At 33.0% G+C, this 144,179-nt stretch overlaps 11 protein-coding genes and 1 long non-coding RNA gene across 12 annotated transcripts; 3 read left to right on the top strand and 9 right to left on the bottom strand.

Annotated features, from left to right (window-relative positions):
• Window positions 1–46,930: 46,930 nt before the first annotated feature.
• On the top strand, window positions 46,931–64,317 carry LOC123659559 (adenylate cyclase type 2-like). Its single transcript, XM_045594800.1, is given in 21 exon segments — window positions 46,931–47,096; window positions 47,640–47,788; window positions 48,365–48,562; window positions 49,150–49,296; window positions 49,591–49,756; window positions 52,278–52,480; window positions 54,481–54,630; window positions 55,663–55,781; window positions 56,474–56,618; window positions 56,985–57,121; window positions 58,514–58,663; window positions 59,684–59,828; window positions 59,937–60,014; window positions 60,520–60,656; window positions 60,827–60,997; window positions 61,419–61,734; window positions 61,815–62,178; window positions 62,260–62,438; window positions 62,561–62,828; window positions 63,354–63,478; window positions 63,703–64,317. Coding segments are annotated over 21 exon segments (3,963 nt in total). The 3' UTR covers window positions 64,153–64,317.
• A 617-nt stretch (window positions 64,318–64,934) lies between these two features.
• On the bottom strand, window positions 64,935–65,674 carry LOC123655996. The gene is made up of 2 exons (XM_045591721.1): window positions 65,524–65,674; window positions 64,935–65,393 (listed from the first exon to the last, which is right to left on the bottom strand). Exons 1-2 carry the CDS (start codon window positions 65,578–65,580, stop codon window positions 65,034–65,036), a joined length of 417 nt encoding a protein of 138 aa, XP_045447677.1. The 5' UTR covers window positions 65,581–65,674; the 3' UTR covers window positions 64,935–65,033.
• Window positions 65,675–68,109: 2,435 nt separating this feature from the next.
• On the bottom strand, window positions 68,110–81,874 carry LOC123668772. Its single transcript, XR_006745641.1, has 2 exons — window positions 81,809–81,874; window positions 68,110–68,226 (listed from the first exon to the last, which is right to left on the bottom strand). It is a non-coding gene; the product is annotated as an uncharacterized LOC123668772 (long non-coding RNA).
• Window positions 68,487–72,389, bottom strand: LOC123668661 (general odorant-binding protein 56d-like). Its single transcript, XM_045602401.1, has 2 exons — window positions 72,302–72,389; window positions 68,487–68,866 (listed from the first exon to the last, which is right to left on the bottom strand). The coding sequence occupies exons 1-2, from the start codon at window positions 72,353–72,355 to the stop codon at window positions 68,507–68,509; spliced, it is 414 nt and encodes a 137-aa protein (XP_045458357.1). The 5' UTR covers window positions 72,356–72,389; the 3' UTR covers window positions 68,487–68,506.
• Window positions 77,804–80,091, top strand: LOC123668557. The gene is made up of 4 exons (XM_045602318.1): window positions 77,804–77,930; window positions 78,036–78,270; window positions 78,844–78,988; window positions 79,890–80,091. Exons 2-4 carry the CDS (start codon window positions 78,043–78,045, stop codon window positions 79,994–79,996), a joined length of 480 nt encoding a protein of 159 aa, XP_045458274.1. The 5' UTR covers window positions 77,804–77,930; window positions 78,036–78,042; the 3' UTR covers window positions 79,997–80,091.
• Window positions 81,875–84,056: 2,182 nt separating the features above from the next.
• Window positions 84,057–97,750, bottom strand: LOC123655986 (N-alpha-acetyltransferase 35, NatC auxiliary subunit). The gene is made up of 14 exons (XM_045591714.1): window positions 97,611–97,750; window positions 95,836–95,918; window positions 95,409–95,560; window positions 94,833–95,056; window positions 93,455–93,635; window positions 92,388–92,574; window positions 91,913–92,094; window positions 91,369–91,605; window positions 90,616–90,756; window positions 90,143–90,303; window positions 86,845–87,022; window positions 85,468–85,625; window positions 84,960–85,053; window positions 84,057–84,204 (listed from the first exon to the last, which is right to left on the bottom strand). The coding sequence occupies exons 1-14, from the start codon at window positions 97,643–97,645 to the stop codon at window positions 84,064–84,066; spliced, it is 2,154 nt and encodes a 717-aa protein (XP_045447670.1). The 5' UTR covers window positions 97,646–97,750; the 3' UTR covers window positions 84,057–84,063.
• Window positions 97,751–109,190: 11,440 nt separating this feature from the next.
• Window positions 109,191–113,303, bottom strand: LOC123659455. Its single transcript, XM_045594700.1, has 6 exons — window positions 113,246–113,303; window positions 112,865–112,965; window positions 112,146–112,293; window positions 110,662–110,754; window positions 110,056–110,213; window positions 109,191–109,474 (listed from the first exon to the last, which is right to left on the bottom strand). Exons 1-6 carry the CDS (start codon window positions 113,301–113,303, stop codon window positions 109,271–109,273), a joined length of 762 nt encoding a protein of 253 aa, XP_045450656.1. The 3' UTR covers window positions 109,191–109,270.
• A 439-nt stretch (window positions 113,304–113,742) lies between these two features.
• LOC123659367 lies at window positions 113,743–117,863 on the bottom strand. The gene is made up of 7 exons (XM_045594611.1): window positions 117,854–117,863; window positions 116,691–117,224; window positions 116,440–116,608; window positions 115,985–116,208; window positions 115,015–115,347; window positions 114,754–114,922; window positions 113,743–113,908 (listed from the first exon to the last, which is right to left on the bottom strand). Exons 1-7 carry the CDS (start codon window positions 117,861–117,863, stop codon window positions 113,743–113,745), a joined length of 1,605 nt encoding a protein of 534 aa, XP_045450567.1.
• Window positions 117,864–118,386: 523 nt separating this feature from the next.
• LOC123668469 (nucleoprotein TPR) lies at window positions 118,387–120,923 on the bottom strand. Its single transcript, XM_045602232.1, has 6 exons — window positions 120,851–120,923; window positions 120,310–120,462; window positions 120,125–120,214; window positions 119,680–120,039; window positions 118,784–119,584; window positions 118,387–118,750 (listed from the first exon to the last, which is right to left on the bottom strand). The coding sequence occupies exons 1-6, from the start codon at window positions 120,921–120,923 to the stop codon at window positions 118,401–118,403; spliced, it is 1,827 nt and encodes a 608-aa protein (XP_045458188.1). The 3' UTR covers window positions 118,387–118,400.
• Window positions 120,924–125,572: 4,649 nt separating this feature from the next.
• On the top strand, window positions 125,573–130,724 carry LOC123668364. The gene is made up of 5 exons (XM_045602130.1): window positions 125,573–125,642; window positions 127,441–127,587; window positions 128,810–128,902; window positions 129,311–129,527; window positions 130,314–130,724. Exons 1-5 carry the CDS (start codon window positions 125,573–125,575, stop codon window positions 130,528–130,530), a joined length of 744 nt encoding a protein of 247 aa, XP_045458086.1. The 3' UTR covers window positions 130,531–130,724.
• LOC123659272 (pancreatic triacylglycerol lipase-like) lies at window positions 130,718–134,322 on the bottom strand. The gene is made up of 6 exons (XM_045594539.1): window positions 134,280–134,322; window positions 133,974–134,145; window positions 133,359–133,504; window positions 132,876–133,124; window positions 130,953–131,283; window positions 130,718–130,879 (listed from the first exon to the last, which is right to left on the bottom strand). Exons 1-6 carry the CDS (start codon window positions 134,320–134,322, stop codon window positions 130,822–130,824), a joined length of 999 nt encoding a protein of 332 aa, XP_045450495.1. The 3' UTR covers window positions 130,718–130,821.
• Window positions 134,323–139,041: 4,719 nt separating this feature from the next.
• On the bottom strand, window positions 139,042–142,447 carry LOC123659183 (pancreatic triacylglycerol lipase-like). Its single transcript, XM_045594468.1, has 6 exons — window positions 142,396–142,447; window positions 141,650–141,821; window positions 141,036–141,184; window positions 140,197–140,445; window positions 139,356–139,686; window positions 139,042–139,272 (listed from the first exon to the last, which is right to left on the bottom strand). The coding sequence occupies exons 1-6, from the start codon at window positions 142,445–142,447 to the stop codon at window positions 139,215–139,217; spliced, it is 1,011 nt and encodes a 336-aa protein (XP_045450424.1). The 3' UTR covers window positions 139,042–139,214.
• Between the last annotated feature and the right edge of the window lie 1,732 nt (window positions 142,448–144,179).

Here is a 144,179-nt window from a genome sequence, read left to right as displayed (position 1 = left end):
TAATATATAAACACGCTATGTACGTAATTATTTCTTAAGGCTTCTTGTCACGGTTCCTTGATTAATTTCGATTTAAAGATTTTTTTTTGCTCCTATTGAGTTTGCAAGAATTTAGATTGGGTTGAGATAGGGGTTTTTTTCTTATTATTATTATTTACATTAAAACATTTAATAATTCTTATCAGGCGTTTTCATTACCTATGATTGTGTGTTGATAAGATAGTTTATTAAATATAGGATAAACAGGCTATAATACCCGCCAGTCAATGACCGGATCATAACCAAATCTTCAGTAAGTCAGTGTCGCGGGCCGAGTGAAAAACGACGTCCATTAAGGAAGTGAATACATTTAAAATAATCGGCTTAGTTGTCCGACGTTGACGTATATTCGTACTTATCTTACGGAGATACCGACACAGATATCCCGAACTAATCCCTTACACAAATATCGGGAAAAGACTCGGCACTCCTTGAGTCGAGTAATTGAATGGATCGCGTCCAGCGCTTCGATTTGAACAAAACTACCTAATAATTTATGCCTATAATCTGACGGGCTCGCTCGTACTTTTATTCGTTTTAGGAATCGGGAGTGCGTTCGCCTTTGTCACATTCAGATATTAACTCGACAATAGCTACGAGAGTCACAATATTACCCACATGTTCTTTATACGCTGTCACGTTGCAATATTTATATGTGCCGGATTAACACCGCGCATAGATTGTAATATTTCAGAGAATATACGATCGTCTTTCGCTCGTAAAATACGGTTTGTTTATCTTTTTATAGCGAACAAAGATCAACGATAGACTACCACCTTTATAGCAAATATGTATCAGTTTCTATGGACAACATTTGATTGTATTCGTAAGAAATGTAGCAATGTAAAAGACGATGAATATCCATCGAGCGATTGAGTTTTTATGGATAAAATATTTAAAGTTATCACTAAAGAATGTTATATGAAAAATATTTCTTTTCATATTTCATAATATAACTACAGTGACAATTTTTCTTGAATTGTTTTACCGTGAGGTTAACATTTACCTAACATTTTACATTTAAGAAGCTTTTTCAGTACTTAAATAATAGTTGGTAATTTTCGTATTTACAAACAAACTTTACCGAACACGTTTTAGTGAAGGGAGATAAAAAAGGTGCAGGGTATATAAAGAAGTTAAAATTAATTACATTAATCCGAAAGCAATACTGGCCTAAATCCATATAAATCTGGAAGCACAGGGCAAATATTAACATTAATACAACTAGAATGAGTGTTACAGATCTACATAATTAATTAAGACTTGCGTACGTTTTTTAAGTTTTTAATAGAAATCACAAGTAAAGATGTCAAATAAAAACTCTTTGTATTATGTAAGGCAGATATTCCTATTTGAACTGGGTGATATGGAAATTGGTTTGAAACTCACATGAATAGCTTAGAAGTGACAGTTAATGCAAATAAAATATAAAATGATCTTTTTGAAAACATTACTCTTACATACAAACTGAAATTGTTCCTCAAAAAAAAATGAGTAACGTAAGCAATCTACGATCTTTAGTCGCTCCTCTACATTACATCTTCTTTGCTTTAACTGAGGTAGGGCACAGCAGGAATTTCCTGCTCAAAATATGGAGCAGCCCGACTGGGGTAGTACCTCGACCTTGCAGAAAATCACAGCTAAATAATATTGTTTTCAAACAGTATTGTGTTCCTGTTGGTGAGTAAGGTGACCAGAGCTCCTGGGGGGATTGGGGATTGGGTCGGCAACGCGCTTGCGATGCTTCCGGTGTTGCAGGTGTCTATAAGCTACGGTAATCGCTTACCATCAGGTGAGCCATACGCTTGTTTGCCGACCTAGTGATATAAAAAAAAAGAATAACAAAAATAAGGAATGATTAGGCACCATTAGCTATATTAGCCGGAAACTTTTTCCCACGTAATAGAACCCTACGATCATAGTATGCCAACTCCGTTAATTAAGAGATAGGTGTGGAACGCCTATTGAACTACGGCAAAATGGCAACTCGATGAGTATTCCCGTGGCGTTTAATCAAACAAGAACTATCGATTTTTGAGCTAAAACAGTAGATACGTGTCTCCAATTAGTGCTTACATCCGTTGAATACGTACGAACGTTAGAGTCAGGCTGACATCGTTCCACAGTACGTGCTATAGCAGTTTTGTCTCTTATTATATTCCAGTTCACAAACGACGACATTATCGCGTTGTCTCTTTTGCTTCACTTACAATAAAAGGAATATTTTTGATGATTTTGCAATAATGCTCATTAGTCCGCAAGCGATCTTGTAGCTTTATGTTCAGTTGAAAAACTAACTATAGGCTGTAAGATACATGTCAATTATAAATAAGCATTTTTCTGAGCTAAGGGTTCTTAACTATTTTAAGTTGGCTTTCCTTGTAAAAATAATTTGAAGGTGAGTTCTAGTGACACTTAACAAGTTTTAGAGTGGCTGCCATCGAAGCGTCTGTGTGAATTATGAGAGAATCTAAATTTGAAGTTGTTTCGACGTCACTTGACGTACTGAGCAGTTAAGGGATTACGGCCGTGAAGTTATAACAGTAAGGGTTATATTTCTGCAATCCGTATGCTCTTCCCAGCTTCCGATTGAAGTGTACAAATAAAAACAGTTACAGCGACAGTTCTCATAGGAATAACTTTCTGGAATTTACCTGTTGTCAATTCACCGCATTTCATTACTTAGCTAACTACTTATATTTAGTCGTTTGTTAAAACACACTACAGGTACAAGTAAAGCTAGATTTTATCGATACTCAAGTACATATTTAAAATGTTTTTTATTACTATTCACAAACCATAAGTTAAGTTCTTAAAGTATTATTTTTAGTACAGCTTTTTAGATCTTTCACGGCAACATCTCTGTTGAGTGATACAACTATTTCCGTTAAATGAGGGTGTTAAAAAGACGATCATTTCAAGTCAATACCGAAATAACTACCGTTTCGATATACAATAATTAAGGGCTTAAAGAAGAAAAAAAAGGCTGTACGGAAATCGAGACTTTTCGTAGTCTCGCGGATACAAAGAAACAAGTTAACAAAGAGTTAAAGTTTTATAAATAATTAACTATATATTTGTATATCGATAACAAAAGAAGAATCACTAAACAAATGTAAAATAGTTACAATTTTTCAGTGCCTAATATTATTATGAAATGAAATAAAAATTATTTTACAACTACTATACTATACTGTACTATACTAACTATAAGTAAACAGTATCACTATAATTTCATGCTATGCTGCACTTAAGTAGAGTATTGTTAATAAATGAAGAGTAATTCTTTCATATAGCCATATTTCCCGGCGCTCCCACTAATGTAACTACATAGTACACTCGTAGCGTTGTGTGGAAATCCTCTTCCGCGCCGTCAACTCTGACGAATTAAGTTATTAACGTTCGAAACAGCTGCTCCACACAAATCAAAGTGCCGATCGCCCGCGTTCTTAAAGCACGCTCGTCGCTCTCAAACACTCTTTACGACTATTTTATGAGCTCCCACATATTCAACTTTTAGCTTCGACGCGACGCTCTTAGGAAACACGATTGTTTCCAGGACGAAATAAATTAATATTCACTCATAAACGTGTTCATTTTACGTGTCCTGCTATATACGCGGTAACGGTTCTTTGAAGATCCTAAACAGTTATTACTACTCGTCACCTTTGATCCTCACGGCGCTCCGTAAATGAATTTTCGTTACGTATTTGTCATTCAACCAATTCTATATTAGTTTCAAATACTCGTGTGGAATATCGTTTACATTAGAACCTTTGAAGTGTTTGTGTGGTAAAATTACAAAGCCTCAATGAGAAAATATACCTTCTAGCGTTAGTTTGTCAGCAATAATTCTACTTCCTATTGGCGCCGTGCGAGAGACCGTTTATCTTTACCAATTTTTGTACTGAATTTTCACTTCTAGCAAAACAGCATACGGCTCATTTTACAATGTAAGTCCTTAATAGTCGCCGTGCCTCGTCACTTGGCCCACTGTTTATTCGACGTGCAATATCTTTGCCTGGGCCCTGTCTTGTCATCGCACCGAGTTAGAAACATCGTAAAGCGAGCTGTTATAAATTATTTACAGTTTCCACGCGAAGGCCCCGTATTTGTCACCCCGGGCCGAGGTGAGTATTAAGATATTGCTTCGTATTCCTAAGGGTCTCATTACAGGTCGGAACAGGCACGCGATACCTCTAATATTTTATCCTTAAAAGGGAAAGCTGGTGAAAAATTGTACCAAAAAGTAATGCTTTTAGAAATGACATACGAATAGAATGTATTTATTTAATCATTCAGTTACAAACATTCTAATATTATAGTATACGCTTAATTATATTAGAAGCAAACATTTTGTGGGAAAAGGCCCAAGAACGAATCGCAAAGAGGCTGTTTTGATGCTAGTTACATTAAGGTAATTGGTTTACGGCTGCGAAACATTTTTATAGCCCATCATGGCCGTCGGTTTAGACTCCACCGGAGCAATCATTGTTAGTCTTTGCCTCAAGCTATATTAAACACGAGAAACGATACAAATTGAGTTCGAGTTGTAAATCTAATAAATAAATTGGCTATTTGGATTTATGGAACCACAATTCTTTAACGTTTATTAAAATTAAAAGCATGGTGTTTATGATGCCTTGTCACGGACATCTGGTATATAAAAAATTAAGATCAAGTTCATAAATAGACTATATTTAAATTTTTCCATTTAAGCTATCCAGATGATATAATTTTAAGTACCTAACAATTACTACAGTGACAAATAAGAAGAAAAATGTGATAACATCTGCGTAAGCAATTGTGTTGGCGCCCGCAGCGTCGTTGTAGTTCCATTTACTCTTCCAATGACGTTAATATAATAAAGTCATCACGACTGAGTGAGAGGAATAATAATTTTCATTATAAAAGTATTAAAGAAATAGTATCTGATGTTATCTCGAGCGTGAGTCGCGTGTGCGAGAGGAAACTGAGACGAGTCGTTATTAAAAAAGCACATGTGGCCCAAGATGCGTATCGCAGCGTTCGTTAATTACTTTTGACACACAGCATATGATTCAATTATCATATGATTTATACGGAACGATGGGTCGGCGGGGGTAAGCGCGCCAGTTTATTTAAGCGTTAAGTAGCACATTAATTTCGATGGCGTTCCAGGCAGATGGCAAGCAAATTCTCACAAGAACAGTAGCTGAGCTTTTTGTTAACTTGTTTAACATGCAAGCGCTATGTGTGGGATTTTTGGACTTCTGAAAATGTTTCGATAAAGACTGAACAGTGGCCTCACGAATTATACTAAAAAATTAAGACTTTTTTACGGAACATAACATTCTTCGTACGGCTTTCTTGTAACAGTGGACATATAAATACATAACATTATCGCGCACTTCATCTTAGGCGGAATTCCCATTTAAAACCAGCATTAATTTCTCAACTTCAACCGTTAACCACATTACTCACCTAGAAATGATTTTAAAAGTCGAGATCATCTCTCTGTATGTTTGAGCCAAAACCCGCTGGTAATAAATACTAATTACTAGGAAAAAAAAAACGATAACATCGAGGCCCAAATTCTCAACATTATTAAGCAACCGCGATTCGAGAACGTAATATGAAAAAAATTGTGGTTGCCATATATAGTAAATCTTCCATGACACCTAATGGCGTTACAAGCTTATTTATAGACGTTAGTTGCTTTAGTGAAACGTTTAATAAATATTATCACTCTTTAAATCGTCAACAAACGTGAGAAAATAGCCGTTGACCCGATTCGTGATGTTTGTCTCGTTTTCGGGATTAAAATTGATCGCTTCTGAACGACAGTCTGCGCTTTGTTGAATGTGTATTGTAAATAATACAGATGGCTTATGAATCTTCTACTTCTCAGGAAAGTTTTAAAATAATTAGTACCGGGTCAAAACAGCCTTCGAGTGTTCTTAAACAACAAAAGAGGACTTAAAGAGAATCGTGTAAAGCATAATTCTTTGCTTATTTCTATAGACTCATTGAAGATACTTCTATTGAATCGATGGAATATTTTTTTCACCTTTCCGGTTAATACTTAAGTACTGAAGTAGAAAAACGGTAGTAGACACTTGGGTCTCAATATACTTTTTACGTTTTTAATTCTTTACTTGGCATGTTATTGAGTGTGAGATAATTAAATTGCTATTATATCAACTTTAATATCTATTAAACAAATTTTTATTTACTATTTTTCACTAGTTAGCTTTAATTACTTAAATAAAACAAACAAATTAAAAATAATATACCGCAGAGTTCAAATGTGTACAGTAACAACATAACAATGGTGTAACGATGTCATTCAGTGGGGCAATGTCTTGGCGGGGTTCCCACATTTGCCACCACATGGCTTGCATTAAAACCTATCTCCGATGTAGTGTATTCAATAAATCCGGATTACTGTTCAATGATACACCGGAGGAAAAATAGAATCGTTTCAAAACGTTTCAAAATAGTTTTTAAGTTTTAACGCAAGAAGGTCTACTATACGATATATTGCGAGCATTGTTCATTTCAAGCCTGAAGGAAGTGCGTGTTATTGCAGCTTATATTCCGAAGTTACCCGCTGAGACATTCGAAGCACCCGTCCATTTTTTGTGACAGACCAACCGAGTGCCATAAATAATAGGTAGGGGTCGTGCCATGCGCGCTTTGTAATAAATATGATGTTCTTTTTGGTAGCAACGAGCGGGCTATACGATTGAATTATGGTGATGTGTTAAGTCAGCTAACGCAGTTGGAATCCCTGTTCTTATTTACTTTTCATTTCACTAAGCTTCTTCTCTTCGCTTTTGTATCGTTGATTATTTCTCTAAGTCACGTTCTGTTGCTATTTAGATTCACTACAATGCTATTTGTTCGTTTTATCCCAGTCCATCCTGTTCCAAGTAGCGTATTAAGTTACAATGTATTCCCGGCCATTTGAAAAAGACAACACGCAGATGGTACATCCGTATTGGTTTGCTCTTAAAACAGAAGACTTAAATCACATGGGACCGTCAATATTTTTCTCAACCAAACAAAATAGAGTATTTACCTCGTTTCTAACTGAGATCGATTGAGACAGGTCAAAGTGACTGTTGTATGCGATATTGTCGTTACAACCACATATATTTTTAATATAATGTTTATAGCTTACACATCATTATGTCAATGGTATTAATGGAATTAAAAAATATTATATATGAAAGAATGTTATATTATTTTTCATTTTAATTAGTGGATACCCACATTATATGCATATATCTATGTCTGTGATAGAGCCCTTGCAGAACAACTATTAGCAACTTAGAACCTGTTAATAATTAAACAATTTGTATAATAAATTATTGTTATAAAGTTATTAGCCACGTTTATTTTATCTTAATTATATTTATTTTTATATAATCTAGATCAACACTAAGCATGTCAGCTATCTTTTATTTCAAGTGTATGCCCAGTAACATTAAAGAGTCCTTCCTCTAATACCTGTCAACATCGGAGCTTGACGCTCGTGAGCGGGTATTAAGTTACTCTCGGAAGGCAGCCGCGGACTGTTCCGTGCTTCGCGCGACCGCTCACGTCGCGAGTGCCTCTCAAATTACCCCCCGGATAAGTCAATCATTGAAAACGTCCACGTCCACATTTGCCTAAAATAAAACGCAGTTTGAATGTTGCGTGTGGCGCTCCCGGCATAATGCGTTGCGACAGCCGACATGTTTTGTGCGAGAAAATAAAATTGATGGCACAGGGACCGCTTCAGACTTAAATAGCTCACAGTCGTGTTCAACTAAACGCTCTTGTCTATTTTATAGCAGGCGTCATGTCTCTCCTGTGTCGTTTTTTTTTTTCATTTTAATGTAACATATTAGTTTTTGTTACATTATCTGTGTCATACGGAAATTGTTCCGTTAAAAGGGTCGATTCCAGCACACTCCGTCTTTTATTAAAACGATTGCCGTTTTAACTTGTTTAACAGTTGGCTACTGAAAGGAAGTAATTGGACAAGTGTTAGAGCAATCCTAATCGTCAACGGGGCTCCATTTCCTGCTCTGTCCGTAGTCTTTGCGCAAATAGCTCTTTGCAAATCAAACAAGGGACCGTCTAGCGAGTCTACATATCAACTTCGTATTGTTTCTCTCCCATCATTCCGAGCTAGCCAGAGGCGTTTTCGATTATCCACCCTCGGGCGAACAAAGCTTGTGACCGCAGAACCAAGTCAATTACATAGTTCAAAAACTCAGCCTTTATAACTTTCATGGGCTACTGCCGGAATACAGAAAAGGGTATCTGTTTTCAATACTTTGGGCGCGCGATGCGATTGACCCTTTCGAGTGTCCGCATTGACTTTTAAATTACTAATCCCGCGGGGGCAAATAGAAACAGAGCCTCAGGCAACGCTTATTTACACGGTCGAGTGTGCTCACATATCTTCATTAGCCGCCGAGTCCGTCCGACTTGCCTTGCTTACTCAGCACTCGTGTGGCCGTTCCAAACAGCAAAACATCGACGGTGCGTTACTTGACATAAATCCTTCATTTCCATATTTTTAGTTTTCTATTTTTAACAACTTTTCTTCCTTCATAAGTGAATATCACATTAACATTCCATTAATTAAAACAGCGTGTAGGTTAATGCATATGTTAATTTTATATTATATCTAACAAGTAAAAAAAGTAAACAACCGGGTCAGCGAACACAATGAACTGATAAAATCGTGCAGCATTCACTTAATTAGGATAAACATTCTGATAACACATTTGTTCGGTACATATAAATCGTTGTCCAGAAATAATTGAAACAAGGGAACTTTTAGACGAAGCTGAATAGGGACCTATTAATGTTTATCTAAACATCGGAATAAGAATTAAGAATGCGTCGAGCGGTTGAACGAGGCAGCCGCCCGTTGGGACCCAGCCATGCGCGTCTATTTCGAATGATGGCTTCATACCCCGCTTTTTACGTCAAACACAGTCTACCCTTTCATGCTGAATAAATTACTTAATTTTTCTACGCTACACGGGTCTGTGGTAGTGCGGATGTCGAAATAAATTAGCGGTATAGAATCATGAATGCAGAAAAATTGAAAAGGAGAATTATGAGTATTCTGACGAAAACTTCTATTGGTGCAATGAAACGAGAACTAACAGATAAAGAGTTCTAAAGGTATTTTTCCGTACTCTACATTTAAATGATATAGCTTAAAAACTTAATGCCAGGCCTAATTTCATAGTTCGTTTTATTTATAACCTACTTACAAAGTTAAATACGAAAAAATTGCGCTCTTAATTAAATATTTTTTTCTTGTGAATAGAATTTTTCAAAAAGCGTAATAAAAGTAGGAAAACACATTAACATAAAATGTTGCCAAAAGAATTAATCGGTAGGGAATATATATTAATTACACACACGCCATGACAATTAGAACCCCTTTTTATGTCACGATGCATTATTCGACCGGAATGAAAACATTAAATGTTATTAATGTGCACGTTACCAGTCAAAAATAATACGAATACGAACCTTTTAAGTACGTAAAAGCATCCTCTCGCGCTCCACTGATTACTAATGAGATGAAATTGTTATTAACGACTATAGATACCGTATACAAAAATATCGATTAAGAATGTTAAAGAACCGTATCCGATTCGAATTTGGTTCGCCAGTTTTGGAATCTATTGTCCGTTAAATAATAGAAGTGTTTATGTTTGGGTATTTTTTTATATACATACAAAAAATATATTAACCTCCCTTTTACCTGGATCAAACCATCAATCATGTTTCATAACTAGAAATTATGACCTTTTTTATTGCTATTCTAGGAAGACTATTCGCCGTAATAAAGCAGAAGCTGACGTCTTTATTTGCAAACATTGTGTACCGAAAACTCTATTATAAACAGCGACCGTTAAATATTATATCATTCGGACAATAACGTCGACTGTTGAAAAAAAAATAATGGCTCCGCTAATGAAATTCTGTATTTATTTTATTTATACATACGAACTTAGCTCGAGACCGGATAATTAAAAGCGAATGCTTTATTTATCTTTTATTTACACGTATTTATAACGTACCCTTTCATATTTAGGGCATAGAATTGCATGTACAAATTAACTACGTAAGATGGTGTCGGTCGGGAACGTCCATATGCAGATTAGAGAACGGATACTTGTTCGCCAACCCACAATACGATTCACGTAACATACATACTTGCAACGTATGTTTAACTAACTGCGATTTTGACTATTATGGTTTAGGGAATAGGGATTACAGTCAGATGAATATTACGAGTAACTCAGTGCTTTAGAATATTTTAGAACCAACTGTACTGCTGAGGACCCATACAGAAATTATCATTGTTTAACATGCGCTTTGCTCGGGATATATCGACATGTATTTAACAATATGCATCTACACGAGAGATTTTCAGACGTAGTTATAAAATTATAATTTTAATGGCGAGCTTAATTACAGTTTTAATCTACTTATACATTCAGTGTCAAAGTTTTAATGTTTTTTAAAAGAAATTTTCATAATATACTTCAATTTACGGAACAAATGCTTAGTCGCTTTAGCGGCCTTAACAATAGATGCTAGATTTATTGCAATGCGGAGTTTTATGAAAAATGACGGCATTATGTTACTATTATATGGAAAACAAGATTTCCTTAACGGGCACCGCGCCAGTTTACACAATAATTTGGCCTGCATTCAAAGAAAGGGATGCTTCTACGAAACTACTAATAGACAAACTATTTCATAGCAAACTACACTTTGCATACAAAACAGTTAATGTGATGCTGGTACGAAATACGTAACGTTCGAAAATCGCTTTATTTACTAGCATAATAAAATATATTTTTAAAAATAAAACATACAAATAAGTCAATTTAAACAAACACAGAACTGTGTGTGGCGAACATCGATTTAATCCACACATAATATTCCATATACGTACTGATACAGCTCGATGTTTCAAATAAATGTGCATATCATTAGACTAACAAGAGATGTGCGCAGGCGAGTGAGTGTGTGAGGTCCCATTTCGATATTCAACTTGGATTTTTTTTATTTCCCTAAGGTTGTTAGGGATGCGTTCCTTTACATAAAACAAACGCAGATGCAGGATTTATAATTTAATATTTATAAAGTTTTTATACACATAATAATAATGGTTGCGTTTATGTATGTTGTTTACACAGTTGTGTGTGTATATGAATACGAATGAACGTTATTAGATATATTATATAATTATGTTATACTTATTTATTTCCTTGGTGAATTTATTCGCTACAGTTTTTCTTACATCTCCTCCGGTTGTTGAAATAAATTTTAGCCCGGTGTTGCTCAGCGTTTGCTAAATACGAGTAGGTATTTAATATTGTGTAGCAGTGGAAAGGCCTTTAGAGTTAAATCTTAAGCCTAGTTTTTTTATACGAAATGAATTACACCCGTTAGTGGGACATTTAAAAAATATTTTATGAAAAATAAAGTGCAAGTACATACAAATCTATATTTTTATATATACATATATATATATATATATACTGTTAGGTCTAAATTAGTCTAAAGTATTATTACGACTTTACATATACTAATAAAAATCTCGCCTATCTAACAGTCATTAAGTAACTTACCTAAAACTAAAAATGGAATGCTACGTCGAATGTGTTCATTAATCGTATTTTTTATTATAAGGCAAGATTGAAGGTGTAGCCGTTTAAGTCATTACGATCATTAGCGCGGTGCTCGAGTTTCGGGACGTACTCTCTATTAATTCGGCGTGTAAACTATAACATACCATATAACATTTTTTTCCTTTACAATTAAGACTAATGAGTACATTATTAATTATAATATTTTGTTATGATTTATATAATATTTTGTTATTATGATTTATTATTGAAACGTTTGTTAACGGTATTTTTTTTTTCGTATTCAAAAAATATTTTTAATATTTCTTGTTGTTTTGTTATATTTATTTCATTAAAAATATATAGTACAACCAATAATTAATTATTTCCAAATAGTTTTTTTTTTTTTAGTTTTTTTTTTTTAATGTAATAGTTAAATTGTCAAAAAAATATCAATGCTGGTAACATTACGTTGTTCACAAACGTTCTTTAAAAGATTTGTCAACATTTGTGTTTGTGTTATGTGGGTTGTCGGACACTGACATAGGTTTTAATCCTTCTAGAGGACTGCAAGACATTTATTTACTTTATATTAACGAGTATCTAGTAACATCAAATAGACAAAGCTTCTATAATTTGAATGTAGGTACCTCTATGATGTATTATATACTTTATTGCACTTAAGAACAGAATATACAGAAAATTACAGATATAGTTGATGGCAAAGGTGGACTTATCCCTAGAAGAGATCTCTTCCAGTCAACCAATGGTCATGAGAGAGAGTGTCATATAGCGGGGGACACAGTGCAAGAAATAACAATATTGAGAAAATAGTTGAATAACTGTAATGTATTACAAACTTATAAGTATAAATACATACACACAGACATATCATACATATATATACATACCTTACATTTATACATACATACATATACATATACATACACAGATACATACATACACACATAAATACATACAAATACATAACATAATAGAAAGGTAATTATATACTTATGATTGTAAATTGACTTGAGAAATAAAGTGCTCCTTTAATTTTCGTTTGAAGGAGACAAGAGAAGGACTTTTTTGGATACTTTCTGGGAGTTTGTTCCACAGTATAGAGGCGCGTACCGTAAATGAATTAAGTTTGAATTTTGTATTGCACTTTGGTACATCCAGCTTTGTTGTAATGCCAGGGCGCCTGGAACGATTAGGAGAGGGTAGGAAGTGAAAACGGGATCGAAGATAAGAAGGAGAGTTTGGATCACGTAGGATATTAAAGAGAGTAGATAGGATATGCATATCACGGCGAAGGCGAATAGGGAGCCATTTGATCTGAGCACGGAAGTGAGAAATACGATCAAACTTTCGCAAGCCAAAAATGAAGCGTACTGCGAGATTCTGAAGTCGCTCCAACTTTCTAAGCAGCTCCTCTGTCACATCCAGATAGCATACATCGGCATAGTCAAGGATAGGTAGTAGAAGGGATTGCGCGAGCATATATTTGGTTTTGAAGGGAAGAAAATACTGGAGACGCTTGAGAGAGTGAATCGAGTAATGTATTCTCTTGTTGATTTCGTTAATATGAGCTTTCCAAGACAGGTTGCAGTCCATAATAAGGCCCAAATTTCTAACCTTATCAGAGTAAGGGATTGGGACCCCAGAGTAACAGATTTTAGGTACCAACTCCCAGTCAAGTCTGCCTCTTAACCGACTGCTACCAATAATGATGGCTTGTGATTTTGCAGGATTTACTAGCAGACCAAAAGACGCAGCCCAGACCTGAACAGCAGCAAGATCATTATTTAAAATTCCAACAGCCTCATCCAACTCCGTCAAGCTGAAGTGTCGGTATATTTGTAGATCATCTGCATACAGATGGAAGGGAGAAGTGATAACACGGGAAACATTATTAATAAAGACAGAAAACAGTAAAGGAGATAATACGCCACCTTGTGGAACGCCAGCAGTGAGGTCCATCCAATACGATGAGCTATCATCGAGAGTCACACACTGCTGGCGTCCAGAAAGATAAGAGTGAAACCAATCAATAGCTGTGGGTGAAATATTAACAGCTCGCAAGGTACCAAGAAGAATGTCGTAGTCAACAGAGTTAAAGGCACTGCTGAAGTCCAGCAGAATCATGACAGTGAGCTTGGTTTGATCCATCGCACACCGCATATCCTCCGAAACATTCAGCAGCGCTCCAACAGTGCTGTGGGATGGACGGAAACCGGATTGAAAAGGACATATGAGGTTGTGAGAGGAAAGATGGCTGTAAATTTGACTATGCACGACGGATTCTAGGACTTTGGAGAGTAGAGGAAGAATAGAAATAGGACGAAATTGAGAAGGATTAGTAGGATTGGCGGTTTTAGGAAGGGGAATGACTAGGGCTTTCTTCCATGGTGATGGAAAGACATTGCATGTAAGTGAAAAGTTAATAATGTGTGTTATTACAGGTGCAATGTCCTCCAACACAGGAAGAATCATGTCGAGGCTGAGGCTATCGCTACCAATAGCCTTTGTTGATATGGAACGGACATGCTTCTTGATAGTTTCTTGTGAGACTGTTTCGAAAGAAAAGAGAGGTAGGTCTGGTGGAACAAGAGTAGATAAAAATGAAAGAGTAGAAAATTTTGTATTAGAATCCACAATTATAGGAGGGGTAGTAAAGTAAGTATTTAAAGAGTTGAGATCAACGGAACTTTTGCAAGTTACCGTGGATTTGCCCACACCTAATGACCTTAAGAACCTCCAAGCTTGCGCTTGGCAGAGATTCTGAATTGAAGAGTGGATGTAACGGCGTTTAGCATCCCTGCACAATCTGTTGCAGATGTTACGAAGCTTTTTGTACACATTCAAGTTTTCTTCCGTTGGATTTTTTTTGTTTTTCGTTTTCGCTCTATCGCGTTTGGCCATTGTCCTTTTGATAACAGGTGTTAACCAGGGAGCAGGAAGATGTTTAATACGTACAGGTTTTACAGGTGCATGTGTGTCGTAAATTCTAATTAGTTCAGCAGTAAATGAGGTGACCATATCATTGATATTGCTTGCCGCGAGTGTAGTGGACCAATCAGTGTTTTTAATGTCCTCTCTCAAGCGTTCTAAATCCATATGCTTAAAATTTCGCTGAAAAAGAACTTTACCTCTAACCTTGGGTGGGCGTACTTTATATGCAAGAAAAATAAGGTCGTGGTGAGAAAAGGGGGCTGTCATTTGCCCATGAGAGATAGCAAGGTTAGGGTTAGAGATAAAGATGAGGTCGATGAGTGAAGGTCTGCAGTTGGGAAAGTAATGTGTAGGTGCGGTAAAATTAAGAGTCTGCAGGTTCAATGATGATAAGATGGAATTCAAGGTGTTAGTTCTCATATCATTTTTTAGTAGGCATGTATTGAGATCACCCATGCAAATCACATGATCGTATATGGGTACTAGTCTCTCTAGAATATCTTCGAGTGTGTCAAAATAATTAATTTTGTCACTAGGACAGTACAGAACGCCAAGCAGTATTTTTTTGTGACGGGTAATCAATTCTAGGAACAGATATTCCAGAGAGCCAGCAGCCTGAGGGCTAGATGCGCAAACAACAGTAGCGCGAATATGGCTGCGCAGGTAAATGCCCACACCACCGCCACCCCGATCAGCACGGTCATTTCGGTATAGTTGGTAACCCGGAAGAGAACAGTATGTGGATGGGATTGAGGGTTTGAGCCAAGTTTCAGAAACGAGGACACCGTCGACTATGCCGGTGCTAAATGATGTGAGAAGATCCGAGTAATGAGCTAAAATGCTCTGCGCATTGATATGCACAAAAGAGAGGGAGTTAAGGTCATTAAGAAAAACTTTAGATAGCTTCTCTTCGAGTAGATCCGAATCAGATAGCGAAGAGCTAATACTACTTTCAGCACTTGCATATTCATCTGAGGAGCAAGTTATATAATCATCGTCAAACATAATAAATACTAAAAATATTAATTGTAAAGTAATAAAATGTATCTATAAATATATAAATAAATAACTTAAAATAAGGTACATAGTTATTCAAATTTATATGTTAATCACTATACCAAGCGATGTTATATGTAATGTATTCTATACAAATGATCAAAGATATACTTTCTCATACAACATTGAAAGTTATAGACAATAGCTATTCTAATCAGGCAAGCGATCCTCTATTTATGCTTAGTCATTCCTCGGTATTAAGAACATGTGAATGATAATAAACGTTCATCATTTAAAAGTTCGTTCATCTTACGCTTCATTCTCAGAGATTTTAAGCTTCTTTCTATACTTGTAATATAAATGTGCAAGCTACTGTTGCGCTATCACGTCTTAAAGATTAGATTGATTGTGACAAAAGGGGTTTACGAAAATGTGTGTTTACCCGCACAGACAGACAAAGTTACGTATAATAATAAGTATTATTTATAATATATATCGTTCGATTTGACAAATATTTAAGCTTGCGGCACTCAAATAAGCGTCGTGTAACGCTTTATTAACTACTTACAATAAAAAAACAAAATAAATTGCTTATTAAAATATGTAAAACATTTATAAATAATACAGAATAATGATAAACTTAATGGAATTTATGCTAATACTACGACAAAATTTATCAAGAAAACAATGCGGCAGTGGTAATAGAATAACTAAGTAATTCCTAACGGGATCCATCAATCATAGAGCTGGATATGATCTTATCTGAAATGAAACTCATCATTTAAAGATCTATCGGCAATGCTCTAATATTACTAACAAAATAATGATCACGGATTCTCTTCTACGGCCTTTGGACGTAGAAATTGTTTCTCACTGCTCAGAAGCCTTTTATTTTTCTTAATTAAAGTCTTTCATATAACTTCTATACATTATTAGTATTGATTCATTGTGGCGATATCGTAAGGAATTCAAAAAAAATGACTGAATCTTTTCAGCGATACTCTTTATAAGATCCTGTTTTAATACCACTGGAAGTGATGATGGGGCACCAAATCCACAATTTATTTTTCATGAATTCGATTGTTCGTACTATTTTATATGTACCATTCTTTAATCTTTATCACAGCCAGCTAAAAGGGTTAATATTAAATATGCTACGCTGATCATTCATTCAAAATATTATTAATACATACAGCACACAAAGCCACGAGGGACAACTAGTGCGTTAAATTTAAGTTAAAACAACACAGCTTTATTAAGCATATACATATTTGGAATCTGGTGAGTATTATCTGTATCTGTCGGTGCTATTAATATCAATAAAATTATAGGGTCAATGTTCCACATACGCACGCTGTGTATAATCAGTAAAATTAAACATTTCATTATTTGACTTCTATACAGCAATTCATCTCAATATAATTTGATAAGCAAATGCTTCTACACTACATCGTACTTAAATTATATGGCTCCCGTCTTATGAATGATAGACAAAAAAATCTACAGTCGGAATTTTACATTACTGTATAATTCTATTCTCTAATATCTATATTTAAATCACTTAGTTCAGATGCTTCTACGAATCTTTTTACAGCAAAAAGAGATCTAAGACCTAAACTTAATTTAGTCTTTATAACTAGGTAATGAGTTTTTTTTCTAAGTGTCATTTTTTTATAAATATTTTAAATGTTTTCAATTTTTTACTTATATTGATATTTGATAGGGTTTATATATTAGGCAACTAATGATTCGAATGACGGTTACGAAACATCACCGTCCGGACATTCTATGAGATGCAAGATTAGTGATACTGACAGCGAAGATAACTTAAAACTTTTTTCTTGTATTACGATAATCAAAGAGTGCTTTGATATACCTTTAGATGAAAGACTGAGATAAAATTCTTGTCGATATCATTACATTTGTACTCTGACTTAAGTAACTACTTAACAAGATTGTAGGTTTCGTTGAGAGGTAATGATTGTATTTAACCGCGTACTTGTATTGTTATACACGTATTTTCGTTGCTTGATTTTAACTTTTTGCAGTGCTGTTCATTATTAATATACTTTATACTTTTATTAAGATTACGAAAATTATTCGAAACTCAGTCTCGTGATCAAGACATTCGAAGTCAATGTCGAAATATCGAGCTCCGCAAAGCGAAAATAATAAACATGGTAAATAACCCGTTTTCGAATAATTTTCGTAATAGCAGTAAATGTTAATATAAAAAAAAAATTATTAAGATGTTAAGTATATTTGTCATACTCACAAATGTGTTTTAATCTTAATATCAGAGATCTAATCGAGAAAAAAATTTCATTTCACCAGTATTCATTCAATAAGCTACTTCTTCTACCCTTAAAGGTGCATTTTTATACGTGTATAAAAACGTGTCTCTCGTAAACCAGAAAAAGATAAACGAAAACTTGTTAACAGACTTATACGTTTTATAACTATAATGCAATATGTTTATATACATACAATTATATCTAGTTAATCCTATTAATATTATAAACGCGAAAGTTTGTATGTATGGATATATGTATGGATGTATGGATATATGGATGTATGGATGTATGGATGTATGGATGTAAGGATGTATAGATGTATGGATGTATGGATGTACGGATGTATGGATGTTTGTTCCTTTTTCACGCAAAAACTACCAAATGGATTTTAATGAAAGTTTACAATAATATAGCTTATACATTAGAATAACACACAGGCTATAAAACGATAATTGTGAAGTAAGTTGGAAAAAAATCTGCCATCTGCGAGTTATTCTGGCGTATGCTGCAAAAACTATAGAGCCTACACATATATAATGTATAAGAGAAATGTTTATCTTAATTAGTCCTACAAAAAATTCCGCGCAAATCGCAAAAACAGTGAACCATAAATACAATAAAAATTGATAATATATCTCTAATACACATTTGGTAGTAACAAATTGATTTTTATGTCACAGAACAAATTCGAAAAAAAGAATTTTGGTATAAAGATAGATATTGAGAAAATAATAAGATACTCGAAGTACTTACGAATCCTACGCAGACGAAGTCGCGGGTACCAGCTAGTATATGTAGATTATTTTTTTCATAAATCACAGCCCACTAATAAGTTAAACACTTATTTAAATGGATGTAATCCGATAATCGTTTGCCTGTCATACATTCATCAATCAATTTACATAACACCTCGTGCCTGTGGTCTGCTTATATTAATAAGTTTACATAGTCGAGTGCACTCGGCGAACGTTCAAACATACCCGTAGATGCGTACAGTACTACTTATTTGAAATGACGTTCATCTGCAGTTCTTAGCCCTATACGAATAGGGTTGAGATTGATAAATAGCCTACCTCTATGGTAAATTGTCCTCAAATATATTCAGCAGGTGTCCACGTATTAACATACAATTTTGAAAGACTAACACAATAACTCCCCATTTAGCAGTAGATCCGGTAAGTTTAGTTTTATCAATGCACAGTCGATGACTGGATGAGATCTTTCGAATAAACATTGTGTTTTAAATTTATTTACAATTAACTTGTTTAAATGAATAATTTAACTGAAATGGTATATCACGTTAGTTTACTTTCATCTAAATACTTTAGTGTGAGTACATACTCATCCACTCGACTTGTTATGTAAATTTAAATCTGATAGGCAAATATACCATAAACTAATTAATTCTGTCGACATGCTTAGTCGTGCGTAGAGCGGAATATTCTTTCATATGAACGCTTCCTGTTTGAAATGAATATAGAAAATAACCCGAATCCCACGTAATATAATAAGACAAGCGTTAAACGCTCTACAGAATAGAAGTGACAGTTTGACAAGGCATCATAATGTCTAATTACACAATGAAAGGAATGCACGTGGGATGTTGTGATAGCCGTTTATTATTTCAGAACTATCAAACAAATTAACCTTTCAAAGTAGGCTACAGTGCAGGAAATTCTGGGCAAACATTGAGCATTGTAGGCCACCCTCAGGCTCGGGGCAGCACCGCCCACTCGGATCGTGACTTGGACTGCCTTCTGTACCACAATAAGAATTCTATAATACGGAAGCGAAATATTTTATGTTCGATTCGTTATATCTTACAACATCTTAATCCAATAACCACGATCTTCATTTCGAAATTCAATAACTTTTCCTATTTGTGTTAATGTATTTAATAAAGTAAAATTAAAACTTCCGATTGTATCTAGATCCATGTATATCACCTATCAAATTAGCATCGAACTTGTTTATTACAACACCCACAAACTCTTTCACGGGTACCCAAAATGTATTAAACTTTACACCGTGGTCGCCGGCATCGAATTAGAAATCTAACGATAAAAAGGTCCGGGCACATATCACGCTATCGCACTGCCGTCCCGAACTTTCATTATCCAGTTATGAGGTTTATTATTTCGGGACGACTTTTATTGTGCTGTAAATATTTTATTTGGCGATAAGAGGTACCCGGAGATAAAGCAAATTGATCGAGCAATACATGGAGAGCGGAGGTTTATGCGTTACGTGGGCGGGTTAATTGAAACGATGAGATTGTGCGAACGTCTCACTTTCATTAATATTTAATCTACTATTTAAAAAAAACGAACGTTTAATTATTCACATCAAATAAGATGCTTTACATTCAAATGCATGCATTCCTTGATTATATCGAAACTCAAGTTAGTGTACATTAGCATTAAAATGTAGTATGCATATATAAACTTCAAAAGGTACGTAACAATATTTGTTTTGAATAATTATTATACGGCATATGTGAAACTATTCGTGTTAAAAATAATTGAAATTTAAGGAAAAGGTGTAATATGAAGTATATATCAAATCCGACTTTTATTGCATTTAATAATATTTTGTTTAAAATATTTTTCTCCTTTCCCGCTAAAATTTAATTCAATTCTTGAATTTTAAACAGAAATATATTCAATTTTCTATACGTTCAAACTATAATGGATAAATAAAATAATAAATGTTTTATGGGAATAAAAACTTTAAAAAAGAAATTACAAATAAAAGTTAAGAGAGAGAACCAATTGTATTTACTGAACTAGGTTTAAAATGTAATAACTCTATCTATAAATACAATAATTCTAACATAACCAAATCTAGAGTGAACAAAATATAATTTATTAAAATCTCATTACGATTCCCTTTTCCATAAAGCATCTTTTTATTTGCATTTAATTAAGTATTCGTCGGAAGCCTCTAACATTAGGCGCGCGTGCGTCAAGATTACATTTTAGCCGTGGCAAACGCCCCATATAGCTAATAGTAAGCTGTATTAAATATGCTTTAACCCTAATAGAACGCTATCGAACATCGTATGTTTTATTCAAAGGAGATTAACGATTGGCGCTTCGAGCCACACGCCTCTGAAATTTTCTTTATACAGATACTAAAACAATTTAATGTAATTTCGTTGATATGACTTGTTTTTAATGAAAAACAATGTCTATATCTACAAATAATTTTGAAGTTATTCATTAAGCTGCTTGTAAAAAAAGTTAGTTTCTGATAAATAGTATAATTCACTTTTAACTACTACGCTTACTATATTTCATACTAAAATAAGACTATAGCAATAACACCACCAGCCTTCAGATGTTTAATTTAAATCTCTTGTCGATGTTCATTTTCGAGTCTATTATACAATCATAACCGATACAAGCCAGCTAATTCGGCGTTACGCCAGAAAATACTATCTAATTACAACTCACGTAGAGCGAAACTAACCACAAATTAAAAATAATGATAATGATTATTGGTTCAAATTTTTCTGGAATTCGTTATTACAAAAGGAAGAAGTAATGCGAGCTCTAAGCTAACGTCGCTTGACAGGCAGCTGCAGAATAAAATTATGACCATTTTTATCCCTCGCCCGGCCGGACAGTACACCTGCCTGCCGGCCGCGATTGACACCTACCCTATTATACAAAGCCACGATCATCTGAAAAAAATCTCAACAATAGTCCTTTTACAGCCGCATGAGAACTTATTATTGGCCCTTTACAAACTAAGCCATTCATTTTTACATCTTTATAAAATCCTGCCCATTAGCAGAGGCGTGTGGGCAGCGAAGGCTTGCAACCAAATAATACATTGTATTGTTAAACCTAACAAAAATTCCAAGTGAACATCTTCATAGAGAGAACGTCATTATTGCCTATTGTTAGCTAGCGGTCTCGATGCCGAAAGAATATTTTTAATCACAATTTATCGCCAATTTCACATGGTATTTACAGATAGGAGACGGGATTGTAGGCAAAAAGAATTATTGTGACGAAATAAAGAAAGCCAGATTGAAAGCGCCCGATGAAAGGAGACGTTGTCATAAGGAATATTGTTTGATGGTAATGATTTATGGCGACAGAAGAACGGTGCGATTTTTGCGCATTAATGTTGAGAAAGATAAATGTGTGGGCAAAAAGTGGAGGACATAGATAATGCGTATTTTTTAATTAATTACTATTCGTATAAAGTCAATAAATGCTACGATTATATAAGAAATGAGCGCTTAATATCCAGTTACAAGCAAGCTAAAACTGGAGCGATGTGTATGTGATAAAAAATTGCAAAAACAAAGAGTGGCAAGCAGACCGCAGAACTCGTTAGACTGCAATCATCTCGTGGTCTTATTCTATATTTAGATGAGCGTTCCAAGCTGGATTAGCAACGCTGCAAGGTGTAAACTGTCAGTCACAGCTATATTCTGCGACGACGCTTAAAGCTTTTCGTTTAATGGGCCATAACCATAAACGGGCGAGTAACAATGTAAGGCAATGATTTCGAAGAAATGTCAAAGGACTTCTTATAAGGAACAAGCGCTCTAATACTTACTGACTTAGAAAGTAGTTTTATTATTTGTGTACAGTTATTGTTATCAATATCAATGATATAAGAATGTATTAAACTAATATATTGTGATACAAGTATCACTAACTTACTACTTACTAACAAAAAAACAAATTAACATTAACTACTTAGTAACAAAAATTATTTGGAAAACTTTTGTAACTCTTCCAAATAATAATAAAAAAAAAATGGTAATTTATTATTATTACTACGACTACGATACAAACGTGAAACAAGTCACTACGTTCAGCTCTTCCCTTGTTCTTGTTCAAACTCAAAAGCATCGAAGTGTAGGCGATTACATCGAATAGGCCACTATAAATCACAGCTTAACAATAAAATCTTGATTAAATAGATATTTTATTCGATTTTAAATGCGTTCCTTAATTTGTATGCATCAACACGAGGAGCCATCCCATCACGAAGTTATAATATCCGCCTGTTTAAAAAAACAACATTAGTAAATCACGTGCATCAGTCATCCTGTCGAAATCGTTCCTTTTAATCAAGAATGAGTCAAGAGTTAATATTCGCAATTCATGTTGCAGTCGCTTTGATAATAATAGCGAAGCTATATTAATATTCCTGTCCGAAGAGAGATTTCCTTTTATTAGAGAATTTTCTTTATTCTCTTTTTTACGTTTCGCTTAGACATTCTGTCAGTCAGATAATTCAAATTAAATACACCTACCGCACGAAGGCGCCTCGCGAATGCTAAGAAGCGACGCTACACTCCCTCTCCGGAATTGAAAATGCTTGTAGTTAATGTTTTGTTTTAATAAGCTCACATATTTGCCTACTAAGTAAAAGCTTTTTATTTGATTTGTTCTCCTGAGTAAACGAGATCCAGTTAAAGATATAAGAGGGTACTTTGACAATTTTTTATTATGTCAAACCACAAATAAAATAGTGATTCAGTTTCTGTTTATAATTGTTAGAATTACAGATCGATAAATCAATAATACAACGCAAATTGATACTTAATTCATCAATCAAATTATAACACAAAAGAAATGATTAAAATATTATAAATAAAAACGACGTAGGAATTTGAAATTATGTGATGTGCCTGTAACTATTATTACTGTTACCGAGAGATACTGCGTCTAGACCAACAAGAACGTTATGAGAGTAAAACGAATGCACTGTGAGTAAATCCGTGCACTGCAATTTGAGATATACCAGCCTATTGTTATCGTGACCAAACACGATATATGTATTACTAGTATGACTGAGAAAATAGCGTCAATTGAAGAATATACACATAAATTTTATTACTATCGTTTAACTGAAAGTATCATTTAAAAAAAAAACTTCAAACATAAATTTATACTGTACAATCAGCGGTCTTTTTCTTAAACAAATTATTATTTCTTATATTTTATTTTCATTACATTAGTGTAAATAGGACAAAAGAGACATTAAAACTAGGAAATAGTTATCTGTCCTCTCTCCGTCGTCCCTTAGGCAACATTTATTTTAATCTGCTATTCGCTTTATATGGTGACGTTAAGCCCGCATTCATTTGTTATTTATATATTTTCACCTACAATATCTTTTGTCTCCGGTTTCTCGACCGAACCTTGTCTACATTTAATTATTGGTTAAGTGTTCCGGTGCCTTTCATAATTAAATAATTACGTGGTATGTGAACCTTCAGCATCAGACGTATGCCAGTTTTTATTAAAGTGTATTGTTCAACGAGCCGCAGCGTGACTTTTAGAAACTTATATTTCCGTTTAGCTTTTTCTTTCCAATAGATGACTTAGATTTTTTGAAACAAATATTTTTATTTAACAACATTTGCTACATATAAAAAATATGAAAGTCAATAAGTAATGTAAGTATAAGTAATATCATCATCATTTTCTCATATAATGTGTAATTACCATTAATTATATTTAGACATTATTGCAGTCTAAACTAGAGAACAAGAACAAAAGTTGGACAAAAAAGAAATCGTTGAAATTTAAAAATATCTGTCGTATTCATAGTTATTGATGCAATAAAAAAAGCAATTGGACTTACGACTGATATAAGCAATGATTTATTCGAGAGGCATATTCATTTTATATTTACGTATTGTATATAATACACGGCTACGATGTACCTAATAGAGCAATTCCAAAAGAAACAAAAGACATGGACGTATAAAAAGTTTCAAACACAAAAGCGGCCCGTTATTCTATGAGTGGAGATTTAGACATGCTTCAATATTGATTTAATGTTTTGATATTGCAATCCGTTGAACTGCCAGTTATTTTAACAACGGCTGCACTATTATTATTGTTTTATATCCGTCAACTACAGTTTATGTTTCTTTTGACTTCAACTGTACAACATTTTAATAAGAACATTTACTATTAAACGTAAGAACACGAAATAAAAATCGAAATCAAAATCTACGTATGAATCTATAAATATTAATTAAATGAATATGAATGAAATAAAAAATCTAAAGTAGTTACATAAAACAATCGTAAACCTTGCGTTGAATCCCACATATCGATCTAAAATAAAATGAAAAAGAAAAAGCAATTTAAACTACTAAACAAATAGCAAGTGCAAGACGGACGCCAGACAGAAGTAAAATAAAACTGTAAGAAGAGGGAACAACGCTCACAACACTGCGGGTGAGTTAAAAATCAAAAGTACCTCAGAGTGAGACGGGTACGCCATAAATTACACCTGCCCAATGAAATATAAAGAGAAGATATTGTTTTAAGAGTAAGTCCCGGGCGGGTGATTACAGCTGCCGACCCAGACTTAAAATTCCGATAGTTTTTGCACCGGTAAAAACTGATATTCTATCGGCCGCGTTCCGTCCGCCGTATATTGAGTTAATGTCGGTCGTGATTGTATTGCTATCTCTTTTTGTCGGGAAGGTTTGAGCGAGATGAGCTATTGTTTCAGTCAGGGAATCGCATTTTATGGTAAGTTGGCGGGTCGGCAGGTGTACGCGTTGCACCTGCGACGCGGTCGGACGGGCCGTGAGATGTGAAGGACAACGAACTCACCATTATAGTTAAGCAAAGACGAGACCGAGATATTTAATGATTAAATTCTTTTAGACTGAATCTTGGTCTCATATATCAACATCGTATAAAACAAATTTTAAGGTTAAATATTAGAAATCAAGTTACTATTTTCGAAATAGAAATGATAAAAAATATTATTTAAAACCAAAATCAAATCAAATATTCACCTACATAGGACGAAATAATATTTTTCTTAAGTTGACCCTCGCTGTAGGCATCCAACTAAAATTGTAGGTACCCGTAAAAATTATCGTACCTACATATAGTAAATACAAAATTATATTATTTCTTGTCCTTTCATAGGAAAGAAGCTTTAAAAGCCTTTTAAAGCTTCTTTCCTATGAACCGTTAAAGGAATCTTGAACAAAACTTCATCATCACCTCATTGTGATAATTTATTACTTTGTTTTTATGTCACTACATTGGTACAGTACATAATTTTTAAAAATCAGAGTTATTTCAATTACCTACTTTGATATTTCTTTATACCTCTTTGAAAAAACAAACATTTTTCGATAGCGATTAACAAGTAATGAAGATATTGCAAGAAGCATATAAACAATATACAGATGAACACAGAATCTGCTTTTAAGAAGGCGTTTAAATTTTAATTAGCAGTTACGGAATATTAAAGTTTTAATACTGAGAGTTAGTGCATTACCAAGTGTAGACTTGAGATCAGACTTAAGAAAATGCTGAACGTAAATTAAATGTAATTGCATGCGAATCGAAAATCTATCAAGGAACTGGTAGAATTTCCCAGCTAACAACTTAACCAACTAGTAAGGCGTCTTAACGAGTATCTCGATAGATAAGATCAGACATGCAAGCAATTCTAGCGGATTCAACATAAATTAGCTGATGATATGTGAGGAAACATGAGTCTAGGAGTTGTTTGAGTTTGCTACAACACAGATTGGTTAACTGATTATATTCTATATTTATCTTTTTTATTACATTTGTATACATATGAAAATAGAATCTGATATTTACTCGGATGTGTGTATATAATAATATACATATAATAGTTAGAATAGATAAGTCTTTGGTTTGTTGACTTTTCCATTACTAAATTAATCAATTAGAAAATAAAACTACATGGTAAACTACGTTGGTAATTACACTAAAATTCATATGAAAATATATATGTAGCGTATTATGTAACGTATTATGTACGACTGTACAAAGTGTTTACTTCAAAATATTTTATTTTATTAAAAAAAGTCTGCTTAAAACCGTTTTAAAAGTAAACAATAATAAACTAAGCGAAATATTAATTACTAAGTTTAGGTCTTTCAGTTTGAGAGGAGCTCAAACTTTTAATTTTGTTTATTAGACGACGGGGGAAATTTTCAGGAATAGCGTTTTGAAAGTTTGTCCGCGTGTGTTCCTACTTAATGTCGACCTGTGTGGAGTTCAGGACGTGACAGGCGCACATTAAATGCATAAGAAAATTTGAAAGTATGTAGTTCGCTAGTTTATCTCATAGGCTGTAGGTGTTGCCTTAGAAGAAAGCTTCCGCTTTATTGTAATAACAGTAATACATTGTAGATACATTAAAATCGAATTTATATAAAAATCTTTATAATTAAATAATAAATTTAAGCGCAAGTTTGCTGTTTTATAATTCTAAATTAAAAACGAGCCATTAAATAAAACATTTACGTAAAATTAATGATTTACCAAATAATTAGAAAACTGAAATTTAAGTACGTGTATCTTATAAATTTATCAATTTGAATAACTAAAAATGTTACCGTCGTACATTATCATTGTCTATTATTTAATTATTTATTTTTTTATTCTTTATATACATCGAAATACAGACACATATAAATAAAAATACAATACAAGATTTACAAAGGCGATCTTATCGCTAAAGAGCGATTTCTTCCAGATAACCTTTGCGCACAGGACACGATACAGTAGCAGCGGTTACAGTAGAAGTATGCACATATTAAGGAAGAAAAATCAATAATAAATAACGTTAAACAAATTATTTGAAGTATACTTATTCAATTAATAAACAATGTAGGAAAGGATCAAGTTATTTTAGTATGTGTATCCGGATTCGGAAGAGGCAAATTCTGTCCGGATATTGAATATTGATCGCGCACCCTTAACCCTGATGTATCGGTCGTTACCGCTGAAATAAAGGAACGTTAGATGGTTATTCTATCGAAAAACAATGAAATGGGTTTAATTGGAATACCTGAATTTAGTAGTTCTAATAACGAATTCAAGGAGACTTACATGTAACACAGGAGAAAATTGAAATTAAATTCAATAAAAAATGTTATTTATCAAAGACTCCGTAATAAAAAAATAGGTTAAACGGATAAAGAAAATGATATTTTACGAGGTTTTTACAATGTTATACGATACGATTTTCAATTTTCGCCTGGAATCTTTTTGAATATCATAATGTTTGTATTCATTTAATCCCATCTACCCCAACTAATTATTATTGAAAAGGGTATCTACTTCTATATGAGAAACAAAAATGTTAATTACGTGTTATGTAAAACGTTTTTCATGTAATTTAATTTTACTTGTATATTAATATATTTAAAAAGTACGTTTTGTTTAAAAATAATTCGAAAAAATAGAATTTTGTTAAGATTGTGAATTGAATTATATATGAAAAAATAAGTCTTACTATATAAAAGAGTAAAGCGAACACACATTCATAATCTTTTTTTTTTTATGTATAAAGTTATGTCCACAGGCTTATAGTGCCCGTGCTTTTGTTGTTCCGATTTTTAGTTTTAGTACTGATCGTTTACTTGTTACACTACTGCAGCTTACATTAAGAGAACTAATTATTCTATCTTAGTATCCCTAATGCAGACGTGAGTCCACCGACCAAAATTATGCTAAACTTAATTGATATCTTACATGCAAAAAGACATAGAATTATATTATTATTATTATTACATTCATAATCATTTGCCTATAAGCAAAATTCGTTTCGCGGTTTTACCCGCGCAAATAACGATCACTTCCAAAAATTCTACGCTCCATTTTTCTGACAAAAAATAGCCTTTTTGTTAATACATCTAATCGCAAACGATGGTTTTACTATGAAAAAGTAGCAAATATTAAACTGTCTTATCTTTTTCAAAACATTTACATTCATTCTATTAGTCAGATGAGAATATACACTGATATCGTAAAAAATATACTGGGTAAATACAACAAAGAATTTTGTGTCTTTATTTTCCATTTTTTTTTTTCATTTACAACTAGGTCGGTAAACACGCGTACAGTTCACCTGATGGTAAGCGATTACCGTAATCTATAGACGCAATACCGTCACAGAAACAGAATACTGCTTAAAAACAGTTATATAGTTGTGATCTTCTGTAAGGTCGAGGTACTTCCCCCAGTCGGGCTGCTCCAGATTTTGAGCAGAATATTTCCTTTTGTGTTCTATCTTAGTTTTTTTTTATATCACTAGGTCGGCAAACAAGCGTACGGCTCACCTGATGGTAAGAGATTACCGTAGCTTATAGACGCCTGCAACACCAGAAGCATCGCAAGCGCGTTGCCGACCCAACCCCCCCCCCCCCAGGAGCTCTGGACACCTTACTCACCAACAAGAACACAATACTGCTTGGAAACAGTATTATTTAGCTGTGGTCATCTGTAAGGTCGAGGTACTACCCCAGTCGGGCTGCTCCATATTTTGTATTGTTATAAGTATATAGTGGCTTTATTCCCATTGTTATATTATTATACATTGTAGCATATCGTCTACAAAAGCAACTGACCTGTGTTAATAAATTATTTATATCCTAGTTCTATGCCTTCACTCATTATACGCCAATATCATACACTCCGGTGTATACGTTTCTATTATTATTCTGTTATATTTTGCTGGCTTGTTTAGTTCGTTTATAAGTAACAATTAAGTTTTAATTGAATGCCTACTGCTACATATTAAATCTTATTTACGTTTATTATATTCAAAATCTGCTTTAAAAATGAAGATACTATAATTTTTATTGGTGTACAATTATAATACAGGGCCAACAAATACAACTAAATTCGTATTTTCAGTATTATTTTACTAATATATAACACTCTAAGGACTTTTATTTACTTTGAATAATTATTACATAATGGAGTTTATTTGCCTTATAATTTTTCTGTTATATCATTTATATATTTTCTCAATTATCTAACTATTTTTCCGTAATATCTTTGAAGTTCTACACTAACTAATAATTATAGTTGTGTTTAATTAACCCAATTATACGAGTACTCAGGCTAAACTAGCCTGGAAATTTTAATGAGTTCAATTAACTAGGCTATTGACTATTTCCTTTATAAGTACATATTCTTTTTAAAAAAGTATGATTATTATTATAGGCTTAGGTTTTGCTAACATTTCTCATTCGTATTTATATAGACTTATAATAATATTAATAATGCGAATATTTCTATATATTATATGTGCACATTAAAAATCACTATAGAAATTGAAAGCATAATTAATTATATTAAATATCTTTTAAATTTGTTTCATTAAAGAGAAATAAAACAATATTAGCCGAATTAAAATGAAAGGAGGTGAATTTCTTGCTATTGAAAGATTACAATGCAGTCATAAGCGCATTGCCGATACTACACCTGCTAAGAACACAGCTCATCCCCAGGATCTCTGCTAACTTTACTTGCCACAGGAACAGAACACTACTTGAAAGTAGTAGTATTTGGCTGTGATCTTCCAAAGATCTGTTTTTCCTCGGTCGAGTTATTCCAATTTCGGTAAAGATATTTCCCGCTGTACCTCAATTAGATACATGAGAAATCCGCCAACCTTCATCATAAAAGAGATATATTTTTAAATTTCTAAATTAGGGTCAGCACATAAAATATATGTTTTAAGTGCAGCAATTTAGTTGTTCATTATTTATGAAGATTAATAGCCGCCAAAAAAAATCAAAAGTTATTATAAATTTTATAACCACTTAAAGTGGCTATTACGCTGCATAGAACTCCTATAAAAGGTTGTAAAATTAGTCAATAAAGGATGTTATTTCACTGATAAGTGACAGTTTATTCAAATGAAATCTATGGAACGTCATAATATTGCTTTTAAATATTATAAAAGTGTATAAACGTCTATGTATCGTGTGTATTTGTGACGTTAACACTTTAACGACCAATTAAGACTGGTGCTTTTTTTTAAGAATTCTTTAAATTTTATGAAGATATCATAAAAAAATAATAAGCGACCCAATTCAAACTAAGTTTTCTATATTGACACATTTTAATACAAGTAAATTGTAATCTAGAAAAGTCTGTACCCAACATTTATATACAGAGGTACGACTACATATGTACATATGTAGTCTTTTGTATATTATTATTTTGTATTTTTTTTTTACTAAAATGTGAAAATACTTTAGGCTTATTCTTGAACCGTATCTTTACACACACAGGTGGAAAATATTTCACAAGATAACATTTAGATCACCAACAAACGTGTTTAAAGACGAACAGTTATTTCATCATCGACATACATGTGTATTATCAAATCATTACGCTTTCATGAACCGGTAAAATTTGTATAATTGATACCAATATGAATTTTTATAGCCACCTTGAGGCTTTATATCTAGAAATTAAAAACGATAAACTAATTCAAACTTATTAACCAAGATCTCGAACTACGGTAGAGAAATTATTATTTACATAAAATTTGAATACTTGCAAAGTTTGAAGCGGTCACTAGGATTATTAAACGCAGGTAGTATACGTCGGAGGTAGTGTTTTGAGCGTGAAATATTAAGTGTACGGAATCGAAAGTTTGTGAAGTAAAATGTTTATGAATGTAAGAAGAAAGTTTCTCGTTGGAAAACTTTTAGCGCCTTTTCGCGGAATGAGGATTACACGGGCACTGTGATTGATCGAATTCTGATTTACTTGTATGAAGTCACTTTATTATAGTAACGATTAAAAACAAAAAACGAAAGTATAAAATAAATCAATATAATGATATAATTAATTTAATGGTTTATAAATTTAAGAGTAAGTAGAGAAGAGCAAAGTAGAGGTCGTAGAGAAATGTATAGTTAGTAGGAAAAAAAATGTAGGATCGAAAAAAAATCCAATAACTTAATTTAAAACTGAGGAAAATCATTACGAGTAGTTAAGTATATTTAAAATTTTCTCTACGTGAGCTTAGTAGTAAAATTCATAACTTGTTTTGAACTTTTAACTAAAATAAATAAGGTAGTTTCGTAAAGTTTTGCCGCACAAGAGGTTGAAGACGAAAGAGCTTCCATTCAAATGTTTTACAATTTAGAGTAAACTACAAAAGTTTCATATATATACTCGTAAATATTTGGAAATAACGAGTGCTACTCTCGAGTATTCCAAATTATTGTAGTTTGTACTAAGGAGAGCTGTTGTGTATTTGTTACATAATTCATAACACATAACTTAACAATTTAAGATTTGGATGATAACAATCAAAATACTTTTAATAATCTTAACAAAGAAAAAATAACAAATTTATATATTTTTCAGATTAAATAACTAAAACAACCATTGTGCTATTAAATAATATTTCTAAAACCTCAATAATCAGCATGAAATTAAAATATCTAGTAACTTATCACATGCAGTAACAAACATAGCAAAATCAACTCACTTGACATTTCTTCTTAATTGAGTTGAGCTTACATAATTCATGTATTCGGGTTCATCAATATTAGACTGAGCCAACTAATTGCTTCGTTTATTATTAAAATTCTATCGATTTAATTACGCGAGCGCTAATTAGTGATTTCGAGAGCATTGACGATCCGAATTATCCATATCAATTAAGAAGTGTTCGATGAGTATCGATCAGGACTTCGGGGCGGTCTTGGGTCTGGTTCGATCAATTTACTGTTTACATCTTACCAGCTATCAAAGAACGCCGCCTCGTATCGACTAATTGGTGGTAATACTATACAGACCTCAGTTTGAAGCGCCTATTTAATAAATTCAAATCATTTCATACTATCTTATCATATAAATATGTATACGTATTGAATGTTTTGTAAAGTTTTTTTAGGAATTTTTTAATAGTAAAGAAAGCATATTTCATAAAACTAGGCGATAATATATTTTTACAATCTTTTTTTTTATTTGTACAACCGTAAGGTAAATTAGGGTAATGTTTTAAAGATTTTTAAATGATATCTCATGGCGGATATCGATGGAGGATGCGGGTTCGATCCCTGCACATGACAAACATTTGTATTGGCCATACAAACATTCAAATATTTGTATTTGCCGTGGTCTGGGTGTTAGTCCTAGTCTGGTGTCAGTCCTAGTGGGTCTCCCCACCGTGCCTCGGAGAGCACGTTAAGCCATCGGTCCCGGTTGTTATCATGTACACCTGATAGCGATCGTTACTCATAGTAGGGAATATAACCAACCCGCATTGGAGCAGCGTGGTGGATTAAGCTCTGATCCTTCTCCTACATGGGGAAAGAGGCCTATACCCAATAGTGGGATATTACGGGCGGAAGCAAAATGATATCTTAATTTGTCAATAGGTATATAATGTTGAGCACATCTAAGATTATTTTGTTTGGGAAAATAAGTAACGAAAAAAGTAAAAATGCCTACGACAATTTATACAAAAAGATATCGCCTGAAGTATGAAAAAATTTAATGATACGGTTCAATGGACGCGCTACCTTGTTTACCCTTAATATAATTTAACCTAATTTCCTAAAATTCAATATCCTAATTTATAAAAATGTTTCGAGCGCAAAAATAAAAATAGGACAAAATAAGTACTATTAACAGAAGCTTAATATTACTTAAATCAACTATTCTACATAACAGTTGTGCTATCACAGCAATATTGAAAGCAAATATTTATTTTTAATTATCTAATATTTAATTTGTCATGCTTTCAACATTATACAATGTTGAAAACTTATATCTATATTATGATATGTTATGTACTATTATTTTCATCATCTATTAAAATTATTGCTAAACTATAACGTATAAAATAAGTTATAAACAATTTTCTTAAATGTCGAAAGGTGAATTTTCCTGTCGAGTAATGGCCGTAAAGTGGAAATTCTTCGCATGCCTCACTTCACCGACCTCTCTGACCAGGTATCTTATGTTTCAACATGTAAAAGATACGCCAATAAATATTTTATACGTCACATTTGCGATACAACCGATCAAACAACGTCCTATAAATCATGAACCGCTTTGTCGTACAAACGCTATGAATATTTTCTATATTTTCTATTTCAACAACCTTTTTTTACGTTATTGTATTCGTTTCTCATTCGTGCTTTGAATAAATTTGCAAAGTGTCAACAATATACTTCATTTATAAAGGAGAAAGGTAATGCGGTTTAATTTAGGATAAATAAAATGGACTATAACTTTTTTTTCTTGACTTATTCTTGTTTTATTTACTGTGACATAATAATAATATTCATCTTTTATTCGTATTTTTAAAAGTACGTTTTTGTAACAGCTTTGAAAAGGTAAGCCGATAAACTTTAATATGTACAATTTTAATATTTATAAATTAAACGAGCTACAGATAGTTTGTTTATAAAGAAATGTGATACGTGTGATACATATAACTAAACTTTAGAGTTACCAAATACTTAACAATAAAACATACCTTATTCAATCATACGAAATCTTCAGTTTACAGCTCAAATCTATTTACCGGTGTGTAGATATTAACTATAGTAATTCAGTCACTTAAATTTTAACACACATTCACGTCCAAATCCAGTCGGGGCACAAAACACAAGATAAAAAAAATATTAATTGTTTTTCATTTATGTTAATTACGTTCGAACGTGCATCAACGTCGGAGCAATGAAAAAAGTGACGTGCTCTCCACCCGCAAGTTGGACGTAGACTGACGATCTACGGCTTGAAGCTTTCTAAATATACACCCCCCGATGGTTTCCCGCGCACCCTGCGAGCGCAACGCGTGTACCATGCAATTTTCTATAAATTTTCGCATAAGCTCCAAAGCCAAGCTGTCAAAAGCTGTTTTTGCTGGAGCTCAGCGGAGCCCGCTTTTGCTGCATTCGCGGTAATTGAATTACCTTTACCTAATTCCGAATACGTTTATACCATGTTTTTGAAATTTTAAAATTAATTTAAGGGCAACGCATTAATTGTAATTTAATTTATTTTATTTATTTATTTATTTATATATACATACATATTTTTATTTTAACAGTAACAATGCCACTAAACCCTTATGGGTTTGTCTTGGCATATTTACATTCGAAGTTCTAGAATCTAGAATGAATAACTTCATTTTCTAATTAAATTGTAATATTTATAGCTAGACTATATTATAGAACAATCAGTTTGAAATAATTTCTATTCAGAATAAAAGTAACTGCAGCCAGAAATCTAGGAATGTAGGAATCTTGTAAGAACTGAATGTGATGTTATAATATTTTGTACACACTGTAATCAAGCAAAATCAATTGATAATATTGGAAAGTACAAAAAAAACATAAATATTAGACGGTTATTTATACAGTGACATCAAACAAGGTCGTTACACATAAAATTAAATTATTTTCCTTTACTAGAATTCTTTCCTATTATTAAGCGAAATAGAGTTAGTCAGAATAAATGGTTTATTATAGTGAACAGTAAATTTATAGGTAGCAATAAGCCATATCACAATATTTACGGACAATAAATTGAATTTGCATATAAATCAGAACAAATTAATCGCGTTCGTATTAAATGGTTTACGCCCTTTTCTATTATCCTCTTATTTGGCACTGTGCCACGACAATGGCAAAGGCAGTAGGGATTGTTACTCTATTTAAAATTTCTGGGTTATTTTTGTCAATTGAACAAAACAACTTTAACGAGAAATATTAACTCCAGTATTCGTTTGCAGCAGTTGAGTTTGGATCATTCTCATTTCGACTAAATTCTACAGCAAACGATGTGTATTGTATTCCATTTTGAGGGTGAGAGAGTATGTTTAATTACTGGTAGGTACAAGGTACAAGGTAACAAGTTAAGTTTGACAGAAGCATTGTTAAATAATAAAGCTAAATAGTTTTTTAGTGGACGACGCTCAGTTCTTGAATAATTAGAAAAAGTGTTAATTGAATAAAATAAAATAAAAATGTGAATTAAATTAATGAAATAAAAATTGCTCAATTCAATTGTGATCGCTACGTGTGAATTCGGAAATAAATTTCGATATATATATATATGAAATAAATTTATCATAAACTTTTAAATAGCTATATAAAAAACCAATAATATATATATATTGTAATAATTAAAAGAAGCAATTAAAGAGTTGTGATCTTAATCTATCTCTCTAAAGATCTTTTATTAGTTCTAATTTTTTTTTAAATTTATTTAATAGTAATGTTTACAAAACACATCTCTAAACTTAACATATTTACAATGAAATAAAAGCATAAATAAAATTGATACTAAACAAATTATATTATGGTACCGTCACAATTTGATAAGTACCTACTTATTTTTGATACAATTATTTATTTATATTTATCCTACAAACTCCAAGTAACAAAAAAGGAACAATTAGTTTACATGTAGAGTTTGAAAGCTATTTTTAGCTAGCTAGGTAGCTCAAAAAAATTAGTTAGCTATCGTTTTCAAGAATAAATCTACATAACTAAAATTGTAATTAAAAATATTCTTGCATATTTCGAACGAAATACATTTTTAGAATGCCCGCCCTTTTCTATTATCTTTCAAATTTTGGCTCTGTGCCAACACCATGGCGGAGTCGATCCTAGATCTAATTGATGTTACTGGCCGATGCTGCGTTTGTCACCGCCCACCGACGTCAGAAACCCGCGGAGATTGCGATCTGTGACTCATGGTAACAATGACAAATTCAATTAAGTAAGTGATACCATCGGAATAGGCTAAAAGATTAATGTTTAATCTTATAAATACTGACATTTTAATAAAATAATTTGGTACGTCAATATTTATACTGCCAAAAAAAATGAAACTTAAAAAAGGAACTCTACGCAGCATCTCCGATTTTTTTTTGCTTAGAAATTAAAAAGTGAAGTTCTGTGTAAGAATTGTTGCCTACCCGTGCAAGATTTTGTGAAAAAACGGGAAATTAATTTCTTAGCAATAATAAATTATTATTTGGTGTTTTAAAATTAGTTTTTCCTTCAATTTGTATTTTACGAGAAAAAATTTCCTTTCTGATTTCGCCATCCCCCGTGATATGAGTTTGATCATCTGCACTATATTTGCCATTCAAGCCATCTAAGAATAAATAAATGAATGCCATATAAAGGCAAGATGATAATTTAAATAAAAACCTAAGACTTCGCTCGACAAAAGATTAATATGATCCTTAAATAAAAGAAAGCGACAAAGTGTTAGATATCAACGTTTGAAGGATTAGTCAGAGTAACTTGAAAATCTGGTTAAATTAAGTAACTTTCACCAACATTTAAACGATTGTTAAATTTAATAAATTGAATAGTGTAACGCCAAAGTTTTGTTCGTCAAAAAATGGACGCTTCAGCCTGTAATATCCCACAACTGGGCATAGGCCTCTTTCCCCATATAGGAGAAGAATCAGAGCTTAATCCACCACGCTGCTCCAATACGGGTTGGTGGATATATTCCCTACTATGAGTAACGATCGCTATCAGGTGTACATGATAACAACCGGGACCGACGGCTTAACGTGCTCTCCGAGACACGGTGGGGAGACCCACAAGGACTGCACAAACACCCAGACCACGGCAAACACCTGTATGGGAAATGGACATCACTTTATAATGTATAGACATATCTCTAAATAATCTAAATTAAATTATATACTAAATATAAAATTAAACTATTTTTGAGAAATATTATAAACTTTCTCACTTGTGGGTTTGACGAATGCACGTCTTCTGAACAAACCAGATTAGAAACATTGAACTGTGTAAAACTTTAGTACCGTAACAATACTTTTTTTTTCGATTTCCGCCCCGAGCCTGGGCTGTATTTTTTTCTATAATAAGTAAGCGGAATACCGTAGCTTATAGACGCCAGCAACACCAGAAGCACTGAAATCGCTTTACCGACCCTGCCCTCGACTCTGCTCAGGAGTTCTGGTCACCTTACTCATCACAGGATTACAACACAAAAAAAAAACAAAAGCATTATTCAGCTTTGATATCTGTAAGGTTGAGATAACCAGACGAGCTGCTCCAGATTTAGGATATTTTCTGTTGGATATTATAAAATAATCATAGAATAATAATTAAAATGAATTAAGGACCTCTTCCTTTTTTGAAGAATGTTAACAAATGCGTAATACGTAAAAACAAGCTTTAGATGTCCATCTCAACTTTACCACTTAATTATAAAGAGTTACTATTATTTGCTTAAAAAATTAATACGAACTTGAAAACTAATATTGTATGTAGATGTATATTTCTGAACTTAATATTTATGTTATTCAAATTTCAACTTCAAATATTTCATTAAACTAGACGTACATCTACAGCAATGTTGCTTCGAGATAGAATTACAGTTCCGAGACTTATACGAGACAGATAATCTATTTGATAGACTAACGAGCTTCTAATCTGCAGCCAAGGGTTTGTTTACGTAGGGCCTTCCGATTACATTGGGATAACACCGACATGTTTACTTGTACACCTATAATTACGTCCATAGTTGGTGAGAAAATATTCCTTACTATTTAATTATTTATTAAATTAAAATCTTGATTTATATAGCTATTTCTTAAAAATATACATAAGACTATGCATGTTCTCTCCAGTATGGTTTTGAGTTGTCTTTTAAAACTAATTATACGGAACAACAAGAAAGACGCGTAAAATGTTATTCTTTAATATAACTTTTAATAAAAGACCATAAAGTAAGTTTAAAAGTAATTTTAGGACACAAATACGCCTTATGTTTGCCGACTAATTTTACAACAGCTTTAATAAAAAAAAGCCAGTGCGAGCTAAGTACCTACCTACTATTTTATTCTACATAGCATTGATTGAATTTATTAAGTATATACCAAGGATACAAGAAATTTAATCAATCTGAATGCTAAATTCAAGACATGAAAATATGGTTTAAAATTTCATGATTGTGTTTTTACATACACACACACACACACACACACACTCACGCAAACATATACATATAAATACAAGACACTGCAAGACAAGATATAATAAAGTAGTTTCACGGAATTTTTTATTGCATATGTCGCTCTAGACAGAGCATAATTTATGTATACATTACTTTGAATCATAGATACAGGCCATTATAAAATACGATGGCGATAGAATTCGCAGAAGATGTATCAATTCACGGCTCAAAATGAAATATTACTAAAGCTATTAAAACTACAAAAGCTGCCCTCGCGACGGGGCGTGCGAATTTTTTTATAACTTCAACAATAGATATTCGTGTGACTGAATACCAGTAGATATTTTTACACCCGTTCTTATTTCATCTGTCATCACAAACAGAAAGCATCCGCCCACTTTTTTCTATCCATAAATCAGCTGCTGTGTGCCTCTTAATTAAGCTTTGTAAATATTTATATTTTACGAAATCGAATTGACCGGTTGTTATTGTGATAATTTATAAAGTTTGATTACTTATTATCCTATCGCATAAATTTGTGACGTGTTTTGTTTATTTTTCATTTAAATATTTGAGACCAATTTAATCCTAAATGCTGTGTAATTTGATAATATCTGTGTACTAGCTATTTGATAAATATTGCGAGTCTCTCAGCTTTTATGAAATGACGAATATATGAACCACACGGGCGCTTGATCTGGATGATTTCCTATTTGATAATTACATTTACCTAAAATGCAAGAGCGATATAGTTTTCTATATAAAATTTAACTAAAATATTTTTTGATGTCAACCTTCAATACGTACATGTAATTTAATATGTTACAAGCGATTACAACGACCTCTTGTAATGTATAGATAGAAGAATGATATATACGTAGTTCTTATATTTTCCAATAGAAGTCGCTTTCCCACACTTTTACGGAAAAAATGTTTTACCAAATTAGGTAGTGTTGACGTTGGGAATATCACCTAATAATACGAAGAAATAATATTTTGACGAGATGGTCTCTGCGGAAATTGGTAATTAGACATTCTGACTTCTATTGAGTGCGTTAAAATTTTCAATGTGCTGTGTTTATTAAATGAAAATTTTACTTCCAAACCTGTATCTACTTTTAGTTTCGTTTTTGTCAGTAAGATAGCATTCAAACTGTCAGTTAATAAACACTTAGTTATAATCTATTTGGTTTTATACAAACTTTTTGTCATTTTCCTAATAAATAAAAAAGGTTTGAATTTCTTATGAATGACAGAAAATAATTACAATTTTAACTTGTGCCAAATGTATGATAATATTCCACTACGTGAATCAGAATGTCATACTTTAAAGGTTGTTTATAAAGATTTTTTTTACTACAAAATTATTAAATAATAAAATACGTAAGCTTCGAAGATCTGAAGAGAATCTCTAGATTTTTTTTGATGATTTACTAAGAGAAACACATTAAAAACACAAACTATATAATCTTATCATATTAGTAAATAAATGTAGGTAGTTCGAAACTTACATACAAAAAAAAACATTAGTGATAAAAAGTACCACTTTAAAAATTAAAATATACGGATTTGTATAGACTCTGCTTTAGAGTAAGTAAACAGATGTTAATGAATTTGAGAGTCAATTAGTACGTACAGTATAATTTGTAAGTTACAAGTTCACACGGACTCTACTGATTCATTAAGAAAATTGCCTTCGAGACGCTAACAGAACATAATTGATTTGGTTGTTAGAAAAATATTGTGAAAAAGTCTGAGATTTCCATTTGAAATGTTCTGTTTCAACAAAAGCATTTTTATAAAAATATCTAATTATATTTTTCATTTTTAATGGAGTACATGGTTTTAAATAGAGCTTTGAAATTTTAAATTGTATTGTACAAAATTTAAAAGGCATATATCAGAACGTACTTAACATACGAATTATGCGTTTTCTAGACGACTCCAATATGTGAATAATTTAGATCCATATAATGTTGTTTTGTATTGTGTATACTCTGTGGGAAACAGGGTAGACCCTGTTTTATCTGTATAACTATTAAATAAGCTATCAAGAGGAAAAACCTTCATAAATAGAATATAAGACCGAAAACATAAAATAAAAAGATGCTTGATAACGTGACCCTGCCAAAAGTCTTATTTATTCTTTTCTTTATTATTGTGGTCATCTTTCTAATGAGAAGTAATGACACAGAAATAATAAAGTAATATATAACCTATGAATAAGTTGCTGTTCGATGCGATCTCGTAAATACTAAGGTTTCTTTTTAACACCCGATGTAAAAAGGGGTGTTATAAGTTTGACGCCAATTTAATTATATCTGTATCATCGAAGCTCTCCATCTCATGAACAGATTTCGATGCGGTATTTTTCCCATGAAAGTGTTACTTGCGGTGATTCTTAAGTATGTATGGTGGAAATCAATCTAATAGTCTGAAACGTATCAGATCTTATCCAAACTGATGTAAGGCGTTTCCAACTAATTATTTTGTAGTGGATTTTTTTTCTTAAATTTAATGGTTAGAGATTTTACCCAACACCAGCTCTTGAAAATTAAAGACAGATCTTATGAAATATGATCATTTTTCCACATGATTACAATACAATGGAGGACAAAAAGAAAAGTGAAGTAAATTGATACATAAACATAGACTTAGCCACTACATTGCCGAATAATTTAAATTTTCATCTCGTAAAAGTTAGCAAAAAAATTTGACCACCATCTTGAGACCCTCTAACTTGGTTAGTTACGGAAGACAGTATTGATGACTGCATGCATTGCGACAAAGGTCTTCAGTCAACAACTTTACCATAGGCAGCTTATATAATTACCTAATATTTTTCAAATATTTATTAGTTTTTCATTTCTTTCTTTTATTGCAGATAAATTGAAAATATAAAGATCAGTGTTAATAACAAAAAGCATATTCATGGGTAAACAAATTGAAAATCCAAATATATAAATAGCATTATAATGTTAATATTCAATACAAAGTTCCAAATCGCCAAAATAAAAAAAAAATGTTTATTTGTCAATTTTCTCCCTACTTATAGATTGCGTAAAGTAAAGTTACGCGTCATTCATTGTAGACCTTTACACAGAGTAGACGGGCTTAAAATCTCGTTTGTAGTGTAATATTATTTTCATACAAATAAAAATATCTCATATATGTTGTGAATTTGCCGTATATCTCAATTTTATCTAACTTTTAAAAAGACTTACAAGTAAAATCGATTTGAAATCACAATATGTAATGGTAATTCATCATAACTGATTGAAGAAACATTTGATAAAATATTTATCGCTATCTAGTAATACCTCCGTCCGTTGAGTGGCGCTTATCAAATTATTATTTTATCAATCAACGTTGTTTTATCATTGGAAGTCCTGAATCAAGCTTCTTATTTAATAATCGTTTTTTTACGATAGAGTCAAGACTAGTTTCACTTTTGTTTATTGTGAATTGTGCATATTTTTTTTGCTTGCATCGAGAATGTTAAGTGCATATTAAAAATGGTAAGTTATTTATATTGCTGACAAACAATTGTTTCTTAGAAATTTATTATCTCATAACTTTATTATAATATAACATTACGTAGATAATATTAGTGAAATCGTATATATTTCACAAAGAATACATTCCTATCTAACGAATCAACAACACGATATTATTATTGATAATTTGTAAATATATTTTTATTAATATTTTTTCCACTGATTGAAGCTATAAAATATAAATGTAATAAAATTAGTAACCTAATAACAACTTGGTAAGTATTAGCAAATATTTCTGATTCTACAAAATAGGTGTGTTTGCTGTGTTGGTATAAAAGTTATTTTAATACCTTAAAGCTACAAGATAATCTATAGGAGTTTGTATAAAATTTTGTAAGTATAGTATACTATAGATGTGACTATAATAGTGACAAAAAAATTAGCCAAATAAATATGATTCGCTAAATGCCATTGCTAAGCGGTAATTTGATAACGGCTGGACAATTCTAGGCATTGTTAAAGTTTTCTAATATATTGCAGGAGGTCCTTATGTAATAAAAATCAAGAAAATTGCGCAGAAAATTAACGAATTTCTAAAAAAAAATATTTCGATAATTTCAACTACATGCGTTTCGCACACACAGACAGGACAATATCTGTCAAGTCAGCTAGAGATTAATAAAATTATTTATCTCATTATTACATTACATTTGATAAATAATACTTGTCGAAAATATGCTATGTAGATAATTTAGGTGTGATTATTATGATATACCTGCCTTGAGGCTGCACTTTCTCGTATACAAAATTTACAATGATATGAAATTGTGATAAAATAAAAAACAAATAAATAAATAATTCAACTCTATAACATATTGCATATTCTCAAATATCATCGCAATGATAATTAAGATATCAAGAAAGTCCCGTATTCACATTTAAATATTTGAGTGAATGAACAAGCTTCTAGCTCTCGGGACGTTACTTAAATGTAAACTAGAACGACCTAGATTTCCTTCAAATGATTGTATCAAAATTAAAATAGTATTAATTAACATCATAATTTTTTTTTTTAAACTTATTAATTAACTTTTAAAAATTCAACTTCCTGAGAATTCTTCGTTATCTTTTCAATTCTAATCTTACAACGGTTTTAATTACGAAGTAAATAAATACACAACTAATTCTTTAATACCAATAATTGTGTTTGCTCACAAACGAAAAAAAAACCGACTTCAATTTCATCGACGAGTAATACAACGTAGATCGACGAAAAAATAGTCAAGTAACTACGCGTTATCAAAGTTAATTCAAAAAGTAGTTATCAAATCTTGATAAAATTTATATGTGACATGATAAACATCAGCTTTCGATTAAATTAAAAATTATCAAAATCGGTACAGCCAGTAAAAAGTTATTACGGATTTTCAAGAGTTACCCTCGATTTCTCTAGGATCCCATCATCAAATCCTGGTTTCCTTATCGCGGTACCAAACTAGGGATATCCCCTTTCCAACAAAAAAAGAATTTTCAAAATCGGTACATCCAGTAGAAAGTTATGCGGTATAATACAACGTAGGTCGACGAAAAAAGCGTCAAGTAAAAACGCATTATTAGATATAACTCGAAAAGTAGTTGTTAGATCTCAAATAAATTTAAATGGGACCAATTGGCATACACTACCTTTCGATTAAAACAAAATTTGTCGAAATCGGTCTACCCGGTCAAAAGTTCTGATGTAACATACATTAAAAAAAAAAAAATACAGTCGAATTGAGAACCTCCTCCTTTTTTGGAAGTCGGTTAAAAAATTACAGTGTTATAAATGGAAATAAAATGTTATAGAGAAATTTTTATCATGAATATATATTTATTTACTTAATTTTAACTCTACTAAGTTATTTTCTGATCGTTTTATTTATTTTTTTAATAGAAATATCTATGGTACACCAATGTGTACAATGATACAGATTTAAAAAAAGAACAGTTATAATTCATGATAAACTTACAGCTTAAAAAATCGATGTTCAGGCTTAATAAAGTTAAATAAAAGCCGAAATTCAATAGAACAGAATCAAACAGTCTGGTCACAGCTATCGTTGTAAGGCCTATTTTTCTTTTCTTGCACTTACTGTTTTATTGCTTTTTATTTTTGCAAAGTTGATAATGTTGGTAGTATCGGTTATCGGTTATCGGACGTTATTCACATAAGCAATCGAAAAGAGGGGCTTGACTATATAATAAAGTATATACATTAGCTTTAATGGCTTTACATGTACGTTAGACGTAATTTTAGTTCAACATCGAAGAAATTAAAATAGAAAACTCAAAAATACTTGATAAAAGAGTAGTTTTACAAGTCTTTTCATCAAAAGTTAATCTAAACGCGACAAGATTAGAAACAGATTTACGCAACAAAGAACAAGCTTAAAGTTTTAGTAGTGCATTTAAGCTATGTCCAAACTACAATGCACTCAAACTTGTAGTTAGCAACCTAATCTTCTTTAGAAGCATGCAAATAGAATATATATAATTATGTATAGAAATACTGACTAGGAAACTGAATTACTATGAAATACAACTGACTTGAAAATTGAAATTAATCATGCCTAAATTTAATGATTTTTATATTAAGAAAATTATCAGAAAGAAAACATAAACTTAGCTTTATGAATTATAATTAATAATAATAATAATAATACAATAAAATGAATTAATTAACACAATACAGTTTAAATTAATGTGTTTAAGAATCGAAATATATAATGAAAAAATGCCTCATTTCACGTTATACACATTAAACACATTAAAAATGATTACTAGCTATTGCATCATCTCACGCCATGATTTACTTTCAATAACTAAAAAAGGCAAATAAAGCGTGTTAGAATTCGCACCTAGATTTTGAGAACCCTACACTCCAACTGCTACTACAACTATAAGAATCATAAAATTACTCTTTATCATTATATATTTTGGTTATAAGATGATTGTTTATAAAAGATTGTCTTTGACGAATCCTAAGAATCAAATAGCTGCAAACACGTTATTATATGTCACTACATAGTATAAAATAATAATCATGATATACCTTTTTAAAATCCTTGTATTATGCCCTTCAATTTGATACCCATATTGTAGTATTCGAGAATTTTTTTTATTTTTATTAACTACAATATGGCTTCGCGCAGCCGCCATGTTTGATTTTTTTTAATGTCACCTATCTAAGAACACTTGGGCAGCTAAGACGAACCTAACGATACCTCAATTATGTAAATCCGTTCAGTGGTTCTGGAAATATAAGGTAGTAAAGAATATTACATACAAACATACATACATACATACATACAAGATACGCGCGAAAAACATAACCCTTCCTTGGCAGTCGGGCAATAAAGTCGCTTCCCGCTGTCTATATGCTTAGATCTTTAAAACTACGCAACAGATTTTGATGCGGTTTTCTTTAGTAAATAGAGTGATTCCAGAGAAAGGTTTATATGTATAATACATATATAATATAGTAGAGGAACACTGATAGTTTTTGCACCCGTGCGAAGCCGGGGCGGGTCCTTAGTTTAATATAAAACGCAAAAGGTATAAGTAGTAGTAATTTCTAACACCTCCAAAGCTTCTTTTCGTTTATAATAACTGGGATGTATTAAAATTTTAGGGATAATTAGGTAATATAGAGATATTTTTAATATAATAAATTTTGAGCTATTTTATTGCACGTCATTGACGTAGAACGCTTGCGTATGATTTTAACTACGCATTGAAGATTAATAAAGGAAACAAATGAGTCAAGGTCTCAAAATACAATGTTACGCATCGGTTATCGACAGCGCTTAATATAACCAACATTGATGATAAAAAAATGACTGATTCTAGTGCGTTGTACTTACATTCACATAGTAATCAATTGGTACACGTAAATAACAATATAATCTTTTTATCCATTATCTAGGTGACCAGCACACTTCTTGCCGTCATTTTCCTTTTTTTATAAAAAAAAAACCATGTCCTGACGACAACTTGCACGTCAAAAGACACTGAGACATAAACGATTAGATACAATTGTTTTGAAGTTAAGCTCGTACATATATTTTGGAGATTATTTTTTATTATATACTTTAATTCCACACATTCTTTGAACTAGGACGTTTGTCTTATTAAAAAATATGAAATAAGAAATTTTTATCAAATGTAACATTTTGGCTTCATTTAGTATCAAAAAATACTACAAATCCTTTAAGTAGGTTGATAGTCCGCTCTTAATGTTAACTTTACACAACCTGAAGAATTCTGAAAAGATCGAAACAGATGGAAATCTGAAGTTGCAAGATCGGATACATAGTGTGTGCAGTACTACTTTCCAGTCAATTTCTCTCAATTTGTGTTGAGTGGCTAGAGAGAAATGTGATCTGGCGTTGTAGTGATGAAAGACCACACCGTTCCTGTTGATCAGTTCTGACCGCTTTTTCTTGCTTAAGTCTCAGCAAATGTCGCGGGTTCGATTCCCACACATGACAATCATTTGTAATGGCCATTCAGATGTTTGTCGTGGTCTGGGCGTTTGTGCTTCTGTTTTGTTTGTATTTTCGGACCCCCGACACAGGAGATAACTCTGGGTTACATATCAAGGGCACTAGAGGGTGCTACATATACTATAAAAACATGAAAGAAATAAAAACGAGGTTAATCAAGATGCAGCAAGGAAATAGGAAGACAAAACTGAGATGTTGGCAATGAAAGAGGATATAAAAACAACCATTATAAATAATTTAAAGGAAAAATGTTCATATTTAGAGACAAAACAGGATCTGTTTGAAACTAAACTTCAACAACAAAATACAGCAAAAAAGAACTTCGACAGATATTTGCGACGCCGCAAAAATCGAATTGGTTTGGTGTAGAGGAAGTAGAGGAACAGGAAAAGTCATACGATGACTTAGAAAAGATCGTTATAGAATTGATAAGTGAATACTTTAACCTCCAGTATAATAATTGCAGTATAGAAGATATCAGAAGGTTGGAAAAAAAAGAAAGACGTGATTAGACCCATAAAAAATACTTTCACTACAATGGTTTTAAAAACAAATATCTTGAGAAATAAGTAACTCCTGAAAAATACGCCATACTACTTCAAAGAGGACTACCCATTAGAATATCCTGAATAAGCGTAAAGAGTTACAAGTTCAATTAAAAAAGAAAAAAAAAATGGGCATAAGGCCTACATAAGATATGACAAACTAATTGTAGTAAAGAATAAAGATCATCAAGGCCTTCATAGACAACCAAATAAAAGATACCTATCTGACTCTCCGGAAATAATATATATAAAAAAACAAATCGCAAAATCAAAACGAAAAAGAACAAAGCATTAAATATTTTATTAATCAGAAGCCAAATCAAGTTTATAATCGACCGAATGCGGCATCATTGAAGATGCAGCTCACCTTATGGTGGAATGTGTCAGAAATGAAGATATTAGAAATGATATGCTGCAAATAACTCAAAATTTTATAGAGCTTGAAGGCTGTAATTCAATTTTGGCTTATCGTCTCTCAGAACCGGCTAAGCTATTGTACAAGATTGTAAACATTGGTATGCGACGACGACATTATTAATTTACTTTAATTTCATTTTCACATGTAATTGTTTAATTTCATTTCATTTTATTGATTGTTTTTGTTTTATATTGAAATGCATTGAAATTGTGTTGCTAAGATTTAATTTCATTTAATTGAATATTTTCACTTAATTTAATAAGATCTAATTATTTTTTTAAATGTATGTATTTTAGTTTGATTTAATTTCAACTAATATTGTGTTATAATTCTTATTTTTACTTGCATAAAAAAAGAAAGCAGTTTCTAGGTTTTGTGAAATCAAAAAAAAAAAGTAGTTTTGTTAAATTATAATATATTATGCGTCATAAATCGTCATATATTTGCGTCTTAAATTTGCAAGAAATAAAAGGCTAGAAAAGTTTTATTTTATTTATACATTTTTAAAAGAAAAATGTGTTGAGGAGCAATTGCTACAGAAGGAGCTCTAATCCTTCTCCATTATAGGAGAATAACCGGCTATGACACTTTACTAACTGAATCAGTATAGACCGTGTCATACATTCCCTTTACAATGTCGCACATTTACTTTTTTTAAAGTAGACGTTACTTTTATAGGATGATGATGCACTGTCGCGGACAACGGGCTCTGTTGTACTTCAAGTAGGAGCCTTGGAATTACTAGCTCGGTATTCTATGAATTCTGGCAGAGCAACCAGCGTGCTGTCATCTCTCCATGAGTTCAGGACTCAAGAGGCTGAGCAGAGTGGTGGGAAACAGTGGAACTGGAAGTATTTGAGGGTAACTGAAACATTTAGATATTATATACTAATATAGAAAAAAATCGTGTATTGCAGAAAATAAACTTGTTGGTATAATTGTCATAATTATATTTATATTACTACGAGTATTACATATTCAATGTATTGTCTACATTGAAGTTTGTAATTCTTACAATTATTAAAATATTGAATTTTGTGTCGATATTACTCTTGTCGTTTATTCGCTTAATACCGGAACAGTACAAAGATGGTCACGCCATCTCTCGAATGGTCAATACCTATTATTTACTGATTAGTCAGTCACTATCTTTGTTATCTGTTTTGAAGGATAGTTACACAATAAAGACTGTTATCATTTAAATGTGAGCTTCTAATAATCTTATAAGTTTGTATTGTTCTTACTGTGTGTAATTATTGTGCGGCTAGCGTCGCTGCTCGATAAGTGGCGTATAAGTGATTAGTGTTATATAGTATTCAATGTAGTTAAAAGTGTGTATTGTGAATGAACTATAGATTTAAAGCGAGAAATAAATCTTTCGTTGAATGTTCTCAGTCGTGTTCTACAGTATAATGTAATTAAATCAAAAGCTTACATTATTGTTTCAGGATCAATTTTATCAAAAAGATCTCGAAGGGTTATATCGAAAATATGACGACAAATTGAGAGAAATACTGATATTTATTTATGTATTACTTTTAACATTGTTTTCAACAATTCACCTCGTTGTAGTATTAGCTACTACTCAGGAACAGGTGAGCTATAGTTACTAGCAGTAACATTCATGAGTCCTTATTACTTTCAAGTATTTTTTGTAATGCGTAATTGTCAAAAATTTTAACATTTATTTTAAGACTCGACCTGTGAGATTATTTTTCATTTATAGTAATTATTCTGGATTACTCCAAAAGATTTTTTTTTTCATCACAAAACAATCTAAGCGATGTTGTAGATCCTGAGCGCATTCTTATTACATGTAAGTATCTTAAGTGTTCTCGTATTAATTTAAGGAAAGTATTTGTGTATTAATTCTAAACTTTATATTTCAGCAAATACAATGGATATCAACTTATTTATCACTGGGAATGTATTTCTTAAGAATTGTTATGCCAATAATATCATTCATTAAATGTTTATACGTCCCTCTTAAGAAGAAATGGTTTTGGATTCCAATTTTAATCACGTTTTTTCTAACAGCTGATCTTGTTATATCAGGTAAATGATTTGTTTTTTGGGGTTCTTTGTGACTTGTGTTGGGTGGTGTGTTAAGGTTTGTCTACCACCATATAATATATCGCCGCAAATATAATATTTTTTGCTTTAAAGTATTACAGAACGTTTTACAAGTAGTTAACGATTTTATTATCACTTTCCTCTATCCTAAATAATACATCCTACAAATAAAAAATAAACGTGGATACATCCACGAGATACGTTTTTTGTAAAATTTTCCTTTAGTTTGTTTTACTTAAACATTTTTATGCAAGTTACTTTCATCACACATTAATTGCTTATGGAATGTGTTAAATTTAAATTTAATTTAACCTTGGCCTCTTTCCCCATCTAGGAGAAGAATCAGAGCTTAATCCACCACGCTACTCCAATGCGGGTTGGCGGATATATTCCCTACTATGAGTAACGATCGCTATCAGGTGTACATAATTACAACCGGGACCGACGGCTTAACGTGCTCTCCAAGGCACGGTGGGGAGACCCACAAGGACTGCACAAACACTCAGACCACGGCAAACACCTGTATGTCCAATACAAATGTTTGTCATGTGCGAATCGAACCCGCAACCGCCAGCGCAACAGGTACAATCCATGGCTGTAACCGTTGCGCCAACGCGGCATCATTTAGGTTATTTAGTAGATTAATTAATATTTAATTTTATTATACAATTTGTTTCTCAATTTGCGACCGTTTTTATGTACATTTTTTACTATGAATGTCGTCATTCAACCATACTTATTTAATTATTAAATTTCTATTTGTGTTTATCCGACACTTACGATGTTCCTTTATCAAAACTTAACAAACCTGTTTTACAATCTCATTATCGTCATTCCATCCTTAAGTAGTAGTACTAGTGTGCATGACCAATTCCTTTGTTATTTGGTATCCAATGGTCTTCTGGCAATTCAGATTTAAAGCTAAATACAACACAGTTACTGAGCTCATAAAGGCTTTGGAGGATATTAGATTTACGATGGGGAATCTAAATCTTACGATTATTATATTGTTAGACTAAGTTTTAACTATATTTTATAATTAATTCTGTGGAGTTTAAATTTCATTACGTACATATTTCAAGATTTTGAAGCATTTCTTTGACAACGCTCACAGTGGTTTGGGTGAACGTCACTCAAATCGGAGCACTTTTAAGTGTGTGTGATTCCTCAAGGTTTTTTCTATATTTTTTGGGTTCCGTACCTCCAAAGGAAAAAATGGAACCCTTATAGGAACACTTTGCTGTCCGCCTGTCTGTTAAGACCCTTTTTTTAGGATCGCATAAAGGTATCTAGTTGAAATTTATATCAAATACTCAAGTCTACTGTCTTTTGAAGCTGTGAAAAAATCAAATATCTAAGCCAACATAATCAAAAGATACAGCTTATTATGCGGCAAAGTTTCGACACTCGTAAGGGAATCAAAACCTACAGGGTACTTACTTCCCATGATCTCAGAATCTTAAAATTTGGTACAAAGCAACGTCTTTTAGGACAAATAAAGGGAAAATTGCAAAAAAAACATAATTATTTAGTTTCATCGTATAATAAAAATATTTTTAATTATTTTGTTTGTACGGAACCCTCGGTGCGCGAGTCCGACTCGCACTTGACCGGTTTTTTTATATCCATTATCGTAAAACTAAATGTTAATTTTAATATAACAAATAAAGGACGAAAAAATTATTACAACCTTAACATTATTTTTTAACCGACTTCCAAAAAAGGAGGAGGTTCTCAATTCGACTGTATTTTTTTTTTTTTTTTTTTTTTTTTTTTATGTATGTTACATCAGAACTTTTGACCAGGTAGACCGATTTCGACAAATTTTGTTTTAATCGAAAGGTGGTGTGTGCCAATTGGTCCCATTTAAATTTATTTGAGATCTAACAACTACTTTTCGAGTTATATCTAATAATGCGTTTTTACTTGACGCTTTTTTCGTCGACCTACGTTGTATTTTACCGCATAACTTTCTACTGGATTTACCGATTTTGATAATTCTTTTTTTGTATGAAAGGAGATATCCCTAGTTTAGTACCGTGATAAGGAAACCAGGATCTGATGATGGGATCCCAGAGAAATCAAGGGAAACTCTCGAAAATCCGTAATAACTTTTTACTGGGTGTACCGATTTTGATAATTTTTAATTTAATCGAAAGCTGATGTTTATCATGTGGTCACATATAAATTTTATCGAGATCTGATAACTACTTTTAGAGTAATCTTTGATAACGCGTAGTTGCTTGACTATTTTTTCGTCGATCTACGTTGTATTACTTGTCGATGAATTGAAGTCGGTTTTTTTTTCGTTTGCGAGCAAACACAATTATCTTAATTAACGTTATTAATGGAACAACATAATGTCACTCTTCTATTACTTGCTATTGTGTACCTAGTAGTGTCGAAATTAATTATTTTTGTATGTTAGCTAAAAAGCCACTATAGTCAAAAGCACTGTTTTTATATCGCTGAACTAACCATTGCGTTATATTTTGTTTTTTAGATGTAACCGTTGCGATATACAGCTCATTCGAGGGAGCAGCTTTAAGGCCAGCATACTCGACGATGGCATTACTCTCGGTATATATATTTTTACCGATGAGAAACAATTATCTAGCGATAATCTTGGGTGTTCTTGTCAGCATTGTTTACGTGTTTGTTTTATCTTTTGTTACTTATTATGACGACCCAAACATTGAGATAGAGGTAAGAAAATGTTTTGTTACTTTTTCAAATAGTGGATAAGTAAAACGAGATTACAATTATTTCAAATATTAACAAAATATCACGTATCATCACTTCACTTTACCTTTTGCAAATACTTTTATGCTTTATTGTGTACCTATAGAGATATACCCAATCGTATAATACTAGTGTGTTGGTATTTGTCAGAATTAAAGTACAAGTCTTCTCGTCTAGTTGTTTTGTAGGCAACATTTAAATCATATGCGTGATGTTCAGCGACATACATTTTTTTTACTGCATAATATAATTAGTACCTGGGTGACCGAGCTTATCTCGGTATTTTTAGTAAATCGTGTTTTTTGGAAATCATATTTAAATACGAATTACATATTGATAAAATATGAATAAAATTTTCCGATTTTACCTACATAATAATAAAAAATATGAACTTGTTATTTAAATAAAAAATCATGAGTGTAATTATAAAAAAAAGGAAAAAAAACATAATAAGAATAAGACAATGGTGATTTGAACCGTGAGCTTCTCGGACGACACCGATCGACCGATTTCCCCTGAGCTCATCATTACAGCCTATACAGTCCACTGCTGGACATAGGCCTCCACAATTTTACGCCAAAAATAACGTGAACTCATGTGTTTTGCCCATAGTCACCACGCTGGGCAGGCGGGTTGGTGACCGCAGTACTGGCTTTGTCGCACCGAAGACGCTGCTGCCCGTCTTCGGCCTGTGTATTTTAAAGCCAGCGGTTAGATGGTTATCCCGCCACCGGTCGGCTTTTTAAGTTCCAAGGTGGTAGCGGAACTGTGTTATCCCTTAGTCGCCTCTTACGACACCCACGGGAAGAGAGAGGTGGCTATATTCTTTAGTACCGTAGCCACAACAGTACGTCCCCTGAGCTATTACAACTTTATTGACGAATGTGAAATTTACCTTTGTATTCTAACGTTACGACATTTTTTTTGCCTAAAAACAGGGATAAAACGACATTTTCTAGAAATCCGCTGCATACTAAATGTCATGAAAATCGTTGGAGCCGTTTCTGAGTTTCAGATTATATCTATATATATAGAAGAATTGCTCGTTTAATAGTATTAAATATGTTCGTTTTGGAACAATACGTGTCAGTTATAATTCAATAAAAAGAAAAAGTTATTTATAATTTTCGAAATATGTAAATGCATCAAACGTGCCGGGATATTCCAAATAAACCTTTGTTTTATGTAATTCTTTTATAAATAAATATGCGTTTGAAAAATATAAATAGTTGAAGTCTAACTAACAAGCTACTTAGCATGTTTTATTTCAATCCATCAATTCTTTCAAATTATCAATGATATTTTTTTTAAATTGACATGCCAAACCCAGAGCGATAGTTGTATACAACAACCGCTCTGGTTTAGTGGTGAAAGTAGTCGCCTAAAACACCGAAGGTTTACGGGTTCGATTCCCGCTCGGGATAGATATTTGTATTTGTACAAATATTTCTTTCTGGTTTTGATATCTGTCCATATGGGTCTCCTAACCGTGCCTCGAAGAGCTCGTCGAGGTGTCGGTCCAGGTTTTTATCATAAATACCTGATAGCGATCGTTACTCATAGTAGGGAACGTATCCACCAATCTGCGGTGAAGCAGCGAGGCGAATTAGAAATCTATATGGAAAAAGAAGCCTACGCCCAGCAATGGGATGTTACAGGCTGAATGCAAAATCATAATTTTTGTATCTATTCTAAATTATCAAAAGCTATTCGACAACAACAATTTGTGTCGATAAATATTATTACAAGCAAAAAGTCCCTTTACTAATGGAATTTGTTTATCACTTTATCAGCTATTGATACAGTTATTGACTCATTATTTTCTATATATAAAAATATATATAGAAAACAATGAGTCGTAAACTTACTATATATTTTATTGACGTATTTGACTATATATTTTATTTTTCGAGTGACATTATCTAAACGTTGAGATTATCGTCTATAATTATTTTAAATTTCAGGTTGCATGTGAGGTTATCTATCTAATTGGCGTTAATCTCATGGGTATATATTTTCGACTGATGAATGAGATAGTCACGCGACGTTCGTTTTTAGACAGACGGGCCTGCATTGAAAGTACTTTGAGGCTTAAATTCGTTAAAGATCAAGAGGTAAGTAAGTCTTGCATATTACATTATTTTTTTTTTTTCAAATACTCCAGTTACATCAGAATCATCAAAAATTGTTACCGTATTACAAGAAAAATTGGTCGTTATCATTGATTGTTAGATTATTACAATTATTTATAAGCTATATTGTCAATAAGTAGGTTTGACGTATTAAATTTACATTTTTTTTCGAAACATTAATTAATCTAAAATATGGCTTATGATTCTTTTTTTAATCGAAAGCTGGCGGTTATAATTGGTCCTATTTACATTTAATTGAGTCCTGGTAAGTAGTTTTTGAGTATTCCCTAATAACATCTGTTTAATTTATTTTGTTTTCTCGACTACCCACACTCTTGAAAATTTCTATGGTAATTTTACAACATAATTGTGTTTGCAGGCAAACGAAGAAAAACCGACTTCAATTATATCGACAAGTAATACAACGTAGGTAGACAAAAAAAAAGTCAAGTAAATACGCATTATCAAGGATTACTCTAGAAGTTGTAATCAGATCTAAATGAAATTTAAATATGACCACATGATAAACATCGACTTTTGATTAAATTAAAAATTATCAAAATCGGTACACCCAGAAAAAAAGTTATGCGGATTTTCGAGAGTTTCCCTTGATTTCTCTGGGATCCCATCATCAGATCCTGGTTTCCTTATCATGGTACCAAACTAGAGATATCTCCTTTCCAACAAAAAAGAATTATCGAAATCGGTCCATAAACGACGGAGTTATCCCCGAACATACATTAAAAAAAACATATATACGATCGAATTGAGTAACCTCCTTCTTTTTTTGAAGTCGGTTAAAAAGCGTAAGAAGTATATTAGCAAAGCAGTTTTGTAATCTCCAAATCAGATGTTGCAATCTTACAAAACATTTGACACTTTTTGTGTAGAAAAACTACAAAACATTGTACTAATATGACTAAGCAATAAAAAAAATAGTAATTACACTATACATCTTTGTACTCGTAGTAATGTTCTATTTATTTTTTACTAATAAATAATAAAATGTTTCAGGAACGTCTCATGCTGAGTATTCTGCCTGAACATATCGTATCCCGAGTGAGACAAGATATAAGGAATATGTTTCTAGACATCCGATCGCAGAGCCAAAGTCACAACATGAAATCTTTCAGGTAATGCAAATTTTTATATAACAGCGCTCATAAAACTTAGAATTCGCGTTTCGCTGACGATATAGTCATCTTTGCGGAAACGTTGGAGGAGCTAGGCCAAATCCTGGGTGGTCTAAATTAGTCCACCCGGTGAGTCAGTCTCGGTATGATTTTAGACAACGAAAGTTATGTTTAACAACCAAGTCATCGAGACCGGTCTCGGTCAAAGGTACCTTTCTCGAAGTTTTTCAGGATTGTGTCTATCTAGACCAACTTCGAGAAGGAGGCCGAGACCCAGACTCAGGCAGGAATCGAACCCACAAGCCTCGGAACAGGAAAGATACAAACATATTAGTATGAATCTACGCATAATGGACAAGTAAATTGGAAGGATAGATGAATGAATGGACGTCAGTTGTAACTTGTACGCTCAAACTGCGGAACCTTTATAAGGTTATCAAAAAACTCTTTATCTCCAAAATCCTAACAGTACTTAGCTAATACAAATTGTTTATATATGAGACGCTACGGCGTGACGTGGGGTCCAGAGCTTCTTTCAAATATCGTGATATGGTAGCTTTACTCATTTATCTAATTAATCCTCTGTAGGATAAGCTTAATGTGTGATTTGAAAAAGGTGCGTGCAATTTAAATCCCTGGGATGTTGTTTATATATTAAAATAATGTAAAATATTTATGTATTGTTTTTTTAGTCAGCTGTACGTAGAAGAACATGACAATGTCAGCATATTGTACGCAGATGTCGTAAACTACACAAAAATATCTACAACTTTATCCCCAATGAGGATGGTGGAACTGCTAAACGAACTTTTTGGGAGGTTCGACGAGGCTTCGGAGGTAACTGATGTCAAAATAATATTAGATTTACAAACCAACAAAACATTGACCACGAAATAAGTATTAATAAATAAACCCTTCACATTCAACCGCTCACACAAGATTTTACTGTTGTTTCCCCGAAACAAAAATACATAAGTACAAACATCCAGACCACGGCCTAAATCTGTATGATCTATAGTCCACACAAATGTTTGGCATGTACAATTGTAACAAATACAAAAATAAAAAATACTTAGAACAAAATTATGAGACCACAATGTTTCGTTTATTATTTTTCTGAAATTATTAAATGTCTGAAAATCTATTATGGAATTACGTGGAAAACAGCTGTTACTTATTATATATAATATCTAAAAATTTCAGGAACACGACGTACTGCGGATAAAATTTTTAGGAGACTGTTACTATTGTGTGAGCGGAATCCCAAAACCAACGGAACTGCATGCGAAAAACTGCGTTGATCTTGGACTAGAAATGATTCATATAATAAAAGACGTAAGGTATGTACCTAGCTACTTATATGCACACGGTCAATTTTCTAAAATTAAGATAATTTTTTTTATAAATACTAATATAATTCATTGTACAATTAAAAACGTTTATAAAAGATTACTGAAAAATAAAACATGTATCAAAAAAATATTGATTTGTAACGATTTTATACTCTAAAATATACTTACAATTTAAAATATATTCATTTTCATTATAAATTATAGTGTAGTCACTCTTAATAATAGTTTGATTACCCATAATTCTAACCTTTTTGGTTCTTATTAAAAATCTAAGTACGTGTAATATTCGTACATATTATATGAGCTTTAACTGAACGCAGTAATCTGTCTGGCAACTAGCCAACTCTTCTCAAACCAAGTCTTCATCTTAAGTAACGTCTTCTTGAAGCCTAAATGTTAAATATATTACATGTATTTCAGCTATTACATTCCCTGTATTAAAGTTTCCAGTTTATTTATTTTAATATGTTTGAGCAAGTAAAAATGTTGATACAATGGTTTGTATTTACGCTTCAGCCTGTAATATCCCACTACTGGGCATGGGCCTCTTTCACCATGTAGGAGAAGGATCAGAGCTTAATCCACCACGCTGCTTCAATGCGGGTTGGCGGATATATTCCCTACTATGAGTAACGATCGCTATCAGGTGTACATGATAACAACCGGGACCGACGGCTTAACGTGCTCTCCAAGGCACGGTGGGGAGACCCACAAGGACTGCACCCAGACCGCGGCAAACACCTGTATGGCCAATACAAATGTTTGTCATGTGCGGGGATCGAACCCGCAACCGCCAGCGCAACGAGTACAATCCATGGCTGCAACCGTTGCGCCAACGCGGCGTCATTGTTTGTATTTAATTAGTTCATAATTTGTTATCAGCTGGACTACTTATAACATCGCGTTAGCTTCTAACTTCCACTCTTGGACAGAAACTATTTCTTCTATTAAAGATAATTGTAGCTTGATCAATCACCCTCCGTTGTAAAATGGTGGATAAACATGTATCTGCATTTCTCTCGGGACATGCATAAAGTGAATTATGCTTTTTTTTAAATAAATAATAACTTGGATACTAAGCAACACTAGACCTGAGTTGAATCCTCCTTATGTATTTCTTTGTATTTTCTCCGGAAGTAGCGCTTTAATAACGTAGCTTCATAAATTAAGGCTAGTGTCATAGAAATTAGGATTATCATACTATATAATATTATTATATAATATATACCTATTATAAATATGTATTAAAACAAAATCAAAAAAAAATTAAAAGAACTCAAATTTTTATCCCATTTTATAACCATCATTACCCATATAGCACTTAATTTGAATATAATGTGGATAAAAATTGGAAGCACTAAAAATAATATATCTTTCCAGAGAAAAGCGCTCCTTGAATATTGATATGAGAATTGGTGTGCACTCGGGGAAAATCTTAAGCGGTTTGATCGGCATTCGAAAATGGCAATTCGATATCTGGTCTAAGGACGTCACTATAGCGAATAAAATGGAATCGACGGGAAAAGCTGGGTAAGATTTTAAATTATTCACTTAAATCATATATAATAATAGATTTTTAGGACTTAAAACTGTACTTTTAGTTGGTTTCGTCCGTGTCGTTTCAATTGTTTACCAAATTACTACTTCACTTTCCAAAGTCGTAATAAAAAGTTTTGATTGCCTACAATATTTTTTATTAACTGCATATATAAACCAAATAAATAAAAAAATAAACTCCGCAGTAAGTTCTTAGTTTTCCCTGGAAAAAAAAAACAAGTTAAAGCTTCACATTTATTACCACTAACTCTATTGTGAGATACACGCGACCTATGTATAATGTAAACACACGGTAATTATAAGCAAAACTTAAATTTCTAAACTCTATACAAACATAAATAGACAATGTTAATGTTTAGTAGAAAACTTTCTTAAAACTTAATTAATATATATCGTGCTAAGAAAACGATACAACAAAGTGAATCTAGAATATAATAATATTTCAACTACGTACCAACTACGGTCACGTAATTGTTTTGGCCCACAATATATCCTGGCGCACATGTACAAAGACTGAATTGCTTGTCATTAAAACAATAGTTCTGCAGTTTCATGCAGACAGACCGACATGGGACAGAGAGATTGATTATCTGCATGCAACAAAACGTTGAACGTTGGAACTTGATTTGTTGGAAGGCTGCAGCGTAATTGAATAAATGAATTCGATACAATTTAGGATATATCTACTAGTACCTTTACTGCGGCACTCCACTTTTATTAATCGTGAAAAACGAACGGCATTCATAATGGCTGTAGTGAATTTGATTTCAAACATTCTATTTGCTTTTAACGTAATCATTCAAATGAATGTTAAAATTTATTCATCAATGGTGGGAATATACGGATAACTTTCTTTTTATGAACTTTGCTCAATAATACAAAAAATGTTGTGATTGAAAAAAGGCCTCAAGAGATTATAACAAATGGTGGGATGTTTTAATGAAATATCTGAGAAAATGTATAAATGAAAATTGTAATAAAGCATTGTTTCAGCAAAGTGCACGTAACAAAGCAGACCCTGGAGCTGTTGTTGGACTACGCTAGAGAATATATCATTGAACCGAACTTTGCGTCTCAAAGCGACCCATTTGTAATTAAGAATAAACTAGAAACATTTCTGCTTTCGAGACCACCGAAGGTATATTAATATGCCGCAATCATTTTAATAATACCGATAAAATAAAGTGGCTTCGTCAATTTAAAATAATTTATGGACAATATTTAAATTTTCAATTCGTTTTCATAGCCTCCAGCGGACTATAAGCCGTTCCGAAGGGCTTCCGTTGGCTTCAACAAGATAATTACAACGCGCTCACGCGGTAGAGTAAGTAGTCATTGCTCTAAACCATTTTATCGAAAAAACAATACCGAATTCTTTTTATACTAATTTTGTTCGAAGTAACCTGCTTTCCACACAATGTTTTTCAATATTTACTGTCTTTGTTCAATCTTACAGTTACTTATCTACAAGACCTTTTCTTCTTTTTTCTATTATATACTTAAAATAATAAAAGAAATTTCTTAAATGTTATGTTTCAATAAACATCACTATCTACTCGTACATTTTATATTGAATCGTTTTAAAATTCAATATTCATCATATTTTTCATGTTTACAATATTCATACTATGAACTACTGTACTTTATATTTTTATATTATTTCCTACAATTTCATTTAAAAATAAACTTCGTAACTAAAAAATAATGGAAAATAAACATAACATACTCACATTAATTTTGAGACACGTTCCAGTTTAAACGTTTTAAACACATAAATTATAAAATTTTACACTCAAAGCAATTTATTATATTATTTTTCTTTTTAGTAGCGATCGGAAAATAGAAATTCATCAACGTTTCGTAGAACGACAGCTTTCATGGATGAAAATCTAGTGGAGTACCAACAGATGCTTAAAGCGGCAGACGCTCAAATGGCCAAAGAAATCGAAAATATGACTAATGGAAAGTACGTACGTTAAATATAGTCAAAGAAAATATATAAAAAGATATATCGTAATTTAGAACAAATGTTATGATTCAAACATTACAGTTTTTACGTATCTTCAACATAAATTATTTATAATCTAAGTTCGTATAATTTTAAGGCATTTAAATATAAATTTAAGTTTATTTTAGAGAGAATCTAAAGCATGAATCAAGATTGAACAGAATAACTTTAATGTTCAAAAATTTGCAACTAGAAAAAACATTCCTAGTTCAACCGGATCCACTATTCAAATATTATACAACGTGCTGCCTCGTAGTATTGATCTTAATCTCTATTATCAATGGACTTACAACAAAGCGGTAAGTTTATTGTATGTAAAAAAACATTGGTTCCATGTTCGATGAATATGATAGAGTTTACTCATTTGAATAAGTCCAAGTAACTATTTAACAAACCTTTTTTTATATAACTAAGTCGGCAAACAAGCGTATAGTTGACCTGATAGTAAGCGCTCACTGCGCCTGCAATATCAGAAATGTTGCTACCGTGTTGCCGACTCTGCAACCAATGCCTCCTCTTCTCCTCTGGTCACCTTACTCACTACAGAAACATAACACTGCTACAAAGCAGCATTATTAAGCTGTGATCGATATGTAAGGTCGAGCTACTAGATACTTCATTAGTCGAGCTGCTGCTGAGTGCCTTACCTACGTTTATTTTCAAAATTTACTTATTGGGTCAAAAATCTATCAGTTTTTCTTTTAATAATCTTATTTTCAGGTTTTACGAACTCACATGGTACGCAAAAGTATTGTACTCGCTTTTAGTGATTGTATTAATATTAATACAGCCAATAAGTTGGTTCCAATTCGTGTGGTCAAAACATAAAGGTATCGACGAACCAAAAAATCGATGGTTGCGCCGTATTTACGACCTTTCTGTGACACTCATTAAATCAGCAAATATAAGAACAGCAGTGTACCTTATCATAAGTCTGGGTCTTGCAACTACTTCAATGATAAACGTTATTGCTTGCTCTAATTTTGAAGCAGCACCTTTAAGATTTACTGCTCTGGCAGACTGTGCGTCGTCATGGGTAATCATCTATCCTTACTATTATTTATTTTATGTAAAGGATTTTTATTTAAATTAACGTGATTTATTTTATAATTTCAGCATGTAACACAATGCTGGAGTTTGGCGTTACTTTTGAACTTTTTATTCAGTAGAGTATTTTTCATTTTCAAATGGATTGTCGCCGGTGGAATGACCATTTTCTACCTGTGGTTTGTTTGGGAAGTTAAATCTTCACTTTTCTGTGTAGATCACACTTGGAATGTGGGTTTGGATTCGCGAATATCTCATACATTATCAGTTGTTTTTATAACTATTACATTATACTGGATTGACAGAACCACAGAATATAGGAATCGTTTAGATCACTTGTGGCAAATACAATTGTCTGAGGAACAGGAAGAGGCGCAGACAATGTTGAAAGTAAACAATATGCTTCTAGAAAATATTTTACCTGCTCATGTAGGTTGGTATTCATTTTACTAAATAATTTCTGAACACAAGTTCAAGGTAATTCCGTTTAATACAAAATTATTTACTCTTACAGTTCAAGTGTATTTGGATTTGAACAGATCTTTAGACGAATTGTATTACGAGAAATATGATAATGTGGCAGTTATGTTCGCTTCTCTGACAGACTACAAATTAGGCCTCGAAAGCGACGCCGAATTGAGCGATAAATTCGTTCTTAGTATATTGGACGAGGTCATATCTGACTTTGATCGGGTAACATTAAAAGAGTTTCTTCCTATATTAATTATGAATAAAATATATGTATAATATGAATTTATATATAATATAACTTCTTAAATAAATAATATATTAAGTTCATTCATTAAAATTTTCAGCTTCTCCTTACCGGTACCTCGACACACAAAATAGAAAAAATTAAAATGGCTGGTTGGACGTATATGGCAGCTTGTGGGTTAGACCCTAGTCGACGTGACTCATTTGACTCTACTTCTCACACTTCAGTTTTCGATAGAGCAAAAAATACCCCGTACAACCAAGCTATCGTAGTAACGATGGTAGAATTCGCTGCCGCAATGATGATGCAGTTGCAAACATTTAATCGTGGTTCTTTTCAAAGTTTCGAAGGACTAAACCTACGAATAGGTAGGTTTTCTTAATAGCTTGCCCAGATTCGATAAAAAAGGACTTTCTTCTTACATTTCTACATACGGACTATTCTTAAAGCAAATAATATAACAGCTACAAACACAAGTTGTACGCTTCATTACAGCCTATACAGTCCAATACTGGACATAGGCCTCCACAAGTTTACGCCAAAAATAACGTGAACTCATGTGTTTTGCCCATAGTCACCACGCTGGGCAGGCGGGTTGGTGACCGCAGTACTGGCTTTGTCGCACCAAAGACGCTGCTGCCCGTCTTCGGCCTGTGTATTTCAAAGCCAGCAGTTGGATGGTTATCCCGCCATCGGTCGGCTTCTTAAGTTCCAAGATGGTTGTGGCACCTTGTTATCCCTTAGTCGCCTCTTACGACACCCACGGGAAGAGAGGGGGTGGCTAAATTCTTTAGTGCCGTAGCCACACAGCACAGTTGTACGCTTATCGACAAATTTAATTCAAATTATATAGAATCACCTAATAATATTTTTATAATACGATATGTTTCTAGGTATATCTAACGGCGAAGTTGCGGCAGGTGTTGTTGGATCACTTAAGCCTCTTTATGATATTTGGGGCAATGCTGTCAATATGGCATCACGAATGGATTCTACTGGGGAAACGGGTAGAATACAAGTTAGAACAACTTTTAATATTCATTTAAATTTTTTTATAAATACCTCTTTTAACTTTAATGAATGGATACCCTTATGCTCTATAGTAATTTGTATAGTGTTAATTATTTAAAAAACATATTATAATAATGTTCTTAAATTACTTGAAAGTTTTTAGTTTTTTCACTTATATTATAGTCAATTTACACTTTTCGATGCTAATTTAAATATATTTTTTTTTTGTAGGTGACTGAAAATACTGCATTAATTTTAGACGAATGTGGAATTTTAACAAGTTACAGAGGAGAAACGTTCGTAAAAGGCAGAGGCTATGTTAAAACATATTTCGTACCATTAGATGACAATTTTAATTTAGTGAAAAAACAAACCAGCTCAGAATATTTTAGATCGGATGTAGGGCAATATTACATTGCTAGAAATACAATGCTTAGTGATACTTCTGCAGAGACAATTTCTGATACTATATCAAGGAATTCTAATTACGATGTAAGAAATAGGTCGACTGATAATAATATTATGTATCAATATGATGACGGTAATTATTATGAAAGCTTTAACAGACTACAACGATCTATTAGTTACGTAGACAGTATTGACAATGTTATTAGTATACCACCAATAGATGATCTAAGTGATTCTTCCTCTGAACCTGAAGTTATTGAAACTCGTTGTTAATGTATTATTTCATGATTGTTATTTTCGAATGTTTATAAAATAAGTATTTATGAATTAATTTATATTTATAAGTAAGGTTGTGTGTGACAATGTAGGTTTTTTTTTCGTTAAGAAATGTTAATAGATGTAAAGTCAAAATATAATAAAATTTAGTTTTAGTAAGAATTATTTGTTTTAATTTTGTGATGATCAATCTCAAATACCTATGATTAAAAGTGTATTTAAATATAAATTACGCAGATACCATAATGTCACTTTCTTTTTTGCTTATTTCTAAATAAAAATTTACACTGTATGGATACTACTGATTCCGCAGTCAAATTGTTTAAACAGTTTTGCGTAAATTTATTGTATCCGTTATGATTTAAAACATTTGCTGGTGTTTACTAGTAAATTAATAAAAATAGGAATATTAAATACGATAAAATGTTTCTATCGGGTCTAGAAAATGCACAAAATTTTTCTCTCATATAGAAATGTACTCTGCAACAACAAAAGATGGTAAGGAATTGGAGCGTTACAATTGTTATAACAACGATTCAACAAGACCAGGTAATTAAAAAAAATAGTTTTTTGTATATTCGCCTATGTCATCGTAAATTGATTTAATGAACATAATTTTAAAATTATTTGATTATGAAAAAAATAGTACACTCCTAAATATGAACGTGAAATTTACAAAAGTTACTTAAATATTAAGGTCCTGTGTCAGAAATAACGTGACAAAAAAATTAAGTGTATTGTTTATGTAAGTAATTTTCTTAAAAAATTAAACAAGTATATACTCATTTTATAGTTTCATTTAATAAATTATCGTCAACTCAATAAAATATTCATAATAAAATATATAACAACACCAGAGTAATGCTTATTAAGTCTTATTACAGTTTTAATAAAATAGGTGAATTGTTATAGAAACAGGTTGTCGTTTTATACATAGTATCGTATTTATTATCTCCTTTAGTTTTATTGCATTCATCAATGACATTTCCATATTCATTTTTCCTTTTATTATTGGTGACCAGTTTCATCATTTTCTCCTTAATAAGGTGACCGTTCTCATCGCCATACCCGGATGTTGTAGCAAAACAGTAAATGAATTTTCTGACGCCTTCTGTGTTGTCGAATTTCCAAGCAAGGATTCTCTGCATCGTCTCAGAATCAATGCCACTGTTTGCCATGCATGCCATAGACGAATTTAACAAATTTGGTAATTGATCTTGAGGGATACTCACGTAAGTCTAGAATAATGTAAAAACATTTCACCGCTATACAACATTTTTTGATACATAAATGACTTGATGTATCTATAATTAACAATACTAAAACTTGTGATATTTAATTATTAAAAGAGATATTATAATTACTTACTGTCTTGCCATAGACCATAGATGTAGTAAGTAACACTAAACAAAGTATTGGGTACATTTTACTGATAAAACCTGATATTAAAATATTGTAAGATAAGAGCAGCCTCAATGACCAAGTTAACAATAATGCGTGATCATCTTTATATACCAGTATTTATATTGATTTGAACTTGTAGTGGTTGTTATTTATTAACTCATCTTTACAATAGATGCTATATACAGAAATATTTGCATTTTGCAATAACTAGAATCCAAGGCGTTCGTATTATGTTGCAAGGTATAATTATTATGGCGGCTTGGTTCACTAGTATTTTCTTTGTTTAGAAACGAGGATAGCCGACGACTTGAAGAATAAATTATTTCAACGATATTCGCGACAATAATGGTGGTATTTTTTTATTATTGTATTGATTGTCTATAAATAATAATTTATTAAACAATCTTATAAGAAACCAAGTTGATCTACAGAGTATTGTGAAACTTAATATTTACATACTCAATATTGGCATTAAAATTAAACAATAAATTTATTGTACTACTAGCTGTGCCAGCGAATTCGTCCGCGAGAAATTTAAAAAAAAATATTGTTCTGTTCGCAGAGTTACAAAATAAATAAATTTATAAAATAAAAGTGGCTTAAGTAACGCCTTTTTACATCAGCTATCTGCCAGTGAAAGTCCCGTCAAAATGGGTCGAGTCATTTCAGAGATTAGCCGGAAAAAACAGACAGACAGACAGACAACAATTATAAACAATGTTATGTATATGTGTTGGTATATGTACCGTATATACATCCTAAAACGCGCCATGATGCCGCGTTGGCGCAGCGGTTACAGCCATGGATTGTACCTGTTGCGCTGGCGGTTGCGGGTTCGATCCCCGCACATGACAAACATTTGTATGGGTCATACAGATTTTGTCGTGGTCTGGGTGTTTGTGCAGTCTTTGTGGGCCACCCCATCGTGCCTCGGAGAGCACGTTAAGCCGTCGGTCCCGGTTGTTATCATGTATGACGCGATATGACAGCGATCATCATCATGATGTGACAGCGATCGTTACACATAGTAGGGAATATATCCGCCAACCCGCATTGGAGCAGCGTGGTGGATTAAACTCTGATCCTTCTCCTACATGGGGAAAGAGGCCTATGCCCAGTAGTGGGATATTACACGCTGAAACGTATACATCCTAAAAAGCGGTTATTTTAATATTACAAACAGACACTCCAATTTTATTTATTTGTATAGATTTAGGTTCGTATTTCTTAGTAGTCTTTATTAAGCTTCGAAAAATGAAATTAAAATTAAATTGGGGGCTTCATATGATTTATGGTCGACGTAAATGTGAAGACTGAAGTAAACTCAATTATTTTTCAAATCGACGGGTGCAAAGTAAAAAGAGTTATATACAAAACAGCAACTTTTCAGGAGAGCGCAAAATAGGAAAAAGTGCTCCCATTTTGTCAATTTCAAACCAAATTTGTTGAAATTTTCATCACTGCTATATTTTTTAGAAAGACAAACAATTGTATATTTCATTTCATCTAATTATGTTTAATTTACGAGATATTGCAGTTGTCTGCCTCTACATTGTGCTTAAAAATATGACAACTGAGTTAACTACCACTTGGTCATTTCTACATAGGAATTAATAAATCTGGGCTTAATAAAGATGTTTCATATATTTATAAGTATGACTTTTCCAATTCCAAAAATTTCCAAAAACGTCTTTCCATGTCTATTGTGATCTATTCAAATGGTTTATTATTATGATAACACTTTCACACAAACCTTAATACGTAAAAAACCAAAACAAACAAACATTGTTGCCGGCCGGCGAAGCACATGACATCTGACTGATGACACAATAGGAATGAACGTGCGCCCCCCGTGCGGTTTGCGTAAAAGCGGCCAGGTGGTAGTTGAACGCATGTACGTCGTGTAATTTTACAAAACAGCAGTAGTTGTCTTCTTTTACTTGACAAAAGTACCAGAAATGAGGTGATATTTGTATTTTTTATTTTGCCATGTTGTAAAATATAAAGTTTTTAGTTAGTTACTGCAATAAAAAAAAATCTCAAAATTGTAGTTAACTTTTTTTACTTTGCACCCGTCGAAATATATCTTTAGCGAGAGGTTTTTAGTACCCATTGCAAGAAATCATTTAGAGGTATTATTACACTAGATCGTCATAATTACCATTCGTGAACCTCTGTTATTGTTTTCACTTTATAACTATAATTATTTCGCATTATGTCTTATTATTTCTAAGTATAAAAATGTTCTTTTTATTGATTGAAATAGGTTGACAGTCAGTAATCTGGGAAATATATTTATAGGTACATACAATGTAACCACTATATATTATTTAATAAAGGCGAGAGCTGATTAGAGATTTTAACTATATATTTAGCAAAAACAAATCATGTTAAAATTAATTGATTTATTATAAGTTGTGTTTTTTTATTTAGTCTGTAATATCCCATTGCTGGTCAAATGCGTCTTTCTCCGTATAGAAGAAGGATCTACTTTCCCTTCTCCTATTATTATGATTTAGGTAATATAAACTAATAATAAAAAAGTGATAATAAATTTACGAAATATGTATATTACTAAACTTAAAATACTATTGTACAAAATTGCTAACAATTTTGTTTCACTTTTTTTTTTATATCACTAGATCGGCAAACAAGCGTACGGCTCACCTGATGGTAAGAGAGTAGGTACCGTAGCTCATAGACGCCTACAATACCAGAAGCATCGAAAGCGCGTTGCCGACCCAATCCCCAATCCCCCCAGGAGCTCTGGTCACCTTACTCACTAACAGGAACACAATACTGCTTGAAAACAGTATTATTTTGCTGTGGTCTTCTGTAAGGTCGAGGTACTACCCCAGTCGGGCTGCTCCATATTTTAAGCAGAAAATTCCTGCTGTCCCTACCTCAGTTAGAACTAATAAGAACAAGAAATTTATAGAATAAAACACTACTCAATCAAAACGTGTTGTCTTGTGTTTGTATAATAACATTTAAATATTTCAAACGTCATGTCTGCCGGACTGCTAGTTTTTTTGTTTTTGCATTCATTCAGAATATTAGCCGCATCAGTTTTGTCTATACCAGGGGGTAATTTAGCAAGAGCTACATCAATATTTAGTTTTCTATCAGATAAAACTATTCCTGCTTTTAGGAAGAAGCAATGGATGAACTTCTTTAAAGCCTCATCGTTATCAAGATGCCCCTTCTTAGCTTCAGCCAGTACTTCTGGTTTCACGCCCGTCTCCTTGATACATTCTGCGGTATAAGTTTTAACTTTTTCTTTTTGTTCTTGTGACAGGTGAACATTCTGGAAATAATTGAAAAGGTTTGGATTAGTAAGACAAATAATTGAATAAAATAGAAGTAAGCGAACTTTATGTTTCATTTTAATTTAAACTAAAGTATTTTTATGTATTTATTCACGATTACTAACTACACGTATACCTATGTAATGAAATATCAGGGACTTCTCTCTGTATCTTATACTATTAAACGAGCAATTCTTGTATATATATATATATAGAATCTGAATCTCGGAAACGGCTCCAACGATTTTCATAAAATTTAGTATTTAGGGGGTTTCGGGGGAGATAAATCTATATAGCTAGGATTCATTTTCAGGAAATATCGTTTTATCCCTGTTTTTAGGAATTGAAAAAAATATCGTTAGAATACGAAGGTAAATTTCGCATAAGTCAATGTAGTTGAAATAGCTCGGTGGGAAATCGGCCGCTCGGGATCAACCGAGAAGATCATGGTTCAAATCCACATGTCCCTGATCAATTATTTTTTCTTTTTCTTTTTCTAATTGCACTCGTTCTTTTTTATTTAAATAGACTGTTCTTATTTTTTATTATTATGTCGGTAAAATCGAAAAATATTATTCATATTTTATCAATATGTAATTCGTATTTATACTTTATGATTTCCAAAAAACACGATTTACTAAAAATACCGAGCTTAGCTCGGTCACCCGGGTACTGTTTTATTATATGTGTATTACTACACTAATTACGATTAGAACACGTAACAGTTAACTTTCAATATAAAATTCAAAAAAAGATATTATTTGAATTAATTGGTAAGCTTATTTTATCCATTACATGACTCGCGCGGTATTCACCGCATTTAATATCAATATCTAAAATCGTCGGAGTAGAAGTATCTACCGTAAATTATGTCCTGGGGCCTCGGGCTATTAGAGCCTTGAACTAGCGTTGAAATTCAAGCTGAAATTCTTTAAATAGCCCAGACTACATTCCTGTTCATTTAAGGAAATTGGTTAATTTTTGCGAATAAATAGACTTTTGACTTTCCAAATAATATGTAGGCTTATTATATATTTACATATACATACTTTATATTACCTTCCAAATATACCGTTAATTGTTTTTAATTTAAATTTCCCAGGGGTAATTATTAGTTTAATATGAAAATGTGTTATTTTTTGGTATTTGGTTTTATCGTACTGCTTGTTTTGTTGTTTTTATTTTATTTTTTTTTATTTGCACGTTTGTTAATTTTATTTTAAACGGATGGATAATCCTCATTGACCTTAATCAGTATACGAGTATTACATTATTGTTTCTTTTACAACTTTTTCTGTGCTGTGCAACATTCCTAACACATTCAGCTCTACAATTAATATTGTAATGTGGGTTTCCCCACCGTGCCTTGGAGAGCACGTTAAATCGTCGGTCCCGGTTGTTATCATGTACCTGATAGTCGTTACTCATAGTAGGGAATATATCCACCAACCCGCATTGGAGCAGCGTGGTGGATTAAACTCTGATCCTTCTCCTACATGAGGAAAGAGGCCTATGCCCAGCAATGGCATATTACAGGCTAAAGCGTATAGGTAAATAATTATAGTTAAGATAATAATTTAAATTATATTAACATCGTATTTTTTGAATATTTGAACCCTATATTGCTAATAGCGAATAAGCCGTTGAAGTACCCATATACGAATAAATAAATAAAATAAATGAATAAATAAATAATTAATTGTTTGGAGTAACATAAAATTAATTAAATAAATAAACATATTTCTAACATACACAGGTGGTCGACTGTTCCTAAGATTGCTTAAAAAAATAGTGTAATAAACGTAGTCACACTTAAATAGTACATATAATTCGTTTAATTATATATGTATTGAATTAATTTAAGGAATACTTAAAAAGTTTTTTAATGTAATATTAATTAGAACGCTTTTTCTACCATTTTTTTTTTTAATTACCTATATATTCGTAATCCGAAGAGAAATAGGTATTATTTGCTAAAAAGTGTAAAAGATATCGATGTTTATTATTACAAGAACAACGTAATTTAAAAACTTGTTAACGAGCATAAGGTCGAGTTTATGTTTCTATTACCTAGATATTTTATAGATATAAATTAAGTTATATAATTAGAAACTGAGTTGAACGAGGAAACCTTGTGAGTGGTTCGTTAATAGGTAGGGGTTGTTAATATTAAGAGAAAAGTTCGTACTTAATCCACCACCATCCGCAGCTTCACTGCGAGTTAATGGACAATTCCTGTGGCAAAAGAAAAGAGCATTATCAATTTTTTGAGACAGCAAACGATAGCAATGCTTTTACGTGCTCTCTTATGCACAATAAAAGAGCCCATAAGAAAGAAAAACCATGATCAGAAGCTGACGAACGAAAAAATTCTAATAATATTGAGTAGGAATCAAAAACTCATAGGTAGTTATTTGAATCAGTGATGAAACGTTCTTTATTATTATTAGTTTACCGATAAGACCGCCTGTTGTACATTTTTTTATCTGTATTGTGCTATAGATTGTAAAATTTTTTTTATGTGTAAAATAAAGAGTAAAAAAATGTTATTATTTCCAATTTTACTATTTGAATAAGATAAAAGAATAACCATAAATAATTTTTACGTTACATGTTGCATATACTCGTTACAATTTTCTATTTAGTTTTTTCTTATTAACAAGTGATACAAGTCGAAAATCATCATTTTACAAGATGGTCTAAGATCGAAACCTAAGTCGATCTTCACCGAGCTGATAATAGAATGAAACATACTTTATTTATCAGAGGAGACACAGATGTAAACGTAATAAAAACAATTTATTACATTGTTACTACTCTCTCTAAATATATCTCTCTTACTATTAATCTGACTACTTATATCTTGAATTCGAAAGTCAATGAACAAATCAATGAAAGTAAACAGTCGCCTTTATGAGCTTGGAAAAAAAACAGTCGCTTAAGTCTATGTCAACTCAAAGAAGAGTAATAAAAAAAATAGAAATTCTCTTGCAAAAGAAAACCTAATAATTATATCCATTTTAATTTGGAAGAACCTCTAAATATATGTTCTTTTAAATTAGAACATGTCCGGATGTTATTGTTACTAATAAATTACAAAATTTTATTAATAATAACGATTTAAATAATAACATCAATTATAACTTCAACCACTGCATCAATATATTTTTTTTATTTTTAATATGACATAAGCAAAGAGTAAAATATGTCATTCAATAAGTATACCCTGTACTGCAGCACATCACTACGGTTTTTTTATATAGACTTTTTGAAGTTGAGTGTTCAATTAATATTTAACTTTTCTAAAACTAGAGTAACAATTCGTGCTGGTAAGAAAGAAAATATTTGATATACATGTTACCTTATAACTAAATAAATGCAATCAACTGACCACAGGATTTAAAATTAAATATAAAAATAATCTCATTACTTACGTGAGCCTTCACACTGATTGCAATAATAATAAAAATAAATATAACTGCCTTCATATTGAATTCTTGTTTTTGCGAATACTGTATGAAATGAATTAAATGAGATATCAAACACCCAAAGTTTTTATACAAGTGTAGAAAGGACATCAAGGCAAATACGTAGCTTTAAAGAGACGTAACTTTCCATATCAGCAGGTAAAAGTAAGACCTTTACCTACTGAAGATAAAAATTTATGCATGTTATGAATAAGTATATCCATAGTATACTACAAGGTATATTACAATATGAATGTTGAAATCTCCTTCAGGTCGGCCAGTAGGTCAAAATACGATCATTGCGACTCTGATGGCCCGAAAGCCTCTTTAAAAGGGTCGAAACTTTATATTTACTTGCTCAGTTTGACGAATTCTTTTTTAAAATAAGTAAAAATGATATTATTTAAGTTTAAAATTTTTGTTCTAAAAATATACAAAGCAAAAAGAGTCGCAAAATATGTACAACCTAACCAAAAAGGTTGAAGAACTGACCTTATGCTGTCAGACAACGTAAGGTTTTCGTAAAATTTTCCTTATTTAAATTTTTGATTAGATCCGGTAGAATGAGTTATTATGAAATATTTGATGATTGATTGACGTTATTCATAATTGAAGAAAAAAAAAATGATTCGTAGTTCAAAATTTGTTTTTACATATACGTATTACTTACCTTACTACTGACTAACACATGTACACTGTACTGACAATATATAGGTAGATAAATAATCTCGGTTTGTTAATACTATTTCATTTACAAATTATAAACGAAATCGAAAATTTGTAAATAAAAAACACTATTATGATGACCATTTCGTATAATTTGATATCACCTTTTTATATGAGCATTAGGTTAGGGTTTAAAAGGCAATAGTAAAAGTATATAGACCATATTAACATTTATCATGGTTTCAGCCACATTTAATTTAATCAAACCCACTATCTAACATTTGGTACAACTTTTCTAGTAGTATGATTCACAGCTATACTCAAAAGTCTTTATTATTTTTTTTATACCACCAAACCGCCATACAATGTGCCGTGTGGTGTCGGCTGAGTAGAATAGCATCACTCCCTTTCTTCCCGTGGGGGTCGTAAAAGGCGATCGAAGGATAAACCTGGCCCAAAATCATCAGGGTCCTGGAGAAGGAAAACTTCATTTGAAACCCGGAATGGAGTCTCCGTCAAGCATTCGTGGCATAGCTATATAAAATGCGAAAGACTCCTGCAGCCGAACTGGCTCCACACGTATCGACTCGTCGTTCCTGTGGGCCTTGTGAGCTTAGGCAACTCTGCGTTTTCCTGAAGAGTGTCCTAGGCGACACAGCGTCTATCGCACACTGCTAAAATCGTCTGCAATAGACGGACTAAGGCCAATAGATACAACCAAGCGTACCTGGCTCACCTGATGGTAAGTGATTAAATAAATAAACATAGCTGTAGCCTATAAATACCTGCAACACTAGAAGAATTGCAAGGGTGATGGCGACCCTACCCCATTTCCCCCTCTGGTGACCTTACTCGCCACAGAAACGAGGATAAAGTAATTTATACGCAAATATTACTACAAAAGTGGGGTGTTTATAAACATTCCCATAGCTAGTCAAGGGTCTATTGACAATAACAAAAATTCAAATTAATTAGGGTTAGTACAGCAGATTTTCAAATGCAGATTGACGGATTTTATGCCATAGTAAATTGTAGGACTGATTTTATTAAAACGATGTCGACCTTTTTATATCTAGACGACGCCGATAAGAGAAAATTCCACCTAACCTTTCTAGCTCCAAGTTCGTAGTCGGTTATCAATTAAGTAATTAAATATTATTTGAGTTATTAGAATTAGGTTAAACTTTCCACGTATTTTTTTTTTAAATTTCAGTGTTTTTCGTGATAAACGTATAATAGGTAGGATAGTATAACAAGAAAGGGTATGTGATAGGTAAAAACAGGTGTAACTTTAAAAAAAATGTATTTTCTACAAACACTTTGATGATTATTCTGGTAAAATAGCGATACATTGAATTGACGCCAGTTCGACTTAGTTGAATAGTAGTCACACTTGCACCAAATACTTGTATTTATACAAAAACCTAATTTTTTTTATTTCGTTTACCAAAATACCACGGAGAGCCCCACACCCCTCACAATTATTATCACTAACGACTGATGATAATCATCGTTCTTTTTAAGATACAAAGCCCGCTATTGGTTAGTGATGTGGTATAAGGTCAAAATTTCTGTCACATAGCTTCCCTGCAATTGATTATTTATGGACTGTTACAGTTCAAGTCAGATTAAAAGTTTTAAACAAAGTTTTGACAAAAGAAATTCACATATACATAGCACATTTTTTGCTTAAATGATAAAAACTATATATACTCGTACAACACATAATGTATACATATGAACAATAATTATAATAAAACGTCAAAGTATTAAATGAAGAAAAACAGAAAGTATATTTTAACTACAAATGTATGTTATTCCTACGCAAAACCTTTACAACTAATCCAATTATGATAATTAAATATTTTTGTTTCTAACGTTAAAAGAATTAGGTCTAGTAAATATTTCATTCTTTATATACCTACATATATTTTTGCACTGTATATTTTGACTAGCTCGTTGGCACAGTTTGTAGTGTTTTCTGTTCCGCGGGTTCTGGGTTCGATTCCCACCTGAGTGTGGGTGTAATATTTGTATATATTTATTTATTTATTTATTTATATATGTTTTAGTTTTATGTATAGTTATTTTTAAAAATAATTAGTTATAATAATCGGCTGTTACCTATAACACAAGCATTAAATTGTATACATTATGTTAATTGCATTGGAGCAGCGTGGTGGATTTAGCTCTGATCCTTCTCCTATATGGGGAAAGAGGCCTATGCCCAGTAGTGGGATATTACATACAGGCTGAAGCGTAAGCCTAAATTGCATACCGTAGGAACAGATGATCGTGCGTGTATGATATAAGATATATTTTTGCATTTGATTTCACCTTGTATAATGGTACAAAAAGACAACAGCTTATAGTTTTAAAGGGGAATGCCCAAAAATTACTGATTGTAGTGGCGGTTATTTAAGTGTTACCAAAAATCATGTCTCTTTATGGTAGATTTCTGGACAAAGCAAGTCTTCTTAAGACAGTTGTCCACTGTGGGCCTGAAATGGGCTTTCCCTTTTATGTTTGAATACTAAGAATCCAATCTTGTTTTTAATAATTGACTAAATCGGTAAAGCTCGTAGGAATAACATTAAAGTGTTTTAAACTCTAAAAGATATAAAAAAAGATACGTCTGACCTTTTACTCGCTTAGATGGTAACTACTTATTCTAAATACAAACACTGATAGGTTTGTCATTTATGAATAGTTTTATGTGATTATATTTTGCTGAAATGTAGGTTATTGCATACATAACAACAGAACTTAGTGAGTAGGTGGCGAAACCATATAAGATCCAGGGTAGAAAAACATGCGCAAACTATTTTAAACATCCTAATCAGAATTTGACATGAATCTACTTACTAGTTTATTATATTACACTGTTTAATAGAATTTTTAATAATTATTTTTTTTTTAAACATATTTTAAAGATCTTAGAAACGATATCTTTTGTTTTTATATACTTTACTACTTATAAGATAAAATAAAATTGTAACCGAAAGATTTCAATAGATGTAAGATATTTAGGAAAAAAGAATCACAGGGGTTTTAAAAAGAGTATTAGAAATAAAACCATTTTTAGAATAATCGCAGCTCTGTGTGGCCGTTCTACACAAAATCGGATCCGGGTTACAATCGAGATCCTGGAATTCTAAGTTACAATTATGTGAAAGTTTTATTTTGATACGCCATTTACAAGTGGAGAATAGGAACATTTCTTAATTTACGATCCGCTCCTCTCCACTCCACTCATTTCCGCGTAAATGAATACGTAACCTTGACTTACGTAAATTGCAAATTAATTGATTTTGTAAATCTCTTTTTATCAGGCTTTGATTATTATATATTACACTTATTCAAATAAGATACGAAATACACAATTTGATAAACAAACGTTAGTCTATCTGACTTTCGAGAAGATCTCCTTTAAAAATTATTTATTTTCATAATTTATTTTTATTTCATGATATCATGTCATTACATTACAGCCTATACAGTCCACTGCTCATGTCATTAATTTCTGTAAAAGATTAAAATAAAAGTAGAATTAGCGAAATAAATCACTTCATGAGTTTCATTAACTACAAAAAACAACAGTAAAATCGAAATCAACCTACCATGAAATAAGGGAAGGAAACGTGGCGGTGGCTCATTCTTAATGCTATCGTAATTGGTACAAGGATGGGGCGATTCTTGCTTTCTTATTTTTAATTTATGTTGGTACAATACAAAACCATTTATATGAGTTTTTATGACTTCAGAGCTTATTGAATAGTAAGCCTAATTCCCAGCAACTACTTAAAATAAAATGTATTCAAATTTACAAAATATGCATACAATTTATCCTAAATTGATCACATTTATGTCTATTTTACATGTGTAAGACATAGATATTTTTTACTAAAAACGATAAAAAAAAATGTTTTAAGGAAGTGGAAAGTAGATGGTTTAGAATGAAAAGCTATGTCTAAGACGTATTCAATAAGTAACCCAATAAACACCTAATATTAAATGATTTAGATTCCTATTTTGAAAAGTTTGTAATAAACTTCCTCCTGAACAACTCTAAGTGGTTGAACTAAATTAGATGAAAGTTTGTGTGACTGCGAGTTTGAGTTTTTCCTGGAATGTTTATTATTAAAATGTGAGCCAACTGTTGGCACTACTACTTGATTAAATTAATTAAGCCACCTAAACGAATAGCTCAGGATCGGACAAGACAAACATCGCGTGCAGTAGGTAATAGGTGGTAAAATTTTACCCATATATTGTAAGTAAAACCTGGAATCGCACTAAGTCAATATTATTAAACTTAAACTTTTTATTATATCACCCCAAAATTTTTCTTTCATCTATCGCATGTTGCACCGTGTCGCTTTAGAGCAGCCAAGGCCAATATGGCGGCGCCCATAGCTTCAGCTAACCGTGTAGCATTTATACGTATTCGTGCAAGTGTTCCGCGGTATTTGTTTGATTTGTTTTTATTCACTAAAATTTCACTTGTATCGTGATTTCATAAAACCACCAACCAAATAACAACTATTCCACATCGAACAAAAAAAGAATCATGTAAAGTTTAGAAATTTCCGCGTAATCGATCTTTTTTGAAGTCGTTAAAAAATGTAGGAATATGAAAATAACTTGCATATTGTTTAAGTTCCTATATAATTCTAAAGTACTTCCTAGTTTCTATACGTGGTACTGAGGATAACACTAAGAACAGAAAAGGTTTACGTCAACTGAAACCGAATTCCACAGATTATTGTCATAAGGCTTCACGTTACTGCCACCATCCGTTTTGACTTAGTCAGTCTCGGCATTTTCCACCTGAACGTTCTGGTTTCATAACAAATTTGTTAAATAAAACAAATGAAAATAGTGAATTGAAGTGATACACTTTGCTTTTGTGAAGTTTGCACCTGTAGAGGTAAGATTTGTATTTATTGTATATAACCATATACAAGTATAAACTATTGTTTTTGTGATAGAATCGACAGTACAAACATATAGACATTATAAAAATACTCAACAGCGTCACGATGGCTGAAGAGTCAGAATCTGGTTGTCAGCTGCGAAGGCGGCGTGGTCTTGGCAAACCTCAGCTGGCATTAAACCTTGACGTGGGCTACAACGTCAATGAAGGTTGCAGTAAGCTTGGAACACCGAGCCCCTCGCCGAGCTACATCAGGCTCACACCCAGCGCTGGGCCCAGTTCAGCTAGACTGCTACAGGATTTTAAGAACAAACAGCAATCTTTCGATATACGGGTTTGCTAAAATTTCTGTAATTTTTTTTTTTTCTTTCTTTTAATATTTTGCAGCATTAAATTTATATTTTTAATATGATTATTTTTTTTAAATGTTCTCAATCACAAGTTTTTGTTATTACCTATGATTTCTGCTTATTCCATAATATCAAATTAGACTAAAACACACTATGAACAGACATGCTTCAAATTTAAACCACAACAAGTGCTGTAATTAGTTACCTATCATTATTTCACTATTCACCACGCAGATACTCAATAGAAGTTTGCAGATTATTTGCTACATAAATAACACAAAACTATTCTTTAACAGCTGTCCCATAGACATGCAAACGTATTCAAATTTATAATTTTCTTTTGTGTATTTATTTAAATTCGTCGACCCCTAAAAACGAATCCCAAACTATTACGAATATTAAAAACAAAATGATTTTCTCAACCGATCCCGCATTTCTCAAATAAAGCGCTTAGCGACTAATTTAATTTCATTAGGCATGACTGTCTGACTACAAACGCCATAAATTTTAAATAAGTAGGTAAATATTGAATTTTATCTTATTTTCTTATTTTTTAGGTAGAAGATTGTGAGGAAATAGAAATAATAATCGAAAGTGACGAAGAAGGTGAAGCTGAGGAAAACGCAGCAGCAGTGGCGACAAATCGGCCCATAACACCTACACCCGTACAAGATTTTGGTACAAGCGTCGTGTACATGGAAGGTAATTTAACATAATAACAATAAGTATTAACTAAAGTACTAGTGTGGTTTATCCGCCAACCCGCATTGGATTGTTGGTGGATTAAGCTCTGATCCTTCTCCTACATGTATTAAAACAATAATATTAAACAAAAACTTTAAAAGTTCTATCTTTCGGCAAAACCTTTTGAGAATAAACATAAAAATAATAACAAAAAGACATAAAATTATTAAAATACATTAATATTTTATTTTAGTATAAAAATTGATGTACCAACTGAAACTGTTGCTGGCATTGTTTTTTACCTAGGTACTATGTTTTTTACCGTTATGTAATGTAAACTGTAGCATTGTACGAGCTAGCTTTTTCCGCTCCTTGTATTATGTATTTGTACATATTATTTCTTTATTTGGTAATAAAATATATAATAAAAGAATAATAATAAAATTAAATAACGATAACTAAAGCACACTTCTTGATCAACAATATTATTTAAAATAAATAAGGCTTTATATCCTAGTTTTAAACTTTTTTTTCTTTCCGAATCGGTGGTAGCTTCACATTAATTATATTTATACTTAATGTATGAAAGTTGTATAAAAAAATGAAAAACGAATATAATTTTAATTTTCTAAATGACAATTCAAAAGTACTCATCGCTTCAGTCTACCGCCGTCCACTGCTAGACATAGGCTCCCCAAGTTCGCGCCAGGTATTATAGCGCGAACTCTTGTGTTTTGCCCTGGCTTTAGCTGGCTTTGTCGCAGCGAAGACCCTGCTGCCCATCGTCGGCCTGTGTATTTGAACGCCAGCATTTGGATGGTTATCCTGCCATCGGTCGGCCTTATAAGTTCCAAGGTGGTAGTGAAACTGTGTCCATTATCCAATAATTTCTGCAAAATCTCACAATACTTTCTTTCAGGACCACAAGCTACTGATTTTCTAAAGGTAAAAACCCTTGAACAAGACTGTTATACAGACGTTTCAGACGCCGGCACCGACGAGGAGGAGGAGGAGGAAGAACAATAGTTTAAAATTAACCTTTCAATATACGCATCTTGTAAGCACTATATGATTATTTACACAATTATTCAATATAATAAATGAATTTATTTCTTTAATAATTCTTGTTTTATTTTTACATTCTAACATGTTTTAAAAGGTCATTTTGATCAGTTTAGGAACAATTTAAGTTTCTGGATATTAATTATAAAGTGAAACTATAAATACCTGAATGAGTCCTTCGGACGAGACGGTCGCCGTATGTATGAACTTGAATAAAACGAAAGTTATATTACACATAGTCTGGCCATAAATACTGTTACAATTAAAAATAAACAAAATATTACATTTGAATTTGGAATGTCATTTTTATATAATTGTTTATTGTATTTTCTCATTTTCGCACCAATACATTGTAAAATATTTTGTCATATTAAAATGGAGCCAAATACAATTTTTAAAACTCTCCATACCATTGGTATTAGACAAATGTTTGTGTGCCGGACTATTGATAGGTACAATAAAATCTCCTCTGTTGGCGACATTAAAAGATCAAGCCATCCACGTAATGTTCGTTCGAAATGGGCGATCAAACGGAAATAATTCAAAGAAATCCTGTCCGAAACCAAAAGATTTTATCTCGGGAGATGTAGATAGCACCTAGAACCATATCGCGTATTTTAAAAGATGACTTAGGCCTGGCAACCTATAAGAGACGCACTAGTCATTTCTTAACTGATAATTAAAAAAAGAATAGGGTGGAAAAATTAAAACAGCTACATAAGCGGTACGCAAGAGGACAGGTCACGGAAACTTAGTTTTTTCGAATAAGAAATTTTTTACAAATGAGCAATATTTCAACGAACAAAATGACAGTATTTATGCTCAAAGGTCTAAGGAAGCTTTCCAATTAGTCAACAGAGCACAACGTGGGCATTATCCGACTTCAATGATGGTTTGGTGTGGTGTTAGCTATGAAGGAGTGACTCAGCCATATTTTTGTGAAAAAGGCATCAAAACATCGGCACAAGTGTATAAAGATACCATTCTTGAGAAGGTAGTTAAGCCCCTTAACAATACAATGTTCTATAACCAAGAATGGACCTTTCAGCAAGACTCGGCGCCAGGTCATAAAGCTCGATCCACCCAATCTTGTTTAGAAACCAACGTTCCGGACTTCATCAGAGCTGAAGACTGGCCGTCATCTAGTCCCAATATTGATTCGCTGGATAATGATTTATGGCCAGTTTTAGAGCTATAGCTTGCTCTAAATGCCATGATAATTTGAAGTCCATATGATTGGCAGTGAAGAATTTTACCATGGAAAAAGTGCGTGCTTCTATTGATAACTGGCCTCATATATAGCATAGGGTCAAAAATAAGACTATCCGCGAGAGAACGAAAGTAACTGACGAGTGGAGTGGACTGTGAAGTGGTAGTGGGCTGATATCACCTCACTCGAAGGACCGATGGCCGTTAGAGCAGACGTGTCCTGAAGTGGAGACTGAGTGTTGGCAGAGAGTGTGGAACGCCCTCCGATCTGCTGGATTGACAATCTACATAAGATGACCAATCGAGGCTGGTCGAGGACTGCGAAAAACCGTGAAGTTTGGCGCGAACAATGTATAATTATTACTAAACAACTTATATAAATTAATAGCATAGATGAACTAATATTATAAATTATAAGAACTTGAGTGTAACTTATAAGTCTATAAGATTCAGATAATATGTTATGTTGGATGCTCTAGAAACTACGACCCTATATGTCAGTGACAACACGTCACATTTTTTTTAAATGACTAGGTCGACAAAAAGCGTACGGACCGTACGGTCCACATGATGGTAAGCGGTTACCGTAACATATAGATGCATGCTATACCAGAAGCTTCGCAACCGCGTTACAAACCCTAACCCTGACCCTCCTAAGGAGCTCTGTAACACTTTACGGTGAGTAAACAAAAACAGGAACACTACTCGAGAGCAGTATTATTTAGTAGTGATCTTCTTTAAGGTGGAACTACTTCCGCAGAACGACTGCTCCAGATTTATAAGCAGGACATATTCTGCTGTGCCCTATTTCAATAAAACGCAACGCTATGCTACACGAATTGTATCGACGAGTCTAGCATCGAGATGATAGACGATCGTCAAATTCTATAACTATATGTAATATTTTTCTTTCAGTAATATTTTTTTTTTTTTTCTAAGTATACCATTACACAACATCATGATCATTTTAAGGTCTAATTTTGAAAATATTTTTATTACTTTCAAAATGTTTTGATTATTACATAATAGAAAACGCTCTAAGTGCGTGCGTAGGTATATTCTAATAAAAGTCAAAAAGGTTTTGTAATAATATATTTCGTAAGTGTATAAACATGAAATCTTGTTCTGTAGAAATACAATACTAACATATGTACATGTTGTTTATACTAATGTATATGTAAGTGTATAAACATGAAATCTTGTTCTGTAGAAATACAATACTAACATATGTACATGTTGTTTATACTAATGTATATGTAAGTGTATTTACGTTAAGAAAATATTGACCCTTCATTGTTACTCAACCTCCCCCTTGATCAATTCCAAATTAATTAGAAATCCGAGTTCATATTGACCAGTTGAGGTAAGCCCTACAGATGGGTATATATAAATATAATCCACTTCGATTTAATTGATCATTGGACGTGGCTAAGCTGACAACTATGAGTCACTATTTTCTTAACGCGAATGCACTGTAATCTTCATATCATAAATAATGTTACAGTAATTATAAAATAAAATCACCTTTAGTAAATAAAATCATATTCATAAAATACATCTAACCCTTTAACCGCCATGTCATAATTAGCGTGGAGTGCCTAGTGCCAGAGGCTAGAGCGCCAGTAACCTTTAGGTTCAATTTTGCATAATGTGTTGTATAGTTATCGATAAACAAAGTAATAAAATAAAGAAAACTTACAATATTTTAATCAAAGGTTAATTTCTATATTAAGTAGTACCACACATAAATTAATCTTCAAACATACGTTAATTAGTCTTTAAACATACTTGATTGTTATTTCTGAGTAAAAAAATTAATACTCTGCAGATGGACACGGGCTGAAATTCTTTATTTTCTGATATATAAAAAAAATCTCTACTATGAGTTACGATCGCTATCAGATATACATGATAACAACCGGGACCGACGGCTTAACGTGCTCTCCGAGGCACGGTGGGGAGACCCACAAGGACTGCACAAACATTGTTTGATTACTGAAATATATTTGTAAAGAAAACACAACACTCATTTTATATTTCGTTACTGTTTTTTCAGTTAGAACCTTTGTGTTTATTTTATTTTCAGGACAGAAAAATAAAACTTTGTTGTGATGACAGAAATATTTTTACATTAAGATTGTGAGAAAATTGGTTTAAATAAAGGCTTTAAATGTTGTTTTTGTTGTTTTAGGTAAGTGAATATTGTAATTATAATGTAGTTTAAATGCAAAAAATTGTAAATATAGAAAATATGTAATAATAGAAATAAATTTCTTGTTTTATTTATTGTTTGACGTGTATACTAAATGACTAGTTGATCTTGAGCCGCACGTAAAATTACGGTGGCGGCGTTCTCGGATCGCCTGCACTAGTGACGTTCCGTGATAAGTCGGTAAACTAGATTTCTTTCTTTGTTGATCACTATGAGATTTTAATGAATATTTGGTTGATAATTTATTTAAAAAAAAAAAAAAAAAAAAAAACAGTATATTTGTTTACAAATTTAGCATCAATAGTTTCCTATGTGGTACAACACCAGTCTGCGAGAAATCACGGGTTCAGCGAAGTAGGTAGATATTCAGACGTATCACTAATTAAGAACCATTAATTATTTCAATAGCAAAAATATGTAACTAATACTATTAAAAATAAAGCATTAATACGAAATATATTAATATTTAGGCAACATAATTATTGCACATTTTTTAAATGACAGGACCTATACGCAATATTCCGACGTGGCGACTCTTACAACACGTAATATAACGGCGATGGCGGTTAAAGGGTTAAAGGTTGTTAAAATGTCTCAGTTAAAGCATTTATTACACTAATTTAATTATAGGAAAGTGTCTATGTACAGAAAAATCGAATTCGGGCGGCGTAGTCGAGTCCTTTTTATGACCGCCCGCTAATAATTTTAAGACTACAAAATTAGTTTTTGCTACTTTCAGAAGATCGGTTACCTGAAACAAAAAATAATTAATTTTAGTCCGTAGTCACAAGTTTTGTATGCGTTACAATTATTAAGGAATCTTTTGTCTTTTGTCTTTTTTTTTTTTTAATATATCACAAAATAATATTAAACATATTCTATTAAAACACATATAAAATAAATCAAAATCAGATGGAATGATGGAATCTTTTTATCTAATTTACAACGAAAATCTAGCTGAAACCACAGATATACAGATTTGAAGACAAAATTATTCACCGTATAACAAAAACAATTTTTGTATTTTTTTTTTATTTTTTTTTTTTTTTCTTTAGGAATAGTTGACCCGAAAGTTGTCTTGTGTTGCGAACTGTTGAAAGCGAAACGATGGAATAATCATTAAGTTTTTTATAATTTTCTGATTTTCTGCACTATTGTGTTAATTTTATTTCGTAAGATCCTTTTACAAAGTATTAGAAAACGTTAAAAATAAGATGAATGAAACGGGAAAAGCTGTTTTTTTTTTTTCAAATTAGGCCGTGACAAAAGGGAAAATCGATACATTTTTACATACTTAGCTTTGTGGTTGGATACTCGGTTATTTAAAGAAACATAAAATGTAGACAAAGATTAGTATTTTGAATATCGATAACACAGACTTTTTATAACTGTCATATCTAGTGTATCATATATTTTAATTAATGCCATGCCATAAGACTGAACTATACAACTTTCAGCATAAAATTATTTACGGGCAATCAAATGTGACGAGTTATTGACACGCACCTCTTGGTCTGGTATTGTGATTGTTTCTAAGAATGTCCTCGCTTGCTGAAAGTGTTTACAACCGGCGACATATAATATTACAGGATTTTCGTATCTGCAACAAAATACACATGTTTAGAAGTTCTGACAGGTTAAAAGTTTACATATATGAGTTTTTACTCCTGTGAGACTTAAAGGATTTTGAGACTATAAAGTCTAACTACTGAAGCATTCATTAATATAATGTTTACTCGCAAACAAACAAAAAACCGACTTCGATTTACATCGACAAGTAATACAACGCAGACAGTCGAAATATAATTTAAATACGCATTATTAATTACTGATCAAAACACAACTTATAAAATAACATTTCAAATAGATTTTAATGAGTAATTATCTTATAGTAACATAGGGCGATTGTTACAGTCCGAAGTTTTGCAACTTGGATACAGTAACTTTAAAATTGAAGTCAACAAAGCATACTCGTAATTAGGAGGAGATATAGTACAAATAAAATAATACTCACTGCAATGGCTGTGTCAGTTCACAGAACTCGTGATAGTGAACTTGTGGCGGAGTCAAAACCGACAGTGGAGCGAATCTGTGTTTATAGCGAACTGCTTCGTTGTCGAACTCCGACTGTGGCTGGCGAATCTTGCCTTGTAGTTTAAAGGCGACTAGAGCCTGTGAAAAGCATTTATAAAGGAATGTATACAAATTTATTTGGTCTGTAATATCCCACTGCTAGGCCTCTTTCCCTATGAGAAGGGTTAAAGCTTAATCTACCACGCTCCTCTACTGCTGGTTACCGGATAAAAAGGACATTTAAAGTTAATTTGATATTTTAAAAGTATAGTGATAGTTATTGAATGTAAATGAATTTTATGATATTTGCTGCACAACAATCTAAACTTTTATAATGAAAATACGTTGTGGACTTCTATGGTTAAAGACCCAGACTAGCCAGGCTACTTATTATCCAAAATTTACCGTTACAAACTGAATAAATCATCTACCCGGCGCAGTCATGTCAGTTACATTATTTATCATTTATCTTGACTAGCCCGTTGCTCCGAGGGTTTTGGGGTCACTTCCCACCTCGAGTTCGGGTGTAATATTTAAACAATTTATTTGTATATTTTTTTATTTTATAAAATATTTATTTGTATATTTATATATGTATTATTTATAAGTAGATATGTTTATCAAAAAAAATCTAGCTATATTCCAGTCAGCTGTTACCTATTCCTATAATACAAGCATTGGGTTGCTTACTTTAGGAACAGATGACTGTGTGTGTATTGTGCAGATATTTATTTACTTACTTATTATTTATTTAATACACCGCTTCGATCGATTAGGACGAAGTCTAGAAACTGGTAGTTTATTAATAAAATTGCGCCATAAAAACAAAGTCGAGTTGAGAACTCGTCGCAATTGCAGAACAAGGACGGATTTTCAAATATGTTACTTTATACCAATGCTTCTTATAAGTTTTGAAACGACGTTGTGTATGATATTTTCAAAATACCTTATTCAATCTTCTTAAAATTTGGACATTTCGACATTGTGTTTATGACCTACTATAATATGACTTGCAAATCTATATATATAAAAATCTCGTGTCACGATGTTTGTCCGGGCTAATCTCCGAAACTACTGGAGCGATTTTAATGAAATTTGGCACAGATGTGTAATTTTGTCCAACTTGAAAGATAGGCTATAATTTATTTCGATATACACAATTATTATACTCAATAAAAAATTTAGGCGATGCGAAGTTCGCCAGGTCAGCTAGTCATTTTCTAAATATGGTGTTTTTTTAAATCACATGCGTTCGTAATATTATCAACTTTGTTCTTCGATTGCAACGAACTATTAAAAACGATAATCGCCAAGCTACCTTGAAGTAGCCCCCGCACATGTTCTGCATCACTTGGCACATGAGCCCCTCCCGCGCGTACGGCCGGCTGCGCTTCTTCTTGCGCACCGCCTTCTTGCCGTCCTTGCGCTCGGCCGCCAGCCCCTCCGCGCGGCCCAGCGCCGACAGCAGCCAGCCGTACAGGAACTCGTACAGGTACCTGCGGCGGCGAGTGTCGTTGCTGGCTGAGGGGTCGTGGATACTGGACGATTTTAGTAATTCGTCTATTACTAGACTACTATCTACAAAATAACTCGTAAAGTACTACGAAAATACGATCATTGTATATTCTTCTAAGATAGCAAGCATTTACCATAGCCTATGCACACCTGCAACATTGGCGGCCCTTCCCAGCCGCTCTGGCTACCTTGCTCATCACAGGAACACAATATTACTTAAGAACAGTATTATTTTGATGTGATATTCTGTAAGGTACTTTCTTAGTCTGGCTATTCCAGACTCCAAATAAAGTGACGCCAAAAATATTTTTGCTGTACCCTACTTAAATGAAATATGCACGTATGCATGCACATGGTACAGCAGCCACGCACACGCACACTAGTCAGTGGTAGCTCACCAGAATATGTAGTGGTACTCGTGCACGCTGTACAGCTCGAGCTCGAGCCCGGACAGCAGGTAGGCGATCATGACCCGCAGCACGTGGTACAGCAGCCACACACACGCACACTAGTCAGTGGTAGCTCACCAGAATATGTAGTGGTACTCGTGCACGCTGTACAGCTCGAGCTCGAGCCCGGACAGCAGGTAGGCGATCATGACCCGCAGCACGTGGTACAGCAGCCACACACACGCACACTAGTCAGTGGTAGCTCACCAGAATATGTAGTGGTACTCGTGCACGCTGTACAGCTCGAGCTCGAGCCCGGACAGCAGGTAGGCGATCATGACCCGCAGCACGTGGTACAGCAGCCACACACACGCACCTAGTCAGTGGTAGCTCACCAGAATATGTAGTGGTACTCGTGCACGCTGTACAGCTCGAGCTCGAGCCCGGACAGCAGGTAGGCGATCATGACCCGCAGCACGTGGTACAGCAGCCACACACACGCACACTAGTCAGTGGTAGCTCACCAGAATATGTAGTGGTACTCGTGCACGCTGTACAGCTCGAGCTCGAGCCCGGACAGCAGGTAGGCGATCATGACCCGCAGCACGTGGTACAGCAGCCACACACACGCACCTAGTCAGTGGTAGCTCACCGGAATATGTAGTGGTACTCGTGCACGCTGTACAGCTCGAGCTCGAGCCCGGACAGCAGGTAGGCGATCATGACCCGCAGCACGTGGTACAGCAGCCACACACACGCACACTAGTCAGTGGTAGCTCACCAGAATATGTAGTGGTACTCGTGCATGCTGTACAGCTCGAGCTCGAGCCCGGACAGCAGGTAGGCGATCATGACCCGCAGCACGTGGTACAGCAGCCACACACACGCACCTAGTCAGTGGTAGCTCACCAGAATATGTAGTGGTACTCGTGCACGCTGTACAGCTCGAGCTCGAGCCCGGACAGCAGGTAGGCGATCATGACCCGCAGCACGTGGTACAGCAGCCACACACACGCACACTAGTCAGTGGTAGCTCACCAGAATATGTAGTGGTACTCGTGCACGCTGTACAGCTCGAGCTCGAGCCCGGACAGCAGGTAGGCGATCATGACCCGCAGCACGTGGTACAGCAGCCACACACACGCACACTAGTCAGTGGTAGCTCACCAGAATATGTAGTGGTACTCGTGCACGCTGTACAGCTCGAGCTCGAGCCCGGACAGCAGGTAGGCGATCATGACCCGCAGCACGTGGTACAGCAGCCACACACACGCACACTAGTCAGTGGTAGCTCACCAGAATATGTAGTGGTACTCGTGCACGCTGTACAGCTCGAGCTCGAGCCCGGACAGCAGGTAGGCGATCATGACCCGCAGCACGTGGTACAGCAGCCACACACACGCACACTAGTCAGTGGTAGCTCACCAGAATATGTAGTGGTACTCGTGCACGCTGTACAGCTCGAGCTCGAGCCCGGACAGCAGGTAGGCGATCATGACCCGCAGCACGTGGTACAGCAGCCACACACACGCACACTAGTCAGTGGTAGCTCACCAGAATATGTAGTGGTACTCGTGCACGCTGTACAGCTCGAGCTCGAGCCCGGACAGCAGGTAGGCGATCATGACCCGCAGCACGTGGTACAGCAGCCACACACACGCACCTAGTCAGTGGTAGCTCACCAGAATATGTAGTGGTACTCGTGCACGCTGTACAGCTCGAGCTCGAGCCCGGACAGCAGGTAGGCGATCATGACCCGCAGCACGTGGTACAGCAGCCACACACACGCACACTAGTCAGTGGTAGCTCACCAGAATATGTAGTGGTACTCGTGCACGCTGTACAGCTCGAGCTCGAGCCCGGACAGCAGGTAGGCGATCATGACCCGCAGCACGTGGTACAGCAGCCACACACACGCACCTAGTCAGTGGTAGCTCACCGGAATATGTAGTGGTACTCGTGCACGCTGTACAGCTCGAGCTCGAGCCCGGACAGCAGGTAGGCGATCATGACCCGCAGCACGTGGTACAGCAGCCACACACACGCACACTAGTCAGTGGTAGCTCACCAGAATATGTAGTGGTACTCGTGCACGCTGTACAGCTCGAGCTCGAGCCCGGACAGCAGGTAGGCGATCATGACCCGCAGCACGTGGTACAGCAGCCACACACACGCACACTAGTCAGTGGTAGCTCACCAGAATATGTAGTGGTACTCGTGCACGCTGTACAGCTCGAGCTCGAGCCCGGACAGCAGGTAGGCGATCATGACCCGCAGCACGTGGTACAGCAGCCACACACACGCACACTAGTCAGTGGTAGCTCACCAGAATATGTAGTGGTACTCGTGCACGCTGTACAGCTCGAGCTCGAGCCCGGACAGCAGGTAGGCGATCATGACCCGCAGCACGTGGTACAGCAGCCACACACACGCACCTAGTCAGTGGTAGCTCACCGGAATATGTAGTGGTACTCGTGCACGCTGTACAGCTCGAGCTCGAGCCCGGACAGCAGGTAGGCGATCATGACCCGCAGCACGTGGTACAGCAGCCACACACACGCACACTAGTCAGTGGTAGCTCACCAGAATATGTAGTGGTACTCGTGCACGCTGTACAGCTCGAGCTCGAGCCCGGACAGCAGGTAGGCGATCATGACCCGCAGCACGTGGTACAGCAGCCACACACACGCACACTAGTCAGTGGTAGCTCACCAGAATATGTAGTGGTACTCGTGCACGCTGTACAGCTCGAGCTCGAGCCCGGACAGCAGGTAGGCGATCATGACCCGCAGCACGTGGTACAGCAGCCACGTGCCGAAGCATGCGCGCGGCGGACCGCCCGCGCCGCTCACCAGCGCGTCCACGCTGTCCGCCTGCGGAACGTTTCCATCATATACTACACTAATTCTGAAGGGATTTCTAATTTCTTTAGCGAAGGAGCCCAAACGTTAACATTAGAGTGAATGTAATCAAGCGCATGAATTCATAATTAATTAATAATTCCGTATTGTACTTCTGTTATTCTAGACAATAACTTTTACCATGTCTTGTTTGTATTTATCTAATAAGCAAACCGATTTAGATGTGACTCAGTACAATAAAATTATTCATATGGCTAAATAGTCAACACTTTTCGTTAATTCTCATCAGTCATTTAATTTATTAAAAAGGCAACGCAGACAGACCTCTTCCTGTAGCGTGGCAAAGTCGTCCAACAGCAGTGCAAGTTTGTCTCGCTGTCGCGCGCGGTTGTGTCCGCAGACTTGTAATAGAACCGCAAACGGTCGAACGCAACGAGCTAAAAAGTTCTCTACAAACTCACGGACCTAGAACAAATTAAGGTAAAGCTTTAGATTAGGTACGATCGAATTTCGGGATTGTGGGGGGAAGAGGGGGAGAGGGTGGGGAACGCTACCCCCGGTACTACTGCCACACTTCGAAACCCTATGGTTATGGAGATATCCATGGTTAAAGTTTTGAAATTAGAAAAAGAATTTCGCAGCTTTCACACGTTATTTTCACATTTCACAAGCTTTTTTTTTTCATATTTCACACATTATTGATGTAAGGTTGAAATATGTCCTCAGTCAGGCTGTTCCAGATTTTGAGCAGGATTTTTTCTGATGTTTCCCTAGCTCAATAAGCTAACACTTATATAGATTAATACAAGACTTCTCCCGCAGTTTCATATGCATAAAATATATTTCTGCTCTGCTATTGTTATTAAAGAGCTTTTCATGTTCAAATTAAACTAAGTCCTTAATGATAATACATTAGTAATTTTATCAAAAATTATTCCCCTGGAGTCGAGTTTAGGTGACATATATTTTATTACAATGGTTACTTAAAACACAGGCATTAAGTACCTTATCTTAAGAATAGATAACCATGAGTTTATGTTAAATATATTAATTATTGTTATTAAATATTTAACTTACTGGAGGATTAGGCCCAACTCCTGGTTTCATATTCAACGCAGGAGGATTGACAAATGACTTGATTGATTCTCTTAGAATTTCTATAAACGCATGTTGAGGTCGCTGGCCTTGTGGGGTATTAATATTGTTCTGAACCATAGATGCAGTCGTTGCAGGCGATGGACTTAAATATAGCAATTGTAATGCTGATCTAGATAAAATACAGGCTCGTTGACGACTGAATTCCATGAAAAAATCCTAAAAATGAGTAATAAGCAATTACCAGCCACTGTAATAGTGTAGATAAAAAAAAAAACATATTTTCATAACCTTTTATATTTTATACTATTTTATTGTTATATTTTTACATGAATATTTTAAAACAAGATTTAAGAAAAATAGAAATTCAAAATCTTAATGTTAAATTCATTTTTAAAATTAGAATGTAAAAAAAGCAAATAAAAAAAGTGCATTACAAAAATAAATAATAAAAAAAGGTTGATAAATATCGAAAAATATAATATTTACTGATAATGAAATACGAACATTCGCTTCATTTACTTACTAAAGCAGTGTGAAAATTCGTGCACGAAGTTATTTTCCATGCATGTCGGAGTCTTGTAACCAGTTCATCAAAGTATTGCAATGCTTCGGCTCTTGGCTTGATACGCGTGTATCGGGGAAACGTTGGCGGTAAAAGACGCTGGTTTATCATTGGTTCAAATCCCATTGGATTTGGAGAATCAGCTGAAATTATATTTTTTTTAATGTTTTATGACTACCGCAATATATAAAATACTTCAAATTATAGTATAATACTCCAACACTTTTGTGTCAGATGACATCTATAACTAATTTCTCTGAATAAACAGAATGATTTTTAAAATTAAGACATTCAATTAGTAAGCCTCAGTTTAACATAGATAATAAAGTTTTTAATTTAATAACTACAGATTACTTATTTTATATTTATTTCTTACTATTCCATTTTTATTATTAGTGTAACATATTACTTACGTGATTATTATACTAGTACTTACAATTTTCAAGTGGTTGACTTCCTTTACCAGCTGTTTTAATAATAACCTTCATCATTTCTGAGCATCCATTTAAAAGAGCAACACAGTCAGCACCAGATTGGGAGTCTCTTTTAGTTATTAATAGTAGTGCTTGATAGAACATTCTAGTAAATCTGATTCTAGCTGCTAATGCAGCCCATAATTCAGCCTAAAAATTACAAAACTAGTATTATTATCAAATCGCAGACTAAATAAAGTGCTGACAGATTTTTAAAAGTAATCGCATATATAACTGTGATGTAACAGGACTTTTTTTTATAAAAGTAAAGACAGGTTTTTGGACAATTGGAGGGTCGTAACCAAAGTGATAGACGCATTAGAACACGCGCAGCACTTGAAGTGGAAATGGGCAGGACACATCGCCCGTTTTTCTGAAGAAAGGTGGCCTAAACGAGTAACAAAATGGACAGGCCCGGGAGGCAAAAGACAAAGAGGCAGACCAAAAGCCCGCTGGATAGACGACATAATTCGATTGGCAGGAAGGGACTGGATGAAAACAGCTTACGACAGGCAAAAATGGGGACAATTGGAGGAGGCCTATACCCGAAAGGGGCCATGACAGATTAATCTCAGACACCTTATTGATACATAGTCTTCTATATATAGTTTCTATATATATATATATATATATATATATATATATATATATATATATATATATATATATATATATATATATATATATATATATATATATATATATATATCATATATATATATATAGTATATATATATATATATATATATATATATATATATATATATATATATATATATATATATGAAGTCATGGATATGAAAAAAGGCTTATAGAATAATAATAATAAAAAAGACAGGTTTTTATATGAGTTATAGTTTCGTAAAAGCACTTAAAGCTAAAATTTAATTATAACTACAACTGTTTGGAAGATCTGCACAAAGTCGCGCTAATAATTTTTTTCCCTAGTATTCCTGCGTAGTAGTAGAGGAGTGTTGTAGAAAACACAAATTATAACATTAATGTAATAAAATCAAATATAGGTAAAGACCTCATCATCTTGACTTCTTGCTTTCTTATTTAACTCCTCTTCTTGTTCTCGTAGCATAGAAATACATTTCTGTTCGCTAACTTCTAGACTAGCGTCATATGTATTACCAGATTGTAAATTTGAACCTAATCGATAGCCATAGACCATTGGTAAGAAATCCTCTTCTTCAAACACTTGAGCTCTGCAAATTAAACATGACTTAGTTTATAGAGTACTAAAAAAGACTACTGGAAAATTAAAACTATACTTATAATTAGTGCTACATGAAGCATTACTTTTTTTCAATAAACTCTCTAAAATTATAATAATAAAGAAATATTTAAAAAAAATCAATTTCAGAAAGCACAGAAAAACTTCAGAATATTTTTATTATGAGGTGAAGGGGCAGAACCCTTTCCTTCAAGAAAGTGGAGATGTATCTAATGCGGTTTGATATTATTTTTATCAATAAAAAAAAAAGAGTAAAATTAAAAATTTAAAAAACGGGGGTTTTGTCACAAAAAATAAACTCTAAAAACTAACAAATAATATTTTAAACCTATTATAATTATTATTACAGGGTTTTTAAAATTTTTAATTTAACTTTTATTTTGTCCTTTTTAAAGTAGGTATAAATATTAGAAAGGTATTTATAGTGATTAGTTCGAAATTTCGAATCGATCGAACATACGGAAGTTAATCAGGTCCCGATGAGAGAGGGGGATGAGGGGTCATTGACTAGAAAAGAGCTGATGATCTTCAAACGACTGAACAGATTTTCATGTCACATGGCTAAGAACACTTGGGATAAAATTATCTATGACACAAAAAAAAAAACTAAACGTAAATCGGTTCATCCCTTCGGAGCACCCAAGCTACGATACCACAGACAGATACACAGACATACACGTTAAACTTACAACACCTGTCTCTTTTTGCGTCGGGGGCTAAGAAATATTTAAAATACACATTACTGTAAAAACAAAAATGCTAAAAATCATTCTTTGTTACTTTAAAACATCATGTTAATAACAAAATAATTTTTATTATAGGCACATTAATTAACCATTTATATAAATGGACTATAATATATTATATTATATATTATTTTACGCTATTTAGATATTATTGAAAGTCATCATAAGTTAAACAATGTAATTAATCTTTCTTATATATAAAATTCTCGTGTCACCATATTAGTTACCATACTCCTCCGAAACGGCTAAACTGATTATTATGAAATTTTGTGTGCATATTGGGTAGGTCTGAAAATCGACCAACATCTATTTTTCATACAATTAAGTCATAAGGGGGGGATTCAGGGGCTTAATAACATATGTGGCAAAACAATGTTTGCGGGGTCAGCTAGTAAGTAACATAATAATTGTAAAGTACTTACTTATTTATACAATCTCTGATACAGTCCAGTAGCTTGTACACAGCGATACAAAACGCTTTTAAAGGTTTATCTATAATTGAGTGGGGCTGGTGTAGATACACATTTGTGAACACTGTCTGAGCGAGTGAGTGTCCCTCCAACCAAGACACAATACAAGCTACAGTTGCATCGATAATTCCTATTATTTCACTTGGTTCTAAATTTTCTATCTTTAATTTTCCACACTGAAATATGTAAAAGAATATTTATAGGAAAATTTTTGTAAGGTTAAAAGTATAAAAAAATTTATTGAAAGGGTAATGTTAAAGTTTAATACGTTAGTAGGTTTTTTGAAATATATATTTAATAAAAAATCTGTTATAAAATTATTCGGTAATATTAACAAAATCAACAATATTCATAAAGAACCTAGAAGTGATCAGAGCATTCGTATAAAATTAAATTTAATATTAGACTTATGGGTATTCATTTAAAATTACAGATTTGAGTACATTATTTTTAATATTCTGGGTCTAAGAGTACCTAAACACCAGGATCAAAATGAATAAATACAAATATAAATTTTAACAATCTAACCATAACAGCTTGCTGAAAATTTAAAGGCTTTGGATTTCCTCTGTTGCACAACATTCCAGCATCCATTTTAGGATCCATCATCTCAATGGCTGACATTGCCTCGAACAAACCAAAGAGATGACCATCATGTAGCAATTCCCCTAGATGAAGATCTAAAAATAATCAATAAAATTTTAAATAACTTTTTTAAGCAAATAGTATATGGTGACTTACAAGGTTTGTTTCTTTTTTTTTTATTTGTTGTAATGATTGACTTTTATGATTAAAAAATTGAATAACAAAATTAATAACATATTTGAATTTCATAACAAACCACAGCAAACCAACAGATACAAAGAAACAGATAAAAAGATATTACTATAGACTATATCAAATATCATTAAAAGTTATTAAAATTTTTCACTAATAGAATATATTTATGATCTACCTTGTATGTATTTGAAGAAGTCGGCAGTAATGTCAACCCAGTTGTAGGTGACTTCAGGTGAAGTTGGAAGCGACTCCATTGTACTGTAATATACAGAAGCATAACATAAAAAGATTTTCTTAAATGACGTATAATCAAACATTTTACTAAACCAATTTATAAGTTAACATTTCAACAATAAATTGAAATTTTTAATATCAGAAATTGCTATTTTGAAACAAGCACTAAATTTCTTTCATTAAATTTCAATTGTATTACACATGAGCTATTGCACCTGACTGGTATGATAATATTTATATGTACATACTACACTTGATACTATAGGATTGTATCCCATAGGACCTATTATATAGAAACCATGCATTTTTGCAGAATATAAAGTAATATAGCAGTAGTAGCCTAGTTAGGTGACTACTAGAATCTAAGTATCATGGTAATGCCATGACAATAAAAAACAAAATCAAACTATAATCAATATTATAAGTAACAAGTAGCAGTAGTAAGTAGTAGCAAAATTATTTTTATTTATTACAAATTTTCGTTTACCATTACTATCTAATGTACGTCAATAATAATTTACGGAGGTTTTAACTAAATCTACTAAAAATCATATTATTTTATCAGATTTTATATTTGATTATATTATATTACATTATGTTAAGTCTGGAAGTCACTATTAAAGTAAAGGTACCGTTGCTATCTTACATTCAAATCATACTCATAGTAAGTGTAAGATGTCAAGGAACATCTTCATCACTTCAACCTATCGTAGTCCACTGCTGGACATAGGCCTCCACAAGTTCACGCCAAAAATAGCGTGAACTCATGTGTTGCCCATAGTCACCACGCTGGGCAGGCGGGTTGGTGATTGCAGGGCTGGCTTTGTTGCATCGAAGACGCTGCTGCCCGTCTTCGGCCTGTGTATTTCAAAGCCAGCAGTTGGGTAGTTATCCTGCCAATGGTGGCTTTATAAGTTCCAAGGTGGTAGGAGAACTGTGTTACCCCTTAGTCGTCTCTTACAACATCCACGGAATGAGGGGGTAGCTTTATTCTTTACTATCGTAGCCACACAGCTAAAATTACCTTATTCAAATCTAAAATATTTATTATTAGCTTCAAGTCAAAGTGGGGCAAATGTCTTATCTTGCCCCACTGTGGGTACATCCATGGCCTGTGCTTGTCCTGACTATACCCAATTTCTGTGAAATTTTTTATTGAGTAACAAATATCTCGATATATGAACGTCTGTATTATTAATAATAATAATTCAATTCAATTATTGGCTTTAATGGTTTTCATATTCACAACAGTATTGAGATAATTAAAGCAATATTAATATATGTTAATACTATAACTAAATAACCATAAACCACCTTTACACCTTCATATCTTATATACAAAGTTAGTGTGTGTTTACCAAAGTACGGTCATTTATAAGTTTAGTGGAATTGTCGTAAATTAAAAATGTATGCACTTATGACAATGCAATTACAACTAACTTAAACTAATATCAAATATGCATTGAATATTAACAATTTGATGTCTACAAATACGATATTTTATTTAACTTTTTTCGGGAAAAATATTAAGCAAATTTACATAGCAAAAAAATATATATACAAAGAGTAGTAAAAGGAAATATGTAATCAATAAAATATTCCATAATATAAACGACGGTAATAAAATAATTGTGTTTAAATAAAGATACAAAACTGATTATTGCACAGAACGAAGATCGACAAGAATAAAAGAATTACATGCATAACTTTACTAACCCGTCACCCTCGTAAAAATCATCAGTATCGCCCATTTTTGATGCAAACTAAAAATTGAGTAAAATCAAAAAAATAATATTACCATTTAATTTTTGGGTATATATATACCTATCACCAAAAAAAAACAATCAATATGTACCTATTGAAGAAAAATTTTGGTTACCGCTTTAGATTTTGACTTTTGACATTTAGAATGACAGGCTAATGTTGTTGTTTTAAAATTTATCCCCAATAGGGAAAGGCAAAGGACTATAATCCATACAGCCTGACAGGCTAATGTTAGGAGTGAGTATAATCACGGTCTTATATACAGGTCATGCAACTATGAACCATTTCAATGGTGAGAGAACTGAGAGATTAGTACGATAGTGTCATAAATTTTCGTTCACGTCAACTTCGTTGTACGTCACTGCTATCTATGCGTGCTTTCATGAGGTGGAGTGTGCAGTGCGCTGCTTCAGGAATGTTTCACTCTAATTGGCACGGTCTTATTACACAGGTCAGAACACTAAGCCCAATTTCAATAGTGAGTGATTAGTACGATAATGTCTAACCTTTCCTTCGCTTTAACGCCGTTGTAAGTTGCTGTACGTCACTACTATCGCTTAAGGCCGTCACGTGGTGCGATGGCGACCTTCATTGTAATTGGTTATATTAAGTGACTTTTTTTGTCATTGGTTACCTATATTTTAAAACATAAATGCATGACGTGTGATAGAAAAAGAGACATAATGCTATTTTGTTTTTGTTGGACAGCACACCAAGCGATTATCATGCCTCTGGCGGCTGTAAACCATTAAACCGACGTACCCCAATACTAGTTGCAAGACCTGTATATAAGATCGTGAGAAAAACACATAACGAAAGAACACAGACTATAATATAATTATCGGTTCGAAAAATAATGTAAACAATTATTATAGTACCTATGTGTATGTAATACGTCAGTAACGTCAATAATCAATAAAAATATGCAAAGTAGCGGTATGCAGTTCAGTATTAATTGGAAAATGCTCGAACAATGATTAACTTTTGTCGGCGACTTTATCTGCGAAAATTTTGTTAACTGTGTAGAACCTAATAGTTCTGTTGTAGATAGTAATTATATTAGTCTCTATTCTATTATAATGATTAAAATTTAGCCAATTTAATTTGAAAGGTTTAATTTAGTGATCAAAATGTAGTAAATAGCCAAATAAAATTTATAAAAAATTGGTAATTGCTTAATTCGAGCCAACTTTTTTAAACTACATTCTATATTTTCACGTCTTTTTGATGCAGATTTTGTGGGTTCAACTCAACCCAACTCGTAATCACTCCACTTTTTTTTATCCAAGTCATGACAAACTTTTTTTTTCTATATGTGCACCTGAAACTTTTTATTTTAAATGTCTTTGTTTGTTGTTATTGGGAATGTTGCTAACACAAACTCTTAACCCAAGCTTAGAAGTATAGGATAGTATAGGACTCCTAACAATTCAAAAATTTGAGATACTCTATAGAATACGACATAGATTATAGACTTAAATACTGGTATAGATACGCCACTCAGAAATTAAAATTGATGTATCACGACCTCCCCCACCAACAGATGGCGTGCACATACAATTTTATTTCTATAATAATACTACAGAGGGCGCTGTTTATTTCTTTTTTTTTACCAGAATGATTATTATTTAAATAATATACTGTATGTACTTTTCACTTTTTCCACTTATTTATTAATAACTTATTTATTAATTCCGAAAAGTCCAAGAAAAAGTTCAACAGATTTAAATAAAGCTAAGGGGCTGATTGTAAATAGATGGAAGGTTAAAAAAATCTGTGCTCGTAAAAAAGTATCTAATAAAAATAGCGTCGCAAGTGACGTGGACACATGGACACGAGATTTGATAAATAAATTACTAACAGAAAACGAAAAACATGCGTGCTTGTGGGATCCATACAGTGAAATTTATAAAAACAAAATCCTTAGAGATAAAGCATATGTAGACATCACAGATTAAGTATTAGTTACTACGTAAGTAGACATTGAAAATGATGAATGTAACTTAATTTTCCACTCCTGTTAAAAAGCACGGAATTTATAGCAAATGTAAGCCAGCCTTATCATCGCAAATCGCGGATCGTAATCGCAGTCGGTTCGAAGTTCCATTGAGTGTCGTGCGGGGTTTGAACTAAAATTTTACACTCTTGTTTCGCATTCGTTATTATTATTTGTACTTTTGAAGGTGTGAAGGACGTTTTGAATAACGATAGCGCCTGGGGCCGTGAAAATAACGATAGCGCCTGGGACCGTGAAAATAACGATAGCGCCTGGTGCCGTGAAAATAACGATAGCACCTGGGGCCGTGAAAATAACGATGCGCTATTTATAACGATGCGCTATTTATAACGATAGCGCTATTTATAACGATAGCGCTATTTATAACGAAGCGCTATTTATAACGATGCGCTATTTATAACGGTGCGCTATTTATAACGGTGCGCTATTTATAACGGTGCGCTATTTATAACGGTGCGCTATTTATAACGATGCGCTATTTATAACGATGCGCTATTTATAACGATGCGCTATTTATAACGATGCGCTATTTATAACGATGCGCTATTTATAACGGTGCGCTATTTATAATGATGCGCTATTTATAACGATGCGCTATTCATAACGATGCGCTATTTATAACGATGCGCTATTTATAACGATGCGCTATTTATAACGGTGTGCTATTTATAACGATGCGCTATTTATAACAGTGCGCTATTTATAACGGTGCGCTATTTATAAAGGTGCGCTATTTATAACGATGCGCTATTTATAATGATGCGCTATTTATAACGATGCGCTATTTATAACGGTGCGCTATTTATAATGATGCGCTATTTATAACGATGCGCTATTTATAACGATGCGCTATTTATAAAGGTGCGCTATTTATAAAGGTGCGCTATTTATAACGATGCGCTATTTATAACGATGCGCTATTTATAACGATGCGCTATTTATAACGGTGCGCTATTTATAATGATGCGCTATTTATAACGATGCGCTATTTATAACGATACGCTATTTATAACGATACGCTATTTATAACGATAGCGCTATTTATAATTTATTTATAACTTATTCCTGGAGTACCCAGGGTGGATCGCCCGCGAGAAGCGTGGCCGCCGTCCACGACACCGTACGGTATACCCGTATCGCTCTCACCGCTATGACCCTCTGGGGTCTCCTCAGGAGGGCCTTGTTACAGCGAGTAGTGAGAACGTCGGTGATCACGAGGGCAGCGTACAGTGCCATGCTGCGTACTATGCTGACGTAGAGATCACGGTGAGTCCAATCCGCCTACGCTGGGCAGGAGTCTGCCCAGCGCGGCGGCGGCTTTCTCGAGCCTCGAGAATTACTCGATAACAATTATAGATAATTTATTCAAGCCTCAAACCAATTCTATAATCACTTGAATCTAGATTCTCACTTATTATTAGCTTATGTTTCAAACCATTTTTATATAGCCGATCAATAACTGTTTCCAATGCTTTTATATGTGCAACTCTATTTTTACCCTCCATTTTGACGTCATCTAGGAAAATTTCTACGTTAGGTATGTTGCCTTAAAGTGAACACATAATTCTTTGGAAAATGCCTGGACTCGATGCTAAGCCATAACTAATCTATTGTATTTGAATAACCCCCTATGTGTGCTTATAACTGTATACTCCTTCGATTCATAGACCTCTATTTGATTATACACCTTTGATAGGTCAATTTTTTGAAAAATAAGCCGACCCGCTTAATCTAACTAAGACATCTTCAATTCTGGGTAAAGGAAAGCGATTGATCAGTAAATTAGGGCTAACCGATGCCTCATAATCAGCGCAAATTCTCAAGGAACATCAGCCTTGCTCACCGGCACCAGGGATAGACGTTATAAATAGCGCATCGTTATAAATAGCGCATCCTTATAAATAGCGCATCGTTATAAATAGCGCTATCGTTATAAATAGCGCATCGTTATAAATAGCGCATCGTTATAAATAGCGCATCGTTATAAATAGCGCATCATTATAAATAGCGCACCGTTATAAATAGCGCATCGTTATAAATAGCGCATCGTTATAAATAGCGCACCGTTATAAATAGCGCACCGTTATAAATAGCGCACCGTTATAAATAGCGCACCGTTATAAATAGCGCATCGTTATAAATAGCGCATCGTTATAAATAGCGCATCGTTATAAATAGCGCTATCGTTATAAATAGCGCATCGTTATAAATAGCGCATCGTTGTAAATAGCGCATTTTCACGGCCCCAGGTGCTATCGTTTTTTTCACGGCCCCAGACGCTATCATTATTTTCACGGCCCCAGGCACTATCGTTATTCAAAACGTCCTTCACATCTTCAAAAGTACAAATAATAATAACAAATGCGAAACAAGAGTGTAAAATTTTAGTTCAAACCCCGCACGACACTCAATGGAACTTCGAACCGACTGCGATTACGATCCGCGATTTGCGATGATAAGGCTGGCTTTCATTTGCTATAAATTCCGTGCTTTTTAACTTAGTAACTAATACTTAATCTGTGATGTCTACATATGCATTATCTCTAAGGATTTTGTTTTTATAAATTTCACTGTATGGATCCCACAAGCACGCATGTTTTTCGTTTTCTGTTAGTAATTTATTTATCAAATCCCGTGTCCATGTGTCCACGTCACTTGCGACGCTATTTTTATTAGATACTTTTTTACGAGCACAGATTTTTTTAACCTTCCATCTATTTACAATCAGCCCCTTAGCTTTATTTAAATCTGTTGCACTTTTTCTTGGACTTTTCGGAATCAGCAAATCCTACGATGTGTTATCTCTCATTAATTTAACTTCAAAAGGAAGCTAGTCTTGATCTCTTAAGTCGAAATATACTATTATCAGTATCCATTAGAGTTCTAGCCAGTTGGTTTTCGTGCCGGTCTAATTTATATTTGTACGCTTTACAGAAAATATCAATCTCCTCCTTGATTGTGGGTATTTCCAAGTATCTGTGTATTTCTTTATTTTGTGTAAACCAGGGAGCGTTACTTAAAGTTTTTAAGGCTTTATTTTGAAACCATTGAAGAATCTCAATATTAGAGTTGCTGGCCGATCCCCATAGTTCAATTCCATACATCCATACTGGTTTTATAATACATTTATAGATCAACAGTTTGTTTTCTAAACTGAGTGAGCACTGTCTTCCAATTAGCCAGTACAGGTTTTGTAGCGTAAAGTTTGCCTGATCTCTTTTGGCCTTTATGTGGTCCTTCCAGGTAAGCCTCTTGTCAAGGTGCATCCCTGGGTATTTGACTGTAGTATTCTGAGGTAGGACAGTTCGATCAAGTATCACTGGTTGACAGTCACCTTTTTTTAATTTAAAAGTAACGTGGGTAGATTTTGCAGCACTTGCTTTAATTCTCCATTTCCTCAACCATGATCCAACCTTTTCTAGGTGCCTTTGGAGGTTTTCCGATGCTATGCAGGGATCCCTATGGCAAGATAGTACTGCCGTGTCATCTGCGTAGGTAGCAATTAAGACGTTATTGGAAGTGGGTAAGTCGGCAGTAAAAACTGTATACATTACGGGACCGAGTACAGATCCCTGGGGAAACCCAGCTTTACTATCACAAATAGGTGACATTGAACCTTTTTACTTAGAACATGCGGTCCTGTAAGTAGGATCTTAAGAGCATATAAACAGTGTTGGGAAAGCAAAGTTTTGCTTTGCATTCGATACCCTTATGCCACACACGGTCAAAAGCTTGTTGCACGTCGAGGAATACAGCAAAACAGTATTCATTTCGTTCCAATGCTTGGCGGACCGTAGAAGCCACTCGGTGTATCTGTTCTATGGTCCCGTGATGCGCGCGAAATTCAAACTGGTGTTCTGGTATAATATTTTGCTCCTCGAGTATCGGGTGGAGCCTTAACTAACGTAGCTTTACATAAGAGTGAATTAAGTATAAATGGCATAGGTGGTAGTTTAAAATCCGAAGACTATTGACATTAAAGTAGGAAGGATTTAATTTTAATCATAAGTTCTACGTATTTAGGAATCTACCATGTAAAGCTATAGGTCCATGTAAAGGGATAGGGTATATTAGGTCAAAAAAAATTTAAAATAAATAAAGGTGTCATAGATTATAATACAGATGTACTATCTTTAAGAGTAGGTCAAAATGAGGTATCTTTACTAATGCATTACTATCATCATAATTTAACAATCGAACCGCGATGTGAAGTAATAAAATATTTACCTACACACGTTAATTATGATTGTGTCATATACCCAAAAGATTGTGTCATATTCCTATGGGATTAAAAATAAGCCCTTCAGCTTTTAGTAGTTTAATGACTATAGCAATGTCAGGCCTAAACTATGAAAAATGTATAGTTTATATGGACGATTTAATAATATTCGGCAGAAACCTAATCGAACATAATAAAAAACCTAATGACTATTTATGTATTTTCCAGACTACGAAAAGTAAATTTAAAATAATGCATAAGGCATGTTACCGGATCCTGAAAAGATTTGCGTAATTGAACGTTACGCGACACCGGGATGTGCGAATGACGTCAAGCGCTTTATTGCATCCATTCGAATTTAACATGTCGGAAAAATGTTAAATTCGAATGGACACCGGAATGTAACAACTTATTTGAGCGCCTTATAAAATTACTTTCTAATCCCAGGTGGATTATCCAGATTTTTTCATCAAAAAAAAGAATTTATTTTACAAACTGATAGTTCAGGTTTTGCTTTAGGGAGGGTACTATGCAATGGTAACTGCATTCACGAGTCGGAGTTTGAATAAAGCTGAATTGAATTATGCGACAATTGAAAAGGAGCTATTAGCCATTGTATGGTCGATTAAATATTTTATACCTTATTTGTGTGTCAAAAGTTTTGTTATTCGAACCGATCACAAACCGTTGTTATACTTATTTAATATGACTAATCCATCTAGTCGTTTGACAAAGTTTAGACTTTTATTAGAGGAGTATGACTTTAAAGTAGAGTATGTTAGTACTTTAAGGTAGAGATAATGTGGTGGCAGACGCCTTATCTAGGATAATTATAACATCAGATGAGTTAAAAGAAATGAATAGTAAGATAGTGTGTGTGTGTTAACTCGAGCACAAGCGAGAAATAATGAGATCAAGATTAGTAATTCTTCTACTTCCAGTGATTATAGGACTGATCAACCTAAAATTGCGGAAGTACTTAAGAAATGCGATTCAGATGTAGAGTTTATTATTTTACCTGACCAGAAACTGCGTAGTATATTAAAAAATCGAGATGAAAGCATGCTTATTTCAACTAAAAGAAATTTAAAAACTTTAAAACCAAAACAACTACAGAAGTAGCTAAAATGTTTGTTGAAACTTTTATTTTACGGTACGGAATTCCAAGAGAAGTAGCTAGTGATAGAGGTACAGAGTTTGTTTTTAGGGTAATTTCAGAGATATGTAACCTTTTGAATATAAAACAAACTCTCCAAACTACTTGGCAACATTGGGGGTCGTGTGGATGCAAGTTCGACCAATCAGCGGTTTTCGCAATGACTGTTGTCATACCCGTTAAAAATTTAAAATTTTGAATCTGCTCCTCCAATCGTTAATATAGTATATGTAATTTCAAATCGTTTTTAAAACGCTAATATAGTCTTAAAAGCGCACAAGTTTATTTTTTCAAACCCAGTATCTAACATAAATGGCATCAGCCTATGATCATCAAAGTATCGGAGCTTTAGAGAATACACATAAAGTGTTGGGTTCTTATTTACAAACAAATAATCACCCGTCATGTTGGAGTTCATGGTTACCATATTGGAGTTTTTCATATAATACTACTGTTCATTGCGAAACAAAATATACTCCATTCGAGTTAGTTTTTGGACATTTATGTAGAATACCAAGCAATTTATGTCAAAAAGTGGAACCTTTGTATAATTTCGATAATTATGTATCTGAATTTAAGTATCGATTGCAAAAAGCTCAAATTGATGCAAAAATTATTTAATTAAAAGTAAAGAGACTAGAAAAAATAAGTACAATAAGTCAATTAATCCAATTGTGTACAAGCCAGGTGATTTCTTGCTATTGAAAAATGAAACCGGCAGTAAATTAGATACTTTGTACTTAGGACCGTATGTTTTAATTGAAGATTTGGGTCCTAATGTAAAAATAAACATGAATGGAACAACTGTAATTGTTCATAAAAATAGAACAAAATTGTATGAGAAATAGCTTTTAATTTTAATTTGTATTCTTTTAAGATAAACATAATATAGTATAATTAAGTAACTAAGTGCATATGTTAAAAAAAAGTATTTAATAAAAAAAATTTACACTTACGAGCTAAACAGGCGTGTTTTAATTACCTACCATGACTACTTAGTAGTACTGTACTAACACTACACAATACAGTAGCTAGTATATATATACTTATAATTATAATTTTTTTTACGGTAATCGAGTTTAATCTAAAATAATACATTATTTACGAAGTTTCTATTACTGAACTGAACATTTTTTTTTTATTCCACGCAGACGAAGTCGCAGACTCAGCTAGTTATGATATATAATATAATAATAAACTTTCTGTAAAACTTATCCGAGGGGCTGTTAAGCCATTGATCATGTCTCCCGCACCAATCATGGTTCAAGTCTCCCTAACTTCGCCTTCCTCACTTTAGCACGTGATTACAGAAAAATGTGAAGTCATACTTAATATTGAATCACGCTGCGATCCTAAAACTATATTAATTTATTAACCCAAATGATTAGAAACTTATTGCTTATCTTTATATTTGTCGGAAAAATGTTAAAATATTAAAAATCTTTTTTACTTGCTAGACATTCAGCAAACTAAATAGCGCAAATATTTAAATGATATAATCAGACTGGAGCATCTCTCCTACCTGGACAAGTGTCCCGGCCACCCCCTACTTAATGTCTATACTTAATAGTTTTATTTGAATTTTTGTTGATCGTGTATAAAACCTCAAGCCTTAGCTACTGTATCTAGTTATCTACTAATTAATGAACGCCACTAAAGGGCCATCGCCATCCAAAAAGCCATCCTTGGAGCCTCTCGGTAAAGAGTACCACAGATTAAGTATTAGTTACTAAACAAAAAAACGAGGAGTAATTCAAAATTCAAATATGGCCGACTAACGAACGATGGGCCTCAATAATATTGCCACGGCGAAAAATATTGGACATAAATTAAAATATATTTATATTTTATAATATAACTTTTTATACCTATGAATCATACAAAACATGTTTGAATGATTATTTAAATTAATTATATTTGCAAAAATTCTCGACTCTACTGCTGCTACTGCCATCTATTTTCGACACATTAATATATCACCCCGAACTCACCCTCCTCATCCAAGAGATGGCGTTAGTTTGTATGACTTTTTTTGAATTACGATAATGTGGGCGAGTTTCACACCCCTGGGATTCGATGTCACTCGCTTATTTTTTTAATAAGATTGTTCGCGGCCAGGCACTAGAAAACATCCTTTTTAGGTTACAAGTGACATGTTTACATATTCATTGATATGTCTCATACTTTCATTCTTAAATGCTAAATATAATTTTTTCACCCAATAATTTCGTTTTCCTAGGCTTTGCTTTTTTAACTCAAATACGGATAATACTGCAGAAGTCACTACTAAAAGTAAAGTTACCATTACTATCTTACATTCATATCATACTCATAGTGTAAGTCATTGAACATCTTCATCACTTCAGCCTATCGCAGTCCACTGCTGGACATAGGCCTCAAGAAGTTCGCGCCAAAAATGGCGTGAACTCATGTGTGTTGCCCATAGTCACGACGCTGGGCAGGCGGGTTGGTGACTGCAGGGTTGGGTTTGTCGCACCGAAGACGCTGTTGCCGGTTTTCATTGCCAGTGTTCATTTTCAGTGTATTTCAAAGCCAGCAGTTGGGTGGTTATCCCGCCATTGGTCGTCTTTACCCGAGACGTAGGAGTAGGTCTCGGCAAGGACCTCTGCCACGAACTCCCACGGGGGTCGCCGGCTAGAGCAGTAGATGCAGCCCACGATACCGTACGGTACCCCCAGATCACCCTCACCGCGATGATCCACAGCGCAGACCGCAGCGCGGCCTTATTCCTCACAATGAGGCGATCCGCCCAAACCGGGGCACCGTACGTCGCCATTCTCCAGTAAACTCCGGTATATAGCTGCCTGCAGGCGGCGCTGGGTCTTCCGAGGTTCGGGAGGAGTCTACTCAGTGCACTCGCTACCTTCACGACCTTCGGTCCCACCATAGCGAAGTGTGGGCCGAAGGTCCACCCTCCGTCAAGAATGACTTCAACAGATTCAATTTCGATTTAAAAACGCCTGAATACTATAAAGAGCAGTCAGGTATTTTTGAACCATTGAAATTTCGACAAAAATTTTTAATTTAGTTTTTTGGACTGCCTTTTTTTATATATCTAGTACCTGGGTGACCGAGCTTAGCTCGGTATTTTTAGTAAATCGTGTTTTTTGGAAATCATATTTAAATACGAATTACATATTTATAAAATATGAATATTTTTTTACCGACAATAATAAAAAATATAAATAAATATAAAAAATCAAAAATTAAAAAATAATTGAAAAATAGTAATGTTAAAATATGAATAATATTTTCCGATTTTAGCAACATAATAATAAAAAAATGAACTGGTTATTTAAATAAAAAATCATGAGTGCAATTAGAAAAAAAAGGAAAAAAATGATCGGTCAAGACATGGGGATTCGAACCGTGGTCTTTTCGGTCGTTTCCGACCGACCAATTTCCTACATAAGCTATTAATAACTCTATTGACAAATGTGAAATTTACCTTCGTATTCTAACGATATTGTAGCCATTTTTTCATTGCTTAAAAACAGGCATAAAACGAAATTTTCTAAAAATGAATCCTAGCTAGATTTATTTATTTTCCCCGAAATCCCCTGCATACTAAATTTCATGAAAATCGTTGAAGCCGTTTCCGAGATTCAGATAATATACATATATAAAGGCAGTTGGCCTATATCATCATTATTAATTGCATCCATATTCAACAATAACTATTAAAATGTGGGTAGACGTGAGTTGACTGACGAAGAGAATAAAACGACGCTTCGCAAATCGTACACAATATAATCACTCATTATAATTCGTTTTACAATTGTTCATTAGCACTACAAAGTTCTTACTGGTTCTTCAATAACAGGTAACAATCACACAGAGACACTCCACCGAACACGTAATGTATCGATACGATGTGAATCGAAAGACCGTTGACAAGCCTAATGTCTAATGTCCGTCCCGACTCACTCGCTCAAGCTCCCTAGCGCCCGGGGTTGTGTCAGAGTGCCAAAACGTCACTCTAAAAATGTCTATGCGCCGTCATATATATACAAATAGATAGATATATTATAAGTAATATACATTATAGCGAAATACAGTAAAATACATTATAGCGAAAATTTGTGGGTCGTTGCTTATTAAAGACGAAAATAAAACATATACGAATCATAATAATTTAATTTTATTTAATAAATATTTAAGGAATATACATTAGATGTAAATTACATTGATTTTACTATTCAAATATATGTTATGCTTTTAAATGTCGACATTTCTTGTGTATTTGCAATTTCCGTAACAGGGTCGTACACATCACTATCTAATTGTATAGGTTCAGATGTGGTATCACTTGTAGAATCTTCAGATAAAATAGGCTGAGTTCCACCTGGTTTCGATAGACTCACACCACTCGTGCCCATATCCATACAGTCGAAATGTAGAATCTGAAAGTAAAAGTAAAGTTACATCTACGTACTCGTAAATGTTCGAATATTAAAAGCAGTTGATAACATCATTTGAAGTCCCAATTCTCAATACACTAGAATTCACATATAGATAATGCATGTGTTTTGATTGAGATCTACGAGATTGATTCTAGGGCTTCTAAAATTTCTCTATATTTAATACTTACTAATAATAAATAACTTTATGCTACACAGTAACATACCACAATTATATATAAGAAAAGCGTAAAATTAATTACAGAGCGTACAACGGGCGGTCTTATCACAAAATAGTGATCTCTTCTAGACTGCTCACTAGAAAGAAGCTTGCAATGTAACGGGCCTCAGCATTAATAATATACAATTATAGACAATTCATATATACACATAAATATATACCAGACGCAATACACTGATACAAATCAGTATAAATAAATAATAATAGTAAAAGTAAACAAATAATGCATAAATGCTTAATTGGATACAAATTTAATATTATTGGTTCTAAGAGAGTAATGGCGGCATTTAAGTCAAAGTTATGTATGTACAGACTTACTACCTAACTATACTATAATACTTACTACGACAGGAGCTTTATCAACCCGTGTGTCCATATCCATACAGACGTGTAGCTTTTGTTCAACAAAGGATATGTCGAAGAGACGCACGCACATATCGACCAGGCCCGGTGGTAAATATGGAACCGGGATCGGTACACAGAATGGTGGCGGATTACGTGCTAAAATTAAAATAAAGCATATAAACCATATGACTATAAAAACGATAATGAATTTTTGAAAGCGATAAGTATACACATGTGACAAAAAATATCTTTTATAAATTTTATTAACAGTCTAGAAAGATAGTGATTTTCTCGCATCCGTCGCGGAAGTTGAATTGGTATTTCTGAAAAATGCTGTTACGTATCTTTGTAAAATTATGGTGGTATAACTGCTGCCGGCGCGGGTGCTTTGTAGCGAAACCTATCATAATTTCTTTTTTAATTTTTCTATCTCTACAGAAGAAGATACATTACCGCATTGGTCTACAGCAGTGTTAGTTTAGAATGAAACGGCCACAGTTACTCATGAAGACTGTGTGTGAGAGAAGCGCTTAAATACTATGGCAGGAAAAAATCTATTTTGAAGATAATTAAGAATATTAAGAAGAATTCAATTACCACTTACTTGAAAACGTATCCCTAAAAACACTTGCATTGTTCATTTGCACTTCCAAATCAACTATGGAATCTTCGGGTTCATACGTTAAAACTGCACAGGCTAAAATAAATGACAATGAAATAAAATAATTTATTCAATCTGTAAATTTATTGATTTAAAATATTGATCAGATTCCAATAATTATAATGACATAGTAAGTAGGTATCGTGAGTAAATAAAATATTGCTAACAATGAAAATGACTGCGGACGGAGGCCTCGTCGGCGGCCCCCTCTCTCATCCGCTCGTCGTTCTCCTTCTGGAACATTACTGTCTCGCAGAAGGAGACCATCGCCTTCCAGGACTCGTCGTCGCCGAGCATCGCGGTGATAACGCTCGGCAGTGACAAATCCCCTCCGAGGACTGTCGTCAGATCGCGACGTAGCGCCGCCCATCTCGGGCACACCTTGAGCGTGTGCTGGGCCGAGTCCAACGCCGCGCCACAATCGTAACATCCAGTCGTCGGCTCCCTTTGGGTCGTCTGACACAAGAATTCACCAAAGCAGCCGTGCCCGGTGAGAACTTGCGTCAGACGGAAGGTGAGGGGTTTGCGCTTACGGCGCATCCACCGCTCAAGGACCGGGCGCAAGACAGCCGTTACGCTTGTGCCATACGGCTGCTCCGCCAGGTCCTCCCCCCACCTCCGCATTAGTGGTTTCTGCCCCATCCGGCGCACCCGTAGGATCCCGTCCAACGTGGGGTTCTCACCGAGAGCCCTCCTATCCGAGACGTATGTGTAGGTCTCGGCAAGAACCTCCGCCACGAGTTCCCACGGGAGGTCACCGGCTAGAGCAGTAGCTGCAGCCCACGATACCGTACGGTACCCCTGGATTTCCCTCACCGCAATGATCCTCTGCGCAGACCGCAGCGCGGCCTTATTCCTCGAAGTGAGGCGATCCGCCCAAACCGAGGCACCGTACGTCGCCATACTCCGGCAGACTCCGGAATATAGCTGCCTGCAGGCGGCGCTGGGTCTTCCGAGGTTCGGGAGGAGTCTGCCCAGTGCACTCGCCACCTTCACGACCTTCGCTCCCACCACAACGAAGTGTGGGCCGAAGGTCCACCCTCCGTCAAGGATGAGCCCCAGATATTTGATTTGGGAGCTCATCCTGACCCTCCCCTCTCCGATCTGCAGGGTAGTCCGCGGTGGGAGTCCCTTGCGTCCGGTCCCGCATTTGTATAGATTACAATAATTCCATAATATCGTTATTTCTCTATGATAGAACAGTGCTTAATGTTTTAATGTTTATTCAAAGAATAACATTAATTATTTTAAGTAAATTATGTTTTTTTTAATACAATTATGATACATCCACGGGCTTTTAAAACCCATGTCCTTTTTTATTCCTAAAACATTCTATTTTTTTTTATCAAGGTAGGCGTTAGTAGTAAATTATGTTTTATAAGTTCACTATACATATATTATAGAAATACAAAACAATATATACTTACTCTTTTTATCAAAATTGAAGGGTTGTATTCGAATACCGGTACAGCAGTTGCATTGCAAACCACTACATTCACACGGACCGCCTCTAAAAGGAAGTCTCAACAACCAGCCCGGCTTATACCAGGGTCTGGGCATCATCCGTTTTATTGTCTATGAAAATAATTAAACGTGTGCATATATTAGTATTTTTAATATAACAATATTTATTGTAATAATATTTAAAAAAAGTTCTTGTTTATAATATAAAAATACGTACGAAAAAGGCTCTCAAGGTAAGATCTAAAGATGATAGATTTCTTCTTGGTGAGTTTAAAAAAACTTTTAACAGAATATTAATTTGAATAATTAATTTTTCGAGTTCTAAACTTGTATTTTTGGAATTGAATGTTAAAGTTTGGATAGGTTTTATATAAGAAACAAAAAATTAATTCTTACATATGAAGATGAGAGAGAGTGTGAATATACGAGTAAGTTGCGATAACTTTTGTGCTTTTTCGTTTAATACTATAACGTAAGTTCTCATAAGAACCATAGGCTGGTTGGATTTTCTTAAAAAGGCCTTTTAAAATATATTACGCTATATTTATAATATTTTGAAACGTTAAACATTTTATTGTAGGTATTTTTACATCAGATGCAAAGTATTACTTTATTAGTAGATGTGCAAAATAGAGATTGCCCAACTGAACTTTTGCTATAAATAATATATAATTCGTTTTACCTTGTTTGTGTGTATATCGTAATAAACTGAAAAGTCCGTAACATCCATAGAATTATCTTCTTTAATAGTATCCAAATATAGCAGTCTATTTTGCGATATCTCTGAAAAATAATTAGCTTATATGTACATATAATACTTCACTAATATATTTAATACTAATAATTAAAAAATAAAAAATAAAATTAAAAACTAAAATTTTAAATTATAAATTTATAAATTATAGATATACTCGTAATTAAAGTTGTCTTTTCCGAAAAAATCCTAGAAAATAGTATATCATAATAAAATTAATTTTACTGTTTTATTTAATCTACATTAATCATAATATAACGATAAAAATAATATAATGGTCAATAAAAACTTATACATTCTTGTACTTACCGGAGTACACTGAATTTACATAACAAACACTAAAGAACAAAATCGTCATAACTCTCATTTTCATTTTACTTTGTGAGGCTTTGTTGTCGTCTATTCTTGTCGTCTCAAGGGACACAATTCAAATGACTGTACATCAGTAAGTTACGTCAATGCAAACAGATTAAAGTTGGTCTGTCATTATTTGTATGCAAGAAATGCTCCGAATGGCCGCAACTGGCTGGCGGGACTTTCTAGAGAGAAACTCCTGCGCATACGTACACTGGACGTACCACCACCGTACGTCATTAAATATCCATCTATTCGCAGCTAGACAAATCATTTTCTCTTTCATTGAGAAAATTACATTGAAACATGTCACCAAGAGACTAATGATATTAGTATTATAATAATAGAAGCATTTTTTTAAATAATTAATTTATTTACAAAGCACATCTAATACAATCATACACGAACCAATAAATAATCGCATTCAAAAGCACCTAGAATAAAACACTTTATTATTTATCAAAAATATCCAACAGGGATTTCACAACATTTTCGTCATAATCTTCGATGTCATCTTCTCCGGCGTCAATGACAGCATCGACACCACCTTGAGGGTTTGGAACGACTATTCCACCGTTTTCTTCAGGGCCAATCATGACAATGCCGTTTGCACCCATCCTACAAAATAGAATATCAGTAGAACATTCTGCAATAGGTAACAATTATCTGACCCACTGAACTTTCGTACCACCCTATTTTTTAAGTAAAACTTCTTTGAGTAAGCTGGTAAATGCATGACGAGAGCGTTACGAAAAGTGTGATCGGGTGAGGCGAACGGAATTTGACAGGGAGATATAAGTTAGTAAAGATAGAAAGAAAGAGAGTTAAGTTTAATAATTTTTAGTTCAGTCGCGTGGTCTAAAGCAAACCCGTTTTTTTTTTTTTGTGATCTGAATTCAAGTTCATTCAGAAAAACAAAGATGACGAAAAAAGAATTATCGAATTTGATGCAGTCGTTCGAAAGTTATCCGCGTATATATTTCTGCGATTCATTTTTTTATCATCATTACAGCCTATACAGTCCACTGCTGGACATAGGCCTCCACAAGTTTACGCCAAAAATAACGTGAACTCATGTGTTTTGCCCATAGTCGCCACGCTGGGCAGGCGGGTTGGTGACCGCAGTACTGGCTTTTTCGCACCGAAGACGCTGCTGCCCGTCTTCGGCCTGTGTATTTCAAAGCCAGCAGTTGGATGGTTATCCCGCCATCGGTCGGCTTCTTAAGTTCCACGGTGGTTGTGGAACCTTGTTATCCCTTAGTCGCCTCTTACGACACCCACGGGAAGAGAGAGGATGGCTAAATTCTTTAGTGCCGTAGCCACACAGCACATTTTATACATATCGATAAAAAAAAAATTAATAAAGAAAAACTGTCGAAGCTTTATCAAGCATAATTACAGTATTCATATTTGTAATCTACGTTATCCAAATAAAAAAAGGAACACAAATAAATAAAACATACCTCAAGCAGTCGAAAACAAAGTTGAATAATTGAAAGGATCGCCATTTTCCACTCATTGCTAAACAAAAGTGAAAGTTTCTACCAGGAAAAAATACGTTATAAAATTTTGCGCACACTTTTAAACTCGAGATTCTTGGAGGAGATATACATATTGGTCTCGGATTTTTACCTATAAATTAATAAATGTAGTAAAATGTATATGTATAGTAAATATTATACATTAAGCAAATTAAACTACGATAAAAAATATTTTGTTAGTACCTGATACAGAGTTTTCATAAAGAATCCTGTCATTCATAGACATTGCAACATCAAATGCGAAGTCGCCTGGATGATATGTGATTTTCATACAAGCCTTCTGATTTATTAAATCCAACAGATAGCCAGTGCAACATTTGCAAACGCCAAGGGAGCAAGAACAACGTCTTGAAGATGTAGAATTCTGTGCGCTTGTTTCTGGATTTTGCCTTCCGTAGTACGACAATGTTGAAAGTTGACGTAAACTTAATCCATCGAGTAACATTAAGGGACTATCAGGTACTTCGATATTATTTATGTTAGTTGTACTGTTGTCAATATTGGCTTCCGATGAAGCTAAAAATACAATAATGGATCTTATTTCAAAATATTAAAATGAATTTAATTATAGTTTTTTTTCTTTCTAGATACTTACGTTTTCCTCGAACTGCGGTACCAAGCAAGATTATGAAAAAAAGCGCGAAATTTTGTATAAAGAAGAAATTCATGTTAAAGCTTACTTCGATACGAAGCTACACGAATGGCGGTTGTATGAATAATAAACTTGTCCCAATTCGATAGAACACTTATGAACCGGTTTAATGATGATAGCGAAATTTCACCAGAGGCATATTAAGACTTTCTCAGAGAGCTAATATTTATTTATAATTATATTTTTCCTTAAAGTAAAAGTTTTATGTATATTTTAATTTTTATTGGAATAATCATGTCTTCACTTCATTTTAGACATGTGTGATGTTCAGATAATTTACTTTTACTGCGGTTTAAATACCTTTACAGGGTAATAAAATCTAATCAAGATAACATGGAAGCGTTTTTATAACATAGGGAAACCACAGAAAGAAAAAGAAAAATTAAATAAATTTTGTGAACTTATTTATTTTTTCTCAAGCTACGCACTTAAAATTATATTATAAAATAATTGAAATAAATAAATTATAAACAAGTTTTTAATGAACTTAAATTAAAAATTAGTTTTCTCTTCCGCCAAAAAAGTCACCTACTGCGTTGCCGATGGCGTCTAATGGACCATTTCCTCCACCGAATATTCCTCCACTATTTCCACCTATAAGTGATCCAGCTGCATCGAGTATTGTACCATCATTGGTATTACCGCTACCAAAAAGACTTACTGGTTTAGGACCTGATGATACTGGCTTAGGTTTTAACCCAGTTTGTAATCCAGATGAACCCAGACTAAAAAATAGATAAAATTTTAACAAAATATAATCTGAGGAAAACAGTTAATACATATATAAGTGATCATGATGTTATATTAAATTTGATTTATTCTTGTGTAAGAAAATTATTACAGAATATTATAAAAATATGTGTTGATAGTTAATGAAACTTGCTGACATACATAATTAAAATATTGAATGTACCCAATTTAAATGTGTTAACCTTCTAGGTTAAAAAAAATCTCACCCAAAACATCTAAATGAAGCCGAGTAGATGGGAAACCGCGCAATATCTGCATTAATGTCCAAACAAGCAAATGCGTTTCCATTACGGATGCGAATGTTGCTTATTTCGGCACAAACGCGAACAAATGGTGCTCTTCTGGGATTGAAGCATATAGGTGGTGGGTCGCTTGCTAAAAATAATTAAGATTCTATATAAACTACTCAGGCTATAATGCATGAGTATGTTAACAACATCAAAATATTGTGTAGTACCGGAAACTCTTCGCCGCACAACAGTGTTATTGTTAACAGTTAATCTTACATCAAATACAAAATCTTCAGGTACAAAAGTTAAATTGCCACATGCCTTCATTCGAAATCTCTCAAGTATAGTTCCTGTACAACAACCACACTGACCCCTAGCGCAAGTGCATGGAAATCTTGTGACCTGACCATCAACTTGCTGAGATGGAACTTCTGTAATTTCATCTTGCAGTACTGGTTGTTGCGTCACGTTCGCAATGTCTGATGATACTGAGACCTGTGCAGGTACTTCCGATATTGGTTCGTCACTTACTAAAGTCGAATCTACCAGGACACTTACTTCAGTTGCTTCATTTTCTACCTCTTCAACTTCATTGTCTATTTCTTCATTTTCTTCTTCTTCTTCTGCCACGTGAATTGGTATAGTTACAGTTGCAGAAGACTTCAGTACAGGTGTTGGACTTAACGCTTCATACCAAAGTTTTTTTGATATTTTAAAATTTATAACATCATATGATCGATCTTGCTTAGACATAAATTCTCCTGCGAAATCATTTAGATAAGTTCATGTTTAATTTGAAAATTTGATGAGTATGATTAATGAGATAAATACTTACCATGTCTTGCCAAGTTAAATGGTATAATGCATATCAATACTACTAACTTAAAAGAAAAGAACATATTCAATATATTTTCCATTGGCACAACAACAGTTACGCTAGGCTATCTAAATGAAATTGTTAGTGAGGCATGGCGCTCCCATCTATTTAACTGCTGTCCAGTAACAAAGGTTCGAGACTGAAAATAGCTGTACGGTCATTGAACATAGTAAACAAGTTTTAAATTTTAATGTGCCGTCTGGAGAAAGTGGCTACTTTAAATGACAGTACTGATTCCTACTTTCAGTATTGGAAACGCACCACAACTACAAGATATTTGCAATCAAAGTGAATATATCAATGAATTACCGCTAGGTCATTATAAGGGTAAAACTTTCAGATCACGGTGCATATACATGTAAGTGAGTATGTGTTTGTAAGCAGTTATTTCTGTTAACTAAAAATGAATTATGGCGAAGTTGCATTAAAATATTAGATACTCGCATATTAGTAAGAATACAAATAATGGGTTCGCTGTGAAAATAGTCAAGTAAGCAGCATTTTTTGACTGACTTTTTGCCATTGTTGAACTTTAAGTATCATTTTTTTACGATTTTACTAAGTGGAAGATTCTTCGTCTTATTATTTAAGTTTAGTTTAAGTTATTTTTAAAATATTTGATCATTAAGATTTATTTAAATTTAGCTATATTTTTAAAAGCTTTTTTTTTATATTTGGTCGTATCAATACTAAAAACTACTGGATCGAATTCAAAAACTCTTTTCATCGTAAAACGGCAGATGGTTATCAAAAGCGGCTAAAATCTATGAAAAGTTCTAAAAAAAATTAAACGATATGTCCCATTTCAGCAGACATAATTATGTGTAGGTTACTCAATTGATTAAGAGAGTGTTTAAATGTAACTGTTAAAATCGGGGATCGTCAAGTTAGTATAATTAATTTTACGTATGTAGGTAATAAAACAAACGAGGATAAGTTAATATTTTTTACTAATGAAAAAATAAATAAAATCCTTACGTATGTTAACTATTTACAATGAAAATAAATTAAGGTGGTGTAATAAATAAACTAAAATTAAGAACTAATATAAATATAGACATTATGCTTGAGGCCATAATCCACGCATCATTTTATTTTGTCGTCTTCTATCTTTTCTACTCAAATCGTCTATATCAGGTAAACCAATTGATTCACTTAAAGCGTCTAGACCAAATATATCATCATAGTCATTTCCACCCTCGATGTTATGAGGCGTGATGACTTTGTTTCTATTTTGTCTCTTGTTTTTACCAAAGATTCCTAATTGGTGTCCAACACTTTCACCAATACCTGTCAAATCGAAAACGTCTAAGTCACCTAAATGAAATGGTCCTCCTCGATGTTTCTTTTTCGGCAATGAAAGTCCTTCGTAATGGTGACTTGGTCCATTGTTATGAGACCTCGTTTGCTCTACTAAATTTTCACTATCTGTAGCATGCTCACTATCTGCAGCATGCTCACTATCTGCTGCATGCTCCTCAGAATGAGAATCAAGACTTTGTACGATTTGCACCATATCTTCATTATTATCATCGTCTACTGTTGTAGCAAATGGAATAGTTGAATGTGGCTTAACAGTAACCATCTCAACTTTTTCAAACTTAACGTCTTCTTTTTTGTCTGTGTTATCATTTGAATCTTTCGTAAGTGTAGGTACTAATTGTGTTACTGGTAAAATAGAAAGCTGGCCTGTAATATGTGCAAGAGACAATTCTAAGCTAGGGTCTTCAAAAGTGGTTACGCTTTTGGCTGTTGTTGACTCTAAAGACAGTGAAGATTTTTCAGTTATAGGTATAACTTGCTCTGTATCAATACTTTGCGAGTTAACTTCATTATTAATAGAAGTTTTTGTATCCATTAAACTGACAGGAGTAATGGTGGTAGATATTGTCGATACAATAATGCTTTCATCAGTTAAAGTGGTTGTAGTTGTTGTTGGTCGTCTTGTTGGTCTTTGAATAGGTTTACGTGTAGGTCTACGATTAACTGGACGAACCCTTACAGTAGTTGTTCGTGTGACTACGTTTTTAGGTGTAGTAGTTCTAGTAGCAGGTCTCCTTATTGGTCTACGTGATGGACGAGGACGACGTGTTGTTGTTGTAGGCCAAGGAGCTTGTTTGTTTTTATTTTTGTTTGATTTTTTGCCTCCAGTTGAACCAAACAGACCTCCTAATAAATCTTCTCCGAGGAGACTAAAACCTGTATAATCAGCGCTGTCTACATCGTTGACGGCACCAAGCCCACCTAAAATTTAATTACAATTGAATATATAAATGTTTAACCGTCAAATATTAGTATATTAATGTGTTTATTACAGACAATATATTAAAACAAATTACCATCGTCATCATCATCGTCGTCGTCATCTTCTTCATCGTCATCGTCGTCGTCGTCGTCAGCTTCGAGACCAAAAGCGTCATCATCGTCATCGTCGTCATCTTCATCGTCGTCGTCGTCATCAGTGACTTTCTCATCCTGGGGTACAAGAGGTAAAGGATCGGCAGGCTCAGATACAACACCCCTTGATCCAAATTTGAAACAGGATACTCTGACAGCTGCTTCTACAGTGCTCTTAGCTTGAAGTTCCAAGCCGAGACAGGCTCTAAATTCTTCTCCAGCTCTTGCAATATTATAAATCCGTCCACAGAATTTTGATACACCTCCGGGAAGAGGCATGCAAACTGGACTTGGTTTGCGACCTAAGTATGATAATTATCAATAAAAATTCAAGATGTTTGATAATCTTAAAAATTATTTTACAAGATTATGATTTATTTAACTTACTTGAAAGTGTCCGATTTGTAATAACTTTATTGCCAAAACTTAATGAAATCGACATTTTATCGCCTTTTAAATACATTAGTGAAGCACATCCTGGAAAGTATAAGAACATTTTAATTAATAATTGTTGATTAGTTGCTGATTGTTGGTTTTTATATTTTTATTAATACTTTTGTAAATAATCTTACCGGGGCCATTTAAATTTAGGACAGGAACAGCAAAGTCTCTACAACAATTACAAAACGCCTCTGAACATTTGCAATATTTATTGATGCTATTGTCTTCTATTTGGATGCCGTCATTCCCTTTATGTATTTCTTTTTTCTGGTTTTTCTGACGACCTAAAATACAGAAGAAATAAATCATAACAATAAAATATTGTTATTTGTAATTTTAAGTAACTTCGAATACTACATTTCATTTATTAATTACGAATGTGAAATTAGTGACTTCGAGTCACGCTAGAATTTCATCTACGAATAAAAAATGCTTAAAATTTTATATTATACATTCACGATATACCAGTTAAACATTATACGGAAGAATTCATTACATTGAATATATGAAGCTTAACTATAATAAATTAATTTATTATATACAAACTAAAGCATTTTCTAGCCACCATATTATTAAGAAATTATTGTAATACTAATAAATTTTAAACGTAAATCTAATTGTAGAGAAGCGTTAGTAACTAAAAGCCTGCGTTATTAAATTGTTCTTTCTTACCTATATTCTTAGAGGCTGCAAATGCTATTAAAACAAATATTAATAGAAGCTCAAACACTAGGGAGAGCTTCATTTTGAAGACCCAACCCCTTTCTGAAAATATAAAAAATACATATATTTTAGTAATATTGCAAACGAACAAGACAATAAGTAAAGTATCAAAAATAATAAAAATGAGCCATATATCAATTAAGTAGAGTCAAGCTTTATCTGGAAGATCTTTTTGTATACTTTATTGTTTTTTTCATAGTGTATATTCGATATTGTATATGAATAGAATGTTATCATAGTTATATAATTTACATTCCATTTCGTAATTATAAACTACACCTATCTCAGGTGTTTGCAAATTAATTATAATATGATATATTTCCGAACAGTCTAATTCAAATTTTTTATTTACCAGGAACTTCGCTCATTTCATTAGATACAAATCGACACAGAATTATTTTGTTATTTGTGAATAAGCAGTAGTATAAATACATGCAAATTTTCATGAAAAGAAAGAAATTGTTTTCTTAAGCGGCTTATGAATTGATTTTAATGTAATTCGCTACTTAATTTTGATATATATATAATTCTTATTACTATGACAGATCATTTATGGTAAAAAAAAGTTAAATTCCTTACTTCTAATTAGTTAGTCCACATATACATTTTTTATCTATTATCAGATCTAAACTAAAAAGATGCCTAAATACTAAGTCGTAAACCTTATTACAACCTAATTACTAAGTCGTAACTCCGTCCGTCTGATATTTATCACTGTGCTATATAATAGCAACTATAATTGTCGATCACAGAATAGAATCGGAAAATTAAATTGAAAAAGAATTTTTGTACTAAACTTTTTTTATCACATTTGAATCCTTTAAGTAATTAAGAATAATAATCCTTCTTGAGCGAGAAATCGATTCACACATTTTTTTATTAACTTTGTTATAAAAAATGTTAATAAACAGTAAATTTAAAAAAACGCTTATTTATCATTGTTATAAAAAATTTGGATTTTCATTTTCTATAATATGTCCTCATATTTATATATAAATAAAATTATCTGATCACAAAAATGGTAAATTAAAAAGCGCAACCTAACTTAAACCCGTTGAAGTCTTTAATATCAAATAGTCATACGATAACAATAAGCCTTCTCGTTATTTACCTATATAAACTTATAAACACACGATTCAGATATATATTTTAACAATAAATTTCACAATAATAATGTTTACATATAAACTGCTTTTACTTTATATCTGACAGATTGCAATAAATAGTAACGTACCTTGTGATTGTCGTTTATTACGTGTCACAAAAGCGATGAAACCGATCGCCACCAGTCACCTGCTTGAATGTTCACGGCCAATTAAATTATAATTATTAGAGACACTAGCCCTAAAACGAACCACACCGATGTTACAACTGATTCCATATAACTCGACACAGAGAAATGTGAAACGTATGACGAGAAAGGAAGGAATCCATCTCTTTTACTCGCTAACGATTCGTGAAGGACAGGTGAAAGCATTTGACCGCTTTTGTGGAAGTAGTATCACACACTTGGACTAGTGTAAAAATACGTCCATCGAAGGAAAATGAATGAATATCAGCAATGCGGAAAAATCATGTCATAAATATTGAACAATAAGTTTTAGTATAATTTTGGAGAGTTATAAAGTTATATCCAAAAAAATTTGATGTTATTCAAAATAATCTGTTCCTTTCGTGGTAAATTCTAGAACGTACGTTTAAAGATCGTTGATCTTGAATTTACTCAGTAGATGTGAAACGAATTGGTCCCTAACTCATGCTTTTGTTATCTGCTCTTAATATTTTTTCAAGTAACTGACTTTTCACGTAATTTGATTTATTCTAACTATGACATTGTAATTTACAGGAAATAATTTTGAGCGACCAAAATAAAATAATCTGAATCAGAACTGAAATAACACTTAAACTTGTAATTCTTTTAAAAATAATTTTACATGGTTATGTAAAATGATGTGCTCATTAACTCAATTGTAATTATTTTTAAAGCTTGTACTTCAAATAACAAATAGTGGTAAAAGTTCTCTGACAATCTCTTATTTTTTGTTTGATTGCATACATCTCATGATGAACATATTTTTAGGTATAATTATATCCTATATTTTATTGAAATCGATACACAGATTCTTTTGTAAGCCAAATAAAAAATCAAAACAAAAGATAATAAACCATTTATTACACTTTTTTCTCGGGTAAACAGGTACAAAAAAAAACATCTTAAGCACTGCCTATAAATTATCACAATTTTGATACAAATAATTCATTGTTTTTAGTATCCAACAACGTAATGACAAAAACGTATCCGTACATTAAAAAAAACGTCTAAGTTTCTCAAGTGACCATTTCACGTAAAGTATATAACGTCCGCCTGCACCCAAAGACAAACTCGTTGTTGACGCGCGGGTCACTTTCTACAGGAGAAAGTTACATCGGAATTATGTTTATTTTTTTTTATCTGACTCCATAACTTGTAATATTTAAAAAAAAGCGCCAAGTATTATATATTATTGTATATTTTGTTTAACATTTTTAATACATATACAACTGGTATGTATGTTAGTACTGGTCCAACTTCCTTATAACTGTTTAATTAAATAAATAATCTGTTCATTCTTAATCCGATTTGACCCCAAACGTATATGCATAATGAAGATAGATAATTATTACATACGTGATTGTAACAACAATTAGTATCGATTGACAGCACGGTGCTGTCTATATTTCATTCAAGACTGTTGTGAAATGTAATGATTACAATTTAACAAACAGTTATCTTACAGTTGGCAAAAATTGATGTTATTTCATTATTTAAAAAAATATATATTTACTTTCAAATCACATTCGAAAAGAATGAATGGATATAGTAATTTTTAAATTTTTAATAATAAATTTAAACTATACCTCAAATTAAAACATCATAATAAAACCATAGAACGTTTTTAAAACGTTTTTTTACGAAACATATTTTTAAGTCGATAACTTGTATTACACCATGTGCAAACAAATTTCATCGTAAACACATCCTCTTAGAGAAGCCAATAAAAACTAGACCCATTTTCAATTCAATCTTCACGTCTGTTCATTGACCCCGATGTGGGCTAGTAGAGCGCACTGCACTTGGCCATATGCGTTCCAGCAGCACCATTATATTTTATAGGGAACGACCACAATCTATATTAGGAAGTACTGTGCGAAGGTTGCTTGGTATTCCTATTTCTCATTTGCATATGATAATAGACAGTGCGTCAATTAACTCCAATATTGATCAGGTTATGTATTAGTTCTGCCTACTTAACATTTTTCGCAACTTGAGAATTGACTAATTATTTTTATGTTAAATCGTACAATCCCAGAACAGAGATCACAACGGGTGACGCTGTAAGCGTTTATCCACAGGGACTTTAATTCGACGCGTTGGTGCAACGGTCACAGCACTTGTTTCGTGGCTGGTGCGCTAGCGGTTGCGGGTTCGATTCCTACACATGACAAACATTTGTATTGGCCATACAGATGTTTGCCTTGGTCTGGATGTTTGTGCAGTCCTTGTGGGTCTCCTCACCGAACCTCGGAGAGCACGTTGAGCTGTCGGTCCCGGTTGTTATCATGTACACCTGATAGCGATCGTTACCTATGCCCAGCAGTGGGATATTACTGGCTGAAGCGTAGTCCAATTACCCAGGAAGGCTATATATAGGCTATATAATATTTTAGTACGTTTTTTCCTCAAATTAACGCGGGTGAATCCATGAGGCACAGCTAATAATATAAATTTTGTTAAGAATAATGTAATAGGACAATTTACATCAACTTAAGGGACCTAGGTATATATCTATTATTATAATTAAAGAAATGTTACCTTTTTTATTTTAGAATGGAAAACTTAATTGTTAAACCGTACAAAATAATCCGAAATAAGTAGTGTTTCTCATGACATAAACATAAATTGTATAGTTTGATTTTATCTTTACTGATCCTTTGTTGGTCATGAAGCAATAATTATTTTATTCAATGTCACCAAAATGTTCATTTAAATTTTTCACTATTCTGGGTTTAAAGAATTCGCCTTTTCTCTCAAAAATACTAACAGATATTAATAAAATTAGAAAGTAAATTTCGCGAAATCACTGTAAGTACGTAATTTACTTTACGATACACGTATTACTTATGTATCGTATTGAATGTATGTATGATTGGTGAAAGCCGAAATCAATTTCTACAACCTTAGTAATGTTTGTTTTTTAAATAGCATTTAATGTTTTTATGTTCTCGGAATATTAATATTCAACTTCCGTTTTTTTTTTTTTTTGCAACAATAAGCAACACAAACAGTTAGAATCGACATGCAATAAGCTTAGTTTGTTCTTACCGACACAGTTTGTATTAAATGTTTATAGTTTCGTATCATTTTAACAACTTGAAAATAATTAATAATGTAGGTTTATTACTGGAACCTATCTAGCTTTCTAAGTGCACCTCATTGGTGCATGTCATTACTATACTGCGTTATGCTTTATTTAAAATTTCACCTTCTATTGTGAGTGTGGAGAAACCGGCCCGAGATCCGAGGAAAGGACCAGTGTTGGCTCAGCGTTGGTGACGCTCACCTCTTTCGAAACGTATCAAGACTAGCATTAAAAACTTTAATTAATTTTCATTTTCCATCGTATGTACGAAATGTCGGCTAAAGTGGCGCTTTCGCTCATTGTTGTATTATTTGCATTTGCTAACAGTGCAAGCATTTTAGGTGAGTACGATTGTCATACCTTTTTTGTTTCGAAATTTAATTTGATTGATATATAGTATATTAGTAGAATGCCTTTTTAGATTTTTTTGTTGATCGTTTAGTTTTAATTAGGATCGAATGCGGAAAGCTATTATAAACTGTTTATACTTAATTAAATTGTGAATGATATTATTTTTTGTTTAATGACGTTACAATAATATTAACTGAAATAAATTAAATTATAGTCCAATTGAAACATAATATTCTTAATTAAATTTTACGATCTCTGCTCAACTATGTAAATATAAGGTGTGACAAAAAATAATTTATTTTATTACTTTAAACAAGTTATGACTTTTTTCAAACAGATTTATTGTGAATATATTACAAAATAAAACTTAATTTTTTTTTTTTTCGTTTTCCTTGCTTGATATTGTGATTGTAGTCGTTTTGTTTATGTAGTGTGGTCTATATGGATTGTGTATAGCTTAAACAAACTTATCTTCATTGCAAATTACTGCGTGTATTGTACATACACAAACATTAAATATCAAAAGCATCGTCTCAATATTATGAATCTGTAACTTATACAAAACAATTAGAAATTTATTACCGTAACTTATTATCTAATTCGGAGCTCGAGTGTCGTTATATAAGACTCAGAAGGGTTAATGACTGATCTTTGTGTTCAAGTGACCGACCGATAACCGTTTACGTTGAGTGAAAGCGACTCAATTTGTGAAAGTAAAAAGCTTTAAATTTATCTCTGAATAAGATTAATTTTAACTTATGCCTATTTTAGGCGTATATGTATATGTATAAGATGTTTGATATTTATTTGTTGAAATAGCTTTCGATAGTCTAAGATATAAAGATGATACCAAAGAATTAGTACAATGCAATATACGGTAAATTTCTTTATTCTATATATTTGTCACTTTGTTGATCAGAGATAGGCTTTTGACACAATAAGTATAAAATTTCTGTCAAAATTCTATATATCCTAGTAAAAACTCAACGCCAATTTTAACGCGGGTAACCAGCGATTATTATTATGCATCAAAATATTATTCAGGCTGAAGGCTGATTATGTCATTAAATTAATAATGTGACACTAATGTGTATGTCATAATATTGTTGAGACACAAATATGATAATGAAATATGATAGTATTATGATGACTGTGCTAGTTATATGAATAATGTTATGAGTAGCAACTTTTTTTTTATAATCCATGACCCTCCTCAACACAAACGCTTTCTCACATAAAGAATATTACAATGAAATTGACCCTGATTAGGCTTTTTAATAGACAAACTTTGTATTTTTTTATTTGTAGTTTTTTTTTATCTTTTTTGTGGTTGTGGTGTAGATGACTGAATCTCTAATTATACGGAATATAAAAATGCTTTTAGGGTTTCGGACTGATTTCGGAAAAGACTAACTTGACATTAATTATTATTAATTTCTAACATGTTAAGTTCTAAAGCTGTATCATTAATTTCAAAAAAATTCTAAAAATATATATTATAAGCTGAACTAAAGTAATGGTCTACTTACAAACAAAGTTTAATTATACTGATCGTTATTACATTTTTCTTTCTAAATATTTTTGATCTTGATTTTATGCAATCAGTGAACTGAAGAGGAATCTCTTTCAGCTAAACAAGGTTAATTGAAATTTAAAGGATAGTTTTTTTAACGATCAATAATTTTTATGACCAAATCCGTAGCTTTTTCTACAAAATTACTTGTATATATATTAACACCATTTTAGATTGAAGAAAATAAACATTTTATGTTGCTTATGTCTGTTTAGATTATTTCGACTGGGAAGATGGGAAAAAGCTAATCGAGGTGCCCGAACTGCGAAATGATCAACCCAATAGGAACTGTATGTGCAAAGGGCCGGCCTGCGTGTGTTGCGTTGACTTTAATATAACATTCATTGATCTTGGAGGACCTGGTGAGTATAAAGATAATGGCGAACTCCTTACACTTACCGCTCCCAGTAGGATTTACTTGTTCCCTACAAGCAACACTCAGGTCACGGCATATACCTTTACAAAAGTTTTGTTATGTAAAGGCATCGAACCCGCAACAGCCAACACAACAATCAGTGGTATACCAGCTGCGCTAACGCGTCATCGTAAAAATAAGTGAAATTAAGTAAAAGTGAATTAGATATCCCGCATGTTTTCGCCTTCATTATACATAATGCTTATTACTTTTCTCGATACTTGTAATGCGTAAAAAATAAATAGAAAATTGTATAGATTATTTATTTATAAGAGATAGACTTTCTTTGAAAAATACCTATAAATTATAATAGGTATCGAATATTGCATGTTTATATCATATTATTAAGTTTCTTAAGCATATTTTTTTCAGTGAAAATATGCTGCATATTTCTTTCAGTGAAAATATGCTTAAGAAATGAAAAAACCCACGCGATTTTAGATTTAAATGAATAAGTACTTAAGGTAAGTATATAGTTATAGATTAGTAAGTATTGTTGTTGTTAGTAGGCCACTAAAGGAAAACACTGTTCTACTATCACCTTGGAACTTAAAAAGCCGACCGATGGCGGGATAACTATCTAACTTCTGGCTTTGAAATACACAGGCCAAAGACAAACCCAGCCCTGCGGTCACACACCCGCCTGCCCAGCGTGGTGACTATGGGCAACACACATGAGTTCACACTATTTTTGGCGCGAACTTGTGGAGGCCTATGTCCAGCAGTCGACTGCGATAAGCTGAAGTAATTAAGTGATATTAGTTCTTAACTAGAAAAATACATGTGCTATTAAGTTTTAATTATATTCGTAAAACCTAAATGTTATTTCTCAACAAGAACAGTTTTTCTAAAACTGAACTGTTTCTAATAATCTACTCTAATATATACTTTGCTTTAATTATAAATAAGCCAAGCCGTTATAATGTATGATTGAGACTTTAAATTCATGTAGTCATGTTTTGAAATCACCTCTTCAGGGTCTATAATAAAACTCCTAAAAACAACCGCCATTTTACGGCATTTTTTATTCACAAATTCTTCAATAAAATCTACTGAAAAATCTTTGCCCAGCAGTAAATATTATCTGGATTTTTAAACTTTAGTATATTTCAAATATCAGACCGTGTAATAAGATATTTATACATTTATACTTAATTTTCAAATTGCAGGTTGCGTTCACATGAAATATGTATCACCGGAGGACGGATTTTCGGTTAACGTATCGTATGGCAAAAATCTTATACATTCTTCTAAGATTCAGGGTAAATTATAATAATTTATATAATAATTGAGCAAAAATTTCGAGTTGCCTACTTCAAATTTTTGTTTGCGTAACAGAATTTCTTTAAGAAAGCGAACCCGTGAAAGTGTATATCAATATTGTGTGAGTGTCAGTCATTAAGATATAATCTTAAAACAATATAATATAAACAATAATGTGTTAATAATTTTTCTTTCTCTTAAAAAAATCAGTTATAATATAATCAATCGCCTTCTAACTAAGCCTTACAGCTTACTTTAAGATACATAATAATAATCTATCAAAATAGTTCAAATATCTTCATAAGTAAATTATAGCATTGAAAATAAGTTTTAATAAATTTTATATCCTTATACATTAAGTATTTAAAAAATAATTTTAACAATAACGTATATTAATACTTTTATAGGAAAAAATCCAGCACCAATATGTTTAGAAGTGTTTGGTAAATTTGCACAAGTATGTGCTAAGTTCAGTGACCTAGCGCCTACTTCTGATGGTCTTCGAGGTTGTTTAGAACTAGAACCCAGGTTACTAGGAGAGGCGCAATTGGATTTCCCTATCGGATGTTTCAAGTCTACTACTGGTGGAATGGAAATGGAAGATCCACCTGCTGAGCCTGAAGAGTAAGTTGATAACAAACTCCTCACTACCTTAAGAACTGAAAAACAAAATTATATATTTTTCATGCTTAAAACCTTGATTTTTAAGAGTCAATAACAACGTAAAGCTTTAGTAATTTGTACAAATTAAAAAAAAAATTGATATATCGAATCTACTTTATGTTCATTCATCAGTTCTAAGATTTATGTTTCATAATTTGATTGTTTCTTTTTTTTATTGGAACGAAGTTCCTTACGGCAGACTTGACATTTGACTGAGCGACCGAAATGAAAAAACGTGATACTAAAACAGTAAGAAAAATATATAACGGAAGTGACGTAATATCAGTCACACGACTGTATAATATGACGTTTGTAAAACTAAAATATTACTAGTTAACTTTTTTAAATTATTTATGTAATTTTATACTGTCGACAAAAATAAATAAAGACATGTTTTTTTATTTCACTTAATAGTTTGTATTATTATTATATAATTATTTTGTTTGATTTATTTTATTTTACGGTATTTGTTATTTCCTAAAATACTAAATTTCCTAAATACTTTTATGTACTTAATTAAAAACCAATCAACAAAGTAAAAAAAAAAAACAAGAACTAGAAAATATATATAAAATTCAATTTTTTTTTTCAAATTGTGTTGCTTCTATACTTTTCGAAGGAACTACCTGGTGTCCCATGACACCCCATAGTTTTTTAAATAAACTATTTCTCAGCACAAAAAAAAAGTCATCGTATGTATTTATTTATTACTACTATTTTGTTTATTAAATAATATCAATTTTTCAGAACAACGGAAGAAAATACCACGGAAGACAACAATACTTCCGAAGCAGAAACGTTCCTTTTAAATATATACCAAACAGTCGGAGAGAGTGTTGCATTCCTCAGCAGTCTTCTAGACATCCCGGTGAAGAACAAGACAACTATAGTGAGCACGACTTCTGCGCCGCAAGAGATTTCCCAAAGAGGAGCAAAATATTTGAAACATCCCAACCAATTGTGATAGACTTAGATGTCGGCATATTTAAGTACAAAAAAAATGCATTTTGTAGATTAACTTTAGCTTGCCAACGTGTTAACGCTTTCTTTTATAAAAAGTAAGCGATGTATTTTCTCCTATTTATTGCTTTAATAATCGTATAGTTGTTTTTATCATAAAAATTAATTAGTAGTGTAATAAAAAATTTTTAAAAATGACGTTTCTTTATTTAACGAAAGTTTTTAAATTTTCTTTATTGGATTTAGATTTTTGAAAAATATTGTTATAAAACTTTAACTGAATACATTTCTTCGTTTAGCCTTTTGAGTATGGAGCATCAGCGTTTGTTTCGAGGTAGTATACACCATAGTGTCTGTAAAAAAATAATAAAGATAAACACTAGTTAAATATAAAATGTTTAAAAAGATACTGACTACAAAACATACCCGTTCTTTGGAGTAAGTCCACCCATTTTCAAAGTTTTGTCACTGAAGCACATTCTTAAAACAGCTGCGTAGTAATTTAAACATTCTGTGCCAGTAAATCCTCCGGAGGAAATAGATTCTGCGAAATAGTGGTAGCCCATTGCATGGTCACAGCTATTCGAATCACAGCCGGGCATCGAAATGCCTCCATTCGGATAAAAATCAACTAGACCAAGATCGCCTATGTATCCAAAGATTCCATAGTTGGTGTGGATAACTTCAGTATACCACGCATCGTTGGATCTGAATCGGTCAATATGGTTAACCCATCCAATTAGAGCCGGATCAAGACCTAAAATTTCATTAAAAGTTTTAAAAAAGACTAGCTCGCGTATCTGTTACTAGTAAATAAATAAACTCTTCACACTCAACGGCCCCAGTAGGATTGTCTCCTGTGTCGGATGTCCGGAAACACAGCATACAAGCACAAACGCCCAGACCACAAAAACATATGGCCAATACTGATGGTGATGACTAAATGTCTGTCGTGAGCGTGATCGAACTAGCGACCGCCTGCTCAACAGCCACTGCTGTAACCGCTACGCCAACACGTCGTTGACTAAATGTCTATGAAATAGACTAACTAATGAACTGGATTACTAATTTACTATGCCTTAAATTTTACAATAACAATTGTTTGCTTTATACTATCAAGAAGACAAAACAAGAACTGTTCAAGGCTTATGTGTTAGTTACTGAACTACTAAAACTGAAGTTTTTGTTACAATGTTTCTTTTTTCAAGTTGTTTAAGTATAAAACTTCTACAGAAAAGTTTTTCAACAAAAGCTGATTATGTTCTAAGTCGTAAAGCAATAAACAATTATACATAATTATATGTAATACCATACACATATAAAACGTTATATAGGTATGAATCTTCGCTCAAAATTCAAAAAACTACTAAATCAACTTTTATAAATAAGAATATGATAAAATTAATTGTTCATCTATAAAATAATTAAAAGCAGTAAAGTACGTAACGCCATCTAAAAGCAGATATGTTCATTATTTTGTAGTAATAATTTCTTATCTACTTGATTACGTTAATATTGCTTATTTTATAAAAACCTCAATAAGATCAAACAGGCAAAAATGGTTTTTATTGTATGCATTTTACTATTAAATGGTAAAAAACTTGCTTATATAATTTATATATCAGTCATTAAAATTAATACTATTCCTATGTTTAACACTCAATTCTTATCTTATTTTAATAAGATTACTAAAAGTTAATCAGTTTAAGACTTGCCATACCAAAAATTGGTCTATCTTTTTAATTTTAAGGAATTTAAGTTAGGTCGAATTGAGTTGAGTAACCTCCTCCTTTTTTGAAGTTGGTTAAAAAGCAACCTCTTACTCAATTCGACCGTTTATATATATTTTGTTTATGTATGTTCGGGGATAACTCCGTCGTTTATGAACCGATTTTCATAATTCTTTTTTAGTTGGAAAGGAGATATCTCTAGTTTGGTACCATGATAAGGAAACCAGGATCTGATGATGGAATCCTAGAAAAATCAAAGGAAACCCTCGATAATCGTAGGACGACTAGTGCATTTGTTAATTTTTTTCGTCTACTTACGTTGTATTAGTTATAATTGAAGTCGGTTTTTTTCGTTTGCGAACAAACACAATTATTTTTCTTTATTTGTAACGGATAAACTTAAAAGAATTGATCCAATTTTATTTCATTATTTCACCTGTGGAATGCTACGTTATCACCGAGTGACATAGGGTATATTTTTAACGAGAGAAAACGAAACAATCGAAATCATGTCTTCCACGCGGGCAGCTAGTAGTTAATAAATATCATTAATTTCATTTATTATTTTTATTATTATTATATGTTCTATATAAAACTAAATTATTTAAAATATTCTTACCAGTAATGTATGGTACGTCGCGGTCCAAGTTTCTTCCTATGATACCTGCTTGATGTCCACCGACTCCATGACCAATGATATGATACTGACTAAGTGTTGAGCCACTTGCTTGGTTCAACCATTTAATAAAGTCGGCTACCGCGGCAGCGGAAGTTATACAATTGAAATTCACTTGTCTGTAACTTAGGGAACCTGCTCCAACGCTCCAGTCTACTACTATTACATTAACATCTTCCGCAGCCAGAAGAGCTGCAAAATTAAATGCATTATTAAGATAATAATTATACTGCTAATAATTTTTAGTGAAGAGCTTGAACTTTATTTTGAGTATTTTGGATAAAATATTTAACGTTATATTAAACAATATCATTTCATGTGTAAAACACGTAATTTACGACTACCAATCGTTTGGCTCATGCAAAATTATTCAAATTTAAATAACAGCATTGTCATTTACGCGTAGTTTATTTTTTTTTTTCATACCGGGTATAAGGACATTGTTAAACTCCGATGAAGCTGAATTTCTCCATCCGTGGATAAGAACAATAGTTCTTCTTAAGCTCTTGTAGTTAGTTAAAGACAACCAGTTTTCATTTCTAAATATAATTTGACCATTATTCGGATTTTCTCTGAAATTCATAAAATACTCATAAAATTCATAAACTGATCTTAATGCTCGCTGATCTTAATGCTCATTTCATTTTCGACGGTAGAAAAAAATGCCGTTAGATAAACTTCATGTTTTGAGCAAATTCAAATATAGATTTATGTATTCACAAATAATTTTAACTTAAGAATGTTTATGTACCTATGTGTTAGAAATATATGAAGGCAAAACATATAATGATCTGAAAATTAATATAAATAATAATAATAATAAAAATAAATCGAAATGTATGCTGAAATGTACGCTCAAACTTTCGAAGGACAGCATCAAATAATTGGATTATTATTTTTTTGCGTTCGTTAAAGCCTGAACTTGTTCGTTAAGCCTGACCAAAGTCAAGGAAAAATGTCAGTACAAAGTTCGCAGGGTTAGCTAATTTAATATATTTAAGTCTAGACTAGTCTAACACTTAGTTCTTATATATTTACTACCTGGTGTATAAAAAGTATACATTGGATACTTCGGGTCTGAATCTTGCTATATTTAAATAATCACTCAACGACACCCATAGATCCTCCAGGTGGATCTCTCCGTTTGAATCACCAACATACTGATAACGTGGTCCATCATCCAACTTCCTTAGGATTGGATTTGATGGTAGTGCTAGAAATTATTATTAAATATATCAAAATTTTCAATTAACCAATGTAACGTAAAAATATTCTTCCTAGGTTTATGTTTATTACAATAGCAATAAATAAAGTATATAAAAATATTACCTTTTTAATAGAACTTACCAGAACAAGCCGCTATACACAAAACTATTAGAAACGGTAACATGATGAACAAAAATGTATTCAATGAATAAGTTTGATATAATTATTAATAATTAAAAATTACTGTAATTAACTATCATTATTCTTTTTATTATCGGGTTGATAAAAAAAGATTCTAATCTGTATTTTTTTTAATATCTAAAATATTAATTATCATAAAGTGATTTGCTTACGTAAATACGAATATATCTACAGTAATTAAAAAATATTTGCGTGACAAATGAAACAAATAGGAAAAGTAGCTTAAAACTGCTTACACCAGTTTTAAGGTATTTATTATATCTAAGGGGTTAAAACGGTAACCTTCTAATAAATTCCGCTGTTTGACAGTTCTACTTATTTTTGAATATCATATCAAAAATTGACCGCTCCAGCGGGATTCGAACCCGCGTCTTCGACATACCGTGTCGACGCTCTAGCCAATTAAGCTATGGAACGATATACTCGCTAGAGCGAAACTTTTGATATGATGATTTTTTACTTTCGGTTTAAGCGAACCGTGGCGCCGTCTATAGTGAGTTCTTTACAGAGACTCGTAACTATTCAAAGTTTCATATTACAATGAAAATCTTTGACAGGAGACGACACCATGCTATTTTTAATATGTACGATTTTTTTTATTTTTGTGTTACCCACAATTAGGAATTCTAAACATTTCTACTTATATTTAAATACGTTTGTATTAAGGTGAGCAAATTTGTATGTAATTTTCGGTCATATTTTTTTGAAACTTTTGCAATTTTTTTTAGATTTGCTGGTATTTATCGTTACTGCTACGATCTTAGGAGTCGACAGCAGTAATTACTAACATTATCAAATCCATAGTAAATAAATAAAATTCAACATGAAATTTAAGTGAAGTTATGAGTAATGAGTTAACCTACAATTATATATTATAATTTTATGTATTATGATAATAAATATATTATAACGTCTTCGGTGCGTCAAAGCCGGCCCTGCGGTCACCAACCCATACATTACATTTATCTCAATCGGATCCGGTAGGTGGTGCTTCTATCGTTATGTAACCCCGAAACTACTGAACCAATTTTTATCAAATTTTTTAAGCATCTGTAATTTGGTCAAACTTGGTGTGTGGGTCTTCCTGACAGGCCCGAAGGTCTGTCTGGGTACGGGCCTCGAGGTTGCCCTCTTTACCCGGGCTTTCTTCTCCGGGGCTTCGCCTCCGGGGTCGTACCAACTTGGTCAAACTTGGGAAATAGAATAGTTTTTATCTCAAGTAGACCCGGTAGGTGGCGCTGCTATCACTATGTAAGCTATCAAATTTGGCAGCTGTTTTCCGGGCAGGACAACTTCTGCCGGGTTCGCTAGTCCATGTATAATTTTTAAACAAAATAAAATAATTGAATAAATTAAAAATATATAGAAATTCTAGCTATGATAAACTATAACTGATTGAATACGTTTAATACGTACAGAAATTTAGAAAAATACGTATACTTTAACAATATAAGGTATTGCATACTCACACACGTAAAACCTTTTTACGGTCTTAGCATAAAACCTCATTTGATTTGTCTAATTAAAAAAAAATTAAATGTTATAAAAATAATTATTTATTAATTATTTTACATCTTTTTGATTTACGTGCCATTTTTATTTTTCATGTAATTTACTTTTGCTGTCGTTTAACTCAATGAATAAGTTAGTGAATTAATAATAGGATTATAATTTAACCAAATATAAATAACAAGAATTAATAAAATCTCCACTACACTAGTGACTCCGTATTGAAAAAGAATAACCCGTATTGAAAAACTAAGCATTTAAATTTAATACAAAATGTAAAGACAAGGTGGGGAACATACTGAAAAATATTTAATTACATCTCATAACAAAACTGACGTTTTTCGTATCAGCGTGCGACTACCTCCATTTTGGGCTGAAGAACCTGCAATTTGAATCTCACAGCTGGAAGACTTTACAAAAACAATTTTGATAAGTCTTCTACCTACAGCACTGCAAACCTAATGGTATACAATAATTGCAGTGGCGTGCACAAAGTTTTTAGACAGGGTAGGCAGTCAAAAAAAATATGAACAGCCACTCTGCAGTTACTTTCTCGCAATTTTCTCCTAATTTATTTTAATTTTGTTGGGAATAGAGGCTTTTAGATAATTTCAAGAACAGACAAGTAAATTATTGGACACGTAAAGTGCATTTATACTTATAATAATGCAGGCATACAAATACACGTACAACAACCAACCTACCTAGATACCTAGCAAACAAATCAGTTTCTGGATAGACATAGTGACCTCATAAGGCACTCTGATAATTTCGTGTGTTCTTAGGCTGTGCCTAATTTCATTGTTAAACCGACCAATGTTAAAAACACAATACTTTGTTCGTATTCCATATGACGCGTGCGACATTATAAAATTGTAGGATTATATAATGTCTTACTGTCATCGCTAACATTTGTTAAGCGATTATAGGCAGAAGTTTCATAAAAGGCTCGTCGTCGATGCGTACGAAGCGCTGATATCGCATATATGACGGCGGGTATTTTTGAAGCGGATTTAAATTAAATTATGGTTTATGTCTTTTCAAAAATATGTATTCAAAAATAATTGTAATATTCATGTTTTATATATCTATTTAGTAACATGCCAAGGTAGGCAGTGCCTTTCTGCCTAAATGAAATGCACGCTACGGAATAATTGTATTGGTAACGTTTGCAAACTTACTTTACCTATTTTTCATTTTAAATGTATTATTTAAAATAAAAACTGTACATTTTATGAGTTCAGTTGTAGTTTATCATGCTCACACAATCACGCTAAAACCTGTGCAAATGCCCGTTATAGAGCAACATTTTATTCTACAGCAATGATAGCACCAGCTAAATTGAAGCTGCAGCGGCAGCTGCTTCAGAAGTCAACATATGAGATATTGAAATTTCCTTTTAAAATATCTTTGAAATTTAATTGTTTATGAATTAAAAATAGTAATTAGGTCAGTTATCACTTTTAAATCTATTAACAATATTCAACTCTACTCATTACCTTCTCCAAATCTAAAGATTTTAATTTTTTTTTTTTTTGTTTTTGTTTTTTAGGTGTGTTAAGGGAAGCTACAATTATGTTTAAATATACTTTACTAGCAAGAAAGCTACTACTTAAGAGGTAGCTGAGAAATAAAGGAGTAAGCGCTGAGGAGACGAATAATAGAGAGGAATGTAAGAGGAAAATATGATGTGCTGACCCTTCATAACTGGGATAAGGGCAGGGAGACGATGATACTTTACTAGCGACCCGCTCGGCTTCGCACGGGTGTAATACTGATACTAAATATAGAATATAAAATAAATATTTGCACTATAAGCGCAAAAAATGTGTTAATTTACGACCTCACATTAGAAACCTCTAAAACTATCAGTGTTTCTCTATTATAGTATGCATGTATCATACATATAAACCATTCTCTGGAATCATTCTATTTACTAAATAAAACCGCATCAAAATCTGTTGCGTATTTTTAAAGATCTAAGCATACAGACAGCGGGAAGCGACTTTGTTTTGTACTATGTAATGGTGTACCTATATTTTGTTTATTTAAACGTCAAATCGGTACAAAATGGTACAACGTTTCCTAATAATTCATTTTCATTGTTTTAAGGTCATTTATCAATCTTTGCCATTTTCATTTATCAACGTAATTAAAATAATTATTAATCACCTAAAGAGTATCTATATTTATCATTTATTATCGTTTATTAATTGACATTGCTGCCTATTGCTAGCAGTTTCCTTACAAAACTATTTGAAACGACCGAAATTGATATCTTTATACTTATATTAATCTATTAAAAAAAAGATTAGAGCATATACAAAATTTTTCTTTGGTCTTTAAATATTTCAAATATTTTATTTGTCAGTGTTCGAATTCGTTTATAAAATACTTTAGAATACGTTTCAGTACAATGAATTCCAACCTTTATTTAATTTTTATCCCTGTGAATATGGTGCACGATCATCAGCGACCCACACTTTAAAAAGCAGAGCAGCACAAAATTAAGCAGAAACCCTAAATATTTTCAAATTTATGCACTATGTGGTAAATTTTACCATGTAGAGCCTCCTGTCGTTGTAACTGCTTAAGCCATGAAAAAATATTGCACAAATACAACTATGTCTTAATGCAGCTGCTTTAAAAAATAATATTTATTTTTCCAAACACTTGTCATTCTTACTTTATTTTAATATTTTAAAAGCTTTTTATTTTATTTCTTCTTCAGGTTCCTGTATTTATATATTTACACTAGCTGACCTGGCGAACTTCGTATCACCTTATTTTTTTCTGAAATATAATAATAACATAATATATCAAAATAAAATATAGCCTATCTTTTAAGTTGGATCAACATGCATACGGTGTGCAAATTTGACTAAAATCGGTTAAGTAGTTTAGGAGTCCATTGAGGACAAACATTGTGATACGAGATTTATATATATTAAGATATTTAAATTAAAGAAATTAGCATTAATTTGAAACAAGTTATTAATGACCCGAGTAAGTAATCCATCACTCAGGAAGACAAATTTTAATAATTACTTGTGACGAACAGTTATTGCAGTTACTAAGAATAACGTACAAATAAAATATTTGAAATATACAAAGAAATGAATTACTAAAAAACAATGGTTAGTGTAACTGCTAACATGAATGGCTGAAGATTTTCTTAAATGAATTCCTTATGTAGAGAAAAATAACTTTATTTATAACCACGATCAGAAACTTAAAGCAATTACATACAAAAGTTCGTATTCGTATACATATCATCAAAAAACAGCAAGTAAATAATTACAATCGATATTAAAAAAGTAACAAGTGGTAGGTCATTAATTGACTTAGTTGGTACACTCAAATTATTCAACCTCTTGAATATGGTGGAGTGGCATTCGTATCAACAGTATATATGCCAGATTGTCTGAAATAGAAAAATATATGTATATATAGTAGTTAACCTTTTCTCTTGTTATAACTATATTTTTAACAAATTTAAGAACTTACCCAGTCTTAGGTGTTAATCCACCCATTTGTAACCTTCCTGGTAATGAACAAATTCCGAAAATAGCAGCTAAATAGCTTGAACATTGTCTGCCGGTAAAACCTCCAGAAAGTACAGATTCCGCAAAGTAAAAGTAACTTCTCGCGTGATCACAGGCGTGTGAGCTGCACCCAGGCATTGATTCTCCTCCATTAGGATAAAAATCTACGTGACCTAAGTCTCCAAGATATCCACTCATACCAGCATTTGTGTGGATAACTTCTGTGTACGCGCTATCCTCAGGCTGGAGGCGGTAATTGTGGTTTAGCCATCCATAAAATGATGGATCCAATGCTACAAAATTATTTATTTTTATTTTAAAACTTTATTACACAACTTAAAATAACTTCGATGGGCTTAAAACTATACAGCCTCATCTACCACTCAACCTTAAGACGTATAAAAACAAAAAACGGCGTTGAGGTAAGAGTAATAATAACAAAAAACAATAAATAAAAATCGACTTTGGAACTTGTAAAACCGACCGATGGCGGGATAACCATCCAACTGCTGGTTTGAGCAGAGTCTTCGTTAAGCCAGCCCTGCGGTCACCAACCTGCCTACTCAACGTGGTGACTATGGGGCACACACATTAGTTTGCGCCATTTTTGGTGTAAACTTGTGGAGGCCTATGTCCAGCAGTGGACTGTTATAGGCTAAAATGATGATGATGATGATTATTATTATTATTATTGGACAAGATATATAAAGAAAGTTATGCCAACAACACTTGAAAGAAAATTGTACATTTGCTGAGATGATGTAGAAATACTTTTTGCATACAATATGATGGAATAAATATACCTGTTACGTATCCAACTTCTCCTTGTACATATCTTGCTGCTATACCGGCTTGATGACCGCCAAAGCCGTGGCCTATAATATGGAATTGCGATGGTGAGGAACCAGTTGATTGATTAAGCCAGTCAATAAATAGCGCAACAGCCCGTCCAGACTCGACACAATTATCGATAAGAACAGGATAGTTTATGGTATTACTACCGGCGGTCCAGTCTACCAGGATGACATTTAAATCTGCTGCGGCTAATAGTGCTGCAAAAAACCAAACATTTTTTATTACCAAAACTGAGTTACGTTTTTTAATTATACAAGGGCTCCTGTTAAATAAAATGGTACCTATAAGTAAATAAATAATGCACTTCTGGAGGTAATATTCAAAAAAGATAATACCTTTAAATTTTTAGAATAAAACTTTTTATTGCTCCTCTTGAGTATTGGAACAAATTTAATCCATATTCAAGCCAAGTCTAAATAAAAAATCGTACTAAATAATTTTGAGTTTGTACCATTTTCAAAAAATATCCATTACAAATAGATTTATTTCGAAATGTGTAGAAAGAAACTTTATTTCGAAAGTTGTGGAAAAATACAGTTAATTCATTTTTTTTCTAATTAGCTCCAAATTTCGAATTTAGTATGTGAGAACAGGTGCTTCTGTAGTTTGCAAGTATTATGTAATTGATAAAGTTGATACAACAAAAACCCTACTACCCGCCGATATGAGCTTTGCCGTATGTGATGTAATGATTTTTAAATTTTGGGTCTTTTCAGAATATAAATTTATTTATATTTATGTATGACTTTTACTTATTTGACATATAAAGTAATTATTTTATACAAACCAGGAACAAGTGTTATACTAAAGTCCGAAATAACTTGAGTTCTCCAAGTATGAATGAGAATTACAGTCCTTTTACTGCTATCAAAGTTTGAAGCCAGAAGATTAGGAATATTATTAAATAGTAAATTTTGGCTTATAGTTGGATTTTGTCTGGAAATTAGTAAATTAAATTATGATAAACCTTAAACTTATAAACGCACGTAAATAATTTCATTAGCTTATTTACTAAGAATATTATTTATTTATTTTTTCACTACTAAGATACATGAACGAATATAAATTAAAGTCACTAATAATAAGATGCCACATAAACTCATTCGAGTTTTACCGAAAATCAATGTTGTCGACATTATAATTAGGTAAATAGGTAGACATATTCGACTTAATGTTGAAGTACATCATTGTATTATTGCAGCATTTCTTAATTATATAATAATCGTCAATAATAACAATGGTATTTTATATTTGGGTAATTTATTAAAACTTTGAAATCTGTTAACACGAACAGTGTGCATAAATAATGTAAAAATTATTTAGGTGTATTATATCACTGCAAACGTTGTTGAATTGAATTTTATTACACACTGTAAGCGTTAAAAATAATATATTATTTACCTGGTAAATAAATTATAGGAGTTTGTTGCAATAGGGTTGAATCTTGCTGTAGCGGCCAAATCACTCAGTTTCATCCATGTATCGACTAATACGTTTTTTCCACTGCCATCCGTTTCATATTTGAAGCGTAAGTTTGGATCTAGTTTTCTTATAACAGGATCAGCTGGGAGAGCTGTAAGATAAATAATATTGTATAAATATCAGCTGCATAAATATATAAAAATAGAAATATTTTCCAGTACGAGAACGAATAGGAGAGAAAACAAAAAGTAGAAAGATATGAATAGAAAATATCTCCAGGGCCAGGTCCCTGGCCCCATTTTCAAAATAAAAGAGAATTAAACTAAGAAGCAGATTCGGTTTCGATCAGACCTAAAAATCATAAAGAAGTTAAACGTAACAAATAAGTTTTCCCTCCATACTTATTCCTACTATCGTTTTATATTAACTGTAAATTTTGAATTATTTTTATTAAATATTTTCAGTTTCTCTTGGTTCTACTCTTACATCTTTTAAAATTAAGCATGGAAGAACTTCATTAGCTTGCGATAGGTATAAAAAATATAAAATCGATCTACTGTTTATAATGATATCAATGAAGAAACTATCAAGTACCTACTACAACCCATAGGCTACTTACTGGTCTTTTTTAAGTTAGTTAAAACTTATATCGTAACTCGTTTATCGATAACATTAACACTGCTATATTTTATTTCGTTATTTAAATACATTTTAAATACACTTACCAGCTGATATTCCAATGCAAACAATTAAAAAATATATTGAGTACCTAATCATTGTTGTAAATAGAGTGTTATTTTGTTGGACTCATTCCTATTTAATAGATATCGATCCTTGATAATAGATTAAAAGTACAATTTATTAAAGATTTAATCGAACCAACCAAAGTCGATAAAACGTTATGTAAGAATAAAATTATATTATAACTTCAACAAGATTATAAGAGTGACGAAATTATTTTATATAAAATTACAAATATAATTTAAATCTCTATATTTTTAATACTGCTATAGAAAATAGTTGTGATAAAAATTGAATCTATATAATAATATGTCAAGACGTTATTTTGAACGTTGCATAATTTTTATTTATTTATTTATTTACAGAAAAAATAGATACAATTTATGTGATAATCAGTGCAGCAAAAACAATAATTAACAGTTTAACAGTGCACTGTTTTCCTAAAGTAATAAAACTAAAGTACACACGATATTATACTAATATAAAATATGACATTAAGCTATATAAATAATAGTTTATACATGTGAATATAATTGGAAAGAAAAAAAATTAACATCAAGTGGTTAAAGAATAATAATAATTATAATACATAATATAATTTACTTTTGACAGTGAAACTCCTAAAAACTACGCGCTAGTTTTAAAATGTACCGAAGCGTATTTTGATAATACTTAGCATATCTAGAGTGATTTATATGATAATAACTTGATAAATTTTAGATTATAAAATAACAAGCTATTATACATTATATCATTAACGTCGCTTGTTAATTATTGTTATTGTTCACGTAACCGACATTTCACTGACTGGCTGGACTAATATGTCTTTACCATACGCTTATAATTTAAAGATATACCGACTTCCCTATCGTATAATTTTAAGGAATCGGGAAATAGCCGTTCACAATAATTAGTGAGTCAGAAAAGCGAACTTTACTCGCTCATTGTCGCATCTAAACTTAAATTCTCTGCAACTTAATTCTACGTATACTTAATTAGTTTTTTGTGTCTATAATTATATGTTAGTTTGCCATTACATTTTCATAAAACGTTTGATATACATTTCATATAACGTAATTTTATTGACGTAACATTGCATAAAACGTTATTAGCACGTATTTGATGACGAACGATAAATTGTCGGATATCTATTAGCAGAAGATCCGAACCTAACTCGATCTTCACCGAGCTGATAATAGAATGAAATATACTTTTTATAAAAGTGTAATATATATGAAAAATGGGTTTTCTAAAAAAATCCTGGCCTGACTTATATTATCGACTTAGGTTCGGATCTAAGACCATATAGGCACTTTGAATGTTTAGATGCGTAATCTATAATTACCTACCATATACAGTATTCCTCTACCACACGAATGGTCTATAAAAGTGTATTTAATTACAGCTTCAATTAAAGGCTGCAACACTTTTGTGATGTTTCTGGTGTTGCAAGGTGCAATCGCTTACCGTGAGATAGCTTATGGACACCAGCAACACTAGAAGTATCGCAAGCGTGTTGCCGACATATAGTATCTCGTTACAGCCCCTACCTCCTTGTGATCTTTCATGTTTTTTTTCCGACCCCCCCTCTCTCTCTTTCGAGTTTCCCATGATTAATTTACGACCCCTTACGTGATACAGTTAAGCGTACCTATGTATAGTTCTAAAACCTATCTATAGTCTTGCTACTATGCTAAACTCAAACGTGTGCCGTCTTACTTTGCAATTTAACTTACACTAGTGGTTGCTCAGTGGTTGAAATTCGACC

Source organism: Melitaea cinxia, chromosome 1, assembly GCF_905220565.1.
Source record: "Melitaea cinxia chromosome 1, ilMelCinx1.1, whole genome shotgun sequence".
Lineage (NCBI taxonomy): Eukaryota > Metazoa > Arthropoda > Insecta > Lepidoptera > Nymphalidae > Melitaea > Melitaea cinxia.
Note: the sequence above shows the minus strand (reverse complement) of the source record. Positions and strands in the feature narration are given on the sequence as shown.

Excerpts from the sequence above, each read along its gene's own strand:
- LOC123668364 (XM_045602130.1), top strand. The coding sequence starts at position 125,573 with ATGTCGGCTAAAGTGGCGCTTTCGCTCATTGTTGTATTATTTGCATTT. Across the intron at positions 125,643-127,440 it reads TAACAGTGCAAGCATTTTAG|ATTATTTCGACTGGGAAGAT; the intron begins GTGAGTACGATT and ends ATGTCTGTTTAG. Across the intron at positions 128,903-129,310 it reads ACATTCTTCTAAGATTCAGG|GAAAAAATCCAGCACCAATA; the intron begins GTAAATTATAAT and ends ATACTTTTATAG.
- LOC123659272 (XM_045594539.1), bottom strand. The coding sequence starts at position 134,322 with ATGTTACCGTTTCTAATAGTTTTGTGTATAGCGGCTTGTTCTG. Across the intron at positions 133,505-133,973 it reads GTATACTTTTTATACACCAG|AGAAAATCCGAATAATGGTC; the intron begins GTAGTAAATATA and ends TATGAATTTCAG. Across the intron at positions 130,880-130,952 it reads GGACTTACTCCAAAGAACGG|ACACTATGGTGTATACTACC; the intron begins GTATGTTTTGTA and ends ATTTTTTTACAG.
- LOC123659455 (XM_045594700.1), bottom strand. The coding sequence starts at position 113,303 with ATGAGAGTTATGACGATTTTGTTCTTTAGTGTTTGTTATGTAAATTCA. Across the intron at positions 110,755-112,145 it reads CTTCAATTTTGATAAAAAGA|CCTGTGCAGTTTTAACGTAT; the intron begins GTAAGTATATAT and ends CATTTATTTTAG. Across the intron at positions 110,214-110,661 it reads TTTTAGGGATACGTTTTCAA|CACGTAATCCGCCACCATTC; the intron begins GTAAGTGGTAAT and ends TTTTAATTTTAG.
- LOC123668661 (XM_045602401.1), bottom strand. The coding sequence starts at position 72,355 with ATGAAGGCAGTTATATTTATTTTTATTATTATTGCAATCAGTGTGAAG. Across the intron at positions 68,867-72,301 it reads CAATCAGTGTGAAGGCTCAC|AATGTTCACCTGTCACAAGA; the intron begins GTAAGTAATGAG and ends AATTATTTCCAG.
- LOC123668557 (XM_045602318.1), top strand. The coding sequence starts at position 78,043 with ATGGCTGAAGAGTCAGAATCTGGTTGTCAGCTGCGAAGGCGGCGTGGT. Across the intron at positions 78,271-78,843 it reads AGCAATCTTTCGATATACGG|GTAGAAGATTGTGAGGAAAT; the intron begins GTTTGCTAAAAT and ends CTTATTTTTTAG. Across the intron at positions 78,989-79,889 it reads AAGCGTCGTGTACATGGAAG|GACCACAAGCTACTGATTTT; the intron begins GTAATTTAACAT and ends ACTTTCTTTCAG.
- LOC123659367 (XM_045594611.1), bottom strand. Across the intron at positions 115,348-115,984 it reads TTTTGGCGGAAGAGAAAACT|CTTCATCGGAAGCCAATATT; the intron begins AATTTTTAATTT and ends TTGTATTTTTAG. Across the intron at positions 113,909-114,753 it reads TTTGTTTTCGACTGCTTGAG|GATGGGTGCAAACGGCATTG; the intron begins GTATGTTTTATT and ends TCTATTTTGTAG.
- LOC123655996 (XM_045591721.1), bottom strand. The coding sequence starts at position 65,580 with ATGTACCCAATACTTTGTTTAGTGTTACTTACTACATCTATGGTCTAT. Across the intron at positions 65,394-65,523 it reads CTATGGTCTATGGCAAGACA|ACTTACGTGAGTATCCCTCA; the intron begins GTAAGTAATTAT and ends ACATTATTCTAG.
- LOC123655986 (XM_045591714.1), bottom strand. The coding sequence starts at position 97,645 with ATGGGCGATACTGATGATTTTTACGAGGGTGACGG. Across the intron at positions 92,575-93,454 it reads CAAGAAGTCAAGATGATGAG|GCTGAATTATGGGCTGCATT; the intron begins GTCTTTACCTAT and ends TGTAATTTTTAG. Across the intron at positions 87,023-90,142 it reads GAGTACCACTACATATTCTG|GTACCTGTACGAGTTCCTGT; the intron begins GTGAGCTACCAC and ends TCGCCGCCGCAG.
- LOC123659183 (XM_045594468.1), bottom strand. The coding sequence starts at position 142,447 with ATGATTAGGTACTCAATATATTTTTTAATTGTTTGCATTGGAATATCA. Across the intron at positions 141,822-142,395 it reads TTGCATTGGAATATCAGCTG|CTCTCCCAGCTGATCCTGTT; the intron begins GTAAGTGTATTT and ends TTTATCTTACAG. Across the intron at positions 140,446-141,035 it reads TAGTATAACACTTGTTCCTG|CACTATTAGCCGCAGCAGAT; the intron begins GTTTGTATAAAA and ends GGTTTTTTGCAG.
- LOC123668469 (XM_045602232.1), bottom strand. The coding sequence starts at position 120,923 with ATGAAGCTCTCCCTAGTGTTTGAGCTTCTATTAATATTTGTTTTAATA. Across the intron at positions 119,585-119,679 it reads CGACGATGATGATGACGATG|GTGGGCTTGGTGCCGTCAAC; the intron begins GTAATTTGTTTT and ends ATTAAATTTTAG. Across the intron at positions 118,751-118,783 it reads TAGTGAGCATGCTGCAGATA|AGCAAACGAGGTCTCATAAC; the intron begins GTGAGCATGCTA and ends AAAATTTAGTAG.